The 106,969-nt window shown below is 46.8% G+C and overlaps 7 protein-coding genes across 15 annotated transcripts in view; 4 read left to right on the forward strand and 3 right to left on the reverse strand.

Annotated features, from left to right (window-relative positions):
• The first annotated feature begins 1,022 nt into the window (after positions 1-1,022).
• Positions 1,023-43,958, forward strand: LOC120895277. Its single transcript, XM_040298464.1, has 8 exons — positions 1,023-1,114; positions 2,387-2,576; positions 29,036-29,204; positions 29,369-29,500; positions 38,866-40,146; positions 41,008-41,198; positions 41,278-41,824; positions 42,502-43,958. Exons 2-8 carry the CDS (start codon positions 2,544-2,546, stop codon positions 42,612-42,614), a joined length of 2,466 nt encoding a protein of 821 aa, XP_040154398.1. The 5' UTR covers positions 1,023-1,114; positions 2,387-2,543; the 3' UTR covers positions 42,615-43,958.
• A 2,433-nt stretch (positions 43,959-46,391) lies between these two features.
• Positions 46,392-59,169, forward strand: LOC120895280. 7 transcript variants are annotated; one of them, XM_040298506.1, is made up of 6 exons: positions 47,405-47,595; positions 47,675-47,783; positions 52,281-52,602; positions 54,137-54,665; positions 54,745-55,069; positions 55,889-59,169. In XM_040298506.1, the coding sequence occupies exons 3-6, from the start codon at positions 52,296-52,298 to the stop codon at positions 57,113-57,115; spliced, it is 2,388 nt and encodes a 795-aa protein (XP_040154440.1). In that variant the 5' UTR covers positions 47,405-47,595; positions 47,675-47,783; positions 52,281-52,295; the 3' UTR covers positions 57,116-59,169. The 7 variants fall into 7 exon arrangements, with proteins under 7 accessions (XP_040154420.1, XP_040154412.1, XP_040154465.1 ...); XM_040298486.1 differs by lacking the exons at positions 47,405-47,595; positions 47,675-47,783 and adding an exon at positions 46,392-46,749 and having other exon boundaries at positions 55,889-59,165; XM_040298478.1 differs by lacking the exons at positions 47,405-47,595; positions 47,675-47,783 and adding an exon at positions 47,224-47,398 and having other exon boundaries at positions 55,889-59,165.
• Positions 59,170-59,204: 35 nt separating this feature from the next.
• Positions 59,205-64,553, reverse strand: LOC120895266. 2 transcript variants are annotated; one of them, XM_040298450.1, is made up of 8 exons: positions 64,124-64,553; positions 62,889-62,986; positions 62,550-62,770; positions 61,703-62,476; positions 61,291-61,644; positions 60,768-61,211; positions 60,032-60,689; positions 59,205-59,972 (listed from the first exon to the last, which is right to left on the reverse strand). In XM_040298450.1, exons 1-8 carry the CDS (start codon positions 64,334-64,336, stop codon positions 59,318-59,320), a joined length of 3,417 nt encoding a protein of 1,138 aa, XP_040154384.1. In that variant the 5' UTR covers positions 64,337-64,553; the 3' UTR covers positions 59,205-59,317. The 2 variants fall into 2 exon arrangements, with proteins under 2 accessions (XP_040154384.1, XP_040154375.1); XM_040298441.1 differs by having other exon boundaries at positions 60,768-61,229.
• A 558-nt stretch (positions 64,554-65,111) lies between these two features.
• On the reverse strand, positions 65,112-66,851 carry LOC120897366 (DNA primase small subunit). The gene is made up of 3 exons (XM_040302203.1): positions 66,596-66,851; positions 65,506-66,463; positions 65,112-65,418 (listed from the first exon to the last, which is right to left on the reverse strand). The coding sequence occupies exons 1-3, from the start codon at positions 66,729-66,731 to the stop codon at positions 65,223-65,225; spliced, it is 1,290 nt and encodes a 429-aa protein (XP_040158137.1). The 5' UTR covers positions 66,732-66,851; the 3' UTR covers positions 65,112-65,222.
• A 279-nt stretch (positions 66,852-67,130) lies between these two features.
• LOC120908456 (bladder cancer-associated protein) lies at positions 67,131-69,035 on the forward strand. Its single transcript, XM_040319440.1, has one exon. It carries the CDS (start codon positions 67,566-67,568, stop codon positions 67,803-67,805), a length of 240 nt encoding a protein of 79 aa, XP_040175374.1. The 5' UTR covers positions 67,131-67,565; the 3' UTR covers positions 67,806-69,035.
• Positions 69,036-69,105: 70 nt separating this feature from the next.
• Positions 69,106-94,385, reverse strand: LOC120908455 (putative mediator of RNA polymerase II transcription subunit 26). Its single transcript, XM_040319438.1, has 6 exons — positions 94,008-94,385; positions 80,203-80,394; positions 71,839-72,125; positions 71,594-71,761; positions 70,073-71,070; positions 69,106-69,993 (listed from the first exon to the last, which is right to left on the reverse strand). The coding sequence occupies exons 1-6, from the start codon at positions 94,098-94,100 to the stop codon at positions 69,971-69,973; spliced, it is 1,761 nt and encodes a 586-aa protein (XP_040175372.1). The 5' UTR covers positions 94,101-94,385; the 3' UTR covers positions 69,106-69,970.
• Positions 94,386-102,844: 8,459 nt separating this feature from the next.
• Positions 102,845-106,969, forward strand: part of LOC120897892 — a 6,651-nt gene continuing 2,526 nt past the window's right edge. The window contains exons 1-3 of one of the 2 annotated variants that reach the window (XM_040303072.1): positions 102,845-102,966; positions 104,337-105,000; positions 105,069-106,969. The exon at positions 105,069-106,969 is cut by the window's right edge and continues 1,694 nt beyond it. In XM_040303072.1, the coding sequence (XP_040159006.1) occupies positions 104,640-105,000; positions 105,069-106,969 (2,262 nt within the window). In that variant the 5' untranslated portion in view covers positions 102,845-102,966; positions 104,337-104,639. Of the gene's footprint in view, positions 102,967-104,278; positions 105,001-105,068 lie in introns of both variants that reach the window. The other variant, XM_040303078.1, reaches the window with a different exon arrangement.

Raw genomic sequence — 106,969 nt, forward strand, 5'->3', positions numbered from 1 at the left:
TGTTTTTTACTTGATCAACATGACTTAACATGCTTTCTAATGAAATAGGTTCATCCCAGTGACAGTAATGCATCAAGCGACTTCTAAAAGAGATCTAAACGGCTCAAGCTCTCAGCCTAAATGGCATCTTAAAAGCCTTCGTTTAACAGACGGTAAACCACTGGAGCATTCTAAAAATAGCAACAACAAAAAAGTTGGTGGAGCCATCTGTTGGTGAAGCTTTTCAACAAAGTGAAGAAAGCAAACAAGAAGCTAGCGGGAATTTAATAGTGTTTGATGGTATTTATACCCGCGTATCTGAACACACGATAAATCATATTGATTTTGCTCGGAAAGTTTGAAGGGTATATAGACATTTACAGGGTTGCCCACGATTTATTGGGTTCCCATCTATTTTTGGTGAACTCCCATATTTTTTTGGTGCGTTTCCACGATTTTTTGGTCGTTTCCCAGAATTTTTTGGTCCAATTGTATTGATATCTAATCGGAAAATACCATAAAGATGCAGCAACACAACTTCTGCTTAATTGAAGCTTCATAAAATTTATAAAGAACAGAAAAATAACATGTACAATTTACAGTGATATACAGTAACCAAATTTATGATTGGGCTATTGTTCAAATAACTATTACTTTTTACTAAAATTATAAGCTTCATTTAAAAGCAATACTGAAAATGAAAAATGTAATAATTTGAAGCAAATGCCATAAAAGTCATAAAAGTAAACACATTAAATAAAAAAAATAAAAAGAGTATAACAAAATTATTTATCTCAACCAAACCGAATAAAAACCCCCAAAAACAAATCTCTTCCACATCTGTACCAAAACGCTCGCCACTAGCTGTGCGTATGCGCGCCGCCACCTCCAGCAATGGTGCCCCGCCGCACATACGCTTTTCCAACGCCGATGATCGGACGAGCGAGCGGAGCGAACGAACGAACGGGCGAACTCCCGAGCCGAGCGAAGTAAAAAGCGTTCCCGCACCGAAATCCGTCCGTTCAGTTAAGCTTCGACGTCCGCGCTGGATAGTCGACATTTCCCGGCATCTCGCGGCTTTTTCCATTTCGCGCTCGGTGTTGTTCATCTTCCACTCTGCTCGGCAGACGAGACGGTTAGTTTTCCCTCTGCGGGTGCTTGTGGTGCTTGGTGCGATCTTGGATGTTGGAAGCAGTGAACCAGTGCATCAACGGCAGCAGAATTGCACGAATTGGGGGGAAAAAACTGTTCACCTGTGACGTTTTGTGCGAAAGCAAGCGTTCGTTTGTGTGTCTGTGTATGTTTGTGACTGGTGAAGTGTAACTGCTGACCGGGTGTTTTGGACAGGGCGCACTTCTTGCGGTTCTTTGAAGCACTTTGAGCAATTTTTCGTTATTTTTTTTGCGGCACAAACGAGCCCAAACAGAGCAGCCTCAAAATCGCGATCGAAAGAACGATGCATTTGCCACCGACAGATTAGGGCACTGAGGAAACTGATTCCACTCCCGCTTTGAAGTTGCTGGTGAAAAGCTGGTTTACCGGAGTCGGAGCTAGAGAGATAGAGCAGTTTTCCCGTTCGTTCTCGAACGTTTCTTTCCCAGCGCGTCCTAAACTAGCTGAAGTAGATTGTACTATTTTTTAGTTTACCTTTTACTCCCCTCCCCCCAACCCCTGGATAAAGCGGCCGCCCAAACTTATCGGGCAGTTTTATCTGTTTCCGTTAGCCGCGGCTAATACCCGGTTGATACCCGCGGAGCGAGACCTTTTCCGCCGATCAACGAATTTCCGTTTTCCCGTGCACACGGTCATTTTCAGCTGCTTTTTTTTTTACTTTTCGGCTGCGGGCAAGGCGTTACGTTGTGTCGAAAATAATCATCGCAATAGTGTAATAAAGCAACAGTTGGGTTTGTGTGTGAAATAAAAATCTAGATCATTTTGCGTGCAGCGTGTGTGAGTGTGTTTCTTTGTGAAGATAAAGCACCACACACCGGGCGCGATTTATGATTATGCTTTCGTTTCGAAGGGGGTTCGCTTTTTTTCCTTCTTTCTTCTCCTTCGAGGTTGAAAAGCGCGCTATCGTGCGGCGGAAGATCGCACCCGTTTGGCGCGAAATCTAAATTAATAGCTCATCAATCATTGTGCTTGTGTGGGTTTTCCTTGAAGGAAGTGTTTGCTGGTGCTGCTGCTGTTGTTGTGCTACCAATTGGGCTTGAATTATCCACCTTTTCGTTTGGGGAGGAGTAATTTTGGTTTTCTATCCTTTTTTTGAAATTACAAACAAAAGGATGCTTTATTTTTAGCTTAATTTTTGGGAGCTGATAGTAAAATAGGAAACACGGGAGAAAGTGCTCTTATCTGTAATGAAATTACGATTACTTACGAATTCATCTTTTCCTCTCCTATCAAGTGAACAAATCAAAAAGGGAGTGTGAACAAACAGTGTGCAAACAGTGTGCGTTTTAAATTGATAAAAATAGTTCAAAAGAGCACGACAAAAAGGAAAGCTTTTTCCAGGACAACTACGCCTTATTAAAAGAAGCTACGAAAACAGAACGACTTGTACGATGAACATAAAAATATCATTACTAGCTTTAATGGTAAGTTTTTAAACATTATTTATTATCATCTTGCTTTAATTTGTAAGCATTTGCTCTTGCTCTTGAGGAGTAAAATTTACAAACATTAGGCGTTTACTATTCGGGAGTCACAGCAGCAACAAAAAAGGCCTCACAAGCCACCGTTTAAAATCACTCATCCGAAAACGGTCGCGTCTACACGTGGTTTTGCTGTCTTCAAAAAAGTCCAAAATCTTCACTTGGCAAAACAAACAGAACGACAAATAAATGCACAAAATCATAATGCACATGGATTTTTGTGGAAGTGTGCCAAAACGGTTCGTCCTACCTCTTCCTCTCTCTCTCTCTTTCTTTATTACAACTATTATGGTGCTTGACTGCATCGTTCAGTGCGAAAACTGATACCACAAAAAACATGCAGAAGAAAATAAAATTCAGGTCGTTATACCAGTCTAGGTGCTGTGGCAATGTAAAAGCAACGGGACACTTCTAAGACAAATATCAACTGAACAAAACAACAGCGAGCTGGGAGAGTATTTTGTGGGCCTTTTTTGAGGAGGGTGCAAAACTGGTGAAGGTATGTGGGAGTTTAAAAAAGAAGGTTTCAACTTTAAAGATCTCAACTCCACCACCGTGTGTTCCGGCTTGATTGTTTGCCACGGTGTCATTCGGTGAGTGTTGGTCATCATGAGCGAAAGCACGCTTGGGACCAACCACCAATTTCGGTAAAGTGACGTTACCAGCTTCGCATCGCAGCATGGTGTCATCTTTTCTGCCGAATTTTTCCACTGCCTTTCCGTCCGGTGATGTGTCCCAATTCGCAAACAAAAACGGGGGGAGTGAAAAGCATACAGAAGCTAACTTAATTAGCGATGTATCTAACACCACCTACAATGGGTGGGTAGTTTGTGCAAACTTCATGCTCGAGTTAGTCACAGCAGTGATAGGAGCAAGATAAGCCATAAAGCAAAACAAGCAAATGAAACCACTAACGGCGTGTGAAGTGTGTGAGAGGTTAGCTAATCGGGTCTATAAATCGTTTCCAGCTTTGATTTTTATTACACTCAAATTAAATTTGCCTAATCTGTGATGTGTGCTTCACGCGAGAGCCGTGGCGACCCAGTGTGATCCGTTGATGGTGATATGTTTTCAGCTGGTTTGTTTTGCAAAAAAAAGACAAAGATGCATAAACACAATGACGGTATTTGCGAATTGATTTCCTATCGTGCTGCAATAACTCAAAACTAATGATACTAACCCGCACACATATAAACACTACTTGGTGCAAAAGGGAACGCCATAGTTCCATTGTTTTGTTGCACTATCGGGACAGCAAGGCTGTTTCAATCGCGGCCAGACTGGATGCTGCCAAATCGATAAGAAATACGCTTGAGTGGTAAGCAAGAAAGACCTCACCTTTCCCGGACGAACGGCCGGACGGACGGTCGGACGGACTGGTCCTAACAAAAAGCAAACCAACTCAACTGTACTCCTCAAAGGGCTCGTGCGATGCGATGCCAAAAGTACTTCGACTTGCTTGTAAAGGAAAACGGAGTGGGGGACAGAAGGCAAAAGCAAACGCCGGTGAGTGTGTGCTGTTTGTTTGTTTTTCCTTCGCTTCGCACCGTGCGGTAGGTTTGGACCATCTTTTGGCCGGGCGTCCGGTGACTTTGGTGGTGGTGCTGTTGTTTGGTCGGAGATTTATGGACGATCGCCAGTAATAGATTCCATCCGCGGGGCTGGCGGGAAATGATGCTGCCCTTTTCTTACGTGGCGAGAGTTCGGACGCGGTAGCGAGTGGAAGAATTTGAGTGTCTTCTGCATTGGATAGGAAACCGGCACAAGAACCATTTCAACGAGGCAACCGAAAAAGGGAATAGGAAATAGGAAAAATGCGTCGAAAAAAAAAACAAAATCACAGAATAGTAATGCCTCAGGTACAAAACCAACTGCACCATACTTACCCAAACGTACACACGCACACAAACACACATGAGAATGTGTGGAAAGATTGGTTCAATTACTGCGCGTTTGTTTTGTTTGTGCAACGAGCGACTGAGTGCAAAGGAAGTGACTGATCTAAGGGAAGCGATTCAACTTGTAAAACCATTTAGATTAAGTTTAAAATTGCTTCGGAAGCGTGATTTACATGTTTTAAAACCGAAAAAACTCAAAAAACAGGTGAACGGACGGTTCCGGTACAAAAGACTTCAACGCTGCAAAAGTGACGAACCTTACCTCAAGCGTACGATCACTTTAATTGATTGTTAAAAACGAGATCGAGACACTTTGAATGCAAACATGAGCTTTATTAATTGTGTCTCGTGCATTTCTTTGCTAATCTGCTTCTTTTGAGGGCAACAGGACCATAAAGCAATGCGTGGACGTGATTTAGCGGGGAAGGTGGAAGGGTAGGAGAATCTCAACCCATTTGAAACGGCCCATTGCTACCGACACTCTACCCCAAACCATCCGTACCGTGCCCATTTGCCGCTCACGCGTTTATCTATGCATGAACGGGCTAAAAAGATACCGTAAGCGATGGCCATTCGGGTGAAGAATTTACGCATATTTTAAGCCCGCATTGCACCATTGCCCGTCCGCCTTCGGGAGAGAGAGAGTGAGAGAGAAACTATTGGGGGGAGTGGAAATAAGGGCCACAATAGTATGAATCAGTTTTGAGGTTTATGTGTACTTTACCATTGCGTTTTTATCGCTTACGTAGACCGCGTGAGTTCCATCCCACGGTGTCCGTTACACGCTGCGGTTTTTGGCTTTTCCTCGGCAATAGAATTGCGAAATCCACTGTGCTGTGTTTAGCATTGTTCCTACGGGGCCCGGTGTTTCCTAATCAAATAGAGGTCACACTATTCACAGTAACAGTGAGGTTAAAAAAAACTGACTCAAAAGAAAGTACGTCTTCTTCCACAAAACAATCAAACAGGCAGAACACAAATCAGATCAACACATGTGGGCCAGTTTAGCCATGATTAGTCATTTGTTTGGTAGATTTAACACCTCCAAAATTACTGCCACTGATCCATATTGGGCAAGTAGGTGTGGCGCGCATACAAATCCAGCGCTTCGGAATTATGATAATCCGGCACTGTATGCTTGCGCCGGGCGATATAAATCGGGCCACAGCCGGGGCTATAGTCGGTGAGGCGAAAGCGTGCGTAATAATAACAGGGCCTCATTTTCGAAGGCGAAGGAAGTACCGTATTAAAATTAAATTGTTTACCTTTCACGCGAGTCCAGCCGGGCGTAGTGCATTGCAGTGTGCAGTGCGTGAAGACGTTTAAATTAAGCTTGGTAGGTAGAGAAAGAACCTATCAATAAGAATCGAATGGAAGTGTAACTATCACTGCTTACTGCACTTCGCTGGTCCATATTTGGAGCCGATTAAATGGAGGTTTAATTTATGTGCATGGCGTGCTAGAAGCAACTATAGATTCCACTTTCTCCAATATCGCTTTCACGAGGGAGTAAGGGGAGATACATCGGGAGATACATTCCCCGAAAAAAATGTAAAAAACCCATATTTTGTTGCTCGAACAAAGGCAACAGCAACAAGCAAAAAAGAATGCAAACGAATCTGAAGCCAACGAGCAACACATCTGGCTTGGAAATTCATTTTGTGAATGAAATTTGCATTCAAATCGTTTGCCAATGCCTCGGCACGCCTAGAGCAAACCATTGTTTGTGGGGATGAACAGATAAAAAGAACAAAAAAGAAGGAACTTCAACACACAAATCTTCCACAGCAGAACGGACAAATTGAATGGTTGATTTGCTAGCGTTGTCTTGCGCATAAAGCACAACCGACTTCCACACGGAACGGATGAGGTTCTCGCGCAACGGTTGCGATTTGTCTACCGATTTTTGCAATTTTTCCTTCTCACTGCGGCTCAATGTTCTCGTGCTTTAGCTTCGATCAACCCCGACACCGACGCTGCCGAAGAAGCGGTGGCGATGTTAGTCCACGCTGATTATTTATCTTCCACGCCCGATCGGAACAATTTGTACGGTTTTGGAACCAACTGCGGGATCCTTTCGCTACTCACTGTGCCGAAGGATCATCGGTGTTTGCGCGGCGTGATTGTGTTCTCCGTTCCTTTGCGCAACGCGCTTGCGTGCCGCACTTGGGGGAATTGAAATTGAACGGTTGCGTGATGTACCGCGCGCTCACTGTACGATTGCTGTTTGCTGTTTGCCGCAAGTGGTATTTATTTTTCACTTATCCTTTTGTTCTTGCGTTTTCCCGCACTGCAGTGCACGTAAAGGCAACCGCGGGGGGAATTAGAGATGAGATCCTGAGAATACCTACGACGTGAAGCGAACGATCGGAAATGGTCCCTTGAGAGTGGGCTCTTGAGGGCCTGTTTTCTGTGGCTGTTGTGTGCAAAATTCTAGGTTCTAGACGAAATAAAACCTACAATCGGTACACTTTGTCTGCCTTGTTCAACTGCTCTGTCTCTCTTTCCCGTGATCAATCAAAGGGTAACCGCACACGATCATGCGATCGGAGTGCAATGGCACTCGGGTTCGTTGTCTTAGGCAGCGAGCATTCCCGCGAGGTTTGAAGTTCAGGCTTAGACCGTGGATAATTGAAACATAAATCATTTTGCAATCAAACACAGCGCTACATGCTGGTAGTTTGCGTTTCTGCTCTATGCAATTTTAATGAGGCCGCCTTCTGATCTGATTCACTTTAGCGGTTTGTTGCTTGAATGATATTGGTGTGTTTGTGGTTGCCTGGATTTAAAGCTTGATACGACTATGTCCTCATCCCGTACCTGTACCAGCGGTTGTAACAAACAAACCTAATCGTGTGATGGATTATTCCGGCGCTACCCTGCTAAGCCGCTTAATTGTGATGATGTCTTCATCTTAACCCTCCCCTAAAGGTATACCCAAAACCACAGCTGGAAAGGAAATGGAAAATCCCAATCAGCGGCCGGCATTGTTGTGCCACAGCCTTGGCACAGTGTTTTAGCGCCGGATATTACTGCCCCATTCGCTCCAGACCCGCGCGCCTTAGTGGAACCCGGAACATCATCGACCCGATCATGACATTGTCCCAAATTATGAATATTTGAGGGAGAAAAATAAACACACATGGTTCACACACGCACACAAAACACACACAAAAGTGAAAGGCACGTTCCCTGAAAGGCGATCGATTAGCTTCGGTGCTTGGGAGTTCGCATTATCGCCTGTACGGTGGATGGAAGAAGGAGAGAAGTCTCCCGAAAAACCCGCAACGACTTGACCCAATTAGTGACAATTTCTCGGTGATGCGCTTTTGGGGCGGAAGTTGACTCAAACGCAAACAGAGAATCATCTCCAGTGATGATCTCGGGCAGGATTAGCATCCCCAACTCATCCGCAGTGTGGGCCGGTTTGACTGGCTTTTTGGGGCAGCATAATAATACAAAAATATATTTCAATCCCACCACATGCCGGACTCAAATGTCGGTCAGGTATTTGTTCTTTCATTCGTTTTCCCCTCTGCTTAGTGCCACTCCCGCTGTGACAGCAAGTCAAACAGCTGGGTGTGTGTGGGTCTCGAAAACAAATACTCCCGGCGAGGGGAAATGCTCTACAGGAAGCTGAAAGACCTTTATGCAAATAAATCACCTTTCTTTAATGAAGTGGCTGTGCGGCGGTTATTAATTTCGCGATTGCTTTCTTTACACTTGATCATTGAAAGGCGAAGCTAGGCGCGCTCCTGTTTGGCAATTTGGATCTGTGGCCTAAATATACAAATGCAAATGTAAGCAAACAAAAACGACACCACGTCAGGCGTGAAACCTGAGCGTACCATCGTAAGCGTGTGTGTGAGCAAAGGGTAAACAATACCAGCTCGAGCTGGAAGAAAATAGTAGTAATAAATAAAACCACCAACAGGTACAGACACACAGATCAGGATGATCTCATTTTGCCGCTTTGCTCGTGCAGCTCGAGTCAATTAAGAAAAAAAGCAATTGCATGCTGCATCTGCAAAGCAAACGTGTGTGAAAGTAGTTCGGATGTCCGCTTTAGCTTGTGAACCGTTTGCTCCCCCTTTTGATTCAATGCCAGCGATTGCTAACCGTGTTATGTCACTTTATGCTGCACCGGGTGTCACTGGGGGCGGATCGTTAGCTGCTTATCTGTTCCGTTTTTTTTTTGCTTCTGTTTCTATCCCATACCCACGAGATTGGATTTTTTCAATTCGTAGAGCGATCCATCCGTTAGGTGCAAAATTCCACGCTTTAGCGGCTGTGTGGTTGACATCAAGGTCTCGTGGCTTTTCTTTTACGTTTTGATCGTGGAAATAGGGGAGGTAGCCGGAAATGAAATGACCCAAAATCGGGCTGTGATGGGAGGAAAACTATTTTCAAACAGCATCGAGGTTCATCGTTCCGACCTTTCCGTTCGTTGTTGTTTTACCCTTAGCTTCCAGTTTTACGCTGAGAAGCTCGTTTTGTTAAGATTATTCTGAAATAAAACAACAAACTGCAAGCAAAAGGGAACGGAAAGAAAACCGGGGAGTTAATCTTTAGCTTCTCTGGTGGATGAATTTGAAGAAACAAAATAAAAAAGGCTGAACACAGAGGCAAACCACTCCCGTCTAAATATAGCGCCACCCGTCTTTCACTGTTCATTGGCCACGGGGGTAAATTGAAGCGCGCGTGCACACACCCCATCCCACCATAACCATTCTCCCCCCGAAGTGGACGGTAAAAATCCAATTAAACCTAACCGTAAAAAGGGTTTTGTCTCATCGGTTGCGGTGCTCATGATCCATGAACGGCAGCAGCGGGAAGCGAGGTTCGTCGTCTGCTCGCTCGTTGCAGTCTTTCATTCCCAATCGCGATCGCATTCTTAAAAACGATCGCAGGACGCTTCCAACCAAGTGGCAGTGTGGAGTTTTTTCTTTTTTCTTACTTCTCTCCTTAGAATTAGAATCACTGAGTCAGAATGTGATAAAGCGAAAATAAATAGTTGGGGAATATTAGGAAAAAACACCCGTTAGCTGGCTGGTTCATGAAATAACCGACATCGTCATCGTTTAATGGCATTGTGGTTTTACACAAAAGCATGCACGAGATTGATTCTTGGCGCATAGATTATTGAGGCGTGTAAGCATTGTACACCTTTCCCTCCTTTCCCTTAGATCATTTTCCGACCAGCTCCAGCTTTGATTGCAATTTCGTAGGGCGACGGTCAGCCTGTTAAATATCGTACGAAAGGAAAACCGTTCCACCTGAAAATGGGCGTGCTGTCTAGACGCGGATCGAATCGGACCATAAAGATGCCGCTTCGATCAGGCTTCTATTTTTTGTGTGTTAAGGGATGATTGAAAACTCAAAAACCTCATGCCAATAGGTTGATCAGTGTTGGACACATTATCATGTTAATACGAGCTCACGCAGGAGGATATTAATTATAGCACCAAGAGTGTGAGAGCGTAGAAAGGAATACACAAGTGTGCAAGTGTGAACATTGCAGGCTTTTGCAGGCTGAACCCGAGTGAGACATTAAACTTCAAAAGAGCGAAAGAGGAAAATGTAATTCGATTTACTTTTGTCGGCTTCAAGTACCACTAATGCGTTGCTTGTCTGCTGCTCCCCGTAGTGCCGCAGTGTAGTGTCAGTGGCTAGCAATTTAGGTTAATATCTTTCTTGCAATGGTGTATCATTATAATCAAATTTCGTGCTCACCCCATCTCGGTAGCCGGAACCGTTCAAGCAGTAGGAAAGCATTGAACCCGCTGGACAAACATTAGTGAGGCGATTGTACTTCAGCAGCAGCTTCAAGACCTTCTATTCAACCGTCAAAAGTTTATTATTTGCCCCGTTTGTTCGGCACATCATCACCTCATCAACAGAAAGATCATTTTTGTGTGCTCCATTCTCATCTTATTCCCATTTTCCCGCATCGTTTTCGTGGAACGTGAAGGCCAATCCACCTTGACCTTGCGGTTGGCGATGATCTTCAATTCGAAGCAGAATGAAATCGTGACAGCAATCCCACTCAGACTCGATCGAATGACACTTGACAGGGCAGGAAAGGGCAGACATCGCAGATCGTACCAAAACGGCGCATTGAAGCCTCCCGACGGGGGAGGGCTAACAGCGTTTTATCACTTTCGCTTCGGACGCTTCGGGTGCCTGCTGCTTTTATGGCGCATTACACGCGCCCACCAGCACGCCTGTTTTGCATTTTATGGTGGAGCGTTTTATGAAAAGATCCATTTTAGCGAACATTGGCACTGTAATGGAGCACCCCACTGGTGGTGTAGAAGGATCATAAATGTTATTCAATCTAATTCGTCGATCTCGTTATGTGGAGACTTTGGATTGGGTTTTTTTTCTTCGCTTCGATTGGAGCATTTTTCCTTTCGCTTGGTTCAGCCAAATACGTCCAGAAATTTTTGTTCGAATAATAATCTACTCTAGCCATCCAGCCACCCGGCCCGCTCGTGACAGGTGCTACCGATTGATCGACGAGGTCATTCATCTTCTGGCGCTGGCCATTTCGCGTTTTTTCCCGACACATCTTTTGCTTTTCGACATCGCACAGACAGCAGCACCCGGCTTAGCACCGGCTTCCGGTGGATGTAGTTTAACGTTCTCGTTAGAATCCGTTAGCTGCGAACGATCAAGCGATCAAACGATTGTGCGATAGAGAAACGGGCCGGAGGCAGTGGCGCAATTGGTGAAATGGAAAGTACGTCCGTTCTTGGATCGTTTGCGCACGAGATCTTTACCCCAAATGGTGATTTACTTATCGGCCGTATGGTACATCGTCCGTCGCTGTGTTTGTCCGTCTGCCCGCGAACCGCATTACAGCGAGAGAAGCAAACAATCAACGCTCCTCTTGCAACCCAATGGGTGTGAGACGGGGCAGTGCTGTTTGAAATTGAAATTGGTCTCTGGAGAAGAAATCGCCTCAAAAGCGTTCCTGCTCTCACGCGCGTTGTAAAGGATCGAATTAGACGCCCCATCCCCAGGCCAGCTTGACGTAAGACAGTTTGAATTGTTCGTTTCGCTTGCGCGAAATTAAATCGAAAAAAGGCAAACGAAAACGAAACGTTGAAGCAAGACCCACCCCACTCTAGAACCTCTGCGCACGGTGATCGATGAAACTCTTTTCTATCTGTTGCTGCCTTCCTCGTTGCTTCCTTTTTGGGTTCAAAACCTTTGCCGGGAGGGAAAAACTACACGCCAAAGGCTTTGATTACACACCCCTATACTAGCTACCAAGGGGTACACCAATTTTACAGATTCATTTTCCAAACCAGCGAGTGAAGCTTTCCGCTCTGTTCTAAAGGAAGAAAATTAGCCCAATGGAGCTGACCTGGGCGGACCGTGCGCGGGGTCAGATTTGCATTTGGCGTAATTGATAGCGAACGAATCTGCGTAGGACGGCTCCGGCGGTGGTGGCGGTGGTTGTTTGCCAAGCTAGTACAGTGAACCCTTTCTTTAGTGCGATGAACTTCTTTTTTTTTTTGGGGCTGATTTGCTATAGTGAGGGTGAAGAAGGCGACGAACCCATAGGGCGTTTGTTAGGCGCAGACACACTCAGTTCACTCAGTTGCTGCATTTGCCGGAAGGTAGGCAGGCACACAGACAGAAACAGGTGTCGGTGAGTGTACGGAGTTCGATCGAAGTCGATGCTCTGCATGGCAATGCGTTCATGCGATCAGTTGTTTTGCGTACACGATGTTTTCATTACGCGTTTGATTGCTTCAGCACTGGAGGGCTGGAGGGAAAGCTTTTCGTGTGAAAGAATATGTAACAAATACACTGAAAATGAAGAAGCGTGATCAAAAGTGAGTGTTCAGTTTGAAGAACACAAATCTTAAGCTATTAAAAAGTATAAATGACACTTGCTTTAAAGAGCTTTACTTATCACACCATTCATATATTGTCCAGTATATTATTGATTCTTATTTTAACCCATATTTATGTCAACCCAGAATTTCTTTCCATGAATATCCTTTGAAAGGTAATTATTTCAGCTTGCTTGCAAAATCAAATCTACGAGCTTGCGAGCTACCTTTCGTCAGTTTTCAGGAATTTTCGCCTTTACGAAGGGAGACATGCGTGCAGGCATGTTTTAAGATCTACCTTCGATTTTTACCAATTCCTCCTCAATTTCCGCTACAAAATCGTTGGAGTAGAGCTTTTACACCAGGTTGGTGTAGAAAAATTCGTTGGGACGCAGCTGAGGGATGTTGGACCGGTCCGCGGACTTGGGTGTAATATCAAAATTACACCGAAATACGCCTAAAATGATCGAATTCAGTTTTGGCGTAATTACTTGCCGTTGCGAAGCTAATGGACATGATATCTACTTTCTGATATGTTTGTTCATGTTTTCTAGGTACTATTTCACTGTTTGGCCAGTTGCATCGACCTCCCAGCCAACCGAATGCAACGAAGTAGCGACTTTTCTCTTAGTTTTGATTTTCAGCATCCTTTCGAACTTCTTGTCACTCAGGATCGTCGACCACTCGGAACTGAACTTTCTTTCGCTGCTCTGATTGTTATCTTGTAGTGTCAAGATGTTGTAGATGCCGGAATAGGCTCCATAACGTCCACAAACTGCTGCACGGTTTCCGTTTTAGACGCTACCGAGTGAAGTTCTTTGATCGCTCACGCTTCTGAACGAAGTTTCTTCACTGTTTTGGCCGTCACGGTTAGAGTTCGACCGATAGAGGTGTCAAATTGTGTCTACTGACTTATGAGATACTCAGGATACTTAGAGATAACTTTATAGAGTGTTCATTTATCGTTTCATAAGTGGGGGCTAAGAAAAACCCATGAAAATTTGACAATTTTTTTAAACCATTTTTAGTGTGTTTTTTAAGGAGATCAACCTTTCACCACATAACCATATTTTCGACTATGTTACAAACTTCTTTTTTTCTTACATAAACTCATTGACATCTAAATAACAAACTTCACACCCCGAGGCCTTAAAAGTGTCTTCAGCAAAGCCTCCAATATATCTTACTCACATTTGTCTCACAGCGACCATTCCTTAAGCCTTTAGAATGGCTTTCTTCACACTTGAATCAATTACAACGACACCACCTACCTAATTAAAACCCCACGCTAACTCTACCCGAGTGCCCGCCTGCATCACTTTAAATCTACCGTTAAAATGCGCCTGTGTGAATGCATAATTATTATGATTCTCGATCGAATCTCCAAGGAAGCCACTGTCGTGTAGCGTGTAGCGAAATGCCATCCATTAATAAAGTCATTCGCAAACTGAGCGCAACGCGTGAGCACTTGAAAACACATGCACACAACGCCACAAAGGCTGCCGTTGACAATCGATTACTTCCAGCCGTTGCCGTTGCCAATTGTCATGTTGCCCCTCGACCTTCCCTCTCGCGCTGTCGTTGTCCGGCTGAAATCTTGCCGATCTTGATCCCGGCGTGTCCCGGCCGGTCTGGGACACTAGGGGAAAAAACACATCATCACATCATCGTGGACGTCGTCAGCATCAGAATCATTGTGTGTCGTTGTCGTTTGGAGCCAGTAAGTGCCAGTGGTTGATGATTTAATTATGGTCACAATCACACAACTTACGTCCGTACGGTTGCTTTGTTTCGCGCGGTTCCAGAGGGGAGAACTGTTCCGGGGTTGTCTTTTTCCAAAGCATCAGGAAGCGGAACAACCATCGTCTTCAATGTCAGATTGCATTCGCTGCCCCCTACCGTACACGCGCGTTTCTTCGGCACAGCTTCTTAACCACATCATCGTTTTAGGGCACTCCCGACTGCCCCGATGACGGTGGCTTAATTTTTCGCCATAACGAAAACTCCCCCCCCCCTCTCGTGGCACACGCTAGCGACAATTTGTTAGGGACCGATGATTATGCCGCACTTGATGACGATGGTAGTCTGTGGTTGATGCTTACACGACTGTTGGATGAGTTTTTGTTCCCCGTTGCCCTTTGCTGAAAGCGGTGTAGAACAACACATAAACACCCATGTGTTGGGGGAATCTAGAACTATTCTGAAGTACAGAAGAAGAAGAAAAAAAACACACACAGTGCATCCTCTCATGTTACACGGTCATTCTCTTTCCCCCACAAAACGATTGTCACATTATTGTTCACAAGAGGGGTGCAGCCAGTACGACTGGACCGCGACTACCGGCGCCCCTTTGCACGGGATAATCGTTCCTGCTTGCCTGCTACGCACACACACACACACAACCACACACAAACAGTCAGTACATTATTATGTTGGCAGATTTTATGATTTTGCTTCCGGTTTTTCACACACTTCCGGGACACAGTTTCCCCGTCCCGTCGCTGAGCGACGGCTACATTACTATACAGAGTGTTTCGTCCTATGTGACGGGGATGAAAAAAGGGGATGAAACTGATTCTGCACGCGACTGGCCGGAGAGCTCATGTACGTTCATTTACAGACCATTTTTTGCCCTCTCTGTAGTGTATGTGTGTGTGTGGTGGATTGCGTGTATCGTTTTCCACAGACGGAGAACAGTGAAACGATGATTTCGGATGATTTAAATGCGCCTCGAACATCGTTCACTCGTTTCTGTTTCGTTTTTCGCAAACGTAGGGATTAATTGCAGCCGGGCGCTTTGGCCAAAAAGGCAGCGCGTTTGTCTTTTGGCGTTTTCTGGGTGATTTCATGGCACATGGCAGAGCGGAATAGAGTGCCGCTTTACGCTCAAAGCCTGAAGACGGCGACGCGTGATGACGGTTCACTTGCTATGCGCCGTAAGCCGTTGATTGAATGCCGCTCAGCTCTCCTACGTTCACACCTTCCCTTTTTGGTAGTGGTGGTGGTCCCGCAGGGAGGGGGCAAAATCGCCATAAAACAAACAAAATCAATTTGGATTTAAGGGTATAATCTGATTTTCGATGTATGACTGGATTGGTTGCTTTACTGCCACAGCTGCCGCAGGTTGCCACAAGTTTTGCAAACAACGTTGATGTCTTTCCATTGGCGCAGTAGTTGAAGTGTTGATCCTCAACAGCACTTAGCGAACAGAGAGGGGTAGTATAGTAAAGGATGTGTATGGAGATTGTTGAAGCTGTTGGAAGGCTTGTTAAAACATTTCAATTAAAATTAGCTTTTACGGCCTTTTTTGGGACTGTCTTGGGGAGGATTCAAACTAACCCGAAAACGTTGATTGAGATATCCGATTGGTGTGTTTTTTGTTTTAAACGTTACAAAACAAATCCCTTCTGTAAGATGAATTGCTTTTGAAACGATCCATAGATTAAAAATGGGGGAAAAAGAGACAAAAAAGAGCAAAACAGAGCAAATCACTTCAAGCTAAAAGGACGCACACCCTCCGTTTTGTTTGGATGCGTACAAAAATACATACAAATATGACTCACAGAGACGGAGTACATACAAACTCCCAACATTCTGACCGGGGTGGCCATTTGTGAAATAAAAATGCTTCGTCTCTCCATCTTCCCGAGAAAGATATCATCTTGAAGTGGCGCGAAAGAATGCATCACTCTTTAATGTGCAACCACCATGCACCGCCTCATCATCATCATCACCGTTGACTGGTCGAGTGAGTAATTATCGTTCTCACACACGCTCGTAGGCAAATGCACATCGCTTCGGGTGTGGTTTTCGTTGCACCGAAGCGATGCACAGTCCACTTGCATGCCGGCAGAGTGGTGCGAAGAGCACGCGAAGAAACGGACCCGTCGGTAAGAACGTTTTGTTTACACTGCTTTATTTAAGTTCGTTTTGCTGCGGTGTAATGTATTCTTGAAGCGTAAAGCATCGGAGTCAGTTTCCGACGACTCCAATACGATTTTGTTTGCCTGCTGGCCTGACATGGCGTCCATTTCCAATGTTAGTTGGATTTTTAATGTTTGTCGTTTGATTTTTCACTTAGCTCGCACTCCGCACCTGCCATCATGCGCCGTTTCCTTCGCCTTGTCTTGTGGCACCGTTAGAACTTCCTCGCGTTCGTCTTCGTGTCTAAGGGGTGAGTTTTGTTCTTGTGCTTCTGTCGAAACAACAACAAAATGCGTTACCCATCTAAGAGGGGGGAGCTCAGTTCGGTACGACAAAAGCTGTGTCTTACCGTCGGTTAATGGATGTTTTTTTTTTTGTTTTCGGGGTTTTTGCTTCTCAGTACGGTTGCCCGATGTCGTCCGGATATGGTACCGCCACAAAGTGCATGCAACGGGTTCTACGCACATTTAGGCGTTCAACGTAATTTGATTCATGGTCGGTTTTGGGTTGGACGTGTTTTATGGTTTTGTTGGAAGACATTCGAGGAACAGTGACTCACGGCAGTTTGGAAGAACTTAATGTAGTTGGAAGTAGAGAATTATATCACAGATTTTTCGTTCAGAGTTCTGTATCTTAATAGAATAGAGCAATAAAAGCATTAATTTCTACACAATCGGTGTATCAGTTGTAGCTTTGATTACTTAAAAATATCAAGCAGAAAGTGCTTTTTTGTATGAAATCCTCATTAAAATTATTGTTTTGAATTATTTCCTTCAAAACTGCATTTTTATAACAAATGTGAATAAACGCTATCGTTAATCATCTTCCTCCACACGTACAACAGAAAGAAGTATCACCTCTTGCAGGCATAATTTTCGTTGACTTATGTGCCTTCATTTCCCCCCAGCAAAGCGCAAAACAACCGACTCCCGTTGCAATAAAATCCGCAGAACTAAAGCGCCCCGGCAGATAGTTAGACTAACAACTGCTGAAAAGATAACAATCTTCCACTGCTCGCAACGACCACTACTGCTGCTGTCCAGCACTTCTATTCATTTACTCTCCACGATCTCTTCTCTTAATTAAAAAGAACCTACAAGAAGAGAGGAAACGAAAGTGCATCTTCCGCACTATCTGTTGTTGATTTTCCCAGTCCAGTGTGGGCTTGATTTTAGCTTCTGCTAATAAATGCCTTCCGTTCCATTCCATTCCATTCTGAACTGCCCCCGTTTTCGGTACGGAAAACTGCACGGAAGCGCACTCCCGCGATCTCCCACGACGAGCCTGACCCGCTTCGGCATGCATGCGGAACGGGCTTGCGAAATTCCCTTCGCTCGCGGCCATTCCTTCGGGTGGACCACAGAGACGCGATTCAGCGGGTAGGACTGCAGCACAAAACCGAAAATGCAGCTTGCGGGATGCGCCCGATGTCATGCTCGGCCGTACGTGAGATTTGATGTAAATCATGTGAAATTGAACCGGCAACACACGAGAGGAGGATGGTAGATTGGTTTGCTGTGTTGTAATTAGTCCAGTGCGCACAGCTGACTGGAGGCCCGTTAGCGCAACCACAAATACATGATCGTACTGCACGCAAAGATTAGCTGCAGAAAGGCGCTGCAAATGAAATGCCCATGAACGGGAAGTGCCCTGGGGGAGGGAAGCTGTTAATTATTATCTAATCTCCCCCTTGTGCAGAGCCCCACTCGGGTGAACGTTTGCTCGCAGTCGTATTTGTGTATCTGGCCGGCCTGCGGGGTAATGAGAAACCGTTTCATGTGCATCACTAATTCGTCGATCTGCGCCCAATTAAGCATGCAGTTATGTAGCACGTACGGATCGCAGATCCGGATCGGAAACGGGCAGGGGAAAGAATTTTACCGAACGCTTGAAATGTTTGCAATTTTTGCTGCGCCTAGAAAGGGGATTTAAAAAGGCTTTAATCAATTTATGCCGAACGCCATTCCATGCGAACCGAGTAAACCGAGCTCTTGCTAATTGGTTTAATGAGAAAGGAACGCTAGGAAAGGAATAGAATGCTTTTCGATCGTTCAAACGAATGCCACAGACGTTGAGAATTATTTACCGTCGCTTTATTGGAATGAGTTAAACATGTGACACGCTCCTATTTTTACAATATTTAAATGCCAAAAAGATAACCGCCCAACCGTACAAGCGAATTAAGATAAAGCGACTCAACAAACACAACAAACAAGTTTCCATCCCGTCGCACATTCGCACCTTTTCAATCTTGATCGGCATCTCCAAACGGCTTGCTGACCCAAATCTCCCAGCACGGTGCGGATCGTTCTGTTGATCGTTTTTCTTTAACATTTTCTTTTCCCTCCGTCTTTCACTCACTTCCTGTGCGGACTTCTGTGTGTCACCCGTAACAAGGTTGAGCGAGCGGATGGATCGAACATCGACCAAAGCTCCGGGGATCGAATTGGATCGCGGCAGAACTTCCGATTCAAATATTTTTTTGTAAAACCAAGTATTTTAAATAATTCAAACGTGCGTTAATCCCTTTGGATGTAGATTTCGTACAAAAACATTCTTTCCACATGAGCAACAACATAAAGGTCGGCGAAAGTTACGTGGCGTTGCGAAATACATTATGCAAATGGAATGGAAACACTTTTCTAGGCGCAAATCAGGTGCAACGTTAATTTATGCGAACGAAAGTATTACAGCCGCACGCAACAAGCTCTCCGCCGGTAACGAGCGAACCCGACGTCACGGAAATGGCACGGAAAGCAACAAAATTCGAGTCGAGAATCGGTGACGGATATTGACACAACTGAATATCTGTGTCTGTTGCTGTGTGGGAATGTAGTATTTCTCAGCATTTTTGGAAATGGAGGTACTTACTGTACAGCTTTACCTCCCCCCGGGGAGGATCCGTTCTAAAATCTCACCCCAAATTCGGGGTGCGTTAAACGTTCGGACACGATTTTCTGTAAAAAAACCAAAGCTCCTTTCCCACATACACCTGTGACAAAGAGTGGCAAAGTGTTTGTGTTGAGGCCATTTAAGTACACATTTCCTACCGCTTCCTCCGTCATTGGTCAAACAATTCTAGAACGGTATTCTCCCTCCCGTTATTTCACAAAGATTTCTGCTGAACGATCGATACACGCTCGGGGTGGAGTGAATCGGTACATCCCGGTACACCCTTCCATGCATGCAACGGGCTGAGAAAGACATCAACGGGTGCACGGTAGACGAACCCGATTCTCACGCAGCGTGACACTCGCGCGCTCGCGGGACCGAATCCGATGATCGATATCCGGATCCGACTGTTTCGGCTATTTTCGGTTTTTCTTCCTCTCTATCTGGCCTTTCTTAAAAAAACAATAACAAGAGAATAAACGTGAAATTCCGGCCCAAAATTGAGGTCGTATGATGTGATCGTATTTCGTCTACATCTCGATCTCTCTCTAGCGTTGTTGTTGTGTAGATTGCTGTTAATTAATTGTAGCTCCGATTACTTCATCCACTGTCTCCACTGTCAAAACCTTGAGTGAAGAACGGATTTGAAGACAGCCTTAGCGCAACAGGCTTATCTCGCGAGCGAACGGGAGTTGCGTGTGATGAGATAAATTGAATAATCATCTTGCCGATCGGAACAAGATCTCATTCCACGTGGGTGGGGTTTTTGTGTTCGTGATGACCCCTACCGCATCAAGCCAATCAATTGTGACCGCTTCGAAATGACGCACTCATTTCGGCTCCCAGTGTGGTAGGTCGGCTCCCTGTAGACAACTCTTTCCCCCTGCGCAAATGTTCTGGTAATAAAAATCCTGTTACACATTGGGTGCGTCCACGGTGGGAAGCGCCGGATCCCGGGCAACTATCAAATGTGGGTCATCGCTGACCTGCATAAGCCGATAATGGGTGGGTAATCATAATCATCCACCATCGGAACCAACGGCGATCGGCGCTCTAAAGCATTGTGCCATCGATCGCGCGACCGGTGATCGGATACACAGGCAGACGAACAGGTTGCGCGGGAACGCACATTAAAGTGATGCACCGCCGGCGGGCAAACTGGGCGGGCGGAAGCCACAACTCCAAGCCACCAGTGTCCACATACCACATAATCGCTCACTCTCTGCTGCAGCTGCTGCTGGATGGGAAACCGATTGGAAGAGTGTTTTTACTCCAGTTTTTTCTGTTTTTATTTCTCCCAAAGGAAAAATCGACTCTTACGCTGTTCATTTTGCATGAAAACCTAATTGTGTAATATCGTAATATTATAATTTGGAGCGCTTTTCGTCCACTTTTCAAGCTGTGTTGGAGCTGCTTCCCTCAGTACTAATCGATCAGTTCATCAACGCTCATGTTTGTTTCCCGTGCGCATTAACGTGCTCAAAAGCGGTGCGCCGGTTGTTTCAAACGTTAACTCGATCGTCTTCCTCACTTTTTCCCCGACGATCGAGGGCCCGGGCGGTTAACATTAAACGAGATCAGCTACAAAACATCATCAACAGCATACAACAAAAAAAAACCACACGAGAGCCTTTTGTTTACCGTTAGCTTTATTAGTGGCCGCCTTCATTAATCCAACGCTCCCATTCCCTCCCGGCCGTGGTTCATCATCTTTTGCTCTATTAGCAAACTCGTTGTTATTATAATTAATAACATTCTATTACTTTGTGTGGCAGCTCATTAAACGTACTCCTCCAACAACGAAAGGATGCATTCTTCGCTGGCAGGAGCAGAGGAAAAACAAAAACTATAACGCCTGCTTGCCGCCTTTTGCATCTACGTTTCCGCATATTTTGATGCAAAAAAAAAAAACATAATTGTTGAACAAAAAAAGTGGAAGATCCAAACATACCTTACTCTACCGGGACTTCCTTTTTTGTGGAATTTTGCTAATGCAAACAAACTCACCACAGCAAAACAAAAAATCGCCCTTTCGCTAGTTGAATAATAACATACTTTAGCGTGCAAACAAAAGAGTAGCATCAGGAACAGAAAAAAAACCATAGCAATGCAAACAATTTCGCTCAGCATAATGCGGGTTGGCAATAATTTGATTAAAATGTTGTAAACATTATCGCAACATAAACAACATCAATTGGGCCCGCCCGATGGCGCTTAATCGTATGATCGTAAAGGATGTATAAAGCAGGTATTTTTTGTTAAAGTTTCTGTTGTTATTTTATGCTCACGCTTGTTTGTGCTAACCGGGAAGCTAGCGGGAGCATCGCGGAAAGTCCATTCAAACGATCGCTTTGTGTGAAACCGTTGGATCGTTTGCCCAAAGGGGTGGTTATGTTTTTTTGTTGTGTCTGTGCTACGCTTGCGCATGCTTTGGCGCTTAATTCATTTATTATTTTATGCTGCAGCTTAACCGGAGGGGGCCCCGTTTTCACCGGATGGCGCATTTCTCCGCCTGTAATCGAGCGGCAAACACGTGTACCAGTGGATGTTGAAGCGTTTTGTTTGAGTTAGCTGTTTATGTCTAGCGCGGAAGATTAATCGAGTAAGTGTGTGATCGAGTGGCGCTGGTGTGCGGGGTTCAGAAAGCGCAGAAAAATTTAAACGAAGAGATGTATGTAGAATGATGTAACAAGATGCTGTTAGTAACTAATTCATTAAATTCGCTTACAATTGAAATCAACGTTCACCTGTTTGTAGAACTAGAGAAGTTATCTAGTTGAATGGCATCTTTGTTATGTTTAATCTTTTATTTAATTTAATCATATCTTTCTTAATTGCAGTATCATGTTCAGTTCTGTTATGAACTTTTAATATCTACGATAGATCTAGTTTATCTTTTCAATAATTTTTCCAATTTCAATTTTTTTTCCAAAATTATCTTATTTCATCGTTTGGCTGGGTGCACATTTTTATTAATAATTTTGAGTTTTTTTCTGTAGAATCCGTCAGTTCATCATGTGTCTAATATGAATCGCATAATATCATTATAGCGTATTCCATGAAAACTACGGTCAATTTGACTTTCACTAGTCCCGCGAAGCATTCAGAAAAAGCCTAAGAGAACAGCAGTCCTTACAGTAGGATCATGACGATAAGTTTGACATTTTGTTATTTAATTTTCTGTTTTTATCAACTTCTCGTTCGTTTGCTGCAATTAATGTTGCCTTTCGCGTTCTGTCTTAGTATGGACCGAACCAGTATGTTAGCTTAAATAATAATGAAGTATTGAAGTAGATCACACATCCAATGCATTACGGGGTTTTCCAGCAGCTCCTCAGAGCTGTAGGGCACTTTATTGTCGCTTTCATACGTCAAATGAACTTAATGTAATGGGAATTGGACTCTACATTACCCTTATTGGATAAATGTAATAGGAATTTCCAAGGAGCCTGTCCAACAAGGATGCTATAGAGTCAAATTTCCAACATATGAAGTTCACTTCCAATAGGAAAGAGTCAAGGAAGTGTTCAACAACTATGAGAACCTTTGGAAAACCCAGTAAATAAACAATTTAAATAAAATAAACAAAAAAGAATTTAACTAATTTTTTTTCTTAATCCTTCCCTGTATGGTTTCATGGTCCAGCTACTCACTACAGCTCTCAGCTACACATTGATGAACCAGAACTATCTTTTGAACAAATGATCATTAAATTGATATCTTTATTATTTCCTGCGTCTATTAATTTTCACCTGCAAATTATACGTCAAATCTCACCCGCTCTGAAATTAAACATGACGCACGGATGTATTAAAACACTTCCCAGATTTCGTCATGCTAAAGCTCCACTCCTTCCCCAGAGGTAAACGACCGCTCTAAAACAGCTTCCAGACATACAAATAAGCAGCAGCAGCAGCACAAAAAATCACTCTCCAAATCGCTACCCACCAACGCACTTTCACCGTGGGTGCGTTTCCCTTAATTTCCCTGGGACTGGGAGCGCCACTAGGTGGGTGCTGAAACTTCCTTGATTTCTTTTCCGTTTGCATACACGAACACGAGAACCAAGCAGCGATCTCCCCACTGACCACAACAATGCTTGCAGCCGCCAATGACCGCCACCGCCAACGAGTGTGACATTTGACTCGTAAGTGTGGCGCCCCCGACTCGCGAAAGTATCAAAAAGCTCAACTCTCTTTCTGTGTGTGTTGGAGGACAACAATAGCCCATTATTAGCACTCAAACACTTGGCCACCAAAGGGGGGAGGGTTGAGCTCGATTATCATCACCATCGGTGGACACCGTTGCGCTTCCGGTGTGAACCGACTACGTGCGAAATGCGTCGAAAATTGTCATCTTTCCCATCATCATCATCATCTAGCGACAGGGTGGAGGAGAAGAAAAACATAAGCGAAAGTTTTAACCCCTCAAAATTGACCCTTTTGTTGGGGGGTGTGTGTATGTGTATGTGTGTGATTTTGAACCGGGCGTGCAGAATCACGATTGCTTTCACACATTACCCGAACCTTTCCTGTTTCGGTGATTTTTGTGATTGCGCCCGATTACGATGGCCGCGGCTGCCTTCATAATGTCGTTGCGTTATGGGTACACGCATTCTTTCCCGCCCGATCATCACTTTCACTTGGTGGATATGGGGGGGGAGGGGGGGAGAATTATTATTGTGACCGTGTGATAACGCGCGAAACACATTGATGCACGCTTTCTCGGGAGTCTGTTTTTTTCGGGAGCTAATTTCTTTCTGATCCACGGGTGCTGGAGGTCACTGACAGTGGCGCCCGGAGGTTCACAGGGCTGACTGGTAAAAGGGGGTGAAATTGTTTCTTATTGTTGTTGGTAAAGTGTTTTCGGTGTGGACGATTTGTTTCGATCGTCGCTTAATCGTACCAGCTGGTGGAGAAATCTCGCCTAATCGTGGCTGCTGGCTGTGACTGCTGCTGGGAAATCTTGAACAGAGAAGGCCAGACCAGACAATGAACAAAACGTGTGATAAGCGTTGAAATTGTTTTTGAACTGCATATTAAAGTGTGCCTTGTAATCCTTTTCCATTTTGATTATTAAGGTCTTATTAAGGGGGTGCTTAATTTAATTATTTTCTTACAGCCATTCCATAATTCAGTCTCTTTTTGCAATGGGATCAGTTATTATTTTATTTAAAAAAAAAACAATATACATGTTTAACTAGTAAATCTTCAAGCTATTTTATTATCTCACCATTCCACCTGTCGCACTCCATTTTATTCCAAACGAACAGTATCGAAAGTAATTTACGAGCTCATGCAGCTCATGCTAACGAATCCTCAGCCAGCAATCGTGCAGGAATGCCGCATTAACGCCATACATATCACACCACACAGCAACAGGTAGCATACGTTTAGTCATCGTCCAATTTTAAAGGGTCCGGTTCTGCCTAAAATTGATGGTCAGGTGTAAAACATGCATACCGGATCGAACGAGCACCGTGAGCCGTCCCGGCACGAGTACACGCCGTCATACCAATACCCTTCGCGTCATGGCTAACGGTACAACCGTGCTTCGGTATGCTCCCAATGCTGCAGAAGAGCGAAAAGAAACAACAGCGAAAGATCAATTGAGTTCTTGTCCATCTTTAGGAGTCAGGTACAGTATTTCTTACGAACCCGGGCGGGGGGCAGCGATTTGGGCGATAACTTTGCATGACAAACCATCGTCGTTACGCTTTCCACCGTAGGGCGGGCAACCCTTGCCGTGAGAATGCATGCAAGCGAATGGAAACATCTTTTGAACTTGTCTAGAAAACAAAAAGAAAACATCAACCATTTGGCCCCGGGAGAACGTGTCGAAAAGCGTGTATCCCTTGTGGCCTCTGTGCGGGGCGGTTTCGCTTGACCAGCGGCAGCACTGCACGTTTTGACACGCGTGTGTAAGAAGTGTGTGTGTGTGTGTCAGTAACATTGACACGTAAAACGGATTGCAACTGGTGCCGAACGAACCGGGGGCCATACGTTCGTTCTGGATCGTACGGGGTATCGTTTTGCATATTAAGGGGAAAAGAATACGGTTACGCACGTGCAATGGGGTTTCGGGCGCGGTTTGGGAGATGGATGGCTCATTTTAATGTGGGTCATGAATCTTGAAATGTAGAAAAAACAGCACTACGATAGCTCATCGAGCTTTAGACATCAGGAGAAGCTAGAACTTGGAATAATAATTGTCTTAAAGAGGATTCAAGATAGATTGGAAAGAAGTAACTCTATAAATTGACAAGGAAAAGACACACCCAGTGAGGTAATAAATATTGAAGTCATTTAAAATCAAAATTTGGAGTTGCTGGGTGTACAAGACTAACGTCACCACTACATTATGGACAGGTTTACAGATCGTTGGTATTATATTAAAGAACTAAACATAACTAAACATAACTAAATATAATGTAGTGCACATTTATGAACGACTAAATCTATCTCCTCAACGATGATGAAATGTACTTTGCAAACAACCTAAGAACACATATTCAAATTCCCAGACTAACTCCTGCTAGTTCTGGAAACCGAAGAATATTAATGAGATGTTCAGACCTCCAGAAGCTGTTTTAACAATTTTTTGCTTCAGCAGTACCCGCTGCTAGTCTACTACAGCAAGCAAATTTGTGTTCCAGACTTTCCCTCTGAGGACAAAACGAACATTGATTGGAAGTCCTTCTTCCCGTCCCAAAACAAGAACTCTTCATGTGAGACTTTCCCATGTACTAGTATGTACAAAGTAACTCAATGTTGTTCTGTTAAGGCAAAACTGGTAATATTTTCCCAGATTCTGGTTCAGCAGAGTTGTTGATTATCTTGTACTACTTTGGAATCTGGTATCCTGTCCACAAGCCAGTTGTCTTACCTCAATTCTTAGATAGATTTACAGCATCTTCTTCGTCAATTTCATATTCATATCTCGTCTCAATTGTAGTTTTGATCAATGTAGAACACGCTTAGCGCAATAGACTAACAACTGAGCCTTAAAGCTGTGTTCCAAGCGCAAAAAAATAAAACCTCAAGATATACCAATTTTAATATTCTAACATTTGTAGTATTTTTAGAGTACTAAGATACTACTACAGTTTGCTCTCTTGGGTAATTCCCACCTTCAAAAGGGATCACTTTCTATTGCGGAATGAACCAACAACAACGTTTCTATTTGATTGACAATCACCTTGACCGTTGGTTTGTTGACGCATTTAAGCGCCACCCAGAAATTAATACCACCACCATCCCCCAAACACACAGATACGTCAATTATCTCGATACACTTGACCGGTTGGTGTGGTCGTGCGACGTGTGAGAAATGTTCCCTGCCCGATACACATCTAAATAAAGCCATCATTCCACATCATTTGCTTCGCGGCAATGTGACAAGGAATGCTGCAGCAGCGATAGACAGACATCCGGCCAATGTTCCCTTTCAATGGCAAAAAAAGCAACAGTGGCAACCGGTGGCTGTCACAAACCTGCCAACCCTCACTGCCACTGCTCCACTCGTGTGTCGTTCGTCACCGCATTAATGAAGGAAAACTAACACACCATTAAGCTCGTCAATGGTGGTTTGTTTAAGCGGCCAGAAGATACAAAACGGGAGAGCAAAGGAACAGCAAAAAAAACAACAGCTAGAAACAGGTACAGCCACAGCCGGGAAACTGGGGAGGAAATCAATGCAATCCAAAACCCCTTTTACCTTCCGCAACCGGCTATCAAATTAGGTCAAACACTCAGGCACAGTGTGCAAGCATTCAGCCAGTGAGAGCGTTTTGCGCAAATCGAGTACGGCGGCTCAAGTGCAACACAGGCGCACTTCTGGAATGCTTCTTTGCTTTCTGGAAGCAAACGAAGGCGAAAATGAGGAACCAGTCGCTTCCCCAGCGAGCTGGCACCGATTTGTGCCCCGTACCAAACCTACTGGTCCTAGTTACCAATGTCTATCACCTGTGCGCTGGCACAGTGGCAAACAAGCACATACACACAAAAACCTCACGATTGCCATCCAACTGTAACTTTGTCCAAATAGATTTAGCTGGACCGTTTGGTGGAAGTGGAGTCCCAAGTCGGATCGGTTGAGTTTCGTTTCAAGTTTGGCATTTGCTCCTGTGGAGTTGCACTGGTTCTGTTTGACCTATTTATTGGCTCGAGGAGAGTCGCTGTGCTAGAAGGGCTTAGCAAAAACACAAGCACACACACATGATAGCTGGAAGTTTGCATGACCGTTTGCGCACCGGCCCAGAATCGCAAACCGGGAGAAACAGGTTCCTGTGCGGATGCCTTCTGGAATCTCGGAACCCGCACCATGGCATCCTGGCCGATCCCCCGGCACTTTGCAACACGATCTGTCGTGCATCGACTTTCGTGCCACCAAGACGGGGAGGCGGGAAGATGGGAAGCAATGCCTCATGCTCTCCCGTTAAAGTCATCGAGATTAAATCCATTATGAGTTCACATGTTTGATCACGATCGGGACACGTTTTCTAGCACCGTAGCAGCACAGTGCAGCGTTTTCGTTTTCCATTCAGAAGCAAATCCCTGCCGGAGAGGGGTGCGGAATCTTTCCGCTATATATGGGTTTGTCTTCGGGGTCTTCGGGAACAGGGCTAGGGACAGGACATGTGTACGTGCGCGTGCAGTTGGCTTTCTCCCGTGGTCCCGGGTGCAGCACCTACTTTCCTTCGGGCGCGATCACGAATGAAGGTCATGCAGGAGGATGCCGTGGGGCAGGATCTTTCCAAACAACACTGGCGGAAGGTGGCAACGGCATCGTTCACCACAACGGCAACAAAAAAGGCAGCAGGCGCAATTCGATAGGGGTCCGCTGCTAACGGTGCAATCGTGATGCACTTTTTCCCTCCATATGAAATTATCCGACCTCCCGCCTGTTGCGCTCTGTGGGAGCTCCTGGCTGGGGGAAAAGGTGGCAACGCGAACGTAACGTATCGTCAGCTGGCATGAATGAGACGGCCCTTACGGGCTTCTAATTTGGTTCATTAATGAGATGGAATGGATTGGGCGTGTTTTGGAATTAAAACAAACCGTGCTTGGTGCGAGATAGGAATCACCTCTTGCCCGAACACGAAACAGAGTGGCTTTGATTTGTTTATAAATTTGTGAGGTTAGGATTATCCGAAGAGTGCATATGTGTAAGTGAAGTGGGAAGGTTTTGCCGCTAGATGGTAGTAGGGAGCTGTTAGTCAAATCTTAGTGTATCAAACGCGCTGTTGATGTGTAGCAATTTAGGTTATAATTAAAGATTAATCCTCAATAATTGCCGAAAATATCATCAAGAACATCACTTAGAATGATTCTTACTCTGATTTTCTCATGATATACGTTCAATTGTTTCATTCATTACGGAAATTATAAGAATTATAGTAGAGAGTTTACCTTAAACGTGTCTCCGAACTGACTTTCTTACTTGGTGCAAAAGTAAATCTCAGAGAGGCTGCTGAATTGGATCACGGTATTTGAGAAGACCTAGACTGCTTATAATGTGTAACATTCATGAAGATCCTTGTATAAAAAATACATAAAATGATCATATTTTTCTCACCAGATGGCGTTAAGTGTCTAATCGAGGAACTACGAGTTTACTTAATAAAATACATCAAGATTCTGTACTTATCGTAACATCTTCAAAATTAAACAAGCAAACGTCATCGATGTCTGAAAAATATTAACTTGTTTCAACGATTAACTATGATTCTGATGCATAGTTCTATGTGATCTGATATACATTAGTTACTAGTTAGAAAAGCATCAAGCAACGAAACTACCAACGCTCTAACGCTCTCCTTTCTTCACTTCTCAAATTTCAGCTAATGATAGGCACGACGGCAATGGCCGCGGACCGACTGCTGCTGGGCGACACCTGCCAGCACGACATGGACTGTTCTGACAGCGTCAAGGGCAGCTACTGCACCCTGGAGGGCATCTGCGAGTGCAGTCCGTTCTTCGTGCGGCTTAACGAGTCTTCCTGTCTACCATGTACGTACGGTGCTACCGACCTCTGCGCACTGATTCCGCCATGGGAAACATTTTTGACTGCCCATCCCCGAAAAATAGACAGAGACCTACATCGGTGTGTAGAGCGTTGCATTTAATTAATCTTTCCACCCGTCCCGTTTTCGTGTCTCTTTTACGCACAACAGCTCAGCTGCTGGAGAGCGAATGTAGCCTGTCCGAGCAGTGTTCGATGCGTGTGGCCAACAGTAGCTGCATCGGTGGTCGCTGCCAGTGCGACGGAGGGTTTCTACAGTTCCGCAAACATACCTGTCTTTCGCGTAAGTATCTTCCCATTTCCTCTTTGCTTTTGCCCGTTCGTTTTTTTTTTTTTTTGTTGTAGCTTGTTTGAAGGGGCCGAATCGTGTGTATCAATTTATCCCACCGATACCGACGATCAGTGCTGCCGCAATCTCAGCCCCAGCCAACCAGTTATGGGTGCTGCTGTTTCCCCAATTTCGCTAGCTTGACCCCGTTATTGGACGAACGGGGACCCCGGGGGGGATGGCTTGACCCTCACGCGATGCTACTACCGCGCTGGGTGACCAACTTTTTGCCAACCCGATACCATGCCAATAATGCACCACCAAGAGTCGTCATCGAAGCAATAGCACAAACAACAACAAAAATCGCACATGACACGAGCCTGCGATGCATTCGAAATCAGGCCGCTCATGCAAATTTGTTGCCACCAGTTAGAAAGTATGCGTACGTGAACATTTCTCAAGAATTATGAGTCAGTCTTCGCATTGTGGGGTGTCTTGGTTTCATTTTCCGCTTATTGATGGAAACCGGAAAGCCGGAAAACGTGACGAGAAGCTTCGACGGATCGCTGATACCACAATTATTCACACATTTAGCCCACCCAAAGGGACCTTTCCTGAGGGATCATCATCAATACATAAAACGGGCCTGACAGTTAGCGGAATCAGTTTACGAAATGAATTGATTGACGTCAACGCCGAGACAGGCAAAGGGCGAATGAAGCGTCCAACCGTGTTGACTGATTGTGGAAACGATCGTATTGACTCCCCAATGCGAGGAAAATGCTTACGAAGAATTCCATCCACTCTGAACATGACAGGACAATCGTTAGTTATAGACAGTTTAGAGATGTTGGGAAACAAACATCAAGGGCGCATGTTTTGTCGCATGTTCTTCTCTGCTGGTTGTACAGGAATTTCCAGCATAACTAATAGACATGTCTCGCTATTGAATGGCATTAAAATCCTGTCGAGATGTACAGTTATAGCGGAACTACAGGAACATTAATGTACAACATGTTGGCATCCTTCAAATTGCCCTTCAACGGCGGCAGTGATTTAATATTTACGCATTTGCAAAACATCTTTAAATATAATAAAAACAGACCTTATTGATGCTACATGTTTCTTCTAGCTAGCAAAATTCTTGACCAACACGCTTCTATTGCTGATTTGTTCCCAATATCTACGACTCATGGCTCTTGTAGTGCGTCCTCATTAATTGCCCACTCCCGGGTGGTTAGGTCACGGAATGGGGGGGGGGGGAAACCGATTTGCCGATTGACACACACCACTCCAAAGATTCCAGAGATAATGAGCACCGGCCGAACAATGGCATTTATCCCATCTCCTTCGAAGGCTTGCTTCTTCGCTTGCAGGCACGCGCTCGACCGTAAACCGATCTTTGATTCTTATGGTTTAGGGAAAACTTTTTTTTTGGTTCCCCATTCCCCTTAATGCGCTAACTAGAGCCGAGCTTTATGGTTTGTTTTTGGACGCTATTCTAGGGTGGCGCAGGACAGGAGGCAAATCTTGGACGCAAAATTGCCTCAAATCATGGCCATTCACTGTTCGAATGCGGGACCTAATAAGCAATGGATGCGTGTGATTAAGCCTTATCTGGGATGGCTTGTTGGCTTTCGTGTTTTTTTGGGTTCGCAAATTTGTTTTCTTTTCTTTCTCCGATTCTGGCCGCCACATCGGAGACGGAAATGGATGGAAAAGTCTGCTAATGGTGTGTGTGTGTGGTTTGTGTTCTGGTGTGTACAGTGCAACCGTTCACTCGCGTGTTCCGGCGCGCTTCGCCTGTGTGAGCGTGTACGAATGTTACGCGTAATTTAACGTCACCGCCACGTTTCTGTACCACTCCGTTCTATGTCACAGGCTTATGACCTGGTCCGTCAGGCGACCTAATGAGCGCGAGCTGCTTCCCCGTTTTCCGGTCAACGCCGGATCCATGACGTGACAGCAACCGTCAACGTTCCGCGCGGTACCAGGAACAATGGTATTGCACCATCATCATCGTCGTCGTCGTCGTCGTCATCACCGCTGTCGCTCTCCCCACTTATGCTGAATGGGTTCGGGCGGACGGAAGGGGGCTTTATGTCGGCAAACACGCCGGACATAAGTGCGGGACCAACACAGATTGGTCCAATTTTGATGCCTACCCCAGCATGTGAAGCATGTGAGCCGGACCTGCACCACACCCTGCACCAAGCACCAGCCGTTGCATTTGTGTATCTGTGTGTGTGTGTTGGGAGAAATCTCGCTCACAGCAGCGACAGTAATAGTGGACGATTAGCGATGTTTTACCGAAATAATGAACACACACAAACGCTTGGAGTGGGGTACAAAGCAAAAAAAAAAAATGGGAGCAAAACGGTGGAGCTTGATGCTGCTGCGGCAGCTGCTGGCCACTACGAGCAGCATGGAATGGAAGCATACGTTTGTCTATTATCGATTTGAAGTGGATTCATTGCTCGGCTGGGCTATTAGGAATGTGGAGCACATGCACAATGATCGACAATTAGCTACAGCGAGCTACAAGTGGAGAGTAGCTGAGGTAATCGATCCTCGATCTCTGTTGACAATTAATATTGGAAGATTTGTTGGTTCATCTCTAACATGGTTTTCTAATGTTCCATAAAACAACAAAGGGCATAGACCCTCAAAGCTACAAATTTGTTCTCCTTCTATTTAAAGTGGCATTTACCTGCACATAATGCACTTCCTACGTGGATTTAATAACACAGGAAATCACCTTTGGGAGAGCAATCTAATAATAGTTTTGGGTTTTGCGTGGCATTTTTAAAACAAACAAATCTTCGTTTTTAATCCGCGATGGTTCGCGTCGCTTTCACCCAGGAAATGAAGCTTCGTAATACCCACTCTAAAGCCTACCCAAAGAACAATACCGATCACTAGGTACCAGATCAATGACTCAGTCAGTGAAAGTGGTGAGGCTTCCTATTTTGGAGAAAAATCCAAACAGGATACGCACACGTCTAATTTTCATCTACTTAAGTAGCAGCTTGCGGGTCATCCGATCACGTCTAGTATTAATCACTTCTCGTAAAAATCAATCAATCGACCATTTTTTCGAGGGCTTTAGATGATGTGGAACGGTCGATCAGTTCCTTCTTTGCGGGCAGTGAAACTTTGCACCGTCAAACACTTTCTCCACCAAACGCGCGAGTCCACGTGCGCTTTTGCCGCCCCGATGTGGTGCATGGAAATTCGCGCGTGCAAAACTACAACAAAGCAACCTGGAAGCAATAACAACAACCCAAAAACCCGTGCCGTGACCTCGAAAAAGACCCGGCAGCTATCAAAAAGGAGCACTCACACGCCATTTTCCCACGCGGGCTCGTTTGTAATGGACTTTTTTTTTGTAGTTGTTGTTGCACAAATTATGCTATGCACCAGATTGAGGGTAGTAATGTACACTGGTTTGTTGGGTTTTTTTGCACATCATCATGATTAACAAGCCACGTGGAAAAGGAGGCTGCTGCAGTTGAACGGCGGAAATGAAAAGCGTCTTGTTTTGGGTTGCTGTTTTACTCTCAAAGTGGTTTGAGAAATAGATATGATGTTTTTTTGTGGGTAAAAGCTTTGTTTTGGTAGTGATTTATCATTCATCAGACAAAAAAGGCAACTGTTGTTTTGTTTTAATGCAATTATTCGACTTTCTTTTTGTGTGCGCAAAAAAGTGCATTAAATTATTGAAGCCGTTTGAGCTATATATTTTGCACGCAATAAACGATCGTTTTGCTGAAATTATTATCTGGAAGCAAGCAAGTAATTGCGCGCAATCTTCCTCCACACCAAGACACCACAGAGCCCTTTTTAAGATTTAACTGCAATAACTGTAGCCCGTCAGGAAGGGTGATCGATTTCACCATTACCTTAAACATCGCTTCAACCGGTTCGCCGGCAAAGCACGGTCTGTAATAGTAGACGTGAAATCAGTTAATTCTATTAAGCGCAAAACCCCATCCCTCCAGCACGTTCTGCATTCTGTCTGGGCGTCTGCAGCACTCCCCGTACCGGCACAGCCCTCTTTGGATGTGGCCTATGCTAATGCTCCGCGGAGGCCTTGGTGCGCTGCGTGCCGGTCGTGAACTTGAACTTTCCCGGCACCGGATGAGCATCTCTACCTCGATTACAGCTTGCGGGCGTACAAAAAAAAGGGAACGATCGTAGGGCGGTTTGCAGGGTAATCGGTAAGAAAAGAGGGCGGGGGGGGTGGGGGGAATTATAATCAAAAACCACAACCCCGGGTACGCCCAATCAACCGGAGCGCGCTGCATTCTTCTGCGCTTTGTGGCTTCCTCGGCAGACGCACAGCAGCGCACAAGTGCGCCTTTCCATTATAAGGCGGTAATGATCACGAAAATTACATAATTCAACAAACGCCCCCCATCCAATGCCGCAAACCCTCTCTCGCTTTGTTCCTTTCATTTGTTTTGGTATGGCGTTCCGTACCGTAAGAATTTCTTTTCCAATTCGATCGAAAAAAAACGCTCTAAAATCGGAGCGGATATTCGATTACCCACGCGCAGGTTGATCTTTCGGGTGCTACAATTATGATGCTGCTGATGCTGCTCCTGGGCGATACAACAATACAGCACAAATGGCGTTTATTTGAGTCAGACACCCGCGCTGACTACGCTCTAACGGGAAAGGGAAGGGATTTATTTAAACTCTTAACACCCTTCGCTGCCATCGCCTGGATAGGGTAGCACACATTTAGGGCGCATCCGCCGTGTTATGTGTTAGAAACGAAGCAAGAGCGGTAGGAATTTGACGAAAATCCGGTTCCAATTTACCGGACACAAAATCTCCGATTGTTGCGTTTCCTCCCGTGTTTGGTAAAATGGCGAATCAACACCATTTTCCACGAGTTTCGAGCGGGCTAATAATGGTTGCGGTGCTACTTACAGACACCTTTCCACATTGAATGGTGTCGAAACTCAAGCACACCCCCAAGAAGCTCAGGTCCACAACAAAAGCATCATTAAATAATTCCTTCCTATCAACCACTCATGTTTTGTTTTGTCCCATCAGTACATTGAAGATTGTGTTAATCCTGCTGTTCAGCAACTTCTCACTACCTTGGAGAATGCGTTATCAACATTCCAGAAAACCCTGCCGACACTGATTAAGGGGCGACCGACAAGCGAGAAGCATGGATTAAGCGCTCACAATATTGCATTCCGGTAGCTGGAATTGCGTAACTTTGTCCATTCGAAAGCATATTCTCGCTAATGAGATGCCATCCGAGCGGGTGACGAAATCAAAGCGGCAAAGAACTATGAGAACTTATGTAGCTGTATCTGAAGGAATTCTGGAATTTGCTCTTATTACAACTAACATAAAAGGAAAGGCATTGGTATTCTAATTATGTTTTTGATTCGCTTTTTTTGTTTGTGGTTACCAATTAGATGCGAAATGTCCAATCGAATTGCCTACACATCTAGGCCACAACCTTGCGAAAGGGAACCTTTCTTCTGACCATAATGAACTCCCATAATGAACAGGACTTTGCACACGCCGCGAGTAACTCATTTGAAGTGCAATAAAACAAATATGTTTTTTGAAAGGCAACAGGGAGGTGAAGCAACTTGCGCGCAACTTTCTTCGGCCCTATCGAAGTGTGTCAAAGTGTTTTTAGCATCGGCACAGCCTCCACCTTCCATGGACACCGGCCCTCACCGAAAACCATGCTAGAGAAAAGCTTATGCTCATTCTATAGGCGCAAGCTTGCCATGACCGCCACCAGCAGGCACAATCAGCAAACCAACCAGACGAGGGCGAAAAACGGACCGAACCATCAGTGTGCACTCATTATCCGACCGATTTGCAATGGATTTACGGGCAGCGGGCATGACGCGGCCGGTAGTGGGGCAAATTTTTGTTCAAACAGTTCAGCCAGACAATAAAGCCATATCGGTGCGCCGTTGGTTCTTGTGTTGGAACGGGCGAGCTATCCAACCACAGAGGAGAAAGGTCGCGGTCGAGCTATGAAAAAGGAAAGCAGTAGGAAGAAAAGTGAAAACCTGCGTCCTGCTCCCGCATCCTCCACCGGTGCCACAATAGGGCAAGGTGGACAAATAGGGTTTTAATAACGGCTTCTTGCGCCTAATAGAGTGTTCATGAAATTAGTCTCGCTCGTGGTCGGTGGATTTACAAACGGTCGGACAATTGAGCTGCAATGGAGGCTGCAATGGAGGCCCCTTCACTGACAGGTGTTTTGTGCGCGTTTCGCTGTCAGCTCGACATGGTAATAATGGTTTGATGGGGAAAAGCGGGCTAGCAATGAGTTCATTGAGAAAAGGGGGGGTCATAAGGGGTGTAAGAGCTTGCTTACAAAAACACTTCATTAGGCTTTTAATTTAGTACAAGAAGCTTCAAATTAATTACACAGATTGCTAGATTGCTTATTTAGCTAGAGCAACTGTATTTGTAACCAAAGTATCTTTTGAAATGAAAATTTAGGACAAACTCTTTGAAAGAGCTTTTGTATTTAGGAACAATAAAATTAGAAAAACCTAAATCGACCAATTCTTACATGGCATAGATTATAAACTATGAGCTTTAGCTTTAACCTTACTAAACCCTTTACTAACAACCCCCCAAACTGTTCAGAGTTGTAGCGTTCGCTCCATTTTTCCTTACAAAAAGCCAAACCGTTCCACAAACAAAAGACTTCATTCTATTTTCCATCACTACAATCGCCACAACAAACCCGGCTATTAAAATATCAAAAGAAATTGAAACAAATTCAGACGCAAGAATGTAAGTCAGGGCACAAAACAAAAGACCCCCGCCCACCTTACCGTACGGTGGGATGGTAGCTCATAAAGCATGCATGAATAAAAGCACAAAAAAGTGGGTTAACTTTTATCTTCCCTCTGCCCCAAAAGCTGCACTCACTTACTCATCTCGATCTTGACGTCTTACATGGTTCTCAGCTCCCAACCACCAAGATTCATTCGACGAAGACGCGCATCGCTCAAAACGCCCTTAGGGAAACAAAAGCACACACACACGCGCGCGTGTCTCTCGTGCAGTAGCTTCAATTTGCATAACAAACCTAAAATTATGCTCCAACCCCTTTTCTGCGCAGTTTGGGAGGAGTGGAGCGAAACAATTTCGCTGTCATTAATCAGGCAGGTTAACCAGGCGAAGCTGCGTGTTTACATCGCGGAATAAGAGTGTCATTTTCCCTTTTTTCCCGCCTCCTGAATCGTGTCGCACAAATCAAGGTCAGGTGGTGGCAAATCGTCACTCTTCCGAGCGTTGGGGAGGTGGTATCAAGTTTCCTTTGGACAACGCGTAACTGTAACTGTGCGCAAGATGAGGGCATCACCAAGATGTCATCACGGATGCACACGGACCATTTGTTTTTACGATTATCCGTTGGACGGGCCGAGTGCTTTTCGATATGCTCTTACTATCGTGGCAATCGCGGCTTTCCGTGCCAGCCAGTCGTTGGTGAGAATTAATTGAATCGCCTCTTTACCACGGTCGATTGCCACCAGGTATGGTAATTGACCTCAGTTTCCCATCCTAAGGGGATGCCGAGATTGATAGAAGCCAAGATCTCGCGCTCGCGTGTCGCGTGCTATTAGTAATCGAAGTGCTTTGAAAACGTTTTGAGGCTCTCCTTCCTTCTGCTCCGTATCGAACGTTCCGAGCTTATATGGTAACGATGCTTTATGATTGGCCATAATCGTTTGTGATGAAATGCAGCGCAAGTGAGGCCGTTTTCTCTAGTTATCCTCTCCGGCTTGTTTGGATGCATTTTCTGGGAAGTGTAACATTTAAGGATGAAATTGTGATTTCTATTTAATAGGACGCTCATTTTGATAAATGGACGGCGATTATAAGCCCAATACGATCCGGGAGCTCTCAATCTGCAAAGCAACTCCGAGAGCACATCCCTGTCTTTGCATTTCACGGCATTTCAATGTAAAATGACGGATAAATGACCTCTTAAAACACCCGATAAGTGGCCACCGTATCCAGTTGCGAAACACTTCACCAGGTAGGCTAATTGATGACGTACCGTCACGCTGCTGCTGAAGACTCCCAACCTCAACCCAGATCAGCTTCGAATTCACACGGAAATGTGATATGAGTGTGGTTATCGTTGCATATCGCGATGCTCTCCCATCTGCCTCGCAAGGCATAATCTCGCGTGCTCCCCGCACATCGCAACCGGCGCGCCCTGGAATGAAGATGACGCTGAGAACTCGCAGCAATGTGTGCAATGCGATGCAGCAGACCAAGTAAATAGTGGGTTACTCGAGGCCCGCTCGATGCTTACGGAATTGCTTGGTGCAGTAAAATGCTTCCGGTCGCCCGTCTGTGCGATTTATGTCAGTGGAATAGACACACGAGTGGCTGGTGACATAATTTCACTCGCCAAGATTGCGTACCGACTTCTCGCACAAATGGTAGAGCATAATGCGACCACCGTGTGTGTGTGTTTGTGTACGCAGTTTTCACCTGGGAATGCTTTCAACCCGCCTTTTGTAGGTCAACTAGCAAGGTTAGCCCATCGAAACGCTCCGAGTATGATGTCACCCGTTCCCGAGCAGTTTGCGGGACAGTATGACACGCACAAGTACTACCGATCAGTTATGGGGCCTTTTGTTTGGTGGGCTTTGCATGAATGGGACCGGCTCGATGTCAAGATGATAACTAGCATTTGGATGTAGTAAAGGAAAGAAAGCAAGATTCGCATGTCAGCGGGGAGACAATACGAGCCCAGCATTTTGGAGATCCTGAAAATACGATTATGGTTAGAATAATAACCCAACGTCACATATAATTCTGAACATTCCCCAAACAATGGAATGATTTATTTCGCACATTTTCACCGTACAAACAGCGATTCCGATTGGCTCGGTTCACTGCATCTGATACTCGGTCCCCAATGTCGATGGGAATTAGCTTTTCCGTTTTCAATTTCCGCACACCACAGACATCGCTGCATTCAGCTTATGCAGCTCCCTCTTTCTCTCTCTCTCGCTTTTCCCATTCCATTTAAATCCTGAACTCAGAGAGCACTAATGGCAGAAAATGCATAAAAAGTTCATTCATTTATGCAGTCGGCGCGATGTACGCTTTCTAATAATTTAATCGAAAACACTTGTCCTCTTTCGGCTCGGTGTGCGTACGACCGGAAATCGAAAATCGAGTAGTGGGAATGGTTTTTTTTTTGTATGCGCCATAAATTAAAACCCGCCTGTCGGGAACGGGGCTGGCGTGCCCTAATGCGCACGCATTTGACAAATGTCACCGTGTCCATTTGTGTGTATGTATTTAGCAAATCGCTTAATCGTTATCATGTGTTTCTCGGACTCTTTTTGCAGCCGCCCAACCGAGCACGGTTTGCTACAGCCACGCGCACTGCCGCATGTGGGACGCGGCGAGCCACTGCGACTTCCTCATCCCGAACCTGTTCGGGCGCTGTCAGTGCACCTCGCCGGCGCGCCAAAACGGACCGACCTGTGTGACGGACCCGGTAACGGAAGCGGTGCCAGTCGAGCCGGAGCTGCTTCCCGCTTTCACCAAACCGCAGCAGCAAGCGCCCGCCGTTACGGAGCAGATGGACAATGAGCTCGGCTCGATCGATCGAATGTCAACCACGACGGAGGACGACGTGATCGTGGTGGACAATATTGTGCAGCGGGACGATGCACAGGACGAGCAGATGTCGTCGGCGGAGGAGCATATTACCACGGAATATCTGTCGGCCGGTTCGGAAGAGGATGGCATCAGCACGACGGACTTTATCGAGATTACGACCAGCCGGTATCCGGGTGAGGGTGAGCGTGTGACGACGACCGTGAGCGGTATGGAGCGGTACGAGAATACGGAGGAGTATGCGAACCTGGAGCAGGAGGTGGAGGAGCAGTTCAAGCGTCAGGAGCTAGCCGATGCTCTCGCGACAACGACGGCCGGTGCCTGGGCTAGCGAAATTGCCGAAGCCATTACGTCGCAGGAGCGGGAACAGGACGCACTGGACAAGAGTGACAGTGAGGGAGTGACGACGATCGAAGTGGTGACCGTTTCAAACGATGGACAAACGACGGAACGCAGTGAGACGACGACCCTGACACAGGACCATGAGCCTACCACTACAGAGTCGCAGTACGACACGGAGGAACCAAGTGATGTTGAGAACGAAGTGGAACTGGTGGAGTACGATCGTACGGATGCACCTGAAGCTACGTACACCCAGCAAGCTGCTTCTCTGATACAGCAAGAAACTACCACTGCCACTACGGAACACATGGAAGACACGACACTGGCAGCCACCTCCACCGAGCAATCGAACACGGAAGCGATCGATGCGAAGGAACTAACGACGACCGAGCTGATCGAACAGTACCACGATGTGCAGCTGCGCCGCCAGGACTCGAAGCTGTTCGACGAGGAGGAGGTAGAGGAGCTAGTTGAGAAGAGCCCCGCCCCGAAGGAACGGTTTGAGGCGCGCGAAACGACCCGCCACGCCGAGCACGAGAACGAAATCGTCGACACGCACGCGGTGGACACGACCACGGAAACGTTGCTAAGGTTGGCCAGCCGTACGACGGCGATGGAACCGGAAGCACCGCTCTCCACCACCACGGCAGCCACATCCACTGCAAGTAAGTAGAAGGTGTATTACACATAAGAAATTAATTGCGAGGAAATTAGTAGTTCTCCTAAACGTGTCTTTTTCCGTTAAAGCACGTGCACGTGAAATTTGAAATCTCGTAGCGCAGCGCCACCTAGTTGTGAGTCTATAGTACTAGTACCGGACCGTGATGTGTTGATGACGTCACGCTCTGCCATAAACATCCACAGAAGCGTTCGACGTTTGCAGGGGTCGGCAAACTTGTGCAAAAAGGAAAGAATTTTAATTAATTGAGGAAGTTGTGGGGTTTTTTTTTTCAAAAAAGCTAGCTATTTCTAATAGATTTTTATTTTTATAAAAGGAAAAGAAAATTGTCTTGATATTTAATAATTCCTGTTCAAGCCAATGAATATGTTGCTATTAATGATTTATTTCGAAGTTTTTAATTAAATATGTAAATTTCTGTTGTAGTTGTTTCAAGTATGATTGTGTCAACATTTCATTTGTTTACACAAAACTGAGTTATTGTTATTCAAAATAAGACAATATTAATTTTATCTCATATATTCTTATAACTTTTCACAGATTGTAGAGTCTGGTTTGATAAATTGGCCGTATTGAATTGAAAAGACATATCTGCAGATCTTTGAGGCGTGTAAATAACAAGTACCTTTGATCTTCTAAATCATTAACAAAGGATGGATAATTTAATTTCTCTACAAATTTGTGTATTAATTCAATTTTTGTTGCTCAAAACATTAAACTTACATTCTAGAATATTACATCTTTAGTTGAGATATAACGAGTTGTGTAATAAATTCCCAATACCGAACACAATTTGGTCAATCCGATCTGCAAATATTAACAATAATGCTTTTTTACCCATTAACAGGAATACGTACTCGTGTGGACTTGGGAGACGGACCCGTTTCATTGGGATTATCCTGTGCCAACAACGAACAGTGCCAGTTGGCCGACCCGTACAGTTACTGTAACGATGAGGGACGCTGCGACTGTTCCTACCGCACGCCGGACGATGCTTGCCGGGCCACCAACACTGGCTGCTCTCGGGGAACGTTCCAGGTGCGCATCCTTCGTCCTAGAACCGAGCTCTTTGTTACGCATAAAATAACACCCTCCATTTCATCTCCTCTCACTTTAGTGCCGCTCGAGTGGAATCTGCATCAGCTGGTTCTTCGTGTGCGATGGCCGTCCGGATTGTAGCGACGCGTCCGATGAGGAGTGCAATTTCTCGCTGAAGGCGAACGGTACCCAGCAGCAGCGGGCGGCCAGCTGTCCGGAGCTGTCGTTCCGGTGCGAAAAGAGCGGCCGTTGCATATCGCGGGCCGGCATCTGCGACGGAAAGGCCCAGTGCCCGCACGGCGAGGACGAGGTTGGGTGCGATTTCCGCAAGTCGCGCAAATGCCCGGAGCACACGTTCATGTGCCGCAGCGGGGAGTGTTTGCCCGAGTACGAGTACTGCAATGCGATCGTGTCCTGCCGGGATGGAAGCGACGAACCGCCGCACCTGTGCGGTTCGCGTGCCGTGCCGAACTTTTTCGTGAAGCTGCTGAGCGGTCCGACGGCGCGGGGCCGGAACTACTGCCCGATGCGCTGCGCCAATGGACGGTGCCGCTCGACCGCGATTGTCTGCTCGGGCCGGGACGGGTGCGGTGATGGTAGCGACGAGGATCGGTGCTCCGTTTGCCGTAAGTAGTCCTTGGGGAGGAGAATACAACATTATAACAACATGGACAGACACCACAATCGATTATTTTAATGGTAAACATATGTCGGCTGAATGATAAGAATCGATTTTATTTCCACCTTTACTGCTCACAACTGTCATAGTCCCCTCCATACGACCACATATCGGACGATGGCATGGTATGGAGTTTAAAAATAGCATACGCATACATATCCACAGTCTCCTCCATGGCATAAGCCACCCTCCATATCGCCCCGTACCTACTTTTAGAACGTTTAAAGGCGCGACGTCAAGTTAAATATTTTAATATCCTGGCACCAGTCCTGGCACGGAAATGCCGTTGTGGGTGGCTCAGTGGGTGGTTAGGGATAAAACTCAGTGTGTGTGTGTGTGTTTTAACAATTTCACCCACCCCATGCTCTGCCTGCCACGCGACCACTCATAAAGTTTGATTTTTAAATGCCACTCCACCCTCTGTGCTCTTGTTATTTATTCAACCGACAGTCACACATTCACAGCAAACCGGGAAATGAGAGCTCTGTATGTTTGTGTACACCCCCATGGCCACACGAACGGAAATACGTTTCCATTTCAAAAAGCCCCCCCCCCCATGACGGCTGTGTTTTGTTTCCGCTTTCTCATGCACACACTTCACTCTGTTTCTCTTTTTCTGGACAGGATGCCCGGCGCCTGCCTACAACAACGTCCTCGCACCGCTCGTACCGGCCGTCGTGTCCAAGCCAAGGAGTAGAACGAGCCGCATCACCGGTGGACACTGGTCACGAACATAAAGTCCTCGCTGGACCGCCGGCTGGGGGGCTGAGTGGCTACACGCAGCTACGGCTCGAACGGCCATAAATAGGTTCGCGGTTCCACTCCACTCGGCAGCACGCTGATTGTGCTGATTTTTTTTTTTGTAAATAAAAGGTCCAAAAGACGCAATGGGGCGAGCTGAACGCTTGTCCCTTTTAAGGAGACAACATTTTATACGACATACCCGTGTTGAGGTGGTGCGAACACTATCGATACAACAGCACGCAAGCGGATACTAGAAATTAAGTAAATGCGTAACTCAATGCGTAACGCACCGTGGTACGAAGGTAGGAGAGAGCTTAGCAGCGGACACTAACACTAGAAAGCATAATTACATCATCCCTCTCTAACTATTTATCGTTCGTTTAGTAAGGCTAGCGTGTGTTACGGTTACAGTAGGGACAGGGTGCGATAGATTCATACTTTTAAGCGATCATGAGGAAATACGAAGAAGCGGTTTTCCGGTTTTACCTACTTCGGCTAAAGAGGTTAGGTAAACATTAGAAGAAAAAAAAGAAATCTTAATGGATCTACGCCACAAGGAACACGGTTTGAATGTGCTGATAGGCCCAAAAAACAATAAATTGAACCGGCAATCCCTTTTTTTCGTTCGTCGATTCCACAAACGACCGCGGCGGGACATTATGTGGAAGTGGAAAATTATTTATTTTTATCATTTTCTAACTACTCTATGTGTCTAACGAGCCGACGAAGATTATTGATAAGCGTTAAAGAAAACAGATTGGATAGCACACAAAAAAGAAAGGAACGAGTCGTTGTCGAGCAGAACGATAAGCCAACGACTGTAGCAATGCGTTTGTTAGGTTTAGGCTCCACTATTGAAAGCCTGGTTCAACGACGATTTCGGAGGAGGACAGGGTGGCTTTCTTCCCAGGAAAGGAAGTGCCGACATAAACACACTTACACATACACAAACACACAGACATACTTGGATTGTCGATTGCATGTCGTTGAATGATGCACTTCAATAGTCTGGCGAGGCCTGATTGCGTCTGTTTTAGCTTATTTATTTATTTGCTTTCAAGTATTCATATTTTTTTCCCACGATCCGATTTTTGGGGTCGGATTACTCAGTGTCAAAATGTATCAAAATATTTAAAAAAAAACAGGCCATGTTTCTATCTACATCGACAAACAGCTGTCTATCAATTGTGAAGATAGTGCACGTTAGAGATTAGAGCGTTAGGCCAATTAGAAGCGAACATAGCGAACTAAACCCGAAGTAATAATTTAATATTCTCTTTTCAAATCGTAGCCCGTAGTAGCGCTGGCGGCAGTGTAAAATACAAATTTTAATCAAACTTCGTTTTTTTTATCACTTCCTTATATATCACAACGCATCTGCTGTTCTTTGCCCTCAACCCTCGCTTCGCCTACGGAAACGAGTAAGCGTGTAAGTACGTCTCGTACGAACAGCTTCCGCTTTGCAATTTTAATCAAACCCAGATCCAGCCGCAACAGTGGTGATCGCTTGTGTTGTTGTTTTTTGCGTACATCCATTTAAGCATAGGCAATTCGGGTCGTTCTTATCATGCGCAAGCTGCTCTCGGGGGTGGATACACACCCCCACACACACACACATACACAAGTAAGTTATGAGTTAGACTTTGGATGCTGGGAGCATATACAGCCCACCATTCTGATTTGCGTTGCGCTGCGAACAGTCGATTGAGCATGCGCCAGCGTAAATTGAGCAATGGCCGATATTTCTCCGCCCGGCTAATATGATTGAGAAGGTCACGGTTTCTGAACGCACAAGAATTATGGACCCTCTTCAAAACAGCGGACAGCGAACAGTCGCAAGTGCTGTCAGATTGAAGCTGGTTACGTCTGGTGTGATTGAAAATGTTAGAGATTTCAGTAAAATAAATCTAAAAAATCAAAAGAAATACATATGATAAGCGTAGATTTCACAAATCCAAATCAAATTTCAAAGCAATCTCCTAAAAAATAAGAAATTGTCGCTTCGCTAGTCTGCCGATGACGGATTTTACAATTATCCAACGGAGATGACGGTATTAGCATACACGCTGCATGCGGTTATAGTTTATGGTGAAGCGGATATAACGTTTAGCGTTTATGGTGCCATTAAGAAATTATTATTAGATGAACTGCAGTTAATTTGCTCGCATCATCGCAGCTTGCGGGGGGTTTGGCACCGAAAAGAAGGCAAAGAACTGAGCGGAGCGCCACAGCGATAGAGCGGCCGCTCCTTTTGAAAGTGAGAGCTCAGTGTTTGCTCCGTGGTTAATCTACGTCGTTTTACAGGGTTGCTTAAGCTATGCTTATAGCATGAGCCAATGTTTCAAACAGGTAAAGTACATTTCAAGCATATAGGACAGATTTGTCATCTATAAGCAAACAGAGTAATCAAATCAAATCAAATCAATTGATCACTTGAGCGAATTAATTGATAGTACTTATCCACTTACCTATCTAACGCAACAACCGCTTTGCAGCCTTGGTTTGCTGAGTGTTCACTCACGATCTTGTGTCTAGCAGAACTTCGTGCGACAATCGCAGAAGTTATGGTGATAAAAATGTGTGTACTGCCCGATTTTAATACACTCACGGCATCTTCACACCTCGATTTAAGTTTACCACGTCCTCTCCGTCCTTGTAGACGGCCTAAAACTTCCGTAGGCGGACTCGGTCTTCCGGATCTACTCTCACTCATCTCACTGGGGTCTGTCAGTTAGTGCACCGAAAAGCTCATCCAGCTCATCGTTTTAGCTTCTCCTCTATTGTCCTTTCCAACATACTGGGACCACAATTCTGCTGAGCATCTTATTCTCAAACGCATCTGCTACTTTCCTCAAATATTAGAGACCATTCCGAGAGAGTCCATTAATTCTCAATGGCTTATATAAGTACTAGTACCATAACGATAGGATATAGTACTAGTTTCAACCTTCTCAACAGATTCTTTGAGAGGAACTGCATCCTCAGGCTATAGAATGGCTGGTCGACAGCTTTCCTACCGCACAACTCAGATTCCCTGGAGTGCGTCTGAAGTCTATGACGGCTTAACCTATAAGTACATGCTTAATTGATAATAATCTATTTCACATTTGTCCTATATCCCTTGGCCTTCACTTGCTATGCGTCCATTTGCCTTAAGCATACTTTTAACTAACTAATCAACTAATCACAATTGAAGGTGAAAATGAAGTCTTTATCTTTTAACTGTAATTCTCTGTGAATTCTCTGTGGAAAGAGTTTACATAACTCTGTTTGATATTGTTGAATAATTAGATGATACTTTATGGAACAACAATGCAAACTTTATGGAACAGTAGGTGCGTCAATCTCGAAAAAAGCATATTTGGTTTAAAATGCTATTGGATAGTGCCACTGGAATATCAATATTAATTCTAGTTCTAAGCAAATATCAGAGCATCCACCTAGGTAACTGTAAGCGACGCGCACGGTTGACTTTAGCTTTCGTTTTGCCGACCACTGATCTAAACGATAAACAATACATTCAACCACTCACACGCACAAAGTTCCTTTCGCTAGCCAACTTCTATAATGAACTAATTTCCCAGAACGTTCACAATTCCTTCCAAAACAGCCACATCGCCTTCCTTCTCTGGCACGTGGCAAACACAGAGCACTCGCCGCTGATGCGTCCTACTGCGCAGAAGCCCATCCAGTGCGAGCGTGTATAAGTGTAACTGGACTGGCTGCGAAAAACAAACTACCAACGTATCCTCAGTATCAGTATTCATCGGACGGTCGCCAAGTTCCCAAGCTCTGTACGTGTACTGCGTCTGCAAAAGCGGGCCCGTCCCCTGGTGTGCGTGTGTCCCTCCTTTGCTCCAGGATGTGCAAGGAAGTGAAGGCTCCTATCGCCGTCGTCGTCCCAGTGCTGTACTAATTGCGTGTAGCGCATAAAAACATCCTAACGAAACGTCACAGTCCCGTCAATCCGAAGGTGGCAATGGCAATCCTTTAAAAAACATACCCACAACCTTTACTCCTTGATTGGCTGCTAGCTGGTACCGATGGTCCGGATGGTTCTTCGGGCTGCCGGAGCTACTTCCTGCGCTGCGTCCTCTGTGAGCGTACTGTGAAAGCTGCGTACTGTAGGTAGGTAGAAGATGCGTCGAACGGGCAGGGAGGGAGAAAGAGTGAGGGGTTTATGCTGCGTTTGTCCTCTACCGACCATAGACAGTGGATGGAAGTAAAGTGTGATTCTTTAAGCAATTATGCTGAGTTGATGTAACAAAACGCCAATGCAAAGAAGAAGAAGAAGATAGTGTAGTTTGTGTTACAATGTGTTATCAACGCGACGGCAATACTGTTCTAAACAGTGTTTCGTACACTCTTTCTTTACTCCCTTTACAGTAATATTTCCTGTTTTTTTTTTATTTACTTTATGCTGCCATCCCTTCCCCAAATTCCCTCAAAAATAACGCGCAAAAAACCTCCCTCACAGCTGCGTATGGGCGACGAGCAGTGGAGGGAGCGAAGCAGACTGTGCAAATATAGCGCGAGATCTCGTCGCCTAAGCAGCATCCATGCTCAATAGCGCTGCTCAGTTCATTACAGGCCTTGCTTCGCGTAGGCTTGTGCGAATTCTGTTGGGGCCCGCTGCCGCACCGACGCTCGATGTTTGTGCTGTGACGCGCGCGCTGTGATGATACATGTGTGTGTGTGTGAGAGTGTGTGTTTGATGCTGCAGCTCGCGCGTTCTAGATGAGGTGCGAAGCTGTTCGTGTTCTCGGCTTGCGTAAAGGTATTTTCCGCAGCATCCAGTGCAGTAAATGATGCTCCACATGTTTGACGCGTGACAACCAGCTGTTGTTCGTTAAACCATTTTCCCACTCAAACCCTCCGAGAAAACAGATGGGGTAACGGAAGGCGGTTAAAAATTGGCGACACTAACGTTTGCCTTGTAGCGCTCGCAGCAGTGCTCACAGATTGTGCCGTGCCGTGAGTGATTTATTTATAAAATTAAAATTTGCGTCCGTGAAGTTAATTCCTTGCTCACGCTCTGTCCACTTTTTCCCAGTACTTGTGTAAGCGATTTGCGATTTTTCCCATGCAATTGTAGACGAATACGATTCAACGTCCCGATCAACGTCAACAAGAGAGCGTGCTGCTGTGATGCTTCTCCGTTGGTGCGTATGGTTCAACGCGCAGCGAGATGTGCCGTGCATCTCTGTTGGGTTGGCGTATGTCGAGATAACGTCCTGCGAGAGTCTGTAATGAGCGTTTAATCACGAAAGACGTCGCGTGTGTGTGTCTGTGTGCTTGTGCCCTCAGTGCCGAGATAGCACGACCGACGGAACAAGTCGGTGGCAGGAAGACGCAGTTTGTTATGGTTTGGTGACCCAGGATATAGCGTGACCCGGGCGTATTTAGTGTCGCTCTCAGTATATTGTCCTTTGTGAGGTGTTCGTGTAGTATCAATCAGTGTGTCCGTTGTGTAGACAGATTTAATGCCATGTGGGGTAGGTTGGGAAGCAACTGTCAGTGGCCAAATGTGAAAAGGTCAGTATAACAAACGGTTTGTCGGCAGTCTCGACCACCTAATGGCCCGTGTTCATCAAAAATGCATACAATGCCGGTTGTTCTCACCCACCGACAGAGTGTTAAGCACGAGTTGAGGTTCTTCAACGGTTATCGGTGTTTAGGAATTAAGGCTCGTGTCGGATATCATAAACGGATCTACCGACTACTTTCATCGGATAAACATTGAAAGATTATCACGCTTTTATTCGATCATATCGAATGTGTGTCATCAAGTGTCATGGAAAAAGTTATCATCCGGCATTAGACGTTATAATGGACGCGATAAGAGAGAGGCCAATCGTAGAAATGTCCTACAAAGCGTGTTGGCCTAAAACCAGTAATCCAACACACCACATGCTGAGTAAACAATCATTAACATACCTGTGTGAATGATGGGTTCGTTTTTTAGGTGGTTTGTCAAAGTTGAGTGAGTAACGTATATAGCGTTGTCATGACAAAACCTGACCATATACAGAGAATGGCTTACGTGTGAACTCTCGACAGGGTCTTATAGAAACAGAACAAACATTAGACGTGTCTGTTTGCAGCTAATTCTGTTTGAATTAGCTGTAATGGGTGAATATATCTGATCATTACAATTGCTTGAATGATCTCCATCTAGAAAGAAAAAAATAAGAATAATTAAAATAATGGGATTCAGAAATAATCACCCAGGCCTGACAAATGTTTGCCAAACCACCCAATGGTTTTGCAATTAAAAACTCATAACCGAAATGTGACCGAATGATTGACGGTTTCGGTTGGCAGCGGCATTTAACATGCATCTGGGGATAATAAATTACCCAAGTGATCATACGGTGATCATGTTAAGCAGATCCCTTGACTAAACGCAGATTTTTGTAGTGTAATAATAGATTTAGTATTACACCCTCGTGTGATGTAGCTGAACTCCACTGCATAGGAGTGTCAGAGGTGTGTTTTGAACTAATCTGTAGAATCACATACTAGCTTATCAGACATAGCAACTGCCTGCGAACGCCACTCTTCATGCTCGAGTGCACTTCAGTAAGTAATTGCTAATTCCAGCCCTTTCTGGTATAAATACTATCATTCATTCAATCAAAACGGTGACTAAGTCTAGACAGTCTAAGTACTGTTCGGTGACGAACTGACGAAAGCCGTTCGTGCTTGATCGTTCGCTGTATCGTACTAGTAACGTGCTACGGGCAGCTATCCTCAACTGATGTACAGTCTGTTCTCAGCTAAAATCGTATGTAGTCACATTTTCGTTAGTGTTTTTCTGTATAGCCTTAAAGTGAGAGATTTGAGTTACGCTGATATCTTCGCTTTAACCAAGCCAATCATGAAACTTTAGAACAACATGCACTTTTTGGGCTATTTGCACTGTATCTAGTAAAACATTGGAATTATATAGCTTTGATTTCACATGTTAAAATACGAACTTACGATGCATTAGTTTTCTTGCCTGGTTCCTTAACAAATGTGTCCTTGTTCTTCAACAAGCTAATGTCCCTAGGTCCTTGGGCTTTATTCTATGGTTACTGGATAGTTTATATACACTGTAAAATAGTATTGAGTTCTACGGAGTATAGAGTACACTCGGTTTTCATTCAAGATTTGAGCCTGTTTCGAGCAATGTTTTTAGGATGAATAAGTCGACTTATACTGCGGATCCAGGAATCTCGGAATATCAGGGTTTAACTACGTCATCAAACTTTTTTTTAGAAAAGATACACCAATATAAGGCAATCTTCTTAACGGAATAATGTCCCATCATCATCATCCTGAATAGCTCAATAGAGCACCGGAGACACATCATTGAGTAGCTTCGCTGTATTGCCTCCGTAAGGCATAAAATCCCCACCAGGATAGCTCAATAATAAGGACACGAACACGAGTGCTTTAGCATGCACTATCGGTGACGTCAGCCGCTGCCGGTATTAGTCATCCGGCGTTGTTAATCAAACAGTGTCGTCTACCAATACCCACAGAGACACACACACAAGGACACACTAAAACTGCTTATTCCTTCCTTTGCATCCTTCGACGTTGGTTCAATTTTCGCCAACCAGCCTTCCCGCTAAACTTGTTGGTGTTGAATGGGCCGGCAATTACTCAACCTATCGGTGGAAAGAGAACCTGTCCACAAGCGAAAGAGAAAGTGGAGGAAGATAGAGAGGCGCTTTAGTGAACGCTGTAAAGGGTTCCCGTAATAGGGCACGGAATTATTGATGCATTGTGCCACGTCGTTAGTTGGGCTTTGAATAGATTTTCCGGCCCTGGCGGGGGGAGGAGGGATACTGAAAGTCCTGCAGGCTGCTTGGTAAGCAAGTTCACGGTGTCACCCAGCTCCTGCCGACCCATGGTTAGTCCCAGCCATACACCGGTCGTTGGCTTACGTGGCTTTTATGCTGTCCCGCCTTCGGCATGGCACGGCAAGCATGGCTATAGTGTTGTGCAGTTGCACTTGCCGTGTAGTTTGCTCTGGGGAAGAAAAGGGAAACGAGCACCATCGGGAGGGAAGGCAGAAGGATTATTATAAAGCCCTGATCCCCATCTCACAAACAGCCGGGGTAGCCATAGCCAAAAAGGAATGAATTATTAATGGGCCTAAAGTTGATACCACCAGACAGTCGTTCGATTGAATTCTGTCCCGGCAAGGGTGTGGGAAATGAGTGAGTCTGTTTAGTTTGGCAAGAATTGTTGGTGGTGATTAAATTATAATAATGTGTTGATTAAATATTAAAGGCAGGCACGGTGCATAGAATAGCAAAGCGAAAAATAGCAACAATTCTCATCGCAAGTGCACTTTGCGCTCGATTCAGACGCACCAACCCAACCCCACCCTGCTGGGAAGCTGGGAAAATAAGATGCATTGTGCACAAAACGGTTGCCAAGTAGAGCGCATACAGCAGAGGGGCGTAAAAATAGATGCAGCTGCATTCACCACTCACGGAAGCGACATAGAACAGCGGCCAGTCTATTCAAGGGCTGAGAACAGATCAGGAAGTTTTAGAATGTATCGTCTTGAATTACGCCCAGTTGGCGTGTCGTGTTGACGATCGTGATCATATCTCGGTGCTTGATCGCGCGCGCTCCTCCCGGACCAAATCGGACCACTGGACTACGCTTGATTGCATCTCCGGGCCATAATTCCGGTCAGTAGTTGCAATAAAAAAGGCAAGGCTGTCTATTGTGCAACGAATGGAATTTAATCGCATCATCAAAAACTTGGACTTGGCGAGATCCAGCGGTAGTAATTATCGAGATTCTCACCAACACGAGGAGTTGTTTACAATGTTCGCCAATCTCTACCACCGGCGGAGGAAGTTGGGGCAAACGTGTTTTAATGACCACAACCTTTGTGACCTCCCGAAACCGGATAAATTCGCAATGTAGCGAAATAAACACTATGTTAGGGAGAGAGACCTTGATGGTGTCAACAAAAAAGGCAAACGATCACTCACCGTCGGGGATTGTGTAGATTCTTGTGATATTTTGCTAAGATTCGCACACGTTCATCAACCGGAGGGCATTGGTGATTGGTGGCCTTGAGGGTCGTCGTGTGAATATCTGGCCAACAAAAAATCCCTCAATCATGACATCAGACATAAGACTTGCGCTCCTTTTGCCACATCCCCTGATGTTTGAATCGTGTTAATCGTTCCAAAGACTTATCGTTGGTGGGAAAGACCGTTTAAAAAAAAAACCTTTCCGACCAATCTCAAGAGCTCCCAATACAAGAGGGGCGCTCTAATCACTTGGTCCGGGGATGAAGCGAATAGGAAACTAACGAAGTGAAGCATTTGAAATGATTATTTGTTATATTTTTTTGTGATAGCACAAACGGCCTGTAGCTTGTTATGTTTTTTTATGTCTTAAATGACTTATGAGTGTACCAAAAAAATCGGGAGACCCTCGTTGTGTTTGATTTCCAGGGGGTCAGTTAAATTAAATGCTTGAATGCCGCCAAGATGAACGAGCGAGCTGATGTGAGATCATCACTGTGTTGTTGCCCCCCCCCCCTTAGATAGAGGGAAGGGATAGAGATTCCATGTTGCTACTAGGATGAGTAATTCAGTGTTTGCGGTGTGATCCATTCCGCTTCCTCTCCTTTCCAGCAATGAGCATCCGCTATGAAACCATCGGTGTTACAGACACTGCTCGAGCCTGCGACCACCGCACTGGCGGTGCTCAGTAGAAAGCAACAGCATCATCACAGGCCATCCCCAACCTGCACCAACAATCGGCGCGATGCTGGCGGCGGTGGCCGAGTGGCCGGCGGGCTGCTGCACCCGGTGGATCGGTGCGGCCGGGCGCCAGTACTCGCCATCGGGCTGCTGTTTTGCGTCACCGTGTACCTGTACTTCATGACTGGGACCGATGTGACCCAGATGATCGTGACCATACCGGCGGACGATGCGGACCTACCCGGACCAAAAGGTAAGACTCTTGGGGGGAGAAGAAGAAGGGGTGGGGGAGGGGGGAAGTAAAGGGATAGCGGGGGACACACGATCAATCGGTTCGGTTGGTTGTGTGGTGGTGCAGTGTGTGATAGGTGTGCATGTTTGCCTGTTTTGCATGGATTTATTTATGAGTGTGTTTGTGTGTGTTCGTTTTTGTTTGTTTTGGGTTGTGGTTGATAAGACAGTGAAATGAAATTAATTTGAAAAATGCTTATCAACACTCGTATTGTAGCTTTACAACATTAATTTATTAATAATCCTTAGCTGTGTTTGTATGAGTATGTGTAGTAGTGATTGGATTATAACTTCGGTTTACGATGTTGTGTTTGTTTTCAAGTTATCTGGGTGATTTAAAATCGTGTTACGACCAATTGGAATAAATTTGTTCCACACAGAAACAAAAAAATATAAAAAATATATAATTAATTTTGTATAAAATTAAATGCAACAAAGCATTAAATTGTATTCTGCTTACATCAATAAATAAGTAAATAAAAATGCTTCAGTATGAGTAGTAGAGATCTGTATGCTTAAGTCTGCTGTGTTGATATTAGAACACTCACCCATAACCACATACACACATACACCTTTTATTAGAATTGTTTTCAGTTCCCTTTTTCTTCTGATAGCTAGTTTCCCTATCTTTTCAATTAATTGAGCAAACACTCAACCTGCACTTGTTCCTCCCAACCCTCCCCCCTAGTGCACACAGACACCCACACACACACGCTGCTTTCTTCCACGATGTCGAAAGCTAGTCCCCACAGCGGCAACGCGCAAAGAGCTCGATTGGTTGTTTAATTCTGTCTTTTTTATCTCCCATTTTTATTCTTCTTTCCCCCTATCTTCGCTCGCGGTTTTGTTTGCAAAATTGTTCTTCACCACCCCCTTCACCTTCCTCGTTTCTTGTCGGTACAATATCACGTACACATATTATTATGGTGCAATCAAAACCAAATTATGCAATTTTCAAAACGCCCCGTATTGCTCCCTTTTCCTATCGCTCTATCTCTTCACGTATATACGACACCTTGAATTTATCTGTGTATTTTGTGTGTATTTTTTGGTGTAAAATGTATAATTTTGTATCGATACAAACACACACACACACATACAAACACTCTCACCAACAAAAAACTTCTTGTATCTTTTTTGCACATTTCAAATACAACACCGTTCCCCTTGCCGTGAGAATTGCCTTTTTAATGTAAAAACATTAACATTGCACGCCAAAATTCACACGTTTTCGTTGATGTATGTCAAACCCACAAATACTGTAATCAAAAATAATTTCTTAAAAACATCAAAAACAACACCCCCGGGGCCTATTTTGTTTTGTGTGCGTTTTTTTTTTCGTTTAAAAATTGGCAAATGTGTTTGTTTCGTTTAAACAAATCCTTTAAAAAAAAAACCTTTAACCGTTTAACGTGCACTAAACCGTAACACATAACCCCCTACCACTACCACCCCTCCTCCCTTGCCCTTCGTAACGATGTTGAACGTTGAAAAAGATCAAATTGCAACAAAATGCACCCATAAGAACGAGCCTGATGCTGCTGCACACGCGAGCGCAGACGAACTGCAACTCACCTTCAATCGAATTGTTCCGATCGTTCCCCAAACCAATGCCTCCACTACTACCACCATCATCACCACCACCACCACCAACACCACTACCACCAACAACATTGTCCCTGCGATCAACAACAACACCATCACCTCCACCGGCGCGATACCGACCGATCCGTACGCCCCAGTGCCGAAGGGCTTTATCGTGTGGGGACCGGGCTGCCAGATCATGGACCTGAACCCGGTAGCTAAGGACGTGATGCGGCTGTTCAGCAAGGAGCGGTTCGTGCCGTGCAGCCCGAAGCAACCGCTCACGTCGATCGAGCAGCACTTTGACAACGACACGGTGCTGGTGCGGTACCACCGGGACCAGCTGGACGCGTTCATGCCGCACTACATGCGGTACGTCCGGTGCTGCTACCAGAGCATCGAGCGGGCCGGCACGAAGGATAAGGCTGATAAGAATTTCTGGTAAGGAATGTGTGAGATTTAAGGGCGATTACCTTGGTAAGCTAAAAATTTCTTGCTCCTTTTCAAAATATTTTCGTAGGGTGGGAGAGTGTGTCCCGTTCAACGAATCGTTCCTATTGCCACCGTCGGTACGGAACGGTGTGCTGGTACGCTGCAAGGCCGGTGTGTCCGAGTCGAGCAAGTCGAAGAAGGCGATCTACACCAACGTGCACGCACTGATCCGGCCGCAGCCGAGCGTGCGCGAGCGCATGGACAAGTTCCGAGGGAGGACGGAGAAGCGACCGCTCAGCGTGCTGATGATCGGCATCGACAGCATATCGCGGCTCAATCTCATCCGTGCGATGCCCCACACGGCCCAGCATCTGTACGATACGGGCTGGTTTGAGCTCAAGGGATACAATAAGGTACGGTGAGGTCTATGATAGGGTAGACATAATAATGTAGATTATGATAAAGTAGACAAAAATCTGGAGTCGACTGCGATCCAACAAAGGCCTCCAAAACAAAGGCCTGTACTCGAACAACTCCGGACAACTCCGTACGACTCCGATTCCGACTCTGGGCTACTCCGGATTACTCCGGACTACTCCTGACGACTCCGGACGGAGCTCTCCATACGACTCCGTCGCCCTACAACTTAGTCGTCTCCGACTCCAAACGACTCTGGGCAACTCCGGATGACTCTGGATGACTCAGGACGACTTTGAACGACTTCGAACAACTCCTGACGACACTGGATGACTCCGACCCAGACGACTATGACTCCGAATGACTTCGGATGACTTCGGACAACTCCGGACGGCTCCAGATGACTCCGAACGACTCCGGGCGGAGCTCTCCATACGACTCCGGACAACTCCGGACGTCTCCCTACAACTCGGTCGTCTCCGACTCCAAACGACTCTGAGCAACTCCGGATGAATATGGATGTCTCAGGACGACTTCGGACAACTCAGACTTGATGATTCCGACCCAGACGACTAGGACTCCGAATGGCTTCGGATGACTCCGGACGGCTCCGGATGACTCCGAACGACTCCGGACGACTCCGATCTAGATGACTACGACTCCGAACGACTTCGATTCCAAGCAGAACTAGTGGTTCCCATATTGCCAGAGTCAAAACCAAACTAAAAATAGTGGGTGCGCTGTAGAAACCACATCAATAGTCTAGAAGAACATTACGATCACTGACTGACTGAACTCTTTTGTTTCTGCTTCAGATTGACGACAACACCTACCCGAACCTGATGGCGATCCTGACCGGGTACAACAACTCGCTCGCCTACTCGATCTGCAACCCGAAGAAGGTGGGTCAGCTCGAGGAGTGCCCGTTCATGTGGAAGTACTTCGCGGACAGTGGGTACGCGACGGCCTACGCCGAGGACGAGGCCGGCATCAACACGTTCAACTACCACAAGTACGGGTTTGTGGCGCAACCGACCGACCACTACTTCCGCCCGGTGGCGCTCGCGGCCGAGAAGAACCTCTCGAAGAAGATGAAAAACTCGCTCACCTTCTGTCTCGGGTATCAGAACTATGCCGACCACATCTACCAGTACGCGCTGGACTTTGCGTCGCAGTACCGGACCGAACCGTACTTTGGGCTGTTCTGGACGAACACGTTCAGCCACAACGACATTAGCGATCCGTCCTCGATGGATCTGCGCATGAAGTACTACCTGGAGGAGCTGGACGAGCGGGGCATTCTGAACAGCAGCATGGTGGTATTTTTCAGCGATCACGGGCTACGGTTCGGCCCCGTTCGTATGCTGCTGACGGGGTGGCTCGAGGAACGGCTGCCGTTTAACTTCATCTGGCTGCCGGAATGGTTCCGCGAGGAGCATCCCGAAATAGTGCAAGCGCTCAAGATCAATCGCAATCGGCTGACGAACCCGTACGATTTGCACGCCACACTGAAGCACGTGCTGGAGCTGTCCGGGCGGATCGACAATCTGCCCGGACCGCTCAGCTGCCCCAACTGCCAGAGCATCTTCGCGGAGGTACCGTGGAATCGGTCCTGCGAGGAGACGGCCATCGAATCGCACTGGTGCACCTGCGCCAACTTCCAGCCGATCGATAAGCGTTCGCCCATGGTGCAGCGGGCGATCGCGTTCGTGATTGATTATGTGAATCGCGATCTGGAGGAGCATCGTAACAGCACGACGGCGAACTATGCGTGCGCTAAGCTAGCGGTTGGGTCGATCACGCTCGCTAAGATGGCGCACGAACCGAAGGGCCGGCTGCCGTACCGGGACTATTTGTTGATCTTTGACGGTAAGCCGGGCGGTGGGAAGTTTGAGTCGACGGTGCGACACTATCAGGAGCGCGATGCGTTCGAGATCACGGGGTCGATCAGTCGGCTGAACGAGTACGCCAGCCAGAGCGAGTGTATGCATATAGACTACCTGCGCAAGTACTGCTACTGCCAGCGGACGAAGCTGTTCTGAGTGAGGTCTGCGGACGTTGGTGCTTGTGAAGCTGGGGCGATCTCGGGAAGATAAAATGACAGTAAAGATAGACAAGGTGCTCGCCGGGCAACCCATATTTGGGACAAAGGAGGGTTTTTTTTTGTAGTAACGTAGATATTAGTAATTTTTATCGCGGCCTAAACTAGCTGGAATATGCCATCCTACTGGGGGCATTTCCTTTTTTCAAACGGCTTATAAAGCTCTTCTCCTAAACCATTCCAATTCATTTTAGATATGGACCTATCCTGTACTTTATTTTGTGAAATTTAATTATTTGTATTCACATCTTCTAGCCCACTCCTATTAAGAGTCTCATTGAACTCATCGCTTGAACTCTCTAGACATTATCGTTAGCAGAACTACTGTAAAGAAAACGAACCTAGAATCTAACGAACTTCACCATCACAGAAACAAAAAAAAAAGATTACTCAGACGTTCCTTTTAGGTCAGGGCAAGCTGATTTACTAAAGCTGTTGTAAAACTGTGCCAAGATGGGTGATTGGGAAATGGGCAAAAGGAGAACTTTAGCGAAGCATTGTGTAGGGTTTAGGCAAACGTAAAGGCCGGGCTACATTGATCGTACTCGCAAGCGTAATTTTTATTTTCACTAGCGCATCTGGCGACGACCAGCGCAAGCTAGATGTCGGTATAATTTATGTGTCAAAATTATTCATACTTGGTGTCTCATCAAGTTTCGACCAGGCTACCTGTTTGCCGTAGGAAATGTTGATAAACGTCCATAAATTGCAACAAAGTAGGCCGTTAATTGTTGTTGTTGGACAAATCGTCATTCATACAAAGCGCTGGGCCACATTTTTCCCCATCTTCCAATGTCTATCCATCACTGGGTAAAATTATAGCCTCCTCGACCCAAAACGTTTTTTGACAGATAAATTATGCCAGCATCTAGCTTCAACCCGCCGCCGCTAGATGGCGTACGCGTTCACAAAAATTACACTATGGAGTACGATCAATGTAGCCCGGCCTTAACAGTAGCAAAGCAGAAATAGTGAATAATCAAAATACAGGCAACAAGTGTAAAGCACTGTTGCAAACGAATTGAATTCGTAGTGAGGTAGCGAGGTGTGGTGATCGGATTGGAGTTACAGTGGAATCGCTGTGTCTCTCCAACATTGGTAGATTACAAGAAACCCAAGCGACAAAGGCGCTAGTAAGCAGAATCGATTATATTCCGACACCTTCATTGTTACTATGAGAAGAGAAAGAGAGCAATCTTTCTTTTTTTATTTACTAAACGATCAAAAGCATGATCGTGAGCATCAGTAAACTTGATTTTTGCGTGGACCAACAGCATGCTAGTAGCGCACGAAATGGGCTGTAATGTTGGGGAAGGGTAGCAACGAACGTGAACTTGCATCGAAAGAAAGTAATACGGGAGTCTATTTTTACTCATCTGTGGGGTAGATATCATAAGGCTTGGCCCCATCATAATGTTGTGAACTAGAAGTTATAGAACCTTTTAGGAATTTGAGGGCAAAATTTATACATTCATTGCATTGAGATAGTTAATTAAAACAAGCGCGTGGGACCGTTCGGATACGCTTTCAGCCGTTGAATCAATAGTGACTAAGAGACGGACAGAGATCAGGAATCGCACAAAACAACAGACAGAAGAACAGAAGAACTACCCAAGACGGGACACGCATACACAAACCTAATGAGAAAGAGTGCTAGTGATTACCTTTAGAAGAAAAAAAACCGATGGAGAACCCGTAAGAATTGGATCATTAATGTCGGCTCCTGCCTTTCGATGGGCATGATACCATGTTTTGTAAATAATTTAAAACAAAAATCCGATAAAATAATCCAATCCTCCCTTCCCTCTCGATACCGTGATTAGAAACAAATATACAACGTTAGACGCAAATCAAACAAAACGCAAAAGGGGGAGCAACGCGCAGATCAGATGAAATACACTATTTTACTTTTTGTTATTAACGAAGTAGCGGAATTATTAAGAGCAGAACAGCGAGTTAAAATAAATGGATTTAGAAGAATCAAGTGCGAACAAACGAGGATCGTGTGCGCGTTTTAGTTACCTCCGAAATTCACTGTTTTGCTGCGTTAAAAGTGTAGCATTTATTTTATTTTTCCCATTTTTAGATAATTTAATACGAGGAATGGCAAAGGGAATGAGAAGGAATGAGACCGGTGCGCCCCCTAAACCTCATGCCGTCGATCGTTGTTGGTCGTTCCGAAGTTTGCGTTGAAGTATGCATCGAATCGGGACACGGCACTGCACGAGCTGCGCGCACTGCGTCGATCATTGCCGAAGCTTCCGCCGGCAAACGCCCCATCGTCCAGCTGGTCCACCGAGAAGGTGCGCGTCGTCAGCAGCATCCCCACCGAGGACGTAGTGCGCGTGATGTTACCCTGGGAGGGGAATTTCGCGACACAGCTGCACAACTTGCCGAAATTGGTGGCTGATGATGCGCCCGCCGGATCAAGAGCCTCCGTACCGTGGTGATTGGTCGATAACGTCTGCAGGTAGTCGACGGTGACAATACGCCCGTTACAGTTTGCGCAGTACACAGAGCTCGGTGGTGGAGCAGGAGGACCTCCAGGAGTGGAGAGGTGAACGCCATCCGCTGTGTGCTGCTGATGCTGATCGCGACAGACTGGACAGTAGTGGCGGATCATGTCGTAGCTGGATGAGATGGGAGCAGACTGACTGGTGGTAATACTTGGTGGTTGACTCGACGGAGGACTGCTGGAATCGCAAAGGCAAGAGCTTTGCACGAAGGAAGCAGATGTGGTCAGCTGTGATTGGGTGGTTCTGTTGGAGTCGATCGTTTCCTGACTGCTTCCGGTGGATCTGAAACGCCGTAGGCATTAAATTCTGCTATATCGAGACACAATCGAAGTACAACTTACATTCCATGGCCGCTGGAGGCCTCATTTCCGTACCCAAACAGGTACGCGTCAATTTCCTGCATCTGATTGAAGTCCAGTGAGTTGTAACTGTTCTGCACTGCAGATGCGGAGGGCGCAGGATTGGGCTGTACCAGCCTAGGCTCGTCTAAACTGCCCCCAAACATTTGCCAGGGACGATCGGGTTGCACGGAACCATTCCAGATGGGAGTTGGTAGGATGGGACGATTACAAGGCTCGATATTACTGCTCGGTGACATACTATTACTAGCAGACGTAGTAGTAGCAGTAGTAGTAGCAGTAGTAGAAGTAACACCGATACTACTTCGATCATTATTTGCTAGATCACAATTAATTGCAAATGGCATTGCCATCGGGACAGTGGAGCTGGTACTGGAAGGAAGCGAATGGGTCAATGAGTCTGCACTGGAAGAGCCTGTATTAGCAGGTAGATAGTTTATTCCGATCGCGACCGGAACAGCGTCTTCCGGATGGCTGCCCGATACGCTGCCGCCGTTCGTAGCGCAGCTGCTGGCCGCTGGCGGGGCGCCACTATGGAGCGCGAAAAACCGGGCATTGCTCTGGTCGTACGTTGGTGGCGGGCTGGACGTGGATTGGCTGACAACGCTCTGGATCGGGCCCGCAGTCGACGCTGGAGTTTCTGTAAGCGCCATTCTAAACGTCAAAGCTTACACTTGAAGGACGTTCCGAGTGCATCGGCCTACGCCGCTCTACTTACCCAGTATGCGCGAGCTGATCAAGAAGTCACCGCCCTCGTCCAGGGTGCTCCAGTTCGCTAGCCGCAGATCGTAATCCTCTCCATCCAGGTCCGCATCGGAGTAGCGATCGTAGGCGTCACTGTCCGGCTGTGGTGATGTCGGTCCCTGATCTCGTCCGCCAGCAACGACCAAGCCCATCGAATAGCCACTCGAGGAAGGTAGACTGTCCGATTCCGGGGGCAGCTGTACCTCCAGGATGGGATTGTGTACCTCGGACGTGTTGCTCTGGCGGCGCGATCGTCTCATCCGGCTGCGACGCCCCGAGGCGGACGATGAGGAACGTCGCCGGCGCTTCCGCTTCATCTCCTCGTCCATGCCGACCTTGATGATCTCGTCGTAGTCGGGCGGCGCTTCGTAAACCGGCGGGTCGTCCAGCTCTTCCGCGCCGTGCGTGTTGTTGCTGTCTACATGAATAACGCTCACTATGGATGGATTCTTCATGCTGTACTGCGGCTGGGGCAGAGATGGGCGCAGTCTACTTACCTAACAGCTCGCTGATCGTTTGCAGCTGGCTCTGGAGTTCCCGCTGCTGGCGGGCCCGATTGCCCGTACGATACAGCAGCACGATGAGGGCCGAGATGAGCATGATCAGCCCGAGACTGCTCGCGATGAAGATGATCGTGGCGGTACGCAGATCTGGATAGCGATCCATCTTCGGAAAGTAGTAGTTGGGTGTGTGGGCGTACCAGCGACGATCCATCGGACCACTGGACCACTCCTGGACGCAGCTCTCCGGCTCGTCACTGTTGTCGCCGCAGTGGTCGAACCCGTCGCAGTGCAGCTGTATCGGGATGCACTTTCGATTTTGGCACAGAAATTCAGTTCCCATGTAGCAATCTGGACCGATAAGAAGTGTCAAATATGTGCGAAGAAAGCATACGATCAGACCACTTACCCAAATAGCTGAATCCCGAGTAGACTAGCGCCAATCGTGACAGATGTCCAAAGGAGGCTCTAAGATGCACATAGAACCCGGACGTGAGCGGCACGACGAGATCCTTCCGCACCAGCGCACTGTCCGCCTTCGTCACACTGAGCACCGTCCCGTCCGACGTCGTACCCTGTATGATGGTCAGCATCGAATGTGGGCCGAGCTTCTCGAACGTGTCCACCTTCAGCGAAAGATGCGTCTTCAGGTGGGCGTACGTGTTCGGTGGCTTGATCAACCAAACACAATCATAGATCCGGCTCTCATTAGCATTGTTCAGCATCTTCATCATCGTAATAGCGCCGCCAATGTTTTCCACCACACCGCCGCAGTTCGTGTTCGGGTGTAGAGCCACGTCCGAGGCGCTGGTAGCGTGCAGGAAGGACACCAGCGCCCGGTATCCCAGCGCAGAGCCACCGTTCGCATAGAACCGTATGATCATAGACGGGCCGGTGCTCTGGAAGACGGGCGGACGAAAGATTGATCCCGATACCGCTCCCAACCGCTGCCCATTCCAGTCGTAAAACTCCATCGTGGATGTTTTGGCCAGCTGAAAGTCGCTGAAGATCACATTGATCCGGCACGCTTCTACATTGCAGCTGAGCACGTACTCTTTGCCGAAGTCGCGCGGATAGTACGACGGGAAGTACGGTGTGGTGATGATCCGATGATGCAGATAGTTGTTAATGCTGGTGATGTTTTGGGCCGGTCCAGGATTCGCTTGTATCGTTTCCCGATTTCCTGCGGAAAAGATTAAAGGAATGCTTTAGGACCCTCTCTCCGGGAACTTCGTCCAACGCGTCCAACTGCTTACGTTCCGCAACGTATTCCAGCGTGAAGGCATGGGTGTGGTTGCTCCAGTAGACGAACTTGATCAGCACGGAGCGGGTCTGCGTTTGGTAGACCACGTCGTGGCCACAGTTTCGCCGACCGGTGTATTCCGTCGAATCGAACGGTGGCTCGGTGAACTCGAGATAGTCGCACCGACACGGTGGCTCATTATGCACCGAACATTTGGCTGGGAAGTTCGAGTAGCTTTTCGACGGGGTGGCAACAATCGATAGGGATTAAAATTATTATCCAACACCCCCTGAATGGTTGATCCGTTTTGGCCAAGCGCCAAGTGGGCAAGTGTTGATTGTTGGGTGCTTACCTTAATGAGATTTTAAAATTGCACGACGGACAGGTTACCAGCTCGAGCGTACAGACGTTGGGGACGAACGTTTGGTTGACGAGTGCGGCTCGAGGGATCTGGAAGGTTGGAGGAAAAATGGTGAATGCATAACGCATTAGGGATAGGCAAAGACCTTTTTCCGTTATTTAGTTATATTTTATCTCTCTAATGATTCAATTTAGGCTTGGAATGGAATAGAATTAGACAAGATGTACGTCCAACTGTATTCTAAAAACAACTGAATATCACAGGTTTTGTGTTTGAGGTGATCATTCAGTGAAGTCAGTGTCGTTCGTTATGGTTCCTTATACTAGGTAACTGTTGTGCCAGTGTTCATTAAGTACAAGGGATCACAGGTTTTCACAGCATCAACCTGACTTCCAAGAGTATCAAGGGAGTAAAAACGCATCCTTGACGAACATTTTAATATTGATCCTTTCTCATTAAATTATATCCGGTATCATAATATCCAGGATATTCTACTACTGTCTCTGCCAAGCCTAACCAGTTCCGTTTCTTTTTGATATCAAAAATTTTAACTTTGACTGGTTTTTTTAAGAGGTTGGTGCACTCGATCTGTACAAGATTTGAACACAGGACGAGCAAGACGCGATGCCATGGTTTCCACAGCTGGACTACAGCACCAACTCTGCAGTGTCCAGTTATTACTGTATTCTATTTCCCGCTAGCAATATTGATACAGAGCCGCTATACTCTAATCTAAAGAAGGTTATATGTTTCACATGTTTTGTTTTGCACTTCACTTCCACTATTCGTTTAGGTAACCGTCATTCATCCGTTGAAAGTAACACACGCGCCTCAGATAACAACAGTCCTTGGTGCGTCTTAGTACTTCTAAGCCAGCTTATAAGCCTTGACCTTTGTATGCAGCCATTGTCCATTAGGTCACCGTATACGACTCACTGTATATCCAGTGCCAACCAAAGACGCTAATTGCAGCAAACGCGATCCAATACTTTCATTCCCACATGCATTCACAGTCCACTAGAGGTTGAATTTTGAAACCAATTGAAAAACAGTACGTTCTTCATGAATACGTCATCGATCACTCCACATTTCCGTTTGATTTCTGGCGCTACAACATTTGCCGCGTTTGACGCGTTATAATTGGCACTGTAATCCAATTAACGGCCTTAAATGACTCACAGAAATCGATTGCATTGCACCACAACCACCACCGCGAAGACACTTACGTAAGGCACGGACACATTGGTCGCCTGCAGTTGGCCACGATCGCCCAGCTCGAAGTACACCCGGTGGCCATTGTACACGCCGCAGATCTCATTGCTCCGGAACACTTTCGGCAAACATTGGACCGGCGAGAGGCACAGGCACAGCGCTAGCAGTGCGATAGCGAACGGAACTGAGCAAGGATTGCGTTTAGCCAACCGGCCACTATAAAGCATACTCGAACTCGCGATAATCCTGATTTTGGGTACTGGTTCTATTTTCGAAAAGGATTCAGATTCCACCTTTCAACCACGGACACGTTTCACGTTTTTGGCGCGGTATTGCAATAGGTTGTGAAAAACGGGAACCGAATTGCTTTGCTAAGAGTCACTTCCGCAGAGCTGTGGTAGGTGCGTGTTCGTTCCGTTTGAAAGTCGCGTTGATACTGATTTCCTACGGCCCTCTTGGGATAACGACAACGGCTTTCCGGAAGCCATACGACTGCCACAGTGGAAGGAAGATAGGCTCAACAAGGGACACTATTGGGTACGCGGTTGTTATATCGTTCAGCGCGAAATGTGCGGGAATAGGGCGACAACAAAAAACACACACATAAGAGCCATGTTACGCTGTGTTTTCGAAAGTGTCCAACGCCGCAACGGCTAATGGCGTGTTGCTTTGGCTGTGTATCTCTTAGCGTCTTTCCGTATGGTGCGCATTTGTTACATCCGTTCTACGTTATGAACGGGTAGAATGGGGATTTACTATTTAAACCAGCACAACAGCAAGTACCCGGCCTAAGCTTACGACAGTGGCCAGTGGATTTAAAATTGTTTGCCTAGAAACAGAACAGAACAAAGGGACAAAGCATAGTTCCATAAAAGGAAATCTATTCATTTTCCCCACTCGAACCCGTTCAATCGTCTGTGTCTGTCTGTTGTTAAGGGTCAATTGGGGCAACAATTTACATAACTTCGGACGAATACGAAAAAAGAGCTATTTGCACACTCATTACGACATACGCCGGGCAAGGAACTGGGTGTGCGTGTGCACACCTTATCCGCCTTGGGCCGGCATTTATTTAAGCCACGCAGCGACGAAATGTAACACCTGAGACCGTACTTAGAACTCCATCTTCAGGTCGCTCAGTGCCGCCGCCTTGCCTTTGAACGTTTGCTCGAGCTTGCGGAGAAACTCCTCGAATATGACCGTTCCCTTGAACATGCTCGTTTTCTTGTAGTCCTTAATCTTCGACCGGTTCTCCTCGCCCTCCACCGTATTCTTTTCGTCGAATGCGTTCACTTCCTTCAGGAGATCGCTGTAATGACCAACAAAAAAAGGTGTTACACATTACGCGTGCACGCATAATCCTACGCATAATTCGCAAACTTGTGCAATAGCATACATTATCGTTGGCACATCGGTCGGATCAAACTTGGAGGCAATGTTCGGGTTGAAGGGTATGCACACCTTGCCCGTCTTCGGATGCACGCAGAAGGGCGACTTCAGCAGATGGTTAAAGCCCTTCGTGACGTTAATGTCGAGGCGCGGGTAGGTGAACGCAAGCGTTACTTCCTCCACGATGAACTTGAACCGCCGGTACCTGTTGCTGTTGCCGGACATGCGTAGTTCGTCAAAGTACGCCACGAACTCCTTCCACACGCCCTTCGAATCGTTCGCCACCGCTTTGAAACGCTTTTCGAGCTCCGCCCGCACGGATGCATCCTGCACGAGCGCCAGCAGCTTCCGCACACCCTCCGGCTTGCCGAACATGTTCTGATCCACCAGGCAGATCTCCTCGAACAGTGGCGCAACGATGCGATAGGCGCGCCGCACGCTGTGGTGCATCTCGTCGTGTATGATGACGCGCGAAGCCGTCCCCTCGCCGCCCGATATCAGCAGGTTCAGGTACATGGCGATGGCGGACCGGGCGGCCGTATCCAGATGGCGGGCCGCCTTATCCGACACCCAGCAATGGATGCCGCGCCGACCGCTGAACACCCACAGCAGATGCTCGAAGCCAAAGTCTTCGCGCAGCGCCTCGTCCAGCACGCGGCACGCAATCGACATAAACTTCCAGCACAGCTGGCACACGTTCGCCTCGTTGCAGCACGTGCGAATGTCGTCGTAGTCGGTCATGTCGATATCGAACACCAGCTCCCGCTGGACCGGCTGGATGGCGGTGCTGCCCCGGTGATCCTTCGGCCGGATGTTGTACACCGCACCGATATCGATCTTGAACGGTGCCTTCGAGCATATTTCCCGCTCCAGCTCCTGCTGCGTCTCGAACGATTGGTAGCGTATGTAGATGTCGTCCTGCAGGGTGAAGGAAAATTCTCGGTTCGAAAACACGGACGATTCGGCTAGGGTGGACGCACGGGAAAGTATGAAGTGGGGAGAAGAGACCAAAAATAGTAGTAACGAATTAATGAATGAAACGGTAGCGCCGGGAACGTAACAGTTTCTCTGGGGAATAATAAGCGAAAAGCACTTACATCGTCCGTACGACATCCACCGGTAGAACTGCTTGTGGGGGAACAGTCGTTTGTAGTAGAGTGGCAACAGGTCCTGCAGTATGTTGGGATCGAACGATGCTTTTGGTTTCACGGTAGAATCTTCCAGTTCAGGCATTTTTACAACTATTTAATAGAAGCAACTTGGAATTGTTTGGACGCACTGCGTTTTATGGGAATGCAAACGATCGATCGAATAAAATGCGCGCCAAACTCACGTAAACAAATAAACAAACGTTCCCGTTGACAGTTGTCATTTTACAGCGGTGTCAAATACAGCGGTACTTCTTTGCGGTACGCTCTGGTAAATTTGTTTATTTATTATTCTAATTATCGAGGGTTTTTTTTACTCGAATTCCGGTGTTATTTCTTAAAAGTAGAAAAATGGAAATTTTTTAAAACAATTTTGTAGGAATGTCGTGAAATCATGCATTGGAAGCAAGCCTTCGCAATAGCCAAGGTAAATAGAGATACCTTTCAAAACGTCACCAAGCTGGGCTCACCTGATGTATACGTATGTTGCACAGGTGTCACAAATTCTTCTAAAAAAAGAGAAAAGCACAAGAGAAAAAGTGTAAATACGAACGTTTTCCTCCGAAAAAAGAGTATCGCCAAGCGTGTTGCAATCAAGATTCAATGCTAAAACTGTCCCCGGGTAGGCGTGGAATCGGGCCACGTCGGAGATAGACTGCCGTGGCGAAGCAGTAGCACATTATTCTGCGGACGATAAGAAAGCAGACCACAACATCTATACACATACATTGCACGGGCCAGGAGGCAGAAGGGTGACGAAAGCAGGCGACAGTGAAAGCATCCGCCCGCCTTGGTGTCACTGGCATCGAGAGACGGAAAGGCAAGAAAACACCAACACCCCCATTCATCACCGCTGTCGTCGTGTGGCAAAACTGTCCCGGACGGGGTGTGATCCGTCGACGGCGGAACGTCCGGCACCATGTACTGCCTGCAGTGTCTCATCCCGGTGCTGCTGATTCCCAAGCCAACGAACCCGGCCCTGATGCAGACGCATGTGATGTTTATCGTGCTCTATCTGATCGGCTTCTTTCTCGAGCGCAAACCGTGCACCATCTGCAGCCTGGTGTTTCTGATGGCCGTGTTCCTGATCTGCAACAGTGGCGTCGGCAACTGCTTGTTCTGGGGCAATTGTGAGGGCCACACGTGCGATAACGGCTAATCGAACCGGACGCGAACAGATCGAAGACGCGTGAGCTGATGCGCTGGTAGGGCAGTGGTTACTTCCTTGTTTACTACTTTGATTTTAAACACTTTCTATCCTGATTTATCTCTCCATTTCCACCGTTTTCTATCCAAAAATGGCCAAAGATTTAGACAAATGCGTGTTAATTGTGAGGGTGCACGGGGAGTTGAAAGCGAAGCGAGACAGAAACCTTCGGTTTAGAGCGCTAGCACCATGTTTAGGTAAAATAATTCTGTTTTTTTTTTCGTTTTAGATGTTGAGTTTGAAATTGTTTAGAAAAAAAAATGCCTTACGATTGGATGTAGGTTTCGTTGTTTCACTCGTGTCGGGTTGATAGGTAGTTTTCGTTTTTTTGTTTGTTTTGAGAACACAAAGACTGCAGGACGCAGATCAATCTTAAACGCAAAGGCGGTTGTGCTGTAAACGGGAGATTTGATAAACTAGCTTGAAGCGTGCATGCAGGCGAGCGCAGCATAAACATAAACATTAAAAAAAAAACATTAGTCGTAGCTTGCCCGATGTGATTGATACTGGAGAAGGTGTGCGCGAAGGTGGGCATGTGTCCAACGGAATTAGGAAGCAGCAAAAGCTTAGAGAAAACATACAGGATAGAGCAACAGAAACAGAAAACTTTACTAGCTTAAAGTAGTGACACGTTTTTGGAACAGTAATCGATACGGCGTATAGTACGCATTCAGGATTAATGGTTGTTCGTTAACGATATTTATACATTGGCAGTTCTAAATTCAAAATTGATAAAAACGTCCCCCCTATCACTGTTCTGGCCGCAGCAGCTGGTCATTAAGGAATGTGTGCTTCTATCCCAAGAAGTGCCCAAAAAAAAAAAAAATTAGTCCCTCAAAAATGCGCATCATTACTCCCTAGGGTGTCACTAGTGTGGTTTCGTGAGGGAATTTAAGCTATACTTTTCCTTCAAAATATCAAAAAACAAACCACCCACAGTGGGTTAAAGGAAAAAGGCGCAACAAAGCCGCTACAAAAGCAGCAATACTCACGCGAACTCAGCTCGCGCAGCGTGTTTGCGAGGGGTGCAATTCGGATAACGATAACTTGTACATAGTTATGAACATACATGTAGTATTTATTTTTTTAAAATTACAATCCCTAATGTCCTTAGGTTAGCGTGTTGAAAATCAATTAAAGCAGCAGCTGTACACACCATTAAATAAAGCCAACTCAAAATAATTTCAAATTGTAACCGTAAAACGGGCTGAAACTGGAACCTCGTGCAGAGAAAGAAGAGAGACGCATCATACACGTTTTTTTTAAAATCATATTTATAAGATTTATTTGTCAGCTTTGAACATACACAGTTGAATGCTGTCTAACTCAGCTTTTTTTTGCTGTTGCTTGCTGCATCGTTCCCCTGGCGGGGTGGGTGTGCTTGCCGGGGTTTTTTTTATATGTTGTTGTTTGCTAAAATGGGATCTTCAATTACTAAAAAAACATCTCCGAAAGACGACTGTCTTGTTGAAGTCGCTCGCGCTTGTACTTGTACACGGAATGTATTAAATTTTCCCTCTCGGTTCCCAGGTACCAACAAACACACCACTTGTTTCCATTCGCTCTTCCAAAATGCGTCGGCGCGTTCACTTATCACTTCGAGCATTGTGGTCCAAGGAAACGCGCTTTGCGCTTCACACACACACATTACTCAAACGCGCTAATCAATCCAGTTAATTCCTTTTTCAATCCTCTATGCCGAAGGCGATGTTTAATGCTGCTTCGGCAGACGCACATACCATTCGTTCCCTTGTTCAAATCCCAAATTATATTTACACATTATTTCATTTCTTCCCTTTTCTTTGAAGGGTGATGTTTTTTTTTGCGTGCGGGCAACCACACACCACGTTGAGATTCGCTGATTTACCGCTGATGGTTTTGCTGTCCAGTAGGATGTAGTAGATAGGATATGTGTCCGTGGCGGGGTAATTCTGCATTTTTTAAAATCACATCACAATTTGTGTCGGCGTGTGGTTTTGTTTGGGGTAGCACATACACAAAGCGGGAGAAAGGGAGAAAAAATAACAAGCCCATAGGGTGTTGTGGAGAGAAAGAGGTGCTGCTACCGTTTTTCTTTAGGGGTGTTGTGTAAGCCCTCTCCTATCGTTACTATCGATTTAAACCGATCGTGGCTGGACATCTGGATAGACAGCGGGAAGGGAAAAAGGATCGTTAGCGTATGTTCGATTGTGCTGCTTGGAGACAAACATAATACTTACAGTGCGGACGGACAGCATCCTCCTCGGAGGCGGACGTCTCCACCACCTTGCCGGGCAGGCTGATCGGGGTCAGCAGACTGCGCCCGTAGTGGATTCGTCCCATCGGCAGCATCGGCTGCGGCACGGGCTGCTGCTGCTGCTGCTGTTGCGCCACCTGCTGTTCCGACTGGTGCTGGACCTGATGCTCCTGCTCCTCCTGTGCCTGGTGTGCCATCTCCGGCTCGGTGGGGCGCGGTGGCTGCTGCTCCTGCAGCTCGCGCTCGTCCGAGTGTGGCGATGGGCCCTCTTGGTCGGGCACGTTGCGGTAGGAATCGGTTTCCTCCTCGCTTTCCTCCGACTCGGCAATGCGGGCGATGAGCGAGCGCAGCTGCTCGGTAAACTTCTGGGCGGCAAAGTCGGCCACGTTCATCTCCTCCGACGAGGGCACCGGGAACTTGTGCATCGCCATGTCGATCGGCATCTCACGGATCTGGACCTCCTGCTGCTGGGGCATCTGCTGCGGTTGTTGCTGGGGAGCTGGCTGCTGCTGCTGCTGTTCCGGTTCCGGCTGGCTGCGGACGATCTGGGGCGGCAGGAAGGGGCGCATAAACTCCGGGATCGGAACGCGCTGCAGATGGATGCGGACCTCGGTGTGCGGTGGCATGGCGGCGGGCTGGGGCTGCGGTGCCGACTGCTGCTGGTGCATCTGGGCGGCCATGATTTGGGGCAGTTGCTGGAGGAAAGGATGGAAGTTCGGGCGACCCATCGGTCCGTCCGGGCGCGGTGCCTGCATGATCGAGGCCGGGATCGGGGGCAGCTGCTGCTGAGACTGTTGCTGCTGCTGTTGCTGTTGTTGGTGGGGGTTCATCAGGGGCATCGGGAAGATTGGTCGTGGCATCTGGCGAATGATGGTCTGGGCGGGCGGTCCCATCTGCTGGGGCAGGTGGGTGAGCGGACCGAAGGTACGAACCGGCGGGATCGGGATCAGAATCTGGCGGACAGGCTCGGCATCCTCGTTCCTATAACGAGGGAGTTGCTTTGTTAGTACACTGTATAGTAGTGATGGGTAAAGTTGGCAAAATTCTGGAGTCGACTCCGATCCGACTTCGATAATTTCGGAATCGACTGCGGAAGGTCCAGCATTATCCGAAGTCGTTCGGAATCGTCCGGAATCATCCAAAGTCGTTCGGAGTGTTTGGGAGTCCGAGTCATCCGGAGTCGTTGTGAGTCGGAGTCATCCGGAGTCGTCTAGAGTCGTTCGGAGTCTTCGGAGTCTTCAGGAATCGGTTGGAGTCGGAGTTACATCAAGTACCGAGCAGCTCCTATTGACTCCAACCGACTCCAAATCAAGCCAACTCTGGCCGACTTCGGATGATTCCGAACGACTCCAGGCGATTCCGAACAACTCCGACTCTGGGCGGAGCTAGTGGTTCGGATTTTGCCAGAGTCGGAATCGGACTAACAATAACCGGAGTTGAATCGGGTGCACTCCAAAAGGCACATCACTACTGTAAAGAACTCCTGGTAATTGACAACACTTACTTCAGCTCATTGCCCGACTCGCAGAAGATGGCAATGCGCTCGCCGGTAACCTTCTGCTGCTTCGGGTCCGTGGTCAGATCCATGCCGAACGGCAGGCGCACCATCTTCGGCGGCGAATCGACCAACTCCTCAGAACGGCGTCGCTCCACGATGCAGTTCATGCGGGACCTGCGAGGAAATGGGACAGAAAAACGAAGTTGTATATCCCACCCAGTTCAAATTCCTGCTCCCAAGCGCCTACTCACTTCTGGTTTTCCCGAAGGATAGCACTCGCCAGATCGGTAAGATGCAGATCGAGCGGCAGGTTGACACGGTGACGGTTGTTCATGTCGATCGACTCATCACTTTCGCCATCGTTCGACGAATCATCCTCATCCTCCGAGTCGCCCGACTCGTCCGAATCTTCCTTGTGATGTTTGTGGGCCTCCGCTTCCTGCTTGTGCTTCTTGCTCTCCTCCCGATCGATGGTCTGGAGATTGCTCTCATCGGCCGACAGGTTGTCCTGCATCAGTGCCTGAGCCTTTGGCAACTCCTGGACAAAAGCAAAGATAAAAATTGATGTGTTAGTCCAACTCCAACTTCTTCTGCGGGTTCATTTGTACAGTTCGTAACAAGACGCAATGATGTAAGTGTTTAGTGTAACCAGCTATGCCGGACGTCGGTACAGAGAAAGCCCTCCCCCCAAAAAAAAAGACTTGTTTACACTTCCTACACGCGCTGCAAGTACGCAACATTGCGTAAAGCGTGCCAAACAAACACACGGTTACATAGCCTTTCGCGGGCGTTGTTGGGAAAACCCTTTGGCCACCAACTCTCGATACGATAACAATGATAATGCTCGATAACGAGAGCGCCTACGTGTTACGGCATTCGGGGGGAAGGGAGAAAGCCATTTCTTTCCCATGGTATCGGATTGTGGCAAAGTGGCTGTTTGGATTGGAATTCGAACTCTTCGTCACGTGAAGCATATGACGATTCTAATAAGGGAATTGCATGCATTGCAGTTACCAGTGGGGCTCGGTTTTGGTCAAAACCGGGGAGTTACGAAAGTCCCAACGTGTCTCTAGTGGTATGTCCCTCGGTGGCTTGTATGTTGTAATGTCTACTCGGTGTGGATGTTACGCTAGATTCATGATAAAATGACTCTTCATGTTTGGTGTTTCGTGCGGACATCGATAGAGAGCATGCGTGTGATGTGTGGATTGCGTGTAGATGTCACGATACGATCACGATCGTCACATGCATTTGGTTAGGCCAATGGTGGGACGCGTACTTCCAAGCGATCTTCAATCTTTAAGAAGATGCAATAATCAACAAGTCTATTTTGTTGTACTTGATTTGACCAATAGGAACATTTCCCAATTCACAAGAGCACATCGTTTGTATGATCGCGAAATACTCTTGATGTTACTACCTTCCCTTCCCTCCATAATGATGTTGCAAATGTACTGTCCTTCTAATCGCAACAACGTATGGTAGGCACTAATGCCCATCAGTCACACGATTAGCCACAGATTGTCGCGAGCTCTGTCTCTTATCCCCCGTCGTGTGTCAGGCGCGCTTTCACGTCCAACTGTCGGTGCAATTATACACTCTCGTTACACGCTTAGTAAAGCTGCTGTGTGGTAAACATCAGTCAAAAGGTGGCACATTCTACACACCCTAGTTGGATACGTTGCAGCAAATTCGCTTAAAGAAGCAACACAAAAAAGTGAAGCATTCGAAACGGCAAAAAAGCGTGCACTTAAGCAGTACAATACAGCATTACAGCCAGAAGCTCCTACGAGGTACGATCCGCTGCGGTGATAAATCGTAGTAGCGATTATGAAACGACCTTTTTTTTGCTGTGAGGAGTCCAAAAACAGTCAGTCTTCTTCACCTTTTACAGTGAAGTTGTACACACAAGTCATCTCGGGTGCACTCGGGGAAACGGTACAAATGGTGGCAAAGACCCCCTAACCATCGGATTAGACCTCCAGTAGCACCACTGTGGGCCGCCCGGTGCTGCGGGTCGGTTGAATGTACGATGAATCGTTTTTTATTTTCAAACCGCCGCACAAGCGACGAACCCCCTTGGCGCGCGTTTGGCAGCGGTTACTTCATCTTCGCCCGTGTGTTTCTAGCAGCATGCGGAGAAGAGGGCTTGCCCATCCATTTGTGCACCCCTTGAGAGAGGGAGGGATGGTGAAGGGGCTAGTCCTTGGCAAGAAGAGCGCGGTGGTGAACCTTTGAACTTCGCTTCGCTTCTCACTCTCGCTCGCTCTTTGTAGCCACGGCTTTGTAGGGATGGTTTGGCCAGCATCCAACACACACACAAACTCATGCATGGAAACAACGCCTAGGAAAGAAAAGTGAAAGTGGTTTTACCACAATCCCGTCGGCGCACTCGCAAAGCTAGCGGGGAGGCCGGCTTGGTCGGTGGTACTTTTCGCACCCCACCCGAAATGCTTACTTTCTTTGCGCGGGTTTGTGTTGTTACCATTATTTACCCGTTATTACTGCTCATGCCACCGCTACTCCTCCCCCCGGGGCGTTGTGTTAACTTCTCCCACACGTACAGATTGCATTTGGATTTTTCAGATTCATTGCGAGATTCTCGAGAAGCTCGAGATCGAAATGATTTCAACGATACAAGGGGTAAGCGACGAACCCGTCGTTAGGTTATCTACGCGCGGGACCTAATCAAGCGACTGGGGAGAAGGCGAGAGGACTGGTTTTATGTGGCTGGCTTACACACAAACGCCACCAAACGGTGAACGGTTTGGCTCAGCGGGTTTCGTTTGGCTTTTGATTTGTAAATCCTCCACCGGCCTGAACCGAAAGGGCCTCCCATTTAAAGTCTAGTGACCTTTCCGATGGAACGAAGACGGTTTTGGGATGGAAATCAGCGGATGATGCTGCACTGCGAGGCACTCTGGCACACTGGAGTGGTGCTGGTGGATTTGAAATTCTGATGCTGCTGCCGCCTCTTTTGTCTTTAAGCCGTGGCTGAAGGGAGATGAAGGGACGCGTTATATAACGGTGCTTTATTTTTGTAAAGGCTGTTGAACCCCTTCCGATCAGTGGGGAACGATCTTATGTGTTCTTAGAAGACTCTCTGTCAGCTTAGAAGAATCAGCTGTCGGTATGATTTAAATATGATGCTGTGTGCCACAAGCAAGACACATATCGCGTTTCACTTTCATTCCCACCTACCCAGTATGAGTCATTGACACATTGCGGCTTGAAGGTGCATCTTGGTTTTGCTTACAATAATATACAAACTGCCCCCTCCTCTCTCGTCCCAATGAGTACACGGCTCATTAACAAATCCTCCAAAAAGTGAGAGGTAAACGATCTGTCACGAATGGGGCAGAAAGTCGCCTTACCCCCTTTTAGCTGCAATCTTCAACAGATTCGCGCGGAATCAGCAAAAAGAGAAGGCTTAAGTGCGTGTGTGTGTATGTGTGTGTCTGTTTGTACATTTGGAAATCACTCTTACCGAGTGGTGAACGGCGGCTTGGTGGATTCATATTCCGTTCCGTTTGCAATATATTTACGAAAAGCGGTGGCGCCGATCATGCGATCGGTCCGTGAACGGGCAGCGGTTCGGTTCGCATTTTGCATCATGCTAATCAGCTACTTAAACAGCCAAACCTCGAACCACCTTCGTCAGTCACCTGATGATCAACCGTAGAAGGTTGGCAAACAACGAACGCCGAGTTCGTCGTCTAGTTTTTGGCAATGAAAATGAAACATCTCCGGGACTTTGGTCGCGGGATGTTTGTTTTGCTGTCAGAGGGTGAACCTTGCACAGTGTGTCACTATTTAACGTGTTTCATAAACATTTTGCACAAATCGTTTTCTTTCTGCCGGTGATGGTGGTTAGTGCCAAATCCCGTCGAAAGAAAAAGCGAAACGTTTTTTTTTAATAATAAATGACACTCCCGGGACAAGGAGCGCTGCCCAGAGCGACGCCGTTTTGTTGACAACAGCCAGACGACGAACCGAAAGTATAATTTGTCTTTGCCTACCTGCTTGCCTGCCGACTAAACAAGCAAAGGCGAGGCTCCATTTATCCTTCGTTTGCCGCCGTTTGCTTTGGAGCTTCGCAGTTGGTTTGTCTTGATGGTTTACCCCCACAGAAACGTTGCAAACATCATTCACACGATGTGCGTGATGTTGTTTCGCATAACCAAAAAAAAAACGCCACCCACATCACGCTTGTTTGCGAAAGTAGATAGTGGGAAGTGTACTCGATAACGAACGAAACAAATGGAAAGCTTTTTTTGGTACGTTTTTTTGCTTTTATATCCTTTCTTCCTGTTCGCCGCGCAGAGCACGGTTATGGAGGGTGTTTAATGTTACGTGAATCAAAATCCGGTCAGTGGGCAAAACAACAACCAACCCCCTGTCTCGCGCCTTCCCTTTTGCTGTGCTTTGGTGGTTGGTGCTATCAAAGCGACGAACCCTCACCCGTCGGACGAACACACGCAACACAACTGCGGTCGGGCGGATGGGTGGCAATAGAGCACTCTTGCTTTACGTAATTGTAATTAAAAGAAATTGTGTACTTAAAAGTAAAACAAACAAACGAATAAAACCATCGACCAACACAACGCCTGGACAGTTGGCGCAATGCATTCGCGCTCGAGCGGCGATCGTCAATTCCAAACGTCCAAAAATGGGGACGAGGAGTAGCAGCAGCAGCGCATCTTTCCACTACCACCACATCCCCTGGGTTGGCCTTTAGTGTCTTCTCCCCCAGACAGGCAGATATCAATTGCGTACCGAGGAACAAAAAAAAAGACGACATACGAACGGTGCATCATCCATACGATGGGGTGGAACTGCGTCACCGTGAGTCGCTAATGATACGATCGCGATCGCAATTCACGATTGTGCTGGATTGGCTGGTTTGGCTGAGGGTGGGTGAGGGCCGCCCTCCATTATTAGCATGTCGGATTGAATGGGGGGAGGGGGATTGGGAGGCGGCGATTGGTTTCGAGTGCTTAGGCGATGCTACACGATGGCGGAAGGTTCCAGGGTTCCATGTTTGGAGGTACAAATTATAGAAAATCAATTGCTCATTGTTTTTCCCTCTCCCAGCCTGTGTAGCTCCCAAAGGGTCGATCGATACCACGGTAGGGCAGGAAAACGTGCCTCGGGATGAGAGAATCGGACATTCCAAACTTTGAAATCGTTTCGAAATAGCGCGCGAAAGGCACTATGGGCGCGATTCGTTCAGGGTTTTGAACTTAAACACCATGGGGAAATCAGGTGAAATTTTGTTACCTAAATTGTCATCTCTGTAGATCTGTAGATCGGTCGGAGCAAGAAAAACGGCCAACTGTCCCAATTCCCTGATAGCTGTCAGTCACGAACTCGTTAGAACAGCAAAATCTGGAACATCTCTTTTTTTCCTGCCCTTATTACCGCGTTTGCATCGCCGTCAACGAAACATGCGAACTTTAATCACGTGGAGTCGCATCTACAAAGTGCGTTCTTTTTTTTGTTGTGTGTGAGGTGAGCTTGCATTAAGCGTGGCGCTTGTTCGAGATAGCAGTAGATAGAGAGAGGGCAGGCATGCTTTTTTCGTCCAATCATTGCCTAACCCCCATTACCAAGCTTATCGGAAGGTGATCAAGGCTTTAATTAACCTTGCGGCAAAAAAAATGGGGCGATGGGAACGGCTCTCGAATCTCCCAAACCCCGAGATTGGCAATGCGAAGGCTGCAAATAAATAAAATGCCTGCGACAGACTAGGTCGAACGGTGCGAGAGCAGCATCTTCCCCCCGTGGGGAGGTTTGCGGTATCAAATTCGAGCTTCACAGATTGTTACATGCCGCTACTGTCGGCGTTCTTTGTCTAATTTTCTCACCGATTGCGCTCAATCTCGGGGATGATAAGAAAGCAGCTGCGGCGCAATTGTAGTAGTTGCACCGGCAGTCAGTGTAATGAGCTTTAATATCCGGTAAGGTACCGTGGGGAAGCCCGACGTTACACAACCGGACGAACGGATTGCGATCACAAGGTGGTGTCAATTTGCCTTCTGTTGATACATCGCTACAAGTGAAGAGAGGAAATATGATACACAAGATGCTTATGTTCTCCCTCTCTGCCACACTAATAAGATGCAAAAGGAAGCTCTGCTTATCGGCAACTCCATCCATGGGGCTTTTTATTGCGTTTGAAAAAGCTTCTCTTTTTTTGGAGCGAAACTGGTTTGAGCTTGTTCAGTTTCGAGATGAAACCAGAATTTCCAGATTGTTGCACAACAAACGAAAAGCTTGGCTTTTTTCCTGTTTCGAGAATCATCTGTCGCGGGGCGTTAAACTTCTCGAGAAAAAAGGAAAACAAAACAAAACAACTTTTTGATACCTCGGGAGAGCTGATAAACAATTTCGCTGACCGTTTACTAAACCTGTTTTGTCGGTTTTTTTTTTTGGAGGAATGTTGAGAACAGGCGCGATTCAAACTCCACAGACAACCATTTATAGACGGCGACTTCAAGATGGCGTCACTGGCTAAAGGGAGATTGACTAGCGTCACTTAAACTACGGACGGTGTCGCTGTGTCGCTGGCTATTAGCTCCGAACCTAATTGTAATAAAAAAGGGCTATATTTTATACATTTCACAACCCTCCCATCAACCTCCAATTGTCTTGTCTTGGTCATTCTAGAGGGTGATTGCAACGGAGAGGAGCACCGTTTAGTCACGACCTGTCCTTGATTTTCCAAAATGTCATGCCCACATCGTTAGGTTCGGCTTTTCGGTTAGGGCACAGTCGGATGCATTGTGCTATAAAAGCAGTAAACCGCATGAAAAGGGTATTTATGATGGATGGATGTCTCTATGTCCCGGTGACTAGTGCATCGCAGTACAATTAGCATCGGAATTGGTTCTCCACCGTTGCGTCGTTGGAGGGAGTTTTCTGAACGGACATTTGACTGTGGGATATTAAGTGGCATCTTCCGATGCGCATCTGAAGGGTAATTAATAATAGTTAGTACTATCGAGAAGGTTATTCTATCGGGAAGTGGGAGTGTACATTGGATCTTTGTGACACTCACAATTGCAACTTACAGAAATCAGATTTTGGTAATCATTTCCTTGAAATCAGTGATGAAGATTACAACTAAATACAAGGTTCTTGTAACATTTTACACGCGGATCGTATTGGTCGGCTATTCAAAGAAGCTCTCTGGCTATCCGATTATGTCAGGTATGTTTTTAGATAATGCTTGACATACTGGAAGAAATATTGCACCTTAACGCATATATTACACATCTACAAAAGCTTGCATTTCCGCTCGATAAGTTCCCCCTATTACCCGCCACCAACAAGCACGGGCAGTGATAAAACGTGCCAATTGCCAGTTCGAAAAGATACAGCCGAACGATAACCCCATTAGCTGCGGTCCATCAATGTTATTCAACGAGGCATCAAATGGTCCCGTGGTTTAGCGTTTTGTTATCCCTCCCCGCAATACCACAGAACCTTGAACTATCGTCACTCGTAAAGCTGTACACTGCCATGCGTTACCGCGTCTTGTACGGAACCCCGTACGGGGGCCAGCTGGAAATAAAACAAAATAAGATGCTGAGAAGCACACAACCCCGCATACCATAAAGCTGTCAAGCGCTCGCGATGCCTCTTGGCCGCCTGACTTTTACGATCACCGCACAGCCTCACAGCGGCGTTGGAGCAGAAGCTGGCGAACGCGGAGATCTCGCACGTAGTGCGACTCACCAAACGTCATCAGCCGGTAATCACGAAGGAACAATCGGCATAAGTGGTTTACGACAAACGATTCGCCTGTTGTGGTGTACTATGCGGTGGATAGTGTAGAGGACGCTCAAGTCAGTGAGGTGTTCAGCAAGGTGGGTCAGCATCTGCAGACCGGTCCTCTTCCCGCAAAGATGGTCTCTGCGGGCCCGCAACACCAAACCACGATGTTAAAAGCTTTCCGGTGTGTGATGATGGCAATACGAGCAACAAATCGTCATGCACTGCTAGCTCTACTAAGTACTGCTAGCCCGAAGAAGTGTTGAGGTTAGGTGCCTCTTTGGTGTCAGCAAAAAAGATGCTTCCTACAGCGAGAATAGCAACACACCGCGTACACCTCGGGGCTGCAAGGTCTACAAATAGCTTGACGTTTTGGGGTAAATAAATTGTGTGGTTTATGGAAACAACGCCGTCTTGCTGTGGTTCCATGCTGTTCCAAGAAAGCGCCCCGATGTTGTGACTACCAACAACAAAAAAAAAAAAGCAAGCGAGAAACATTGAAGTACAGCCGTGTGTCTTTCTCCGCGTACTGTCTCTTCTGAAAACAAACTAGCCGCCTGCCCGCCCGGGTCTTCCTATTCGCTTACAAACGCTTTTGTTTTATAGCTTTCCGGCTGACCGGGCACGCAATCGTACGTGGCCAAAAGTGTTGACAACGGGCGTGACCGCCCAGTTTTTTTGTGTATGCTTCGATGAGCACATGTACTTGACTCCCGAGCGGGTGAATAGAAAGATGATACTGAAGATCACACAACGTTCGATGTGGCCATGATCTTGACACATCCGTCTTGAGGCTTTCTGTGTTGAATACTAATGGATTTTTTGTTGATGGAACTTACCTGTTGCATAGCTTCCAGCATCAGCTCCTTGTTGAGGACGGCATCGAGGGCCTGCATTTGGTCGCAGGACTGCTTCGCCTGCAGGTACGACGAGGCCAGGATGAACGATCCCAGAATGAAGGACGATAGCACCACGGTGATCGCGATGATCTTGGCGATCTTCACCGAGTTGGCTTGGCGCATTTTGTAGGCCTACAAGAAGAGAATGAAAGAGCATAATTACTAAACTGTTTACTAAACTGTTTAAACTAAAAGAAAATTCGATTAAATCGTGAAAAATGCATAAATAGAAGTCATTGATGGAGTTTTTCTGCACCATGAAATGCCAATCGCCAAACACAATAGGCTCAAGATATTGTGAAACCAACAAACTTTGGACGAAATGGTTCGATTCAGTTCCAATTTCCGGTCGCTCACTGTCTCCGCGGAGCGCATCCGGCTTAGCCAACCACCGGAAAGAGCTCGCATTAGCATATCGGAGAACTGCACACGGGGACAAACGAGCCGAGCTCCTTTTTGCCGGCCCAGTAGTATTCCGCACACGTACACATTACGTCGTCATCCGACGGCTTGGCTGTTTGCCTGCTGCAACACTCGTAATCGCCGCTCCTTATATGCGATATCCGAAACGATCCTAGCCGCTGCGGTTGGTTCCATCGATATATGGATGGGAGGCAGTATATGATATAAACATATTCCTGGGAACGTTAACCGTTCCGAAACGCTGAGTAATAAAACTTCCCCTTTCATTTGTTGAACCGATGGGGACTAAAGCGACGAACCCGCCCAAAGAGAGAACGACTGCAAAAAAAAAAGCACAAGCTCCTCACTTGAGTGAGAAAGTTCCACACAAAGTGAATGGGCAATGTGAGAGATGCTCAATAACATATCAATATTGTTTTTAGCCCAGCTGTGTGTCAATATTCGCGTTAAACACTTTGCCACCTTTTTGTGCGGCTGACATCATGCCGGGCGAATGTGTCCGGGAGCATGCGAATTGTGAAATTGGAAAGAGAGAAAGGCGTAAAGATGGGAAAACCCCTTACTCTAGGCACAATCAGTAGTTTTGTTTGCAACTTTGTCACTTTACCGATAGCATGATCCTAGTAATTCCAAATTCGGAAATCAATTGCAGTTTTGGTTCGTTTGTGTTTTTTGTTAGCAACCATTTTAACTGTGTCAATCGATCAGATTTTCAACCTGCAAAGCTACAAGCGACATGCAAATTCTGCCTCATGGGTATTTATAGAAAGCTCCTTCAAATAAAGCAGAAAGCGAGGAGAACAGACTTTCGGAGTGAAAGTAAATGTGCAGTAAACTCCTGCTTTGATTTGTGGGGATTTTTCGGTGCCAATTCCAGTATAATTCCATTCAAAAACAAATGGGGAAGTTTTCTTATGTTATCTTTGGGTCTGGGAGTCCCACCAGACCTGCTTTTGCACGCTGTGTGCTTTAGATGTCACGTAATCTTTGGAGGTAACATTTTTCGAAAATCGAAAGGAATGGGTTTCTTCACTGTTAAATATCAAAACGATAAATAAGCAACCGGATGGACAGTTAAGATTGTATCGTTCGCTTAGGACACTACCCACCGGTTAATCGGTCTACTTTAAATCGAAATTTACAATTTATAATCGGGATAGCATTGCGAGCTCGGGAAGGTAACTGAAGCTTTGCCACCAACACGATCGTTCCACACCGTCTCTCATCAGCTGTTACGGTTCCTTTATGATTGATGATTTACTGCTTTTCACCGTGCTGGGCTTATTGCACATCATCTCCCTTTTCAGGTCAACTCGGTCACGCCTGATAAAGCCTCTGAACCTTTCCAGAAAAGGGCAAAGATTAGCCCAAACGCCCGTAAGCTCACAGCCGTGGTTGGTAATTAAACAGAAATAAATCAACGCTGCGCGCAAACGGGGCAAATTGGAACCCTCTTTCTCCAGCGGGAAAGGGGCCGAAGGTCACAAGAGAAAGGTTACACTTTCCCGGATGAAAATCCGAAGCTCTCGACCCCATCCCCCTCTCGCGGAATAATGGGGATAGAATTTGAAAAGCGGCTTTTAAAAAAAAAGAAATAGGTAGTGAGCTTAGCAGAAGGTTTTGAATGAGGCGGGATTAGTTTGTTTACAAATCGCTTGCCCTGGTGGGGTGGCATGTGTGTGTGTGTGGTTAATGATGAGATCTGAATCAGCTTGCTGTGGCACGGTATCATGGTAAAACATTCTCTTCCCTTAATTGATTCCCAGCTGCTGCAACGTAATGAGCGCGGGTTTGCTTTATCACCGCAGGCGGATCGTTAAGAGATATTTTTGTTTAGCTTGTTTTTGCTCACTTGACCTCGCTCGATTACACAAAGATCTGCCTAGCTTGTCTGGCTGTAAGTGCTGCAGGAAACCGCACGTCACAGCTTGTACCGGATCGACCTGATCGGCTGATCTCACGCCGTACATTTTGTTTTGCCAGCATCATCATGCATGATCAGCACTTTGCCCTACTGCTGCGGGGTGTGAATTCGATCTTCAAAACTTCGTACTCCGAGCGTAAGTTTGTATTTTGCATGCTGCTGGGTCCATGCGGTGGAGGTGTGCGAGATCATCTCCATGTCTGTTCAGCGTGTGCGCTCATTATTAACTTTAGCTACTCATCGTCCGTTACCGAAAAAGGGAACTGATGAACTGAATTGTTGGTTTGATTGAAGCATCTCAACCAGCCTCTGTGCACTGCTAAACGAAAGAGGCATTTGCATACGTGAATCGACGTGAATTGTGCACTGCTGAGCTCGGTGGCAAGACGGCGTTTGCGTTTTGAAGCACACTCGAGAACGATTTTGAAGAAGCGAGTGGAGGCGAAGAAAAAACGCACAACAACACCATTCACATGCACACAGTTGCTTCCTTACACACACACACACTCAGCAGAGTCGCGGTGGATCATCACGACCACGAAATGGGCATAAAGAGTACTTTGCGCTAACATCATTAACGTGAGTATGGTAATTTTCCGGGCAGGGTGAGCAGGCCCCAAAATGTTTGAATCGCTTCGCTATTAGAAGCGCAGCAACCAAAAAAAAGAAGCTAACCTTCTGCTGACATCATCCATCTTCACAAGCTCTGTGCTTTGTTATTTTTTTCTATCTTGAGTTTGTGCTTTTGGTGCCACCAAGAGAGAGGCAGAGACGGATCGTCTTCATTCCATCACCCATTAAACATTCATCTAAATTAAGCACGAAACCATTTTAGTGCAAACGATTAAATTTTGAGGGCGTTCTTTTTCTTTTTTTTGTTTAAAACCCTCCATTTTAATTGTCGCTTAAGGTCGAACGTAAAGTTTTGCAATCGAACCTTCCTTTCTGGTGGTGTAAAATAAATGCCCCTTCCCGCCCAATGTAAATGGCGCACTTATGCAACACCTTGTTTACGTTACGTGCGCAATTGTGCATCGTTGGTTGGTCGGCAGCATCAGATTGATTACTTGCCTGTGTCGGCAAAAATCCGAAGACCACCGTCGTTGGCGCATCAGCATCGGCGGCAACAACAAAAAAGGCAACAAAAAGAGGAAAAACTTCAACGCGCGAATGCGCAACGAACGCGCGCGCGCGCTCGCTTGCTCTGCTCGGTCGCTAGGGAGAAGAATTGTGCACGAAAAAGTGTGCTGTGTGTTGTGTGCACGCTGAAAATTACTGTTTGAATGCACGTTGGACATGCAGTTTTCCTTTCCCTTTTTTGAGCGGCCGACCCCGACAGTTGGCAGTGTTGTTGTGTGTTTTGTTTTTGTTTCTGTTCCCTTCCGTTGCGAGTTATTGTCGATGGTTTCACCTATTTGTGAGCTATTTTCCCACAATTTTCCCACCACGGCAACGCCAACGCGGAATGGGGTTTAATGTGTCAGTGTTTCTATTTTCTACTGCCACTAGCTACTGCTGCTGCCGCTGCTGGGAAGGTATTTGTACTCACGATAGAAATACGGGCCGGACGGCGTTCGGAAAAATGCGCGTGCGTACCTTTTTGTTCGATTTTCCGGTGAGAAAGATTGTCTGTGTGTGTGAGGGTGGGAATTGTTAAGCGTGGAAGTTGATTTCCACTTTTTTCCCCTTATATTCAAACCCTTTTTAAGTGTTTTAACACACTTTAGGTAATTAAAATCAATCTTTGTTAGCTAATTGAAAACGGACAAAATAAAAACAAAAACAGTCATCACTTTCAACCACGATCATGCCTTGAAGCGGCTTTGTGACCCTTTTGCTCTGACCGCCTGACCGTATGAGATGATGCGTTATTTTTAGCACTCCAGTCCCACCCCACCTTTGCTTGTTTTGCACGCAATGTGCAGCGAATGCCAGCAACACGCTAACCTACAATGGTGAAGCCGAATAGTAGCCCGATCGACACATGCGTTCGGTGTTCTCCAGTTGGCACGAAGCTGCACCCTGATCGGAATAAACAAGCGACCGTCAATCAAAACCGACCAGCGGCGGTCAGTTGCCTGGCGACGGCATTAATCTGTCTGCCGGGGCCCTCTAGGGCAAGTCTGGGCCTGTCTGTCGTTCATTAAGCGCACACGGACACACGCGCGCGCTGGTATGTGTGGCCCACATTTGTAGCGCGATGAAAAGCGAAACCGAACCGACGAAACGACCGACAAGCAGGCAGGCAGACAGAGGGATCGATTGTTTTGCGCACACTCTATGTTGTGCTGAAGGGTGAGTCTTTGTGGACAATGTTTTTGGGGGAAGGGGTTTTGGCTGCTTGGAAGTCATAATCCATCGTACCAACCGATCGGGTCTTGTCAGGGGATGTTACGTCTTGAAAAAAACCCCTTTGTGTGTCTGCTTTTTTGTTGTTGTGTTGCTTCGCTAGAGCAAGTTTACGCTTCGCTTGGGCCTTACCAGCGTCTTACCAGCGTCTTAGCAAGAGTTCCGTGTCTAATCGGTTGTTTAACCGTATCGCATTGCAATTATTCGATGGAAGAAGTCGAATTGTTTTTTCTCGCTCTGCTGTGAAGAAGTTATTTAATCAATCTCCTACCACCTCTTCGGCACGGTTCAATCGGTTCCCTGCGTTCTGTGCAAGGGAGGCCAAAGGGGGAGCTCGTAAATGTTGTGCAACCACGCAAGAGCAACAAACCCTTCGTAAGACCCTTCCAGTGATCTGACGCTGCTTTCAACAGCGAGCTGCCGTGTAGAGATGATCACCTGCCAAGAATTGATCATTCGATCGTTACTCAATTTTTTGGTTTTGCAAAACTGGCCAACCTGAAAGAACCAGCTCCGGCCTGCATTATCTCGCGCGATCCAGTGATGCAGCAAAGCGTTAAATTACACCAATCTGCTATCAACTGTAGCAAAACTCCCTCATTAGGTCATGCGGGGCCGTGCTTGCGTGTGTAAAGTTTCACTTTTGTCTGCCAACCATCCGAACTGGACATCATTGCGCCGCCGCTCTTGCCGGAAGTATTACATTCTGTGTTTTTGTTTCCCCCACCCACACCACCACCATAGCCAGAGGGGAAAGGTAATTTCTCGCAAACTAGCCAAGCAATCAGAAGCCGAGCATCAGTTAGTTGGAGTGTGTTGAAGGTGGGGGAGCCGTAGTTATTTGCTCATCAGCCTAGGAGTAGAGCGACGAGACGCATAAAAGGGAACCAGCGGACAGCAGCAACAGCAACAAAAATGGGCCCTCATTACATTAATAGCACCGGACGGTCATTACACGAATGAATCGTAAAGGGTTTGTTTTGTGCGTGCCAGCCAAAACGCTCCATGGCGCATGAACCACGTCAGCTTCTGCTAGAACCATTGCACCCCGACATGTTTATTGTTTCGGATCCGTGGCCGCACTGACCCTGGGATTGGTTTAAAGGGAGCTTTAGGTGGACGGAGGTATGGACGGAGCATCTACGATCATTGGAGTGTATTTTGAACGATCTGCAATTCTCGGGCTCGAGTTCTGCTAGAGATGTTGCTGTTGGGTTTTAAACGCAACCCGTTCTATAAACCATAATAAGGTTCCACCGTTAAGCAGATAATTCCCATTGCCCTTGCGTTAGGGCTGGCGCAAACACGCTTTAATTGCGTGCATTTTCTGGTACCTTTTCAAAGGGGCGCTAGCGAGCGATAAAAGCTTTTGTTTTCCCCTCTGGTTGCTTGCAGCAATCGCTTCAAAGTGTCAAATTATCCTGTTCCGACCTTTCAAAGCACGGGTAAGGGAATATCACGCCCTCTGCTGATGACTGGAAGCAAACATTCCAAGTCAAAGCCTATGATTTCCTTGTTTTGGGCCATTTCCACAATTGGCAAACCCAAAACCCGTGTATCCCATCCAGTTGCCATCGCCATCGGGTGCACACTTTTAGTGCTGGAATGAGTTTCCAATTTCGCGCGATCACAAGATCGTGTTGAACTCGTCGGCCCCCGCGGGTATCGATTTTCAAGTATCTGCTTCATGACACAACGAAACATATCAATTATCCAGCAACCGTTTCAAGAGACGATGGAGGGAGAGAGAGAGGGTGATGTGATGTTTCGATGACGTTGGTACGACTAATTGCTTCCTGGTTATGGAGGTGCTCAAATTCAAGTGTGCACTCATCATGCCGGTGCTGATCGTGGGAGCCGTTGCGCTTGTCCATTCGTCCTATAGAACGTGAGACAATCACGAATTGTTCAAGGTTGTGGTGGTTGTTATTGAAACAGAAACAGTTACCGGGTTCTTGCTCAGATCTCACATCATTTCCCCTGCATCGTGAAGAGCCCCGGTGGAACGGTGTTTGCGCGCCATTGGGTGCCAATGACGCAGGCTTTTATTGGAAGTAGTAATCCAGAGAAATCCGACTTCGACTGTTGTTAGTCCGATTCCGACTCCGGCCAAATGGAAACCACTAGTTCCGCCCGGAGTTGGAGTCATCCGGAGTCGTAGTTGTCATGGTTGGAGTCGTCCGGAGTCATAGTTGTATGGGTCGGAGTCGTCCGGAGTCATCCGGAGTCATCTTAAGTCATACGGAGTCATCCGAAGTCATTCGGAGCCTTCCAAAGTCGACCAGAGTCGGAGTCATTCGTAATAGTCTAGAGTCGATCGGAGTCGTCCGGTATCCAAATTGGCCAAAGTTAATTGGACCGTCCGGTGAAACTCCATACGACTTTGGGTGATTCCAGACGGCTCCAGAAGACTCCGGACGACTGCGGACGACTTCTCACGACTGCAGACAATTCCTTACGACTCCAAACGACTCCATATAACTCCTGGACGGCTCTAGACGATTCTGAACGACTATGGGAGGACCAAGCTTCCGGAATTATATCCGAAATTGTCAGAGTCGGATCGGGGTGGACTCCGGATTATTGCCAACTATACCCTTCACTAATTGGAAGCATTTGAACACCTTCCGAATCCGTAGGAGCTGATGAGCTCGACTGTAATACCTTCGAAGCAAACTTGTGATGCTGTGATGCTTTGTATAAGGAGCAAGTCGTACAAAATCAGGCATAGAAATTCGCTTTCCATTTCCCCATTTCACTTCTGCACCGACAGACAGACAGACACAAAACTGCACACAGAGAGTAATCCAGCACCAACTGTATATGGTAATCGATTACTGTCAACCTCTGCTCCACCGTGGTCCTCCGTGGCGTATCTGTCCCGGCTGAAGTTTGTTACAGTTAAGCATTATTGCTTGCCCACTCACACACACACCCCTAGAAGGAAGTAAGCCGCTGTCGCTGAATGCAGCCAGCCGTAGCGTAAAACGCTTTCGGGTGTTCCCAGCAGCTCCCGACAGTCTCGGCTGTGGCGTGGGAGTTTGTGTCACCCTTTTCCCAGGCGACGACTGTTGGTGGGAACGATCAAACTTTTACTTCACTTTCAGTTTCATCCGGCCTGGCGAGATGCGTCGTTTGCTGCAACTTTCTGCCCCGTATGTTAAAAACCCGATTGGCACTGGAGGGCAAAACTATATATATAAACCATTTCGAAATCGGATAATATCATCCGCTCCCCGCTTCGGAGAGCGTTCTTTTTCTTTGCTCACTGCTTGCGTGTGCGCTTCGTTCCGCGGGGACAACTTTGGTGTCTCCCAAGGCAAAGGGTCGTGAAAGGTTTTGCGGTTTCGGTTAATGGCGAAAGTGTTGCACATTTGCCACACTGTTGCTGTCCTCTCGCCGCGCCGGCGAAACGAAACCGACCGGAAAAGACCAGGCCGAGACCATTGCTTAACGCCTTACTTTCCCCCTGAAGGTATGGTGGGGTGACGCGTGCGTTGAATTGAGCGTTGCCACACCATTATTTGTGTATTATAACTCGGCACACACACACAAACACACACATAGAGACGATAGAAATTTGCCTCGCGGCTTAGGCCGCCTCAGTGCGCAAAACGAGGTCAACAATTATGCGGTGCAATTGCAATCGGTGGTGACAGTTTTTCGGGGGTATTTTTGCGGTCAGTCAACCACTCACTCGGGGCGATTGTGTCTCAGACGTTTTGCGATTGGCTCCCCGGGTAATTAGATTTTAATGGGAAACCTTACCCAATGTGGGTTACAGCCAAGCGAGGTGCGACGTAGGGCGTAAAGGTTTCCCCGACAAGAATGTGCATTATTGACAATGTTTTAAAAATAGAAACAATAAAACTCCACTCCACCAAGATATGATTAGTTTTCTTTGTCTTCCGGTTCCCTTTTGAAGGCACGTCGATTCGATATCGGCACGTCGGACGAGTACGTGACAACGCACGGCCGTTTTTCCCCATGGCTGGGAAATACCGCCCCGACTGGTAACTATCTCGTCCGTCTTTTGTACGTCCCAGGTCTCGTGTTTGGTTTCTATCTTCCCTGTTATTCCCGTAGCAAAGACGCAGTACTACCACCATCACAACCACCATGTGCAATGTTTGTGTTTGAACAGTTTGAACGCAGGAAACTGCCACAACCTGCGTGTCACAATCGATGGGAATGAGCAGAAGAACGACACAGAGAACGAACAAACACTGTGTTCCCTTTTTAAAGAGCGCGTTCGATTTACGAAACCGTTCGTGACTTACTGCTCAAGTGCAACGAGTGCGCCGTAACAACCACCTTAAGAACGGCTTAATTATCGACCACACTACCAAATGGAGGGTGGAAAACATTGTCAAAGCTCATCTCGAAATGCTAAAATAATAATAAAAGAAGTACGGAGAAAGGGGTGATTTGTTCCACGGTGATGAAGCTTTAAAAATAGAAAACAACTCGCAGTGAACGAATTCGAGTCCATCGAATCGATTGGTTTGAGGGTGAAACGAGATTGAAATGTGTAACGTAGCGAATGGTGGAGCTTTTCGATTGTCTTTGGCAGGTGTTGCGCTGCATTGCATTGGAGGAAAAACCAGCAAGCGAGCATGGAAAATGGTGCCCCGAACCGAACCGATTGCCAATGAATCCATCATGAACCAGCTGCCGTTTGGTACATGTTTGATGTACATGTTCTTCTCCTCTCTGTCGCGCTCGCTGCTCGATCTGTGTGGTGGCAGTGGCAGGCCCCAAGATCTAGGTCAACTTAGAGCGGTAGCTGGGATAGCATGGTCCGATCATCCTTTTACTTCTTGCCGCGGCATGGCCGCAAGCGCCGACGAGCGCACGACAGAATCAATCCCCGCGACCAGAACTTCCCAGCGCGTTTCGAGCCGTGTTGTCGGTCGTGTCCATCGCGTTTTGGCACCACCACCACCATCACTAACGCTCAAGTGACACCACATCCAGGTGGAAATAAAAACGTTTGCCAATTAAGCCAGGCGACACGGTGCGCGAGAAGCGATCGAACGTTGTTTTGCTTTTTGGTTTTCATGTTGCGAAAATCATTATTTGCCCATCTTTGAAAAGACTGCGTTTTGTTGTTGTTCGCTCTATGTTTCACTGGGATGGCAGCTTCAAACCGATTGAATCAGAAATTCAAGTGGGAAGGTTTCATTTTAATTTCCAATGGGGTTCAACCGTGTTATGCTCGCCGGTTGGAGAACACGAACCACGCAGGGGGTGCTTAATTAAATCGGACTTTTATTCGCATTTTTGTGTAACATTGCACCATATCCAGCTGTGCCTTGCGGGCAGTTTTGAGGTTCAAATTCAAAGTGACCTCTCGAAACAAACAAAACACCCCAAAACATTCAGTGACTGACAGACACGCAGCTATAAAAGCAGTCTGAATTCTCTCAACGCATTTGTCGGTCGAACCCATTTGCCTGGAAGGCGCTACGGCAGCACACACCTGGTTTGGCTAATTATTTGGCAATGCGTTTGCTCTCTCTCTCTCTCAAGCAAACCCCTACCTCGCTCGTACTTTGCTTTGTTTTCGGGCGATCTAATTGGAAAGGAAATTTAATCATTCGCCCAACGCGGGGAAAGGGTTTTGATTATGCAACGCCAACGCCCGCGTTTGCAAATCACCAACGACCGCGCGCGCGCGCTGGGGCACTGGAACCTGCGGTGCGGTAATAGACGTTCAATAAAATTAAATGTAACGTCTGTTATTATAACCATTGGTGTTGGGGGAGGAGTGTTTGTTTCACGCACAACTGATCGCTCGTTCTTTGCACCAAGCGTTTGGCTATTTATGCTTCTTTCCTCACACTTGTATGCGCTACTGCAGCATATGCTACGCGGTTCGTTTCCTTGTTCCTTTCCATTTTTTGCTGGAGTGTGCCGTTTGGGCCGCCGCTTTTTGTGGGTTGTTTCAACAGCAATCTCGTCATTTCCGTTTTGCTGTTTTTTTGGTTTTGGCTTTCATTTTTGCTTGGCTGCGGCTGGGCTTGGCGAGAATTGCATCTTGTTAACTAATCAGAAGTGTTATGCGTAACCGAATCGAAAGTAAGGAAGAGGAGGAAACAATTACTCCAGCATGGGGAGGAGGGGAAGAAAATCCGGCAATTCCGGTTGGAGTGCAGGGCAAAAAGCGATTAGATTGTGCCGGACTGCCGGAGGAATTGGTGGTTGTGGAAAAAAGGCGTTCAAGCTGATGGTTTGGTCTGCATTGTTTCCGACCGTGCTACAAATTCTGCTGCGAAGCTTTGGCGTGGTTGTGTTGAGGCAAGAAGCAACGAAATGGAAATAGAAACAAAAAAAAACTTCCCAAAGCTACCGGCGGCTCATTATTCCGTGACGATCGTTTTTATTTTTATATCTCAGCCCACGTTCCAAACCCGAAGAACCCTCCCCCGAGGAGATAAATGCTTCGAAAACAGTTGAGAAAAGTGCATAAATTCCGCCCGGCAAGTGAAGGTGCAATGAATCCGAACAAACACACCCGGCCGTAGTGACTTCATCGTCCCAATACTTAACCGATCGAAAGACTTGAACGCACTGGCAAACGAGAAACCTCTCGCTCGCGCCAGCTGCCTTTGTTTTCCACCGATGGGGGGTGTGTTTTTTTTTTGGACATTGTACGCGTGAATCGCAAATAAAAGCACTTAACCCAGGGGATGGCAGGCGAGAAGGATGGCACACTGGTTGGCAGATGGTGCCTTACCGGGCCAGGGACGTTGCGTTGTGATCGGCAGTATCGGGTCAGCGGGCAACAATGGGCATACAACACAGCACAACAATGGTGTTGTGTTTTTAGTTTCATCGCCAACGCATCAGAGAGAGAGAGAGAGGAGCTCTCCCCACTGTCGGACGGGCTGAAATTTTCACCACCCTCTTCACCACACAAAAACAAAAAAAACCGCCCAAAAATGAGACAATTGTTGGGTGCACGAGCGTCCACATGCAGAAGTGCCACGGTTCGGTACCGATTTTGATAATCCATTTGCTTTCGGAGTCAGTGCGTTTTTAGGTTCACAACGGGACCGGGGTGCCGATGAACGCGATCGCTTTAATTAGGATTCTTCATGCATTAGCTGCAAATGCATTGTCATTGTCACTGTGCGACACATTAGTGTAGCTGCACATCGGAACGGATTGCATTTGCCATGGTGAGATGGTGCCGGTTGCGTGTTGCAGTAGCTGCAGCTGCATCTAATTGTTACACGCTTAGTAGCTGCATAGGTACAGCTCAGTGCACATAATCCGCTATTTGAGGTGTTTTGTGTGGAGTGATAATGTCATGCTTTCATTGCTCTCGTCTTTAACTGACCATGGAACTGTGGTTTACTTTCACGTCAGTCACTAAAGACTTCGTTTTTTGATGTTAATATTAATGGCAGACACCTTCACTTGACATCAGTACAAAACGAAGAGCAAATTATGTGTTTCAAAGCGAGCCGTTTTGCAGAACAAGCAACAGCTTTAATTAGAAGACCATAATTACAGTTCTGAAGTCATAAATTGGTACCCTACAGGGGTGCGAATCATTGCTAGCTTGTCAAAAAGGCGATCCACAAAACCGGCCAGTTCACATCGCGCTTGAAAAGGTACGCAAACCGCAGGCAAACGATCGAGTGTACGATCACGATTTTGTGGGCAAATTATTTGCTGTGCTTGCGATGGGAACCGATGCGCGAATCAGACAATCATTTTTTTATAGTAGATTCGTGAACCATCAAAACGACTTCTGAAAAAAGTAAAATTATGGGGAGTTTTTTTTTTTGTGGAGGTCAATTCTTTGAGTTCTCACTGCTCTGCATTTCTGAGGTTCAAAAGAATGATCTTAAAACGAGCTCTCCCAGTGCAAGCGATGCCACATCACCAAAATAACTCCCCAGTCCACATCGCGATGTTTGTTCTGAATCGAAAAAAAACAACAAAAAAACATGCTCCGTCCAGTTGGAGGCAAAAATCGACAGCGAGCTTTTACCGAGAAACCACCCCTAACAGTCGCCGTAGCGAAGATGTAGCAGTAGCAGCATCGGCAGCAGCATCAACAGCATCATTATTATTCTCAAGGTCTCTCGATGGTGCTGAGTAAAATATAGCCTTAACACACATCTCCTGCGTCATCGCGCGTCGGGCCTGCTAAGAATGGAAGCTGGTGCGGATGCGCGGATCGCAAGACGGCAAGCGAGCGGCACTGCTCTGCCAGCCGAGAACCATCTTCGCTCGGGTTACGATTTATAGCTTCAGATGCAATGGAAACGATTCGAATCGATTCGGCGCATTAAAACCCCATACAACGGAAAAGCGGGTAGGGGGATAGAGAAGATGTAAATGAGCAACAAATCTGCCACCGCCGTGTGTTCGTTTGCTGTCTGTGCCACAGCGCGGAGTCTCACTTTCAGCCGGCAAGCCGGATACGCTCGACGCCCGGCCACCTTGCGTCCAAGGTGGACCGGATAGGTGATGTAGTAGGATTGAGTAGAACCGAATCCCTTCAACAACTCCCCCGGTCCGTGATGAAAGAGTTCGAAACGGCGGCGACACGAGATCACGAGCAGTGACTGTCGGCCTCTGTGGCTGAGGAAAAATCGCACGAAAAACCACACACACAAAAACACGCTCACACTGGTTGGTTGGTTTGACCTTAATGCAGTGGGTTTACATCGCACACACAGTCAGGCACCAAACAATGCATTCCCGAGGTGTGCGCATTAATATGGGGGGGCTTCGCTGCTTGTGGTGTGCCGTGTGGTGTTTTGTTTCGTGTTGCACACGGTCTGACACGATCATCACGACACAGTACAAGCGTTGAAAAATCACTTGGAAAGCTTCCGGTGCTGCAGCTACGTGGATGAGTGCAACAATTGAGTTGGGAGCTGCCGGGGCAAAATTTTCACAACAAACACAAAAGCTCTAAAACTTCAGCGCTTGGCAGATGCATTTGTTAATTTGGACGATGAGATGAATGCAATTGGTCGGAATGAGAAAGATGGGCAGACAGAGAGTCAGACAAGGCGACACTTACGGGTGGGGCTTCACTAGTGGTGCTGTACACTTCACTCGCAGCATAATCCTGCTTCATCGTCACGGCCATCGAGTCCGGTTCCTTCTCCAGCATCTTGGTAGGTTTGATGAACGGCGTTGATCGCTCGCGCTGCTCACAGCACTGTTTGCGCCGAAACGAAACCGGAAGCCACGGAACAAACAAACAAACGAAAACGGACCGAGGACACACCGAAACCCGAAAGACGGATTACGAAACGCTTGCGAGATCTTGGTTCCTGCTGGCACGGACCAAGGGTGGGGAAAGGGAAGGTACGCGATTTGCTTCTTGCTGCTCTGACCGAGGGGACGTCCGTTCGCGTGAACAGTCGCGGAACGTTTGAATTAGTTTGAAACCGCTCGCCACCATATAATCCGCGCGAGCCACGTTCAGGGCGCAACACGATGGGGATGCGATCGTATGCGGTGCTCTGTCTGTCGGCGTGTGTGTGTGTGTGTGTGCGTGTTTTCGCCGCTGTTGAGGGTGCACGATCGTGATCGAGAGTGGTGTTGGAACGGTGGAGTGGTGACGGTGTACAGTAATGAACAAACTTTATTCATCGCAAAGGTAATAGAGAAGTAAATTAGATACATTTGTAGAAGATTATATATTTACAGGGTTTTAATTTAACAAGTCTTGTTGTAACGTAACCTGCATAATAACTTGCTCCAGAGATGTATTTTTGTTACTTTTTTATTAAATACCTATTATAAAATACATTTCACACTCGCTCGCAATAGTTTTTGACTGTGCAACACTCATTCTTCACCTGTTTTGCAAGACTTATAGGGTTTACCCAAGGATTGATGGTTGTTTTCCAATTTTTTTGCATACCTACATGTTTTTTTTTAATTGTTGAAATATTAAGCATTTCCCATTAAGCATTTTTTTGGATCAATTGAATTGATTTGCAATGGGAGAATTCCAATAAATCATCCGAACGATCCAACAATGTAGTGTTGAATTTATTTGGCAAAAAATCGGAGTCGACTCTGACTCTGATCTCCGATAATTTTGGAACCGGCTCGGAAAGGTAGATCCGGCCAGTATTATCCAGAATCGTTCAGGTTCATCTGGATATGTCTGAAATCACTCGGAATCGCTGGAGCCGTCTGGAATCACACTAAGTCATCTGAAGTCCGAGTCGTCTGGAGTCGTTCGGAGTCGGCCGGTGTCGGACTTCGAAACAAAGGCATGTTTACGAAGTGCACTCGCAAAGTGAAAGACAGTAAAAAACACAACGAATGAAATCCCTGATCACAAGCATCTGCTCCGATCGACTCCGGATGACTCCGGGTGGCTCCGACTCTGAATGACTCCGACTCTGAATGACTCCGACTCTGGGTGGATCTAGTAGGTCCCATTTGGCCGGAACCGCAATCGGACTAACAAAAGTCGAAGTCGGATCAAAGTCGTTAGTGCGCTCCAGAGAGGACATAACTAAAAGCATCTATGGGATACGATGAATAAATCGTGAAAAGATCCCTAAACAATACGAGAATCCAGCAATAAATTGTGGGAAACCCTGTATTATGATCGACAAAATATCTATTAATAACTTTTCATTACACTTCACACTTATTTAACTCATTTCTAGAAGTTCAATCAGTGTCAGGTTCGTCGTCTCCATAGCAAGCGAGCATCAACTCTCTAAAGTTTCTGCAATAATTATGTGTATGTGGCAAAAGATTGATTGTTGGCCATTTGTTTATGTTTAGTTTAATATATTTTTCGAGTTCATTTTTCAAACATGGACTGCGTGACGTCATTTCAAAGTTTGGTTTATAAATGACTCGAATAAATGTCCACAGATAAGTGATATAACTCTATCTAAAGATTCTTCTTCTTCTTCTTCTTCTTCTTTGGCTCAACAACCGTTGTCGGTCAAGGCCTGCCTGTACCACTTGTGGGCTTGGCTTTCAGTGACTAATTGATTTCCCCCCATAGCAGGATAGTCAATCCTACGTATGGCGGCACGGTCTATTTGGGGATTGAACCCATGGCGGGCATGTTGTTAAGTCGTACGAGTTGACGACTGTACTACGAGACCGGCTCATCTAAAGATTAAATATTTTAAATTATGTCAGGAATTAATTTATCATTCCAAAAACATTCACTCAAAAGCTTCAAGAAGTCATCAGGCTCAGTGCAATCGCTCAAAGTGTGTCCAGCACTGTACAACGCTGCACATACAAAGCTACCCCAGTCGGATCGTAGTGTGCGTCGTCTTGCCGCATCACTGTGTGTGCGTGCCGCTTACATATCTACCCCGTGATCGTGGAAGCTCTGACAGTGCCGGCCCCAAGGGAAAGTGAAGACGGAAGCCCGGGGCGGCGGCGGCGACGGCTGGTGTGTTGGTGTGTGGAACTCGAAGAAGCTAAAAACAGACGGGGAGCGAAAGGCTTACGAACGAAAGAACGCGTTTTTCCAGTTCCCGCGACGCTAAACACTTTCGTTGAACCGGGTCTGCCCCACCCTTAAAATGCTTGCAGCGTGGCAGATGGGACGGGGTGCAGCATTGCAGCAAACAGACGTCACCCCAACCCTTGCGGCCCCCGGGGTGCAGCGCCTACCGTCCGTTTCTATCCAAGGGGTGTCCGTCGACTCGATCACACTCCCAGCTCGACAGAGAGATATCGAATGTGCCCGAGGTACAACCTCGCTTGTTTTCTTTCTTCTTTCACTCTTCACATCCCCGCCCGAACGCCATTATTCTTCACTGGCACCACCTCCATTACCAGCGACAACCCTTGGCCATCATTTCGTTTTCGAGATTACCGGTTTTACTCGGGCGGCGGCCCATGCACTGGAAAAACTGCAACTCGGGATCTGGAGTGGACGGAAGCCACCGATAGTGATCGATGCCGGCTAACGGGTTTTGGACCGACCCGGCAGGGCAGGGGATGGATTTGGTTTGGTGGAAAACGCAAAAGGGCCCGCAAAACGCACCACGGGGCCTTTCCCTTTCGTTTCGGAGCGCCGTGGCGAGGAAAGAAAAACGAAACGAAATGGAAACAAAACAAAAACACTGGGAAAGAGAAAACGAAGGAAATTTGAGCAGCCTGGAAATCGATCACGTCGCGGGAGGGGTAAGACGACACAGGGTGACATGTTTTTTCCTTCTTCTTTTTGCTGCAATATGCGATTAGTGAAGGGTTTTTTTTTGTTGAGGAATCTGGTGAATTAGTTCATCGACTTTAATTGGGTACTGGATGGAATTTGCTGTGTGTGAGTTTGCGGGAGATACAGTGGCATATGTCTCTGGCTGTTTTGCACGCTGTTCCACAACGTTTGTTTGCTCAGATTTGTGCCAAATTGGCAAACGAAAAACAGTTCAATATTGGAGGTTGATGTGTAAAGTATGTTGGGTTTCTAGAACACTTAGCCAACACCAGCAGCTGCAGTTCATTGTATCCCACTTCTTGGTCCACCACCGTTCGGTTGCGTTGCACGTTTTCCGCTTCTAAACACGATCCCACCGTCCGTGGAAGCGCGCACGATCAATTCCTGCATAATGTCAGCAACGCTGGCAGCTCTAAATGTGCTCTTCCTGTTTATAGTTTGCCTAGTGCACGGCAGCTCTCTTCAGCATGCACTGGGGCACCGCGGCGGTCGTCGCATCATCGCAGCGAGCACCGTTTACCGTTTTGTCTAATCATGCTTACGTAAATGTCATTATGATGGGCTACGAGGCTGCGGCGCCAACGGAAAGGTGTCGTCAGGCCATACATGGTGTACCGACTTCCTACCTGGCTTGCCTGTGGCGGGCCTGTGATTACCATGCGGAGAGGTTACTCTCCTGCAGGTTCGCATCGATAGAGCACTGTCGTCACTACTGGTGAGTTAGTAAATACAAATACGTTGTAGGGTAGTGTGCGGTGTAGTAAGAGCGTTTGTTTGCTGGTGATCGTCACAACAAAACACTGTTGCACAGTGGGTCACGTTCGTCGAAGGGAATGAGTTAGTATACTTTGATATTAGTAGATCATTGTAGTAACACATTGAACACATAGTGATATCTTGCTGTAGTTATGACGTTTCTTTATCTTCAATACAACTGTGATGGAAATATGTGATGTTCACGCTGATTTGATTTGTATATCTCAATAACTCACACAATAGATAAATCTTGATGAATGATCTAGCTCTCCACATGTCAATTCAATCATAATAGCTACAGAACTAGACTCTCAGGAGTTGTTAGCATCTCATCAATCGATCATCTGCTTAAGCTTTACCAACTGCTGTACTGATCATAGTGACATCAAGAAACTATATTTGAAAAGAAATCTTGAACTCAACAGCGGAATGCTTTCTCTCTAACCTACTTCTTGCCAAGCTCAAAACTCAATCTCTGAGGTACTCTGAAGATCTTAACATCGAAACGAAGTTGACGGCTGATCTTTAGTCCCATGATATCGCGATCGCACCGTACAAAACCAAAGTCTGAAGTAAACACCAATGTCTGTGAAGCAAGTCAACTCTTAGACCCCCGGGGGTCACTTTGGGGTGTTCGGCCACGAGTTCGGCCAAACGTTTCACTCAATCATTCTCAACCGTCAGCCCGTTAAAGGGCGCACCGCTATCCAAATCACCGCCGCCGGACGGTGAAAGCAAAAGTTCATCCGCAATCAATCCGCGCAAAATGAACGGGTGATCCCGGGGATGGTTTAATAATGACGAAAATGATAATTACGGTCTGAAGTAGCGCGTCCTTGCCCAGCAAGCCGAGCCGAGCCGAGGTGCATCATTATAGTAACTGTGCAGCGCGATTTTCGCCCCGGCTTGATTTCAGCTTGACTGCCGACTGTCCCATCCCGCTATCCAGCGCCTTACGAAACTGCACGGTATCTCCTCCCCTCAAATGGATTGCACTTTCTCGCTCGATACTCCCCGGGCGGGGGAGTGGAAAAAGAAATCATTCGCCAGTTGTGTCGTTGTCGGTCCCTCGGACGACTTAAATCAAGCGTTGGACACACAGTTTCACGTGCGCTACCGATCTGCCGGCTGCACTGTACGCTCGCCCGATGCAGATTAGAGTGGGTGGAGAAGATCGGAGTTGGGGGCGGCATGCCGGGGGAGGCCGAGCCGGTAGTTAAATTGAATTACCCATCCAGGAGGGAGGCAATTAAATGAGTCCAACTTTCGCAGGCTGCTGATTGCAGCAGTTCTTGGCGTACATTACAGCCGATCGGTGAATGGCAAATCGAGAGACTTGGTGCAGAGGTGCTTGGTGCAGAAGAGGTGCCCCAATAGTTTTCACCGTCAACTCAGCTCTGAAGCTGATGAGCTTGTAAGCTTTTCGGGAAATTAAACACCACCACCGTGATCGTCATCGTGTCATCTTGAGCCGTGTTCCGTACGTGCTCTATTATCTGCACCACTCGTGGATGAAGTAGTGTACTATCCTACACTAGCTTTGGTGCTTTTCACTTACTGTCCCAAGATCCCTGGTCTCCTCCAAAAGCATCAAAGAGTGCATTGCTTATCGATCGAGCGGATTACTCGTACGGAAAAATGGCTTCCACCAGCACGGTGCCTCGCATCGCCTCGGAAGGTAGCATAATGATCCGCATCCAAATAAAAATTGAACACGACAGCCGCAAGAAGTGGAGGAAACTCACGGAAAAAATATTACCTCACGGATGAATGTACAACGCGGTGTGTGCCACAACACCCCGTGTGTTGAAATTATGGCGTGCGCAAGGAACCGTCCGAGTACACCGCGGAACTGAACGATGCACACCTCCCCGGAACACCGGAACGTGGTGGTGGCGGTGGGGTAATTATGTTTTTCCTCCTTTCCCTCTTCGCCTCTCCCCGTCATACAGTCAACGATCATGTTTTGATGGGCTTTTTGAGGATGGATTTGGTTGGGAAAATTGGAAAGGAAAATTCAAATTTCCCTCTAAACGAACGAAAGCAAAGCAAAGCGGGTAGGGGGTTTGCGCAAGGGAAGCCGTTTAGCATGATTTATGAGCAGCGTGATATTGAACTGCAATTCTTCGCTCAGAATGGTGGGAGATTTCAGCCACGAGCCAGCACACGTGCGCGCCTCAGTGTACCAGCTGTGCACATTCCGCAGATGGAGTCCGGTAACGCACAAAAGTAACAAGCCAGCCAACAAAATACGCTCGTCTCTATTCCATCGTAAACGGGGTGCATATTTTATGATTCAATCGGACCTTCGGCTCCGCTCATGATCTGCTTCAGTGATCGTTATGGTAGCGGCTGGCCAAAAACCAGCCACAACAGTCCGCGTCCCGCGGCCGGACAATGACTGACCGGGTCGAAAAACATAACGATTAGTGGTTCGCTTTATTGGAGATGCCCGGAGATGGTTGGAAAGTTTCGTGCTGCCTTCCCCGAAGGAAAGGTTGGAAAATTGAATATAAACTGTGCCCGCTGATGACCGACCGATTCCGACCGATTGTTGTTTTGTTTTGCCCTGTGCCGCATCAATCCGTTGTCCGCGCTGTTTTGTGATTGCAGTTTTTAAATTAATAATTCTATTTAAAGACAACGGCAAGCACATCTGCTGCTTCATTGTGGTCGCGGTTTGTTTGCCAAAGAAACCATTAATCATGCTCCTCACACCTCACGTGTCGCCTGATAATGTGTGCCGTGGGGGCCGATACACAATGGGGCTACAACTTGCATGCAGCAGGTTTGCATTATTTGTGTGCACTCAGGAATGGAGGGACGATTGAGGGATTGCGGGAGGGCAAAACACTTCCCCGTACTCCTTCGTGTGGCTCGCTGGCTGTGGCATTACGCAAAACATAATCAACCGAACGGTGATGACATCTGGCAAAGTGATTATTGGCTGACAGACACACACACAAAAGCGCGCGCGCGCGGGCACATTGTAATGGTTGTTGTTTCTGGCGTTTGGGTTGGCGCTTTTGGTTTCCGCTTTGCGGTAATCAAATCAGCGCTACTGGTTACATGGCTATGAGGGGATGTTTTCACGCCAGGGTTAAGCGTACCTAGAGGTCTGTTCCTGGGTGGAAATGTAGCGTCTGAGTAAATGGTGAGGATTTAATCGAGACAAAGGCGAAGCAACAGAGGATTGAAGAGGACACTTGGTAGTGTTTTCACTCTACACACATATATCTTTGAATTACTTCTAACTTTGAGAAGTTCGGGGAAGGAATTCTAGATCCTCCGAATCTCCGAGCCTGGAAAACACTGATCAGGTACAATCAGAGGCGGATTAAGGATATCGGGGGCCCTGGGCGGTAAGACGAGTTGAGGCCCCCTAAATGATAAATGGCAAGCAGGGGGGGGGGGGGGGAGTGATGCAAATGAATCGTCAGCGAACTCTCACGTCCATCCTTCCCTTATCGCTAGTACTTCATACTTTATACTTCATACTACAGACTAGCGACTAAAACGGCGGGGCCCCAGGCGACAGCCTAGCCCACCTAACGTTAGATCCGCCGCTGGGTACAATGGCTACTTCTCAGTATTGTACTATATTTCTACAATTTTATAGTAATTGTCTACAGGGTTTACATTATACACAAATCATATAGGGCAGCGGTTAGTAAATTTTGCGACCAAAAGAGCCAAATTCTACAAAAATGTTTGTAGAGTGTTACATGAAGAGCCAAACAATGAAATTTATGAACTGTAAAGAGCTACCATCTCGATACCAAGGAGCCACATGCGGCTCGCGATACTTTGCCCATCGCTGTTCTAGGGCGACACCCTCGTATCACAGGTAGAGTCTTTTTGATGTCATGTGTCACAGTTCTATGATGATGGAGAAGAACAAATCTTTAGGACCTTAACAGGCGATGATTGTAAGATGATCAGGTGATCGTTGTACATCTAGAGTAGAGTCGAGTGAGTCTATTGCATCTTGCATCAACTGTTGATATAAACGTATATAATTTGAAAAAAAATCAATAAATAATTGATATGTAGGCCTTACATTGGTTTGAAACTGTCATTGAAGCAGCATAGAAATTCTTCAAATATCTTCCATAAATAAGGCATCTAAATTTGTATCTGGGATCTGAGATACTCCAAGATATTTAAATTTTGCTGCAAAGAAGTTAAATACTTTAAAACTTCACAGGCAACTTCATCTATATTGACAGTAGGATGAACAACAGCCTATCAGTAAGCAAGCCGACAAATCGATTGCTCTCATGATTGACGAAAACGCTGCGAGGATCAAACCAATTGCGCTTGTTTTGACGAGGCGAAAGTCTCTAACCTTTTCCCCATCGACCTACCGTAAACGGTATTCGATGGCATTTCTTTTCTTTTCCTCTGTAATCTATTGAATCTCTTCAGGCAATCGAAGTTGGAAATTGGAGGCAAAATTGAAACAACAATGCTCGTTAGCTTGCCATCAGCGCGAAAGGGAATATGCTGCCTAAATCTCTTGGATTTGAACAAATGATTTAAAACTGTTCAAGATGCATTTGCAACCAACCCGAACTGATTTGGAAGCTGTAGAAGCGTTCGTTTCGCCTCCAGTGTGTTGTCGACCGTCCGTGACAACTCCGTCGGTCGTGATCGTTGCTGGTACCCGATTTGCACACAATCTGTACCTCTGGGGGATGCAACGCGAGGAGATGATCGTTAGATGCAGGAAGGCAGGAAAGAAAGATTCTCTCGTTTGAAAGCTGATGATGAGCGGATTTTATTTGCGCTCTAAACAGCGCTGTAAACAATGCTGCCCGCTGCCAACGGACGACTTTGGCGATGACAACGGCGACGGCATTATGTAAGTAAAGCACCCCTCGGTATCTAGCGAACTCATCTGCTCAACTGTTCATCTTGTGTTGCGTTTTGGAGCAGCGTGTGCATTACTTCCCTCGAGGAACGTCCCCCAGAGTGGATGGGCTTCCCCGTCGGTGCCGTATTGTTACAGTGAAGTGACGCGCGGGCAGTAGGAAAGCTGGGAAAATTGCATCTGTTTTCGGTAAGTTTTGCCAAATGCTACAATGGAGTGCTTATTTTAAGGGACGATTAAAATGCGCTTTAACGCGGTGTTATGATAGGTGTAACAAAGCTTAGTGAAAGGCACTACTAAGTTTTACGATTTATATTTTATTTTTGTTTTGTTCTCTCTTTTTATCATTTGAATTGTAGCTGATGGGGGAAGTGATCTGGAACTTGTATCGAATGCACATAAAGCGCGATAGTTTTTTTTTCATTTATGCTTTCCGGTTGCATAATGATCATTTTCCCTCTCGAATAGTTTCCCGTGCAAGTTCAAACAACTCTGCTACGCTGCATTAGCAAAATCGAGGAAACTGACGAAGTGCATCGAGAAAAGTGTCACTTTTTCACACATTTTAGTCAGCTATGGGTGTCCAGTCAGGCGAGAGGTTAACAAATTTCTTCAAAATGCATTCGCTACATTTGCATGGAGTTCGTTTTTCTTTGTTTTGTTCTCTTCCTCGTAATTGTATTTTAAAATTTCCTGCCCCTCCGGGTGAACCGCGAAACCCGATCGGAAAACTTGACGATCGATTACTTTATGGTATCGATATGCCGGAGTTGTGTGTGTGTGTGTGTATTTGCGTTTTTGTTATATTCCACCAATCTTATTGGCATTTGTTTTGGTCGCTAGCTTTTCACGGCAGATCGTGCTTGGCGACTAGGCGCCAGGCGTGAAAAAATCGCGCATGCACGCGCACCAGTTGCGTGTTGCGGAAATGGGAAATGCAAGTTTGCGGTTGTGTTTGCGATATGCGATATCTTATAATAAGCCATAAAGCTCGATAAAGCTCGAGCAACTATAGCTGACGATGAATGAGGGTAGGAGGTGGGAGGGTTAATTACGCGATTGTCATGTTTTTATGTTTAAATTAGTGTTTTAATACGACGTTATACAAGCGTGAAATAGCATTGTGTGCATGGGGTAGGTAAGAAACGTGGATAAAATAATAGGAGCACGTGTTTTGCTAATAAAATGAAGAGATTTAAAGGTTATGAGGAGGTATTTTAGAAGTAATTTGTTGATCGAATCAGTGATCAATAAATTTCTTTGCTAAAACTGAGCATATTGCATTTTGCACCGATTCAAACAACCCTTCGTTTGAATGAATGATTTGTCATCCACGCGGCTGTTTGAGTTCGCAACAACCGTACCTTGCCACTCGATGCACTGCATAAAGCCATGTGAGGAGTGTCCCTTTTTTACTTATCTTTGCTTATTTTATTACATATACTCAAGCTTAACTTTCACAGAAATCTAATAGAAATGGTCTATTACCATCTTATATCAGTTTTAATTACGAATAGCTCCTCCATTTGCGCTCTCTCTTTCTCGCCTTCCGACAACAGCTGTCTGACAGCAAACCTTGACAACAACAAAAATACGCGCGAACGCCTGCTGTCAAACGGAGTCCGAAGAAGAAATTCTGGTGTTTATTGCTTCATTGCCAAGAAACTCGCTGCACTCGTGTACCGAAATTAAACGCACTTCCATGTGATGGTACCACGTTCAACAAGTGTTCGGGCTGACGTAGCTTCCTCAACCGTAAACCCTTGCGTAGTGCTAGTTTGGCCACCTTTGCCCCTGTCGCTATGCAGTGAATTCGTCCCGTGTTGCACAGCGCGATTACGACGAGAGTCTACCGCACGCCAATGATGATCATGATGGCAACAGAATCGGGTACCAAGTCATGCATCAACCACGACGAGCTGCATACACCGGAATCGCTTGCCTCCTCAGCTTCAACGGCCTCGTCATCGTCATCCGTTTCCTCGCTGTCGACGGCGTCCGGCAGTAGTTCCCTGTTGGCGCTGTCGAAGCCCGAGCTGGATCGGTTGATAGCGGAGAATATGACCTCGGTGCTGAAGTCACTGAAGAAACGCAAGCACGCAAAGAAGCACGCACGATTAAGGCAGGCGGCTGCTACGGAACATGAGGGAGCGGTGGCGGAAGAAGCAAAGCGATCGAGTGAAAAGACTGAAGCCAAGAAGATGGATCGCAAAGAGAAAAAGGGTGAGGAAAAGCTTTTTTTTTGTGTTGTGTTTTATATAAACGTTATGTTTTTCCTGCTCTTTTTTTAGGTGCCAAATCCCAGCATAAGAAGGGCCACAAGAATGGCACACTGGAATCGAAAACGGATCCCCCAAAGCATAGCCTAAAGGAAGTGCAGCCGGACAGGAAGCACGACCATACGACTGCGGGCCCGGCGGGTACCGCATCACCAGCGACGAATGGTCAACCGCCCGAGAAGACAGGCAAGGAGAACAAAACAATAAACGCCTTCCAGCTGATGATGACGGCACGCTCCAAATGCATCGGCTCGAACTCTCCCGGCCGCGAGCGGGAGCCAAGGGAGCTCAGCCCGTCGCAGCAGCTGGCCCGCGAAAAGAAGGCAAAGCGCAACCTGCACCTTCAGCAGTGGGCCGCCCAGAAGGGGGCTGGCAAGCGCAAGCTGCAGGAGGAAGCGGAGGAGGAGTACATCGAGCATCGGCTGAACAAGCGGGCCAAGCGGCTGAAGAAGCTGATCGGCAACATGAGCGCGGAGGTGGTTTTGACCGACGAAGAGGTGCTGCCAAAAGACGAGCCAGCAGTGGTGAAGGAGGAAGCAGTGGTGGTGGAGATCAAGGGAGAAGAAGATTCGGAGAATACACAGTCAGGGGACGAGATCTTTTTGGTGTCGGACGTTTCCAACGCCTCCCCCGCGCGTCCCAAAGTGAAGCAGCGGAAGGTGACGGCGAAACCGCCGTACAAGGCTAGCCCAAAGACACCACAGTCGGAGGAGGTGAAGCAGGAGCAGATAGCGAAGAAGCGTGGACGGCCTCGGAAAATTGTCCCGGTGCAGCCAGAAGAGCCCGCCGTGAAGGAGGCCACCGCGTCGGACAGTGAGTTTCTCGAGCAGCTTTCCTCGCCGAGAAAGAAAAAGGACAGCCTGTTGGGGTACTTCCCCAAGCTTACGCCGGAAACACGCAAACCGAACGACTCGCCGTCGTTGGGTAAGAGGGATACGACGCCAGCATCCCGCACCACCACACCGGTTGTGAAGGAAGAGGAAGATAAGTCGAGTACACCTCCGTCGCAGCCCACTTCACGTCCACGGCGGTCCTGCGCCAATCGCATCAAGGACTATTCCGCGTTCGAGCAGTACAGCCCGGCGAAGGATGAACCGAAAACGGCCACCAGCAAGAAACAGCCGATCGTGACACCGCTCAAGATTATCAACGTACAGTCGCCGAGCGCCATGAAGGTGGTAAGGAGTCCGTCGCTGCGAATGTTCTCCTCCTCCGGGGGTGTGGAATCGACTGCTGGTAGTGCCAGCAAGCCAGCAGCCCCTACCGATTGGCCATCGACGCCAAAGTCGGTAAAGTTGGCGCCGCTGTTTGCTCGCTCGTCCGGAGGTAAACCGAAACCACCGGTGGAAGATCCGGAAAAGACACGAGCTCGGCAGCTGTTTCTCATGTCGGGCATACCGGAAAAGATGCGCCAGGAGAGGGAAAAGCGTACCGCGTACGAAGAGCACGTGCTGAACGAGTCACCCGTCTTTCCGCTGGTTAGCCATGTGGCACAGGTAGCCGGAGCTGAATCCATCCGGCCAGTAAACTTCGATCGTAGCTGCATCAAGCTGCGCCCGGAAGAGTTGGATTCACCGAAAAGAAGCTCCATGAAGGGCTCGGTCAAGGATCGGAAGATTCGGTTCGGCATGTTTACCGGAGCGAGCGAGGACGATTTTGACGAAGCGCTGGAAAAATGCAGCCAACCGATCGATCTGGAAGAGCAGGAAGACGTGGGCCGTGCTGGCGCCGTCGCCGAGCTGCCGGAGGTGAGCAATGTGAAGGAAATTGTGCGCGATTACAAGCAGCGCTATCCGCACTTTCCCGTCTTTCGGTGCTACAAACAGTTCCGCGCAATCTATCAAGACCATCAGCAGCAGCAGCAGCAGCAACAGGAGCAGCAGGACGACCGGCAAGCGCCGGACGATAGTGTC

The sequence above is a fragment of the Anopheles arabiensis genome, chromosome 2 (genome assembly GCF_016920715.1).
Source record: "Anopheles arabiensis isolate DONGOLA chromosome 2, AaraD3, whole genome shotgun sequence".
Taxonomy (NCBI): domain Eukaryota; kingdom Metazoa; phylum Arthropoda; class Insecta; order Diptera; family Culicidae; genus Anopheles; species Anopheles arabiensis.

Excerpts from the sequence above, each read along its gene's own strand:
- LOC120895277 (XM_040298464.1), top strand. The coding sequence starts at position 2,544 with ATGAACATAAAAATATCATTACTAGCTTTAATG. Across the intron at positions 2,577-29,035 it reads TATCATTACTAGCTTTAATG|CTAATGATAGGCACGACGGC; the intron begins GTAAGTTTTTAA and ends CTCAAATTTCAG. Across the intron at positions 29,205-29,368 it reads CGAGTCTTCCTGTCTACCAT|CTCAGCTGCTGGAGAGCGAA; the intron begins GTACGTACGGTG and ends TACGCACAACAG.
- LOC120908456 (XM_040319440.1), top strand. The coding sequence starts at position 67,566 with ATGTACTGCCTGCAGTGTCTCATCCCGGTGCTGCTGATTCCCAAGCCA.
- LOC120897366 (XM_040302203.1), bottom strand. The coding sequence starts at position 66,731 with ATGCCTGAACTGGAAGATTCTACCGTGAAACCAAAAGCATCGTTCGAT. Across the intron at positions 66,464-66,595 it reads GTGGATGTCGTACGGACGAT|CCGAATCGTCCGTGTTTTCG; the intron begins GTAAGTGCTTTT and ends CGTCCACCCTAG. Across the intron at positions 65,419-65,505 it reads ACCGATGTGCCAACGATAAT|CGATCTCCTGAAGGAAGTGA; the intron begins GTATGCTATTGC and ends TGGTCATTACAG.
- LOC120895266 (XM_040298441.1), bottom strand. The coding sequence starts at position 64,336 with ATGCTTTATAGTGGCCGGTTGGCTAAACGCAATCCTTGCTCAGTTCCG. Across the intron at positions 62,477-62,549 it reads GCTGGAATACGTTGCGGAAC|GAAATCGGGAAACGATACAA; the intron begins GTAAGCAGTTGG and ends TCTTTTCCGCAG. Across the intron at positions 59,973-60,031 it reads GCCTCCAGCGGCCATGGAAT|ATCCACCGGAAGCAGTCAGG; the intron begins GTAAGTTGTACT and ends ACGGCGTTTCAG.
- LOC120908455 (XM_040319438.1), bottom strand. The coding sequence starts at position 94,100 with ATGCTGGAGAAGGAACCGGACTCGATGGCCGTGACGATGAAGCAGGAT. Across the intron at positions 72,126-80,202 it reads TGCTGGAAGCTATGCAACAG|GAGTTGCCAAAGGCTCAGGC; the intron begins GTAAGTTCCATC and ends GCTTTTGTCCAG. Across the intron at positions 69,994-70,072 it reads GGATGCTGTCCGTCCGCACT|ATGTCCAGCCACGATCGGTT; the intron begins GTAAGTATTATG and ends CTGTCTATCCAG.
- LOC120895280 (XM_040298486.1), top strand. The coding sequence starts at position 52,296 with ATGAAACCATCGGTGTTACAGACACTGCTCGAGCCTGCGACCACCGCA. Across the intron at positions 54,666-54,744 it reads AAGGCTGATAAGAATTTCTG|GGTGGGAGAGTGTGTCCCGT; the intron begins GTAAGGAATGTG and ends ATATTTTCGTAG. Across the intron at positions 55,070-55,888 it reads AGCTCAAGGGATACAATAAG|ATTGACGACAACACCTACCC; the intron begins GTACGGTGAGGT and ends TTTCTGCTTCAG.